At 40.0% G+C, this 127916-nt stretch overlaps 1 protein-coding gene across 1 annotated transcript; it reads right to left on the bottom strand.

The window, feature by feature from the left end:
* Positions 1 to 5149: 5149 nt before the first annotated feature.
* Positions 5150 to 120355, bottom strand: LOC127429351 (BTB/POZ domain-containing protein KCTD16-like). Its single transcript, XM_051678334.1, has 2 exons — positions 119512 to 120355; positions 5150 to 5604 (listed from the first exon to the last, which is right to left on the bottom strand). The coding sequence occupies exons 1-2, from the start codon at positions 120353 to 120355 to the stop codon at positions 5150 to 5152; spliced, it is 1299 nt and encodes a 432-aa protein (XP_051534294.1).
* Positions 120356 to 127916: the final 7561 nt, after the last annotated feature.

The raw sequence follows: 127916 nt of genomic DNA on the forward strand, positions 1-127916 counted from the left end.
TTTACAGAAGAAAGAAATACATATGAGTTTGGAACGACATAAGGGCAAGTAAATAAATAATGAAAGAATTTCCATTTTTCTGTGAACTATTTCTCCTTTTGTGTTCCACGGAGGAAAGAAATCCATAGTTGTTGAGTTATTATTGGGCAGGTTTAAGTGGTTTACAAGGACTTTTTTTTAGGTTACAGACTGGTAATTACAAGGATATTATACTATAAATGTGGTTTATGAGGACATTTCTAGTGTCTTCATAATTAAAATTGCTTTTTAAAAAAGGTTTTTGTGAGGGATAGGTTTAGGGGTAGGGTTGGGGTTAGGGGATAGAATCTATAGTTCGTACAGTATAAAAATCATTATGTCTATGGAGAGTCCTCATAATGATAGCTGCACCAACATATGTGTGTGTGTGTGTGTGTGATTTATATAGATTCCAAACACTTTCATCTTAATTCATTTGTCATTGTGGTCAAAGAGTAATCTCTTACAGATTACAAGAAGTGCAATTAATTTAAAAGGCATTTAAATATCATGTTATTTACAAGTGATTTGTAATGCTATTATTTTACATTATAGACAGTGTTTGGAAAAGCACAGGAAACCTGCATGATCAAATAATGACTTTACTGTCTCCTTAAAGGACCCATGATAAATAATATATTCTATTATACACACTATTCTCTGTCTGTGGTCTGCTAAAATCATTTTCCGGTAAGTAGACCTGATAATGGAGGCATGAGAGGCTGGAGGCTACATTTGGATTAGCTCTCGCAGAATTTTAATTCATATTCTAATTTAAAAGGCTACTTTGGGAAAAGCCAGTGCTTACAAGACTATGCCTATAATTTATCCCCTTAACAGTTCCTTTCCTTTGGTTTTATCTGAAACACCATCAATCTAGTCCTTCACACTTGTGTAGTGAAATGAGGGACAACAATTAATCTTCATGTTAATACATTCATATTATTGTCTGAGATTGGAGAAAACAACTATAATATTTGAATAAGGATGCACGTTTTTTTCTAGTTTGACTTAAATCCTGTATTAGTAATTTTCTAATCATGTAATCTCTTTCTTTCAGACACACCATTTCTTTGTGTGTGGAACAGACAGAAATTAAGTCATTATTCACTGAAAAATCTTCCCCTCTTCGCATAGCTCTCAAATCTCATTCAATTCAAATACTGTAAGACACATCAAGATGTGTCATGCCAGGTTCAACATCAATGACAAGACATGCAAGAACCAGTGACATCTGACATCCTGACGTAAAAATGCATCATGGGAAAATTTTCAACAAATAACAAGATTAATTTCTATTTTTTCCTCACACAAATCTAACGTATGGCTGCAGAAGATTTGGAATATAGTGCAAAATCATTTGGGTGTCTTTTATGTTACTTTTACGATTCTTTTTTATTTTTTTCGGAGCTTAACAGCCTCTGTCCCCTTTGTTTTCGTAGTATGGAAAAGAGCCCTCTGGGCATTTTTGCAATACATCTGTTGTGTTCCACAGAAGAAAGTCACATGGGTTTGAAATGAAATGATGACACTGTAAATGATGACACTGACAAAAAATGTCATTTTGTTTGGCGAACTATTCCTCTGAAGTATCATTTTTTTCTAGTTAACAGTAAGACATGGAATGCAATTCTAATCAAAAAATACCCAGAGACAGTCTGTGTGGATGTAATGTAGAAATATATCACTCTCTTTGACTGTCTAGACACATTTTTCATAATTAATTGTACATCTTTGAAAACAGCCCTCTCATTATACTGTAGATGGATCATACTGTATATTTATGTAAACTCTAGTTCAGAGGCAGAGCTAACATTGAAACATGGGGGAAAAAAAGGTGAAAATAAATTTTTAAGAGGCAGATCACGGTTTTCCTGCTTCCACCATTATCAGTCACAATTTGAACTTGGCATCAGTTATTTCAAAATAAATAAATTGCATTTCTTAAACAATATCAGAGTATGCTATTTCTCTTTTACCCTTAATAGTCTGAATAGTATACTTTCACAAAAGATACAGGTAACACTTTACAATAAGGTTCCATTCTTTAACATTAGTTAATGAATTAGGTATCATGAAATAACAATGAACAATACTTTTACAGCATTTCTTTATTTTTTGTTAATGTTAGTTAAAAAAAATTTTTAAATTATATTATATATATTTATTATAATTATTTATATTAGTTCATGTTATTTCATAGTGTATTAACTAATGCTAACATATACAACTTTTGATTTTAAAAATATAATACTATATGTAGAAATGAACATTAATCAAGATTAATAAATGCTGTAAAAGTATTGTTCATTGTTAATTCATGTTAACTAATGTTAACAAATGGAACCTTATTGTAAAGTATTACTAAGTTACATAATAAATATACTTTAATAGCAGCAAGTTATGATGCTTTCAAAATCAGATTTTTCACACACACACACACACACACACACACACACAAAGTTATTTTAGTCACTCAAATTGTGAATTGAGAGACATTCACACACACACACACACACACACACATCTATCTATCTATCTATCTATCTATCTATCTATCTATAAATATATATATATATATATATATATATATATATATATATATATACTGAGCTGTATGGTATTGGTGTGTTTAAAAATAGCCCAACAATGTATATTAAGGTTAATATCTATGATTAAGGACTGAATTATCATCAGCTATGTATAGGGGTAGTTAAGATGAAATTTCAGCAGTGCCCTGCAGTGTGACCCAAATACTACATCTAAAACTTTTTAAACTAAAATGTTCCACTTCAGGACTTTTTCAAATGAACTAATGAAAGCAAAAAGGTGATGTGAGAAACCTGAAATGGTTATCAGTTTCAGAACCTAAGATATACACTTTCCCTTATTCAGATTTGTGAATTGTAACCTAAAATCTTTATGCTGATAAAAAAAAAGTCACTTAGTTGACATATGTCAACTACCCATAAGAGGCCAAGCATCAAGCAAATGTTTAACCAGAAGCCATTTGTTTCTCAAACTGGCTCAGTATTGTTTTTGATGTAATGAATGCAGAAGCAAAATATCTTCTGCAAAGAGATTGCACAATCCTTAACAACAGTTTTGCATTATTCAGTGTTTGATTGATTCCACAATCTAAATCAAACATTGTTGTTTTGTTAAATGTTTTTTTCATACATACCATACTTAACCTTTGACTTCATCTCACACACAACCCTTTTCAAGCCATGACTATATCTGGATTGGGTCTGTATGGCCACTGATTGCGGCTTAGCTGAGGTACGGAAATGGAACATGGAAAAGTCGAAAAGGTAAACACGTTTGGCTCCATGGTCTCCTGTGCTTCTTCTCTGAATGCTGAAATGGAAACCCACTCTCACGTCCGCCAGGGCAGTAGCTATTCTTAGAAAGGGCATGGTTGGGACCACATGAATTATTTATGAGGTGGATACACATTCATCTTTCAACCTCTGGGTCGCCTTGACTCAATTGCTGTGGCACTAACATACTGAGGTCAAGAATTCATTTGTAACACGCAATCACACATAAAATTGTGCTCATCTATACTAATTCAACAAGGGAGACCAAAGCCAAAGAGACAAGTAGCTGTGCATCTCCCAAAAACACTTGTGTCTCTGTGGAATTCTACAAAAATGCAGGTGTCTACAAGTGAACAATTAGAAAGAGTTTAAGCAGTTGATGATGTGGTCACCAAGTTTATCGACAAAGATTGACAACAAAGGCACTGTCCCAAATGCAGCACCCTTAGCCCTCGCGGTCCTCCTCTGAGTCTACACTTTGTCCGCTGTGGAGTCTGTACCAGTGCACAATCGGCAAAAGTGTGCATGCCGAACGCAAATAAGGTGCTTTAGAGCAGCCTTCTGAATCATAAAACGACAAATGGGACAGCCTATGGCAGGGGTAACCAACACTGCTCCTGGACGGTAACCTTCCTGCAGAGTTTATGCTGCGTTCCAGGGGTGGTATTAGGATGCAATTGGTATTGGGGGGGGCTGGCATTTTTATCTTTAGGGTGGGCAACAGGTTCCCCTGGATAATTTCGCCATCTGGTGTACAATTAACAAACGAGAATATAATTTACCATATTTTACACAACCGTATCTGCAAACATTTGTCAAAAAATTCAATTAACGTGTAATTTAGAAACTTTGAATCATTGATGTTTTATTTGCTTAAAAAATAATGTTTATCATCTCCCTGGGTGCCGACATTTTTGCGTGACGTCATGCACCAGCATTTTGAGTTTTCAAGTTGGAAGTCCACGTTCTGTCACTTTTTGTTTCAAGCACTAAGTTGAATTGCATGATGTCATGCATCAGCATCTTGTCGAAACTGGATATGTGGGTTTCCACAAGAGTTTCCAAGTTGGAAGTCCGCATTCTATTGCACTTTTCCATAAAGTTGGAAAATCTGACTTTCTGAGTTGAATGGAACACAGCAATAATTCCAACTCTAATCAAACACACCTGCCTGTTAATTTCAAGTAATCCTGAAAACCTTGATTAGCTGTTTTCAGTGTGTTTGAGTGCTTTTCCACCATCGGGTCTAACATTTCTGAATAACGGTTCCAGTAGCAAATCCACTTGAGCATGGTTCATTACAGTGCGATTACAAACCTTCCACGGCTTAGATTTCTCAGCACTCAACCCTACTCAAGACAGAGACCAATTCTGGTGAAACACCTGTGGTGGCATGGTCAGTTAGTCCATTCTAATCCTGATTTTGCAGTAGCACAGCGAAAATAGAAATCGTAAGGGTTAGGGATAGAGTTAGGAATACAAGGCCAGATTAGTACAGAACGGCATGGTTTCACAATGAGAACCATTCGACCCAATGGTGAAAAAGCAGCTAATCAATAGGGCTGCAGTCCAAGAGCAGTGTTGGCTATCCCAGCTATGGTTTTGTAGGCTTCAGGTACATGCACAAGCGAAGGCCCCCAGACTTCGAGTCCTCATCAAGTGCACCATTTGGGACAGGGCCAGGGTAAAGTCAGAGGCAGTAATGTGGTGTGTAGTAGTAGTAGTAGTAATAGTAGCAGTGAAGAACACAAACAACATTGTAGCTTTAGCTTTGAAAAGGTTTCAGAAGTTCCCCGGATCTCTGTCCCTCAAAGACGGTATTTGCGCAGGAGGTCAGCCTGCCACATGTACTTGCGCTCAGGAAAGCGATCAGGAATCTTGATCTTGCGGAAGTCCTGGATGCACTTTTCCAGCTCCTCCTCCACAGTCAACTTTTCTTTCGCTGGCCGCTTCTTGCAGGTGCTGGTATCTCTTGAGCTTGCTGTGAGGGTTCGGAGAAGATCACTCTTGCGACGCTGCTCGGATTGTTGCTGCCGCAAAAGTTGCTGAATAGGGCCTTTCTTGGGAGGTCGATCCAATGTCTGCACATGTGACTGCCGGCTGACTGGCCCACGGATGACGGTACCTTGTGGGGAACTGGCCTCTGAATGGCTCTCCGAGCTGGAGGTGGAGAGCTCATTAAAAGAGGTCCCACTCTCACCTTCGCCTTTGTGACCCTTGCAGCAGCAGTCGCAAGGTGGAGATGACCAGCGGGAAGGGCCACCTGAAACAGAGAAGAGAGCAGGCTGTTTGTTATTGAAATCCAATGTACTACTTACTAGGGTGGGGCGATAAAACGATCTTGATATTTATCGATAAAAAATTCCTCAATATTGAAGTAATCTTCGATATTGAGCCTATGTTCTACATCTAGACCAGGGGTGATTATTACGTCGATCGCGACCGGCTGGTTGCAAGACAACCACTGGTCGATCTCGTTAACAAGTCAAAAGGCAAAAGGAGTAGAAAGAGAAACTACACAAATAAATAGGATCTTAAAAATCACGTTTTATTTCCTTATTTCGGCTCCACTGTGCACGGATTTCAGAAAAGTAGATGGCAGGTAAAGACTCGTTCATATTTATGAAGAAAGCTCTGCCTGATTGGATGTGCAAGGTTTATGGGTAGGATTAGATTTTTAATAATAATAATAATGCATTTTATTTATAGGCGCCTTTCACGACACTCAAGGTCACCTTACAAACAGAACACAAAAAAGTCATCCTTGAAAGCATCAACAATAACAACATTAAGCAAACAATACTATGATATACAATAAGACATTGGAAGATACAAAGTATGAACTCAATGCATGCACAGTCATAAAAAGGCCTCTTTAAATAGGTGAATATATAAATAGATAAATAGTTTTGCTATAGTTTCTCTGACCATTCAGGTATCGCTTTCATCGTGAATATGAATGACTTATCCCCTGCCATCCTACATTTCAGAAATTCACCTGAATGACAAACGGCTTCTTTCTGTGCGCGTGCCAATGAGTGTGTGTGCTGTGAGTGTGCTCATGGTAATGCGGATAGGTGCCTGTGTGACTGTCAAACACTTCAAAATACAGTACTTGTCTTGGTGAGGAACTAATAGAAACACAATCAGTTATGTCTAAAGTAAATGTAAACACCAGGACAAAAAATATTTTTATCAAAATATCAGATCTGTGCATTCTGACTTGCAGCCTGATAGACCTGCCACTGTCGATGATGTTAAAATTAATAAAACAAAAATAGCAAAAAAATGACAACCATTCATGCTGCTGATACTGCTATTAGAAACTTTAAGCACTGTTTTCTCAAAGGTGCTGTAAGTGATTTTTTTTTTAAATGACATGCAGAAAACACCCGTTACCTGTCAGATATCACTGAAGTAGCTGACATGAAATATATCACACCTATCTCTGTAACAGCCCTAGGCTCGGTAAACAGTGGGGGGAAAAAATGTCTGCAGGCTGCGGTCAGATCCTTTTTTCTGCTTGTTAATCATTGTGCGCATTCACAGGGCAGCCCATACAGTATGTGCTTGTTTAAGTGCCGGTACAGTGTCATTCTCTCGTGAAACGCTCAGGTCGGACAACAAAACGCTCAGTGGTACGATCCCCTTACTGATCTAATGGATGCAAGGCATAAAAACACAATCATAAGAAGGCACAAGAACAATTTGTTGATCAACCACAAATTATCAATAGTGTAAATGCAGCATTGGCCTGCAAGTAAGAGTTCAATCAATGCTCTGATACTCCATCATTATTGTTGAGCCCTAATTTAGCATGCAACATTATTGCCACATGACCTCAATACATTGCATATTTAATTCAGTGATTGGTGTCCAAAATAATAAAAAACAAAACAAAAAAAACAATACAGTTATTTCGCATTTTAATCAAATTTTAAGTAAATATGTCTTCAATTGTAGCTGTTTAATCAAATAATTTGTCAAGTTGGAGATAAACTGTCTTTAACAACAGTTGATTTTACTTCCAGCACATTCATCCAACTGTAAATGAAAGGTCAAGAGTGCATTGCGTTGCGTTGTGGAATACAGTATACTACACAGTGTACTCTGGTTGAATACTGCTCATTGAGGCAATTGTATTATGTCATCGGGGTATTCCATGCATACAGAATATTTGCATATTCTGCAGAGAATAAATAGTATGAGTAGTATGCTATTGCTAAGGTGGGTTTTAATTCCTGGAGGGATCTCATGATTAGCATTACCATTCATCTCAATGGGAGTTGCTATGATACAGTCTGTTGTACACTTTTCAAAAAGTTTGGACACTGGTATATCATCTACTGTTATATAATGAAATATTTGTGATTTATATATTGTTCACAAAATGTTTGTTTAGAATACCAACACGATCACATGGGAGATCCACAAGCTGCTTCAGAATGTTCATTTTTGCATCAATTTAAATGTGTTCACCTTTCCCTGAGTCACTACTGATAGATAGCATGTTGCGCAAGCAATCTTTGAGACACGAGTTCTAGTCTCATGGAAACCAGGAAGTATTTGCGTTTACATAAACATAATGGAGAGTGTGATTCAGATGTTGAATATTTTTTAATTAAACTGTTTGTTCAACCAAAAATGAAAATCCTCTCAGCCCATATGTGTATGACATTCCTTCTTCAGCAGGACTGAAGTGAGTGTAATGGCACCTGTTTACTTGCATTGTATGAACAAAAAGAGCTGAAATGCACTTATAAAAATCTTCACTTCTGTCCTGCTGAAGAGGGAAAGTTATGCACATCTGGGATGGCTCAAAGGTAAGTATATCGTAAGAGAGAATTTTCATTTTTGGGTGAACTAACCCTTAAAATTTTATCCCACTGATGGTAAGGTTTAGGGTTGGGGTTTGGGTTAGGCAGTAGAGTTAATAAAACATGCATTCTTGTTGACTGTATTACATAATTTACAACAAAAAATTACAACGGTCACGGCTCTGGTGAGTTTGTCAGTTTGTTTTGTTATTTTCTCTCCCTCATGTCTAGCAGGCGAAGCCGGCATGCATGATCAGTGTTTCCATGGGAACATTGATAGTTCCAAGGGGAACGCTGATCATGCCACTAATTAGCATGCTAGCAACACCTGGTTCTCCTCTAATTCACTCCCTACTTAAACCCTTTGTGTTCTCAGTATCCTGGCTAGATTGTTGTTTGATGTGAAGTAACTTACCTCACTCTCTCTGCCTAGTTGGTCCTGTCTCGTGTATCTGTTTGGTTGCCTGTTTCTGCCCACATGTTGGGAGTGTGGTTACCTTCCAGCTTGCTGTACGTTTGTTCTCTACGCTCACAAATCTTCAACGGAGGATTCCTTATCTCTGCCCGTGTGTCGGGAAAGTGATTGCCTTCCAATCTGCTGGGCATTGTTCCCTGCATTTCACTACGCTTCTACGGAGGATTCCTACAAATCTGCTCCTGACTTCCACAATGCACACACTCGTCTACGAACACACTCTTCATGGATCTGCCCATTGTGCGGCTATCCTTCAACTGCAGCCGGTGCTGGGATCTCCAGTCTTCGCCAGCACAGTTAAAGTTATCATTTATTGTTAATAAATCCTTTGAAAACTGTTCCTCTGCTCTTGGGTCTTTGTCTCGCTCTCTGACAACAACTCTCTTTTGGTGGAAACCTTTCAATTTCCTGTTGTCGAATTCACAGTTTTTTCAGTCTGCAGAAAACACTACTACTTTTGAATGGCTGCTAGTGGGGGAAGATGCTTTACCCTGCAGAATGTTTAGCTAACTGCTAATAAGCCAATCCTTCATCCTTTTGCCATTCCGAACATATCCAGGTAACTGGAACCGTAAGTAGTCATTTAGCTGGTGCTTTTAGAAAGCAATATATGGTACACTTATTCCAGGGACAATGCCTTGCTCAAGGGCTAAAGTGTGACAGTTCATCGCTCCCTCCTTGTGGGATCGAACCAGCAATGTTTCAATTACCAACCCTGAGATTTGAACACCAAGTCAAATCACCCCAGCCATATTTTGATCAATAAACAGTAGGCTACTATAAATAGTTAACCAACAGATAATCACCAATGTATTGGTGTTATGGAGTTGTATTTAATGTAGTACAAAATCAATCCTGTTTTTAGTTTTGACAAGTCACAATGAAGGAGAATGAGGACCAATTAATTATCAGTTCTTGAATACATTATAATACAGTGGCCCCAAAAATTATTTAGACTATTATTCCACACTTAATGTATGGATGTCACTGCATTATAGAACAAAATACCAAAGCAAGTGGCATTTATTTCAAAGAAAGAAAGCAAAAACACACTTTCCAAGCAAAATATGTTACAAAAAGTGAAGCCTCCAATGCCATTTAGACATTTTCTAAGTGTGACTTAAATGTCCAAATACTTTTTGGGGCCATGCACTGTACATCATATATTGCTGATGAAAATCCATGCAGTGGATTCAATTATCATCATACTGTACACTTGTATATCAACTACAAAGCACTGCTATCAGGAGTGAGAGACAGAGACAGTGTTATTCACCAAGCAGAGAGTTCCAAATGAAGCCAATTACACAGGCGGTGTTTTTTAAGGCCTGCCACTGATAAACTGTGTCTGTTATTCTCCAGCACACTGATCTGTGCTATTTCACAACACTGATCCTTGTCAGATTTTTTAATTATGCAACCTCAATCGATTTGCATTTAATTATGCAAATGAAAGTTGGGGTGTCAGAAATGATTCACTGTGAGAGCGGCTGCACTTGATCAAACCCATTAGCCGTCTATATGGATGTTTACGCACAAAGTCATGGCTACATAGTCATAATTAAGTGTAATATAAAAGGTAATTGTGCAATTGTGTCCATGTTTAGCAAACAGACATGCTGCCAAGATATTTGACATGTGATAAAGAATTCAGTCTAGATTTGGCATGAATAGATCCACAGTGTAATATGAGCATCTCCTAAAGTGCAACACAATAGGAAGGCATAAAATATCCCATTCTCTGGACTGAAAATGTCCTTGGCCAAAAATATAATGGTGGATAATATCACTGATCAGATTATAAACATGTATAACTACTGTACTTTCACATTTCCTAAAGGAAAGAATAGCAATAGGTAACACTAAAAAAGAAAAAAATAATAGTTTTATGTGAACTTTTATAAGACTGAAATTATATAATTGATCTACTGTTTCTATACATTAAGCAGTCTGGGCTAAATAAATAGCAGAAATGTAATACTTAGGGTTAGGGGTTTTAAAAAGAAAACCTTAAAAGAATTTTTGAAGAACATCAGTACAGTGCTGCTTTATAAGCACTGAAACAAGCGAAAGTTCACTGAGGTGTTTGTTGTCTGTCAAATAAATAACATTACTTCCCTTAAAATTAGAGTTAACTTTATATATAATCAATTTTTAATTACATTTTATTAACAGTTATTCACTGAACTTTCAACTGATCTTTTTATTGTAGCATCACAAAACATAAAATTATCACCTTTTTTCAGCTATTGATTACTTTGTTATTAACCTATTAATGATTAATCAGGGTAAATTACAACAGAGTCATGCACAGCTGTAAGCAGCAGTAAAATATGAGCTGTATATTTGCAGCAGTGAAATAGTTTGGCAATAAAACTATTGATCCCACACAAGCTATACAGACCTCTTCAGAAATTGCCAAACTGTGCAATTAAACAATTGTGCTTTGTTGCAAAAGTGTGTGTCAAAACCTCTTAGGCTTTTCCACTTCAAGCTAACTTAATGAAGTATAAATAATTTAAGATTAAAACTACAGCTGCCAATTTAACATGTTAATTTAGTACAATTAATTATTAAAAAAGTAAAACAATAAAAAATGTACACATTTAATCATGCCCCCCTGACCCTTAAATAAATTCTGTATTAAGCTGCCACACCATACTTACCAAGAGCAGGCAGCACAGAATGAATAAAGAGCTGTTCACAAAGGACACATTACATTTTCAAAAACAGCAAGGAGCAGAATGGAATAGAGCGCAAAGGTCTTGTGGTGCATTTTTCAAAGTTGAACTATTTTTAACTTGACACTGTCTTAAAAACACTTTGCTCATGACACAAGACACTGAAAAACAGCAAGATGCAATGCCCAAAGCAATGCCCAAAGTCATAATAAAAGTGCATGATGGTGAAATCATACGAGTTGGCTCATACAAAAACATACAGCTTTTATTTCCATTGAGAAAATAAATGAACCAATAAACAATGTTATTACGATTTCTTCTAAGTTTAACCCCTAATCTAAATCTAACCATAAAGTCTAACCTCTTACTCACACCCTAAACCTAAATGGGAAAATAACTTTTGTGTACCACAGAAAACATCAGGGTTTGGAACGAGGCGAGGGAAGTGTATTACAGGTTATTGACATACATCAGTCATTTCTATTGCATAATTAAATGTGGAATGAGTAACCAAATTTTTTCACAGAAGTTTCTTAAACTAAAGTATTAGCAGCTAGCTATAACATAATCGCTGTATTGTATCGATTTGGAATTCTGTTTGTTTATTGGTTGGTCTCCATTGGAATAAAAGTTGTATATTGCAATATCATACAAATTATTACAAGTTATCATGAGAATATGTGACAGATCTGTGTAAACAATAGACTAACAATTAAAAAATATGGCTGTAAGCAGCAATGATGGGCCCAAGCACCATGGGTCCATTTCCACCTGGTGGCTTTTGGTAAACAATGCAAGATGGACACATGCATTTGGCATTTTACATTATTCTAAACAATTTTGAAGCGATTTGGGTAAATATAAGAGGGCTATTTTAAAGTCTGTTGTAAGAGCCACACTTCCTGCTGCCAGGTGGTGGCACTATGACCGTGACCCATAATAGCCACATCCATATGATCAGCCCCATTACCAAACATACAGCTGATTTTTCATCAAAATCACACAATGCACACAGTAGATATAAGGCACTTCCTGTTTCCCATTTTCACCACAAATTTAGCATCAACAATATCTTGGCATGATGTTGCACAAATTTGGTGCCAGTCACATGAATCCCTTAGGAGGAATATTTAAAAGTTCAGAGCATGCAATTTAAAAAAAATTAAAAATGGCCGACTTACTGTTGGGCAGAGCTAATGACTGTAATTATGAAAGTTGTTCGGCTTGATGACAAAAATATATGTACCAAGTTTGGTGACTAGATGAAAATGGGGGTGCTACAGAGGCCATTTTACATGGCCATTTTAAAGGGGGCGCTACAGAGTCCCTCCTGCACACAACCCCTGCAACTTTTTCCCAGCCCTAATGGCCAATGACTCTGATGTGTGTGCAAAATTTCATAAAATTTTAAGCATTTTGAGTGCCTCAAAAACACCCAAATATAGGAAGAAAGGAATAATAACAATTAATGTGTTGCCATGGCAGCAGTATTTAAGATATCAAATAAACCTTTTAAATTTTATATCAGCAGTATCTTGACAATATTCTAAAGAATTTTGACATGTGCTATGTCTCTGCGGTAACATGCTCAACAAGCCATGTGATAAGATGCATGGGTTGACGGTCTCAGACACGGAATTGAGGCGAGTCACTACACCACCACAAGGACTTAGATCGCATTGGGAATTGGGCAGTTCAAATTGGGGAGAAAAATGGGAGAAAAAAATAATTTTGAAGCAATTCATGTAAACAGAAGAGGGCTATTTCAAAGTCTATTAAAAGTGCCATACTTCCTGCTACCAGTTATTGGCGCTATGAACGTGACCCATAATAGCCGTATCAATGTGATCAGCCCCATTACCAAACATACAGCTGAATTTTCATCAAAATCACACAATCCACACAGAAGATATAAGGCACTTCCTGTTTTCCATTTTTTGCCATAAATTTATTGCTTTGCCATGGCGATACCGTTCAAAATATCAAAAATCCGTTTACAATTTAGCATCTACAACATCTTGGCATGATGTTGCACAAATTTGGTGCCAGTCACATGAATCACCTAAGAGGAGGATTTAAAAGTTCAGAGCCTGTAATTTTCAGAAAATCAAAACTGGCCGACTTCCTGTTGGGCAGAGCTAATGACTGTGAGTATGAAAGTTGTTCTGCTTTATGAGAACTATATATGTACCTATTTTGGTGACTGTAGGTGAAAATGGGGGTGCTACAGAGCCCCCCTTACATGCCCATTTTCAAGGGGGCGCTACAGAGCACTTTAAGTGCTTTGGCCCTAATAATAATAATAATCCTTAGAAGAACAATAGGGCCTCTGCACTTTCAGTGCTTGGGCCTTAAATAATAATAATAATAATAATAATAATAATAATAATAATCATAATAATAATAATCCTTAGTAGAACAATAGGGCTTCCACACTTTCAGTGCTTGGGCCCTAATAATCCTTAGAAGAACAATAGGACCTCTGCACTTTCAGTGCTTGGACCCTAATAATAATAATAATAATAATAATCCTGAGAAGAACAATATGACCTCCACACTTTCATAGCTTGGGTCCTAACTAGCACATCAAGAATGCAATATCACAATAGAGGTGTATGTTAATCCATAGTTGTCAAACCACATCAGGCCAAACCAAAATGACAGGAGCTGCTTTTTTTCATTATATGGCAGAGATGTCTCTGGAATTCATTTGTGTTACTCAGTATGAAAAGGGACCTTTGATCGATGAGTCGAGGCCTCATAATTGGTGTTTTGAAAAATGGGCTCTGACTTGGCAAAAGAGCTAAATCAGCCGGTGGCCAATTTTCTTGTCTAAATGGAATTAACAGGATGCGCCAAAGTAGTGTTGACAAATGTAATGCATTCAAAACCCTCTTGGTGGATAATATGGTCAGCCATGGGTAAATATTGGATAAGTATGTTGATGTATTGATACTGTATATATTTGATTTCATATTTGACAGTGGAATACAGCAAGTTGGCCTAGATTGCAGTCGTAATTTTTCAATTTTAATGTTGCTATAAATAAATGATATCTGGAACTTAGCCCATTGCTAATGTCATACCAAAATGCAAAGCTACGTACTGTACATCTGTAAATAATTCAAACCATGAACGTGCAAAGGATGTCAAGATTTTCACTGAAAAAGGACTTAAATTCTGGTGTGTTTCTCACCAACTTTATTGTATGCCTTCAGATGTCTTGGACTATGAAGCACGGGACGCATGGACTACTTTTATGACAATTTGGGTCCTTTTTTTAAGCTTTAAAGTGAGTCTTTGTCAACTGCCATTGTATTGAATAGACAGACCGAAATATTAATTACATTTTTTTTATCTTTTCTAGTCTACATTAGAAAGAAAGTCATACAGGTTTGTAACGATTTGAAGTTGAGTAAATTATGACAGAATTTTGATTTTCAAATGTACTGTTCCTTAAAGAGAGTTTTTTGTTGTTGGGGGGTGGGGGGTCTATATTATACAGATTATAGATTATACAGAGACTGTATAATCTATGTAGGTATATGCTATTACAATAGCGATTTTTTTCATATTTCCATCCCAAAAAGTGCATAATCAAGAATGTAAAAAGAACCCTTAATGGCTGCTCTTAAGTGATAATTGCATTCTTTAGGAGAGCTCTGCTGCAAAAATAATGACTGTTTTTAAACAGGTTTCCAAAACACTCCCCTCATCTACCATTGGTCACCCAAACAAGAGTCCTGCTCTAAACTCACACCATTCATTTACATGGACACCAGAAAGCCGTTTATTGCCCAAAAGCTGCTTAAGACTCTACGAAGCGCACACGTTTACATTCAGTGTTACTGGCTTTCTCTTTACGTCCATATACATGCGGCTCAGTCAGTAAGCAGCTTTCTCCACTTAATTTCCCCACGATGCTCGTGTAAATATCAAACATGGCATTGGATGACTTTGCTATTTTTTTATTCTCTGTTGTTTCGCCTTTTTAAAAAAAAAAAATAAAAAAAAAAGATATTCCAAAGTTGTTGCTGTGTTTGTTTCCTTAACTTTTTACGTTTCGTTGTGAGTATCCCCGCAGTTTCCTGGTAAAATGAACAATAGAGGCACTACAACAACAACGACTTTTATTCACTTGCAGAAAAATCACAAGTAAAACAGCAGATTATCAGTTCATAAGCACTTTTTTGCTCTGTTTCTCACACAATGCTATCTTATGACATCAAAACAATTTTACTATAGTGTAACCAGTCCTGCTCGACCCGCTCTGAGTGGGGTTTGAACCGGCATCTCCAGCATGGGAGGCGCGCGTGCTAATGAGGAGGCTAAAGGCTAAAGGCTAAAACCTGTAGCATCAGTCACTAGTGCGCCTCTTGAGGCCAGTGGAGTGAGGTTTACACACTGCACAGCTATCCACCAACTGGCTACCATTACAATAACACATAACTTGTAAGGCAATACATTTTAACGTTTATCGTTGAGGCAGTCGTTATCTGTGGCACTTGAAAAGCATCAAGAAATCAGATAATTTGTGCTTCAATCTAGCAGAAAGCCCTCGCTACAACAGCTGACAGGGGCACCACCCCTGTAACATCGTCCCACTGTCTGTGTGCTGACCGTCTAGCCTCGATCAATCCACTATTCCAACACAAACCGCCTGATCTGTCCGCCCAACTGCACACTCATCCGTCTTCACCCGCACTTCGCCAGTATCAATACATCAGACAGCTGGTGGAGGTGTCTGAGGTATTGGCCTGCGATTGATTCTTGTCATATAGCAGGGCAACATGCTGAAAATGGCAGAGGAAGATGAACGTTGGCGCTGCCATGCGAGCTGATATCCTCTCTTTTTGTCATTTGTTTTGCTTGCTGGTGTCACATCACCGATACACAGGTTTTTAACAAGTTAGGACAGTGCACCTCATGCCAGAGCGCCTGGTACCCATCCTAATCTATGTATCTCAGGAAATAAGAGAAAATATTAGCAATACATGTGTTAATGTGGCAATGACTAACAATTAAGTATATGGATGTTTTGCCAAACATTATTACATACCTTGGGTCTTTAGCGACTGGCCATGTTTATTTATATGTATAATTTTCAAGACAACTAGATAATAAAAGTATAGTATATATTCTGTTATATTTTGATGTTTTATTTTGCGCTTAAGGGATTCAGTACTTCAATACTAAAACTGGCTGTCAAAAACATACTGACCTATACATAACACATAAGCTACACATATGTGTTTTCTAAGGCACTTATTGAGTCCTATTTTCTTTTAAACAGAAGGTAGTAAACTATACAGTATATACTGTGCAGTATGTGTATGCAGTATGCTAGTATTTAAAGATATATTCCAGGTTCAATACAAGTAAATCTCAATCGACAGCATTTGTGGCATAATGTAGATTATCAAAAAAATAAAAAATAAAATAAAATAAATAAATAAATATTTAGACTCATCCCTATTTTCTTTAAAAAAAAGCAAAAATCGAGGTTACAGTGAGGCACTTACAATGGAAGTGAATGGGGCCAATTTTTGGAGAGTTTAAAGACAGAAATGTGAAGTTCATAATTTTATAAAAGCACTTACATTCATTCTTCTGTTAAAACTCATGTTTTATTTGAGCTGTAAAGTTGTTTAAATTGACACAAATACTGTAGATTGAGCTCAACTTGTATTAAGCCCAGAATATTCCTTTAATTCCAAAGTGCTGTGCACCCTGCAATGTCATTTATGTAGTATGCAAGATGCATCAACACTAACTGATATCATTTTGTTATGTCTTGAATTCTTCACACATTAGATCTCAATTAACTGTTCCCTTGAGTTACAAAATTCTATATTTAATTAATATTTCAGATGTTCTCTTAGTCAGTCACAGCATGAAAAAGTCAGCCTTATGCTTTGCTATCTGAAAGACATTCATGAACAACATTTTGAAAGAATTATTGCATCAGACATCGCTTTTAAGTCCAACTCCACTACCCTTGATGTACCAGAATGTGAGTGTGGCAGTGTGCTCGTCCATGTGTCGTCTTATATTACCGCCGAGCATCAAGACAGTCTCCGTGCACAGTTTAAGCAAGACTGCTTCAACTACTGAGCAATATGCCAGCTGTCAGTCAGACTTGCTGTGCTCTCGCTGTATTGACAGAGTTATCTTAATTAAGACCAGCTATATCTGACCATGAATAAAAAAACATATTGGCCATTTACACTTTGCTTCATAGCTTTATACAGCTGAAGTTAGAAGTTTACATACACTAAGTTTTCTGTGCCTTTAAGCAGCTTGGAAAATTCCAGAAAATGATGTCAAGCCTTTAGACAATTAGCCAATTAGCTTCTGATAGGAGGTGTACTGAATTGGAGGTGTACCTGTGGATGTATTTTAAGGCCTACCTTCAAACTCAGTGCCTCTTTGCTTGACATTATGGGAAAATCAAAAGAAATCAGCCAAGACCTCAGAAAAAACTGTGGACCTCCAAAAGTCTGGTTCATCTTTGAGAGCAATTTCGAAATGCTTGAAGGTACCATGTTCATCTGTACAAACAATAGTACGCAAGTATAAACACTATGGGACCACGCAGCCATCATACCATTTAGGAAGGAGATGCATTCTGTCTCCTAGAGATGAACGTAATTTGGTGCGAAAAGTGCAAATCAATCCCAGAACAACAGCAAAGGACTTTGTGAAGATGCTGGAGGAAACAGGTAAACAAGTATCTATATCCACAGTAAAACGAGTCCTATATCAATATAACCTGAAAGGCTGCTCAGCAAGGAAGAAGCCACTGCTCCAAAACCGCCATAAAAAAGCCAGACTACAGTTTGCAAGTGCACATGGGGACAAAGATCTTACTTTTTGGAGAAATGTCCTCTGGTCTAATTAAACAAAAATTTAACTGTTTGGCCATAATGACCATCGTTATGTTTGGAGGAAAAAGGGTGAGGCTCCATCCCAACCTTGAAGCATGGGGGTGGAAGCATCATGTTTTGGGGGTGCTTTGCTGTAGGAGGGACTGGTGCACTTCACAAAATAGATGGCACCATGAGGAAGGAAAATTATGTGGATATATTGAAGCAACATCTCAACACATCAGCCAGGAAGTTAAAGCTCGTTCGCAAATGGGTCTTCCAAATGGACAGCGACCCTAAGCATACCTCCAAAGTTGTGGTAAAATGGCTTAAGGACAGCAAAGTCAAGATATTGGAGTGGTCATCACAAAGCCTGACATCAATCCAATAGAAAATTTGTGGGCAGAACTGAAAAAGCTTGTGTGACCAAAGAGGCCTACAAACCTGACTCAGTTACACCAGTTCTGTCTGGAGGAATGGGCCAAAATTCCAGCAACTTATTGTGAGAAATTTGTGGAAGGCTACCCAAAACATTTGACCTAAGTTAAATAATATAAAGGCAATGCTACCAAATAATAACAAAGTGTATGTAATCTTCTTACCCACTGGGAATGTGATGAAAGAAATAAAAGCTGAAATAAATCATTCTCTCTGCTATTATCCTGACATTTCACATTCTTAAAATAAAGTAGTGATCCTAACTGACCTAAGGCAGGCAATGTTTTCTATGATTAAATCTCAGGCCAAGGTGTCTGTAAACTTCTGACTTCAACTGTACTTTTGAATTATTGTTTGCATCTTTTGACAAAGCAATAGGTACAGGTATGCCTGGAATGGTCGTCCTTAATCTTTAAATGCATACTGTACCTCTCAGGACCTCATTCCACCCCCTCTACCTCCATGTTTTGCAGTTATGCCCCCAGCTTTTCATTATTCATCAACCTTTCTCTTATGAAAAAATGCCAAAATTGCAAAAAATTAGAACTGTAAAAATGTGCGCGTTAATGCATGCGATTCATTTTAAAAGTTTAACGCGTTCATTTTTCTTAATTGCGATTAACGCATTTAACATTAATAAAGCATAAACCAGCAAAAACACTGGTGGGACTAGGGTGGAACCGCCCAGAATCATTACACCGATGCACACACCACAACAGCGAGGGGAAAGGACCCCTTAACGCTAGTCATATGTACAAAACAAACCCAGATGGGACTTGTGGCAGAAAGCAAGTATTTGCAGCCTCTGAAAGGCACAATTTAATTACCACAGAAGGAGGTCAAGTCTTAACTATCACCAAAAAGCAGAATGAGACGATTTTGTCTGCAAACGCTTTTCATGTGGAGTTTAAAGCGGCGCTTGATGCTGACACCCTGATGCGAATCATGAACTCGGCTTCACGATTGCTGTAGCAAAGCGGATAGCCACAGTCTGCCGAGTGATTAATATTGTGGAGGATGAGAGTTTAAGAGATTTAATGCCCATTGCAATGAAAATGAAATTTATTATGGGACTAGTTCTTTCAATTAGTCAAACTCCCATGTAGACTTTGGGAAATGTTTAATGTTACTTGAATTGGTGATATTTTAGTGCATTTCTATCTTTATATTGTGGAAGGCTTTGTTTGGAAAATATTAATGAAGAATTATATCATTACAAATTGTTTTGCCTTTTTTCATAAAAAGGAAATAAATGCATTTTGACAAGAAAAGAAGTATATATAAAGTCAAATTTCAGAACTTTCAAAATCTGCAATTAATCGTGATTAACTATGTAAAATGATGTGATTAATCGCAATTAAAAATTCAGCACTATATATATATATATATATATATATTGTTTTCTATTTGCTTAAAAAAAATTATAAAGTCATTAGAGGCCTGATATATGTAAGAGTGTCGCAGTTTATATTTGCCCTTCCATAAATCATAATTTTTCTGATTATTTCACATCTATATACTATTTAATATCACAGGATATCAATTTCTTTGTTTATTACAAGACAAATTAGTACTTTATTTAAACAAATGCATATAAACTATATCATGTTGAGTTTCTGCTTGACGATGGTAAATTATTGTTATTCTATATATGCATACACATACATATTATATATCTGCTATTTTACTCAAGGTGGTGATGTGACTGACAACCAGTTGCATCTCATAAAATTTCAGCATGGAAGTAATGAATCCCAATCTATCATTTGCTGCATCATCTCTTTGAATTATTTTAAATAGAATAGAATATATTATTTTCTTGAAAATACTTATTAATTTTAATTTAACACCATCTGAGCATTTTGTAGATCCATTTAAGATAGATATACATGCTAAAAACCTGAGGTATGCAATAATGTCTGATAAAACATCTATCTTTTAAGGGTGTCAACATAAAAATTAAAATGGACCCAAATTATTTTCTTAAAACACAGTATGCAAATAAACATTGACAAAATTCACTTTTAATAGATGTAAGAATTTAAAATGTACAGTCTTTCTCTTCCAGAAAACAGAACAAATGTATTGATGACTCAAACTCTTGTTGAATATACTGTTTAATTTGGAAATAGGTCAGAAAATGGAGGTAAAATGGGTTGTGAATCTATTTCATGTTGACTTTAGAGAAAAAAATCAGCTTTCTCCATTTACCATGTTACAAGGACATACTGTCCTAAAGCTGAGAGAGAGTGAATTCAGAGCAGCAATTTCATGAGTTTGCATCATAAATCTGCTCACTTTCTATTTAATTAGCACGTTGAACATTTCCAAATTAGCTCTGTAACATTTCAGGTCTTAAGTTCCATAAGGATTTTTGAAAATCAAACCATCACTATCAGGGTTTGGACAAAAGTATAATCTTCAAGGATCATCTCTTAACTTGCTGAATGACAAAACAAAATCCTGCCATTTGCATAGAATTTCCTGCTGATCAAATGTCAACATTTGATGTTTTGAAGCAACAACACAAAACTGATACCTTTGAAACTGTCCTTGAGTGGACTTAACATAGTTCCCCTTCTGTCACTCACTCGACGTTGTGTCGATGAAGTGACACTAGGGGTCGCTCCTGGGAGCCCAAGACATCTCTGATCTTTGAGAAAAGGCCAATGAGAATTGGCGAGTGGAATTTGCATGCCACTCCCTCGGACATACGGGTATAAAAGGAGCTGGAATGCAACCACTCATTCAGATTTCTTCTTTGGAGCTGAGTGATTGTGTTCATTCAAGCTGAACTACTACTGGTCCATTCATCTCTCTTACTCTCACGAGCTGTTGGTCTTATGGCGCATTACAGCAGTTCTCCCCCTCTTGCACCGGCGTTGTGCAGAGTACATCCCTGGGCACTTCAACAGTGAGAAAAAAGTATGAGTATATTTTCTCTCTAAAAGAGAATATTTCCAACTAAAAGAGTGGCACTCACGAAAGCGTCTTTTTCAAGATGCCTTTTCGTTTGTGTATCCTTCCTGGTTGCGGTCGCGATCTCTCCGCTTCTGACGGCCATGATCGCTGTATCTCGTGTTTGGGTGCTTCCCACGTGGAGACATCATTCGTGGATGGTTCATGTCCTCATTGCGAGAACATGACCATGGCTACGTTGTGGTCGCGGCTTTCTTTCGTCAGATAGAAAGCCACCCCAGTGCCTCCCTGTCTCGGTCCTTCTACCTACGGGTATGAGGCTGAGTCGGTTAGCACTGGGGGTGATTTGGGGACTTCAATGGGAGCTTCTCCGCCGGGTAACCCCCCTCGGACCTCCCATTCCCCTGCACGCTCGTATGCCCCGGAGGCCTCTCAGGGCGAGTTCGCGGCCTCATTCGGACTCGTGAAGAGGATGTGATATCCATTGCAGCATCGGAGAGCAGGCTCGCCGTGTCTGACGTGGAAGACCCTCGGGTACGGTGGTCCAGTCGCAGGCGGATGCGGAGCTGGCAGCCATGCTTGCCCGGGCAGCCGCGAGTGTCGGGCTGGAGTGGAACCCTCCGCTCCCCCCCCGAACACTCGCAGCTCAACGACTGGTTCCTGGAGCTGGAGCGCCGCTCACGGCCACGCTCCTCCCCTGTTCCTTTCTTCCCGGAAGTGTATGAGGAGCTTACGCAGTCGTGGCAGGCACCTTTAACTGCCCGCACTCGATTCGCGAACTCCTCCACTCTCACTACCCTCGACAGTGGTGCGGCGAGAGGGTACTCGGCGATTCCTCGGGTGGATCAGGTGGTCATGGTGCACTTGTGCCCGCAGAGTGCCGCCACCTGGTGGAGTCGTCCAAGGCTCCCGTCCAGGGCCTGTAGGCTCATGTCGTCACTGAGGGCTAAAGCCTACAGAGCTGCTGGACGTGCCGCCTCCGCCCTGCATGCCATGGCTCTCCTGCAGGTGCATCAAGCCAATGCACTTAAAGAACTGCACGAGGGTAGTTCTCCGGGCGACGAAGGTCACAGCGTGGTCTCTCGGGCAGGCGATGTCCACCTTGGTGGTCCAGGAACGCCACCTTTGGCTCAACCTGGTTGAGTCGAGAGAGGCTGACAAGGTTCGATTCCTTGACACCCCCATCTCCCAGGCTGGCCTATTCGGCGACGACGTCGGAGACTTTGCCCGGCAGTTTTCAATGGTAAGGAAGCAGACGGAGGCCATAAAACATATCCTGCCCCGGCGCGGCTCGAGGCCCCGCACCCCGTCTGCTCGTCACCAAGGGCGTCCCACTGCGGAGGTAACACCGGCTCTGCCGCAGCCCGCCCCAGTGGGCCGGCCCCGGCGTGGAGCCGCCCACAGGATTAGTGGGCAGTGGTGTCTAAGTGGTTAAGGCTCTGGGTTACTGATCAGAAGGCTGGGGGTTCAAGCCCCAGCACCGCGAAGATGCCACTGTTGGGCCCTTGAACAAGGCCCTTGACCCTATCCACTCCAGGGGCGCCGTATCATAGCTGACCCTACACTCTGACCCCAGCTTAGCTGGGATATGTGAAAAAAAGAATTTCACTGTATATGTGCAAATGTATAATGTGTGATATAAATAAAATTATAATTAAATTATTATAATTATAATTATAATTAATTATTAATTAATTAGGAAACAGATGCCACCCGTCTCATGGCTGGCCACCAAGAACCCGAGGAAGGCTTCGAAGCGCCCCTTAGACAGGCAGCCCAGGAAGTCGGGAACTCACCCTTCAGGAGCTGGTAAAGAGACCACTCCTTCCCCCGACGGAGGGTCGGGTGGAGAATCCTTATTTTCCTTTTCTTTAGATTTTGCCGCACGCCCAACAGGCTGTGGTAACCACTTTGTCAAGAAAAGAGCAGTTACCTCACTTCCTGGGCCTCACAGTCAGTGTTCATGGCCGTCGTTATCACGACCGCTGGACACCGTTTCTCTCTGGCAGGTTCGGCGCCCCGGAGGCGGGACTTCCGCCCCCATGCGTCCAGCTGTGGCACAATGTCTGCTCCCAATGTGATGGTCTCCACGGGTCACAAGGATGCACTTCTTCCTCCCCCGTCCCAGGCCATTCCTGGGGTAGTCACAAGGAGCCAGGTAAGTGCTTTGATGTCCTTAGACTCGGCACAGCCACAAGTGGCACCTCAGGCTCCGCCCCGTCGCGAGGCCCCGCCCGCCGTTACGTCCGACGTTGTTGTTCCCTTGGTCCCCCTCGCACGGAGCTTGGGGGTGTGGCTCACACTCCCCAACCCATCACGTTGGCCGATCAGGACTGTCCGACTCGGCTATGCGATTCAGTTCGCCAGGCGTCCGCCCAGGTTCAACGGCGTCCATTTCACTGCGGCGAAAGGCGAGAACGCCGCTGCCTTGCATGCGGAAATCGCCTCCCTCCTACGGAAGGATGCGATCGAGCCTGTTCCTCCAGCCGAAATGAAGAAGGGGTTTTACAGCCCCTACTTCATCGTACCCAAAAAAGGTGGCGGGTTGCGGCCAATCTTGGACCTGTGAGTTCTGAACCGGGCTTTGCACAGACTCCCTTTCAAGATGCTGAAGCAGAAATGCATTTTAGCGAGCGTCCGGCATCAAGATTGGTTCGTGGTGGTAGACCTGAAGGACATGTACTTCCATGTCTCGGTTTTACCTGTAGTTTGCTTTCGAGGGCCGGGCATACCAGTACAAGGTCCTCCCCTTCGGTCTGTCCCTGTCACCTCGCACCTTCACGAAGGTCGCAGAGGCAGCCCTTGCTCTGCTAAGGGAAGTGTGCATCTTCATTCTCAACTATCTCGACGGCTGTCTGATCCTAGCTCACTCACGGGACTTGTTGTGTGTACACAGGGACCTGGTGCTCACGCACCTAAGCCGGCTGGTTCTTTGGGTCAACTGTGAAAAGAGCAAGCTCTCCCCGGTTCAGAGCATCTCTTTTCCCGGTATGGAGTTAGACTCGGTCTCACTGAAATCTTTTCAGAGGCTCCTGGGGCATATGGCATCCTCAGTGGCGGTCACGCCGCTCAGGCTGATGCATATGAGACCGCTTCAGCACTGGCTTCAGACTCGAGTCACGAGTTGGGCATGGTGCCATGGCACACACCGCATGCTCGTCACGCAGGTCTGTAGCCGTCTGTTCAGCCCTTGGTCTGACCTAGCGTTCCTACAGGCAGAAGTTCCCCTAGGGCAGGTCTCCAGGCATGTCATGGTGTGCAACGGGCATGCAGCCGCCGGCCCCACTGTGATGGCACATCAACTGCCTCGAGTTGCTGGCAGTATTGCTCGCCCTGCGGAGGCTTTTGCCGTTGATCCGGGGCAAGCACGTGTTGGTCCAGATGGACAACATGGCGACGGTTGCATACATCAACTGCCAAGGCAGTCTACACTCTCGTCGAATGTCGCAACTCGCCCACCATCTCCTCCTCTGGAGTCAGCACCGGCTCAAGTCGCTGCGAGCCACTCATATCCCAGGCAACCTCAACAGCACAGTGGACATGCTGTCGCAGCAGGTCACGCTCAGGGGAGAGTGGAGACTCCACCCTCAGGTGGTCCAGCTGATCTGGAGTCGATACGGTCAAGCGCAGGTGGACCTGTTCGCTTCCCGGGAATCCTCCCACTGCCCGCTCTGGTATTCTCTCACTGAGGCTCCCCTCGGCACAGACGTGTTGGCACATAGCTGGCCCCTGGGGCTGCGCAAGTATACGTTTCCCCCAGTGAACCTATTTGCACAGACGTTGTGCAAGGTCAGGGACGACGAGGAGCAGGTCATCCTAGTGGCACCTTATTGGCCCACCCGTACTTGGTTCTTGGACCTCACGATCCTCGCGACAGCCCACTCCCCCCCCCGGCAAATTCCCCTGAGGAAGGACCTTCTTTCCACCGACAGTGGAAGACATGATCACTCAGGCCTCAGGTACGTGTGCTCGACAAGGCGTCTGTATGACCTGAAGTGGCATCTGTTTGCTAAGTGGTGTTCTTCCTGACACGAAGACCCCCAGAGATGCACAGTCGGATAAGTGCTTTCCTTTCTGCAGGAGAGGCTGCAGGGGCGGCTGTACCCCTCCACCTTGAAGGTGTATGTAGCCGCTATATCGGCACATCACGATGCAGTTGACAGTAAGTATTTGGGGAAGCACTATTTGATTGTCAGGTTCCTGAGAGGCGTGAGGAGGTTAAACCTCTCTGTGGTCCTACAGGGTCTACGGGGAGCTCCATTTGAGCCCCTAGAGTCAGTAGAGTTAAAGGCGCTCTCTTTAAAGACTGCCCTCCTGACAGCGCTTACCTCCATCAAGAGGGTAGGGGACCTGCAGGTGTTCTCTGTCAGCGAACTGTGCCTGGAATTCGGCCGGGGTGACTCTCACGTGATCCTGAGACCCCAACCGGACTACGTGCCCAAGGTTCCCATGACCCCGTTCAGGGATCAGGTGGTGAACCTGCAAGCACTGCCCCAGGAGGAGGCAGATCCAACCTTGGCATTGCTGTGTCTGGTGCATGCTTTGCGCATCTACTTGGATCGCACGCAGAGCTTTAGAAGCTCCGAGCAGCTCTTTGTCTGCTTTGGGGAAAAGCGGAAAGGAAGTGCTGTCTCCAAGCAGAGGATCGCCCACTGGGTCACTGACGCCATCGCTATGGCATATCATGCTCAGGATGTGCACCCACTCTACCAGGGGTGTAGCGGCCTCCTGGGCTCTGACCAATGGCGCCTCTCTAGCAGACATTTGTAGAGCAGCGGGCTGGGCAACACCTAACATATTTGCGAGGTTCTACAACCTCCGGGTTGAGCCGGTTTCATCCCGTGTGTTGTCAGGTTCAAACAGGTAAGTCTCGGGACAGCTGGCCAGGTGTACCGCTTGCGCATAGCGCCTTTCCCCTCCCTTGAGGTGAAGACGTGCGCTCTTTCTCTCAGTCGTATTCACAAAAGTGTGGACCCTGGATGTCCTTCCTCCTTAGCCCTGTGGCTGGTGAGTTTTTGGAGAAACTCGCCGCTGGCCCAGTACGTGTGCTAATTTGGCCCTGTACTGGAGTAGGTGCTCCACATGCGCTGGTTGGTAACCCCATGTGATGTATTTTCTGCAAAGTGGTTTCCCCGTTGGTAAACCGCATCTTCCTTGGGCAGACGCCCCTCTGCCCCGGGTCACCATGTCTGTAGAAACTCCTCCCCCCTCGGGTAGGACCTACCACAGGACCTTTCCACATGACGTGCTTCCGACTAGACTCGGTAAGACCATGTGACATATTTCCACTTGAAAGCCCCCCCTCTGGGTGGGGTGTGGTCTCCGTGGTGTCCTCCTCTTTGGAGGGACACCCCCTGACATGGACCTTATATGGCCCCCAGTTGAATGATTTCATTCCTTTTGGGGAGAAAAAAAGAGAAAAGGCCACGGCTGGGCCGGTCGGTCCTCATTTTTTTGTGCAGTCGACTTGTCCCTGAGGTGCAGGGTACCGTTTGACGCCCACAAGAGCGTTGGAGGAGGTTGGTTACATGACAGCCAGGTGCGCTGGCTACAAGGCACACAGAGGTCTGCCCGTCTCGCCCCGCTATTCCACGTAACACAGTTAAGTAGTCGTGGCATTTTGTATAGGGACCCGTAGTGTCACTTCATCGACACAACGTCGAGTGAGTGACAGAAAGGGAACATCTCGGTTACTGTCGTAACCTCCGTTCCCTGATGGAGGGAACGAGACGTTGTGTCCCTCCTGCCACAACACCGAACTACCCGTTGAATGGGCAAATTCCACTCGCCAATTCTCATTGGCCTTTTCTCAGAGATGTCTGGGGCTCCCAGGAGCAACCCCTAGTGTCACTTCATCGACACAACGTCTCGTTCCCTCCATCAGGGAACGGAGGTTACGACAGTAACCGAGACGTTTCCTGACGATTCTTAAAGTTGAAGTGTATAATTACTGTGCCAATAGCGCCAACTAATGGAATCGTAAAAATAACTATATTAGCACATTTTCTATTGAATAAAAAATATGATTTATGAAGAAAAATGTGCGTAGTGCTTGCTCATGCAAAACTCTCCGTCATAGTGTGCTGGGTAGTTGTCTGTGAGTTACTAGGTTTTACCTACTGGTGTAAGTCAAAAGAGCCCACCACTAATTTTCTATTATATTCTGTTCCCTAAATATGGCTTGTGTCCCTCCTTCAAGGTAAGTCTATGGGAATTCACCCATTTTCTGTCCTCCAGAAAAAAAAATGGTAAGTCTGATCACTGTGAAAATTAATAGATTAAGGTATCAATTATTTCTGTAGCACTAACACCACTAATGACTGTTTTCACACAGGTTCCTGACTGGCCTGCCAGTGGTCAACATGTGGTTGAGCCTGAAGCTGCACGCACCAGCTGAGCAACCGTCATTCAAATGAATGGGAATGCTACTGGAAAGCTTCTACAAAGCTTCTCTTGGTGTGACATCGTACCAAAGCAGACTGCTCTGCCTACTAATCTTTGAAGCTGGTTTCTTCTGCCAAGATTTCTGTATGTCTCTAGCTGTGTTCACAACTAGCGCTTACAAAAAGCAAACATATTGGCAGAGCCTATTTATCTAGCTGACCGCTGGAAGAAAATGTTGATGCTGCATTTACTGCAGCACCTGGAGATCCATGGAGACGGACAATAAACAATGTGACAGCAATGGAAACTAGAGCAGCACTGAGCTCTCTTTCAACCTCTCCCTCCACTGTGTAATGGGATCATAGTTCACCCAAGAATTCTGTAATTATTTACAAACCATTATGTTGTTCCAAACCCATATGACTTTTGTTCTTCCATGGAACAATAAAAAGCTTTTTTTTTTTAAGAATATCCTGGCAACTTTGTCCATATAATAAAAGTGAAAGAGGACTAGAGCTGACAAGCTTCAATATGACACCGTACCTACCAACACTCCCGATTTTCTTCTGTTTTCCACCCCTCCTCCCACTGTACTCAGAATTAACCCACAATTTTCCCCAACCACACTTTGCTCATGAAAATGTATTAAACCTCAAGGTAGGGCTGGTTGCTGCCACTGTAACCGTATTTAAATATAAAATGATGTGTCCCGTATCGGATCAATACAGGACGCGATTTATCCCTTAAGTTGGTCAGATGGTGTCACGCAGTAGCGGATTTAGGCATGGGTGACATGTGCCGTTGCACAGGGCGGCATCTTGCGGTGTGGCGGCATGAGGCACCCACGCATACCCCCCGTCAACAACTCTGGGGGCGTTAAAGCGGGTTTCACCCAGCTAGAACCGCCACTGGCGTCATGGCAAAATTGTTCCAGATCATTAATTAAACATTGATATAAGTTGGAAATATTTTATACAGGGAGTAAGGGGTCGTCTGAAAAGTCCACACAATGTGCTGAAACATGGTAATACTGTGAAGGGTGTGGTAAAGAACTGTCTGAAAAGTCCACACATTGTGATATTTTTATTGAAAAAAAGAATGTTAAATGTTCAATAAGATGTACAAAATTATACAGATCCAACAATGTATGAATACAATCACTGAGTCATAAAGACACGAAGTACAGGTGAAGGAAAAAGAAAAAAATAATAAAAAAACAAAAATACATATAAACCAACACAGATGTATACATAAATAAGATAAATTATTGAAGAAATAAAAATAATTTTAATAATTTAAAATAATAATAAGTCATGGATTAGGAAAGTTCTCAGCATATAAGAAAGGATATACACTATTTATTAATTATAACTCAAAAAGCATTTATTGCTAAAACTGTCAAGGATGTGGTAAGGGACCATCTGAATACATTTCTTAGTATTATTCATCTTCAATGTAGTATTACTGACCGCTACTGCTGCTCCCTATACGCATATAACGCAGTCTGCGTAGTGCACCTGCTCCCAACGGGGGCACCATCTTACCCTAGGGGGGCACCAGAAACTCCACTGGCCGCCATTCCTCACACATACGCACCGCGTATTCACAATCAGATGTTGGCATGCATGGCACGCACCAAAAAGTATCATAAAAGTGTTCCATATGACTTGTGCTTTATATTCCAAGTATTCTGACACCATAAATGTGCTAAAGTGTGCACCAACAGACTGAAATTTAAGTCATTATACAGTGACAATCTTCCCAGCCAGTGTTAACCAGTGAAAATGGATAATCAAGTCAGTGAGTTGAACTAGAGAACGAATCAGTCTTATTGAATTAATCATTCTGCCTGGTTTTGTGAACTGGATCAACCAACTGAAAACTTCTGACTCAAAAGAACAACATGATCTCATAAAATCACATTACTATACTTACATTTTTGCAAAATTATTTTTACATGGCTCGTTATCACGGCTGTTTCTTGGTGAAATGATCACTAGAGGCGCTACAACAACAATGACTTTCATCCCCTTTTACACAAATCACGAGTAAAATGGCAGATTATCAGCTCATAAAGACTTTTCACCTTGTTCCTCACACAATGCTATCTTGTGACATCTAAACACTGTTACTATAGTGCATGACTTGCAAGGCGATACATTTTAACCTTTGCATAACAAATCCAAATACATTTACAAGCTTTTTCACATGTGATCAAATTGTGCAGTGGCTCAACTGATAGAGCACTGAAGTTGTGAAGAAAGGACCGGGGTATGAGTCCTGAAGAGCACGCATGTCAACACGTGAGCCGAAAGTGTCATGGGCTTTGTTCATACTGCAGGGAAAATCAGATTTTATTCTCAAATCCGATGTTTTAGACTGGCTGTTCAAACTGCAAGTTATATGTGGCCAGATCAGATTTTTTTCTATTCAGACTGCAGTCGATTCTGCTAGCATGTTCACATTAGTTGTCATAGTAATGATGCAAACTTGCGTATGTTCACCATGTGTGAGAGTTTAGCAATGGATGGCTTGTCATTTATAATGTTTTTAATGAGGACAGTCTCCAAATATGAACGCATTTGCCACAGACAATGGCGTAAAAAATGGGAAAGATTGCATATGCAATGTTTGTTACTGCTAGGGTTGACAACTACCCTGTTTTAGTCGAGACGTAATGTATTTTAGAAGGCAGTAAAACGTCCAATAGTGAAGGCTTTGTGTCCCGTATTGAAGTGGAAAAATGCTCAAAGGGTCGGACAGCTTGATGCTTGAAGCAAACCACTGTCCCATATTGAAGCACTCAGAAAGCTCAAGCTTCCCATATTCGTATGAGACATTGGGATACCACAACTTAGAACATCTCCTTGGGTGGGTAAAACCAATGTCTGAATTACTGTAAAAGAGGTTTGCACTTCTTTAGCTGCCCATTGACATATACTGTATATTACATATGGGTGCGTTCTATTAAGTGATCATCCCTATGCCCTGTTCCTCTCAAAGACTTTACCTTCCACTGTGATAGTTTTAGAGGGCTGAAAGGTGTAAAGCTCAAAATTAATGGTCATTTTGAACTCACTTTTTAAGTCATTTTTATTGAAAATTCTGTTTGAAACAATCCAACAACTGGCTATCATTACTGTTTTACCTTCCAAGTGCACTGTAAACAGATAATTTGTGTTGTTTGGAACACAGTATGTCTTCTCATCGTGAAACCTGATGTAACAACTGTGTAGAGCCGAGGAGGGCGGGGCCGGGCTGGAATGAGACACACCCGGTCCCCAATCAGCCTGATGGGGCGCGCGAGGGATAAAGGCGGCCGGGGACTACAGCTCGAGAGAGAGAGAGAATTACAGACAGATGCTTCAGACAGGGGGCTGGGGGCTGTGCTCATTCCAGCCCGGCCCCGCCCTCCTCGGCTCTACAAACTGTTACAAATGAAATCCATTCTGACCGTTCAGACTAAAATGATTAAAATCTGATTTTAATCAGATTTCAAACCACCTACAAACGTGGTTTAAATCAGGCTTGTAAAATGGGATTTTATGTGTTTTGTCCAGTTCAGACTACAAAAACTTAAAAGTATTTGAGTCAGATAGGCCATTTTTTCCCCTGCCTGTGTGAACATATCCATAGAAGCACCACAAAATGACGTGTTGCTTCAGCAATTGCATTTTTCACGTCACATTTGCTTTTATTACACTATCGGTTAGGTTTAGATTTAAGGTTTAGGGTAGGGAGGTAAGTTTTGTTGATTTAACACATATAGAGCATTAACCTTAAAAAACTCATGTGTTTAGAAGAACATTTAACTCGCTTTCAGCACCACACAGTGGTCATTTCACCTCGTAACTGCCGCGACACGTGTAATGAACTATGTAATATCATTTTGCAAAAATGTTGCCACAGAACAGAATGTTTCGTTTATGATTCGTTAACATCGTTACTTATCTCATTAACTTACCAAGGAGATCTAGGGCAGATGTCAAGATTTTCAGTGACAAACAACTTAACTTTCAGTGTTTAGTGTTCTCTAGCTGTTGTATGGCTTCAGAAGACTTAGAATTTAATGCAACATAAAGTTAAATGAACCATATTTATGGAGCTTGATGGCCCTAGTCCTCTTTCACTGTCATTATATTGAAAAGACCAGGATAGTGTTCAAAAGTTAGCCTTTTGTGTTTCATGGAAGAAAACAACACAAGTGTGGGTAAATAATGACAGAATTTTCATGTTTGTGTGAACTTTCCCTTTAATAACTGGAGCAAGTGAAAGTCTATGAGGGGTGTGATGGAGGCTGTGAAAGGACTGATAGGTACTGGATCAATATTGTGCATCAAGAATAAATCCTCTTGTCATGGTTCCAGCTTCACCTCACAACCAAGCTGAGATTCTTATCTTTAAGGGTATATGAAGGAGGGAACTGTGTTTACATGGAGCTCATTGCATCCGGAAGATCTAAAAAAACAAAACAACAATAAAAGACCTGTTAGTTCTCTCTAATCATATTTTACTTCATGGGAATGTGACTATGTTTTTGTTAAAAGGGTGCCATAGTCAATCAACTTCCACTAAATAGATGCTTCATGAATATCACGAGTAAAGAGGCCCCACAACTCATGATACCTACCTAAGTGCTAGAATGAATTATGGTTCCCTATCTGTCACTCACTCGACGTTGGTGTCGATGTAGTGACAATAGGGGTCACTCTTGGGAGCCCGAGACACCTCTGGTCTTTGATAAAAGGCCAATGAAAATTGGCGAGTGGTATTTGCATGCCACTCCCCCCAGACATACGGGTTTAAAAGGAGCTGGTATGCAACCATTCAGATTTTCTCTTTGGAGCCGAATAGTCATGCTCATTGAGCTGAATACTACTGTTCATTCACCTCTGCTGGATCTGACGGCTCATTTCAGCGGCTTCTCCCTCCTCTGCACTGGTGCACTGCAGAGAACACCCCTGGGCGCTTCGGCAGAAAAACTAGAGAGTATATTTTCTGAGAGCATTTTTCCCCTCTAAAAGAGTATATATTTCTCTAAAAGAGCGCACACACGGAATGTCTTTTTAAATACGCGTCTTTTTCCGATGCTTTTCCGATTGTGTGTTATTCCTGGTTGTGCTCGTTATCTCTCACCTTCTAACGGTCACGATCACTGTCTTTCAGTGTCTGGGCACTGCTCACGCGGAGGTCTCAAAATATGAGTGAGAAATTAATTTTATCTCCTAAATAAGAAATGTGCTTGACTTCAGCAACTTTGGCTGAGCAAAAAAACTGAAATATTTCATGGAAATTGTGTGCCTGCATTTGAACCATGTATATTAATTTAAGACATAAATGAGGAGAATTTAAAGCAATACTGGCTTTGGATAGATAACGGGCTCCATTTACAAAAATGCAGTTATGTTTTAGCCTGCTAAAGCACATGAGCTGCTACTGCTCAGCCATATTTCCTTATGCCTGCAAGGCTTTATGACTTTGTTTTTTGTTTTTTTTAGACTAAAAGCATTTCTTAGACACAATTCCAACCAAATGGCCTTATGGGAGACTCATTCAAACAGAATAGCACATTTCCGTACAGTTCCATGCCTCAAAAGAGTCAGAGTGTTTATCATTCAATGTATCTCAGAGGTATTCAATTAAATTTCCAATAGGGCTCAGTCTCTAAATCTCCTTCACAATGTTTCAGGTTTATGTTTATGGCTGTGAAATGATATAAGCAATGTGCATTTTAGGTACACTGGCGGCTAAAAGTTTGGAATAATATACAGATTTTGCTCTTATGGAAAGAAATTGGTACTTATATTCACCAAAGTGGCATTTCAACTGATCACAATGTATAGTCAGGGCATTAATAATGTGAAAAATTACTATTACAATTTAAACTTAAACTACTTCAAATAGTTCTCGTCAAAAAATCCTCCACGTGCAGCAATGACAGATTTGCAGATCCTTGGTATTCTAGCTGTCAGTTTGTCCAGATACTCAGGTGACATTTCACCCCACACGTCTTGTCGGGCACTTCTCATGCACCTTACAGTCTAGCTGATCCCACAAATGCTCAATGTGGTTAAGATCCATAACACTCTTTTCCAATTATCTGTTGTCCAATGTCTGTGTTTCTTTGCCCACTCTAACCTTTTCTTTTTTGTTTTTCTGTTTCAAAAGTGGCTTTTTCTTTGCAATTCTTCCCATAATGCCTGCACCTCTGAGTCTTCTCTTTACTGTTGTACATGAAACTGGTGTTGAGCGGGTAGAATTCAATGAAGCTGTCAGCTGAGGACATGTGAGGCATCTGTTTCTCAAACTAGAGACTCTGATGTACTTATCCTCTTGTTTAGTTGTACATCTGGCCTTCCACATCTCTTTCTGTCCTTTGTCTTTGAAGACTGTAGTGTACACCTTTGTATGAAATTTTTTTTTTTTTTTTTTTTTTGCCAATTTCAAGCATTGTATAGCTTTCATTCCTCAAAACAATGATTGACTGACAAGTTTCTAGAGAAAGCAGTTTCTGTTTTGACATTTTTGATCTATTATTGACCTTAAGACATGCCAGTCTATTGCATACTGTGGCAACTCAAAAACAAACTCAAAGACAATGTTAAGCTTCATTTAACAAACCAATAGCTTTCAACTGTGTTTGATATAATGGCAATAATCTATTACCAAATTAGCAAATTAGCATGATTACTCAAGGATAAGGTGTTGGAGTGATGGCTGCTGGAAATGGGGCCTGTCTAGATTTGATCAAAAATTACTTTTTTCAAATAGTGATGCTGCTGTTTTTTACATCAGTAATGTCCTGACTATACTTTGTGATCAGCTGAATGCCACTTTGATGAATTAAAGTACAAATTTCCTTCCGAAACAACAAAATCTGTACATTATTCCAAAGTTTTGGCCGCCAGTGTATATTCATTGCAGTGACTGATATAAGGCATTCAGGGAGTTCATTAAGATGCTGTGCTCATGAGGAGTGCTTTCTGACATTTTTGCAGAAGGTCGAGGGTTTTGAACCTTGCTCGGCCACAACATTAAAACCATCTGCCTAATATGGTGTAGGTCCCCCTCGTGCCGCCAAAACAGTGAAAACCCGCATCTCAGTATAGCATTCTGAGATGCTATTTTTCTCACCACAATTGTACAGAGCAGTTATCTGAGTTACCATCGGTGTATATCAGGGTATGCATATCACATTTGGTTGAATTTTATTTATATATATATGTATATTAAATTTCATAACAAAATAAAATTAATACAATTTATATGTAATTTTTTATTATTTAATTAAAGATTACTCTTTTCAATTTGATGGAATTTTGTTATGAAATTTAAATGTTGTTATGTAAATCTTAGTTATATTTTTTGAGTGTAGACAATTCGAAAGCACGTCTGTTAGCAAATCACGGATTTGCATGCTGACAGCAGAGTTGATCGCAGATTTTTAGGGGGGCTTCTTCGATAGGGTCTAGAATCTCTTGAGTCATTGTAAATATTCAGGATGGCAACCACAAAACCTTGTAAAACTAAGAAATAACAAATCTGAAGTAGTCAAAATAGTCACTAAGACTGCTGCTTGTACTAAATATATATAGAAATATACAGATGTAAAATATACTGCAACAGCTGCAATACAATGCAACTCAAAATTATGAAGTAGGTCTACAATACCTGAAGAACGTTATCTAATAGCATTCCCATTCACTTCAATGGTAGTTTCTTGGCTAATGTATGAGGCCCTGTAAAGTATGTCATTTAAAATCTGCTATCTTTGTGTAACAGGTATGAAAGTATATTTTACATACACATGTGTTTCTCATATGTAGAATTACATAAAATGTTCAATATGTACCTGATGTGCCTTGCGTGTGTGTGTGTGTGTGTGTGTGTGTGTGTGTGTGTGTGTGTGTGTGTGTGTGTGTATTTGCCCCTTTAATTTTCTGACTGCAATTCTGTGCATCACAATAATTTCCTCTCCTAGCTCCTCCTCTTACCTTTTGGGGTTGTTGCTGGATAGGAGCAGTAGGTTTATGCAAAGCTCCAACTAATCTAATTTCATCTTTGCTTTAAAAATAGTTTTTATACATATTTTTCCTTTAATTCATGTGAATGTCATATTATTTTTCCCATATATTTGATTATTTTCTTGTTTTGATTTGTTTATAGCTGTATTTCATTTCTGTCTTTTCAGTGAACTTGAAACACATGCTTACTAAACCCATATCATTTTTATTTGACAGAAAGTTACAAGGGCGAACTCTAACATGGCTAAAATACTAGTTTTATTTTTTGTTTTATAAGGTATGTTAACTGTTGCTTTGTTTGTCATTTTCATTTTAATAGGGATGTCCCGATACCATTTTTTCAGAACTAGTATGAGTACTGATACTTAATTTTTGGCACTGGCCGATACCTGTTTTTTGTAAAAATAAATAAATAAATTAACAGTTTATTTATTTAGTTAGTTATTATTTTATCATTATATTTTTATGAGCATGTGAGCATGGTATCGGACCCGATTCCGATACCAGTATTGATATCGGGACATCCCTACATTTTAAAATTATTTTATTACTTGAACATCTGCTCTCTGCCCTTTCAGCATTGTTGTTGTATGGAAGAGAAAGTTATGAGGGCAAACTCGCACACATCTAAAAGTGTGTCTACTTAATTTCCAATCACCTGAGCCATACATTTTAGTAATCACTGTGGAGCCACAGGAAAAATGCCAAAAAATTGGATTGGCTGATGGCACCACAAGAACAAGCACAGTCACAAACCTTTTACTGTCTGAGCTGTAATGTGAAAGCATCAGACAAGGAGAAAAATCAATTTCAAAAAGTTTTTCACATTTTTAAGAGTCCTCCAGAAATTAATCACTTCTAAAATCTACCATAATATAATGAAATGTTTGAGATTTAGACACTACTTTTTAATGTATGTCAAAGGAGAAACAGGCTTTACGAATCCAAATGGTGTAGTAATGGCATCTACCAGCAGAGGCTAGACCACGATAATCGCAGTGAATTCAGCGATAGTAGGTCGAAAGTTCTGCCAGAGATTTTCTATGCCGAGAAAACAACCTCTGCGCTTTTAACATAGGAGAGAGCATAATGGACAACTAGTGTGTTATGATAGTAAGTCACTGTTTGCGGATAACATACAAATGAATGGATGAGAGCCGTAAACTAACACCTTCTGTCGCAAAATTGTCCAAGTCTTCTCTTATAAAACAGCAATTTTATCGTAGTAAACTTCACACATAGTTCATTCCAAAAGAATTTAGTGTAAAAAAATGTTGAAGATTGGCGGACAGATGGTCAATTCATTAAGTGATGAACTGTTTCCTCACAAAATCAGTTTATTCAGCACACTGAAGCATCTCTGCCATAGACATCCATAAAAAAAATATTTAAAAAATGGCCTTTGGTCTCCTTGCTAGTGTACAGCACATACAATGTCTATGGGGGCATCTTGTTATGCATTGCTATGCTAACATTGTAGGCATGTAACATGTTCTGCTTCTGCTACAGAAATCGGTGTGTGCTTACCAAAATTCAAATTACTCCCCCCAGTGTCTGAAGCTGGAAGCCTTTTTGAGCATGTGTGAGCTCCGGTTTCAGGGTAAAATGTCCACATAGTGGCACCAAAAGCAAGTTGTATTTTTATTTGTAAATGATGTAATTCAGTAAACAGGAATGCATATTTTATTAACTCTAACCCCCTAACCCAAACCTTAACCCTAAACCTAACCATCAGTGTGGTAAAAATGTAATTTTAGAGCAAAAATACAACCTCACAATCATTGTTTATGTGAACGCAATTATTTGTTTCCAAGAACAGAACACGTTTCTGTAAGGTTGCTCACGAAACACTATAAGTTTCACAACAGGAAACAGTAAACACATTTGAATTGATTCAAAAATGTCTGATGGGGGATGGCGCTTGTCAGTAACTCGGAAGAATGGGGTTGATGTCAGGGTACTGGAACATTCGGAAGCAACAAGTTGAGTTCACGACTGATCATTTTAGCTTACCAGCCATACCTTGACCCCTTGTTATCTCAAAAGCACCTCCTGTAATGCTGTAAATCAATAGGTTACAAAATTAAGCTCAGTTCTTAGCATATAATAGATAATAAATGATCAGAATCATGAGGTTATGTGTCAGCTAAAAAAGAACTGCTATTACCACATATGTAAACATCATCAGCTGTTCAAATCAACAGCAGACCCAGCATGTGGTAGGTCATTACATACAACATGTTTTGGCTCTCCTTGACTCCTCCACTCTGAGATAAACAGGCTCTTGCAGACTTTCTCACAACATGACAGCTTTTCACACATCTGCTCTTTTGTCAGGCTTCAGGGCTATTGAATCTTGCCATGCTAGATTGCTTTCACCATGGCCTGGCAGCAGATAGTCTAAGCCTCAGACAGCATGCCAACAGACAGCCCACAGTCCATTTACTGACCGTCTGATGCATATTGTGGACAAATATGGCAAGAGATGGCTGAAATCACCAGTTCTAATCTGATTGGTTTGCGCTATGCCGGTGGGAGGTGGGAAGGAGCTCTGAGATTGCTTTAATCTGTGATTGGTCACTTTTCATGTCAGTTAGACAGATGCTGGCTGGATTTCCCGATAACGTTGCAACTTACAATGATCTTAACTAACGTTGCTCATTATTTTATGATGGAGTAATGCCTGTTTCCCAAACCAGCACATAGATCGCTCATTATAAAGTTGAACATATGTGCTTCGTTATGGGAGTTGTCCAGTCAAAATTACTGCTGATCACTTTGGCCAGTATGTCCAAAAGTTTGTCTTCTCAACTTGAAAATAATGTGGAATTACTAACAAACATGGAAGTTGTTTGTAACCTTGTGGAGGCGCCGACATTTATTAACTATTACAGAATTTTATTAAAGAAATAATGATGGATTTAGTAAGAGTTTCAAATGTATTGATGCTCAATCATAGAGATAAATGAAAGTGACACAATAAATGCATGTAACGTGAATGTACGTGATGTGAAACATAAGGGGCTCTCACATAGCCTAAAGTTTTGTTCCTTTGGCTTGAAACTGAACAAATGCACACAGAACAGGATTAAAATGACGGGCATCAGTATTGAACTATGCAAAGACCTGTCTAAATATTACTAAATCATCTGGTTAGAGTGCGAGGCACTGTGTAGGCTACTTGTAGCCTTACTGCCATTATGCATCATGCAATTTGTTACTGCCTTGTAAAAAAACTATAGGCAAGCCAATTTGAAACATCCATTGGAGGAAGGAGGAAGAGGAGAAGGAAGAGAGAGAGAGAGAGATGGAATCTCTCATTGCACACTCTCACTTTAATCTCTGTTGTTAACCAAATTTTAATTATTTATTAGGCATACTTATTTAAATTTAAACTGCATGTTCACATTACTCCTTAAATAATCTGTTTAATAAGAACATATTGTCTTTCTATTGTCATTACAATTATGCTTATCAAAGAAGGCTAATATAACATTATACTATTTTACGTGTCTTGTAATTTAGATAATCTCACATGCACAGACTGCAGAGACTGCCTATTGATTTCATAGCGATTTTTTTCAACAATATTTTATCCTCTGAAATAGATTACAATGGCTTTCCAATGATCAAAATATGTCAATACAATTTATTAAATGTCCCATTGTCTTTGATAAACTGGGAAAGATGGCTGAAATGCACGTAATGGACTTCAAATGGAGCAGTTCAAAGCTCTCGTTAATTTACAAACGTTTTTACGAACTACTTAGATAACAATGCTTTTAGGAAACGCGCCTTAGAGATTAAGTACTATTTAAGTGCTACTAACGTCCTACTTAGTGCTTCGGGAAACCCAGCCCTTTTCTGTTAAGTGGGTAGTTCTTGGCCAGAAAAAGACACAAACTTATTTGGACCAGATTTGAGGCTCCTAGTCAAAAACCTTCATGTAGTCACAACTTGCTCCATTCTGCTTGGATGAATCTGTTTCATTGTTTTCAACTAATTTCTAAATCCCTAATGCTAAGTATTACATTTCTGTGACGAAGCCAATCCGGCATAAGTGTTGATAAATGATACCTCAATTTGAGTGGATTGTTGAGCAGATGTGTACTGTTACTTTCCGGTGCAATCAAACTTATGATTTTTACATGGCGGATGATAAAACAGGCAAACAAATACCATAGACTTACATGAACAGTGGGACCAGAATATCACAGAGGTGGCCTCTTTTGACTTTGGCAAGTAAGCAACCACGCAAATCACCCTAGCAACCATCCAGAACACCCAAGTAACTGCATAACAACATGCTAAAAATGACTTACAACACATTAGCAACCACATAGCAATGCCCTAGCGACTATCCAGAACCTCCTAGTATCCGCATAGCAACACACACACACACACACACACACACAAACACTCTTAAGTATTTGCATAGCAATACCCCCCGGTGCCCACCCAGAACACCCTAGTAACCACACAGGAACAGGCTAAAAACCCTGGTGTATACCTTAGTATTTGCAAAGCAACGCCTTGACACCCACACAGAACACCCTGGTAGCCACATCCCAGGTAGCACATGTACATCTCTGATATGTCTGTTTAAAATATTTTCATCTGGAAAGTATCACAATTTAATCAACATCTGCTAAACATCTTAAAAAGATCAGATTTACACACATTCTGAATCCTAAACATCTCAAAAACATCTGCTGAATGTCTTATTGACATCCAAGAGGACAGGTCTTATAGATATATTGCAGATGAGCAAAACAACATTAAAAATACATCAACCAGATGTAAACACATACATCAAATAGACATCTGGGTGATGTACATGTGCTATGATATGATGTTTACTCTCGGATGTCAATAAAACCCCTGCAATAACTTTATTTGCAAGTAATTTTCCTATAACAAAAAAGCAACATAACATACCTTCTAAAAATATTTCATGATCATTTTTATGTCCCTGTGATTATTAGGTATCTTTCTTAAACGCCTGAAATGTCTGCTAGAATTATGCTAAATGTTTACAAGGAAATGGTATACTCAAGAGGTAACCATATGTAATGTTACAGTGTTCTTTTTTGACACAATAAAAGCACATAGAGACCAGAGGTTATAAATCTACAAAAGGACAAAAAAAGCACCATTAAAATACCATAATATCAGTCCATACAAGTTTTATTAAGTTTTCTATAGTTTTGTGTGAGAAACACAAACCAAAATTTGAGTGGTTATACGCTGATAGTCTTGGCAAATCATTTAAAGGTATTCAATCAAGATGCATGAAGCCATGATCAATAGCCGCTTTTCCACTATCGGGCCAAATGAGGGTTTGCTAGTGTGTGCCAAGGCCAGTTGCATTCCCACAGTCACTTCCAAGGCTTCAACAAGCCTCCTTTGGTCTTCCTCAGGGCCAACAACCAAGCGCCCTGGCCTGTGATTACTCTTGGGCTAAAGAAGGCCAACTGGGAATTGTCAATGTGAAAGGCGGAGTTTCGATGAGTCAGATCAGAGGTTTCAGCACTAAGATACTCATTCCCCAATTTTTCATATCAAGCTACCATCTTACTTCAACAGATCAACAGAGAATCGTCAGTGCAGGTTCCGCCTAGCGGCTGGAGTTTATTTTGTAGAGTAACACATCTTCAGGACAGTTTGTACTTATTCCTCCTATTAGCTGGAGTTAATTTTGTGGAGTATTTCTTGCAAGACACTGGAGAGATTAAGTCATCTGTTGCACTCAAATTGTAGCCGAGTGGACCGGCTCACTGAACATCTGCTTGACTGTTTGGGGAATCTGCGCGCTCTTCTTGTGCTAGTTCCGCCTAGCGGCTGGAGTTTATTTTGTGGTGTATTTCTTGCAGAGTCAATGGAGTAAGTCATCTTATTGTACTCACGCTGCAGCTGAGTGGACCGGCTCACTGAACATTTGCTTGACTGTTTGAGGATTCTGCGTGCTCCTTTTGTGCTGTTTCCGCCTAGCGGCTGGAGTTTATTTTGTAGAGTAACACACCTTCAGGACAGTTTTATGGATGAATCTACAGGGTCTTTGTGTTTATTCCGCCTGTTGGCTAGAGTTTGTTTTATAGATTATCTTTTGTCGTGTAATTCTGTCTCACAAAATTTGTATAGAAACACCGGACTTGAGTAATCCGAAGGCAAAGTTGTTGCAGGGGTTCTCGTAGGCGTGCATGGACTGTTTGAGTTTGGAGGGATGGACGCCAGTTGGCGCTGTCATGCGTGGGGTTAATGCACACGTTTTTCATTTTTCTGTTTGTTTTGTTCTGGGGGATGTTCGGGTTTTGGCTGTTGCACTAATGTTGGAATGTGGTCTTTATAATCTTGTTTTTGACACACAATCTGTTTTTTCTTATGTCAAAATGTCAGATGTTAATATGAGTGGATTGCCTCTCTCCATGTGGAATGTGAATGGGTTGGGGCACCCCATAAAAAGAAGGAAGGTTATTTCTCTTCTTAAGCATAAGAAATATAACATAGTGTTTCTTCAAGAAACGCATCCTTCTCCGCAGGAAGCTGAAAAATTTGGATATGGGGTGGGCATGCTTTCTTTAGTGCTGGCTCGATTAAGAGCAGGGGAGTCATAATGCTGATAATTAAACTTCTACAACTCAAATATCTCAAAAAGATTAAAGATACATTAGGAAGAGTCATTATTGTTTTAGCTGAAATTCAGGGGCAAAGTCTTATTTTGGCAAATATTTATGCACCTAACGGGGCTTTTTTATAGATCTTGAAGGGATGTTGCAAGCCGCTGGCACCACTCATGAACCCCTCAAATATTTACCTCGGCCACAGATATTAATAATGCTTTTAAAGAATTCTATCTTGATCTTTATAGCTCCACATCTTCGTCTACTGAAGAGAATATTAGAAACTTTGTGGAACCATTTGAACTTCCTAAACTGTCGGCTCAGCAAAAACATTCTCTTGATTCTGAGATAATCTTGGAGGAGCTTGGCAAGGTAATTAAGGCCTTGTCTACAGTCAAGTCTCCGGGACCATATGGCTTTGCCGCTGAATTTTTTAGATCTTATGCTACAGAACTGGCTCCGCTTTTGCTAGAAGTTTATACAGAATCATTGAATGGAAAGCTTCCGCAAACCATGACACAAGCCCGGATCAGTCTGATTCAGTCAAGATCCAAGCGAGTGTAAGAGTTGCCATCCAATTTCCTGATCCAGCTAGACGTTAAAATATTGTCAAAAATTTTGGCTAACCGACTAAGTAAAGTTATGACATCTCTTATACATATAGATCAGGTGGGGTTTATTTGGAGCCGTAACTCTTCTGATAACATTAGGCATATCATTAATGTCATGTGGGCAGTGGCGAACGATCAGACTCTGGTTGCTGCCAGCTCGTTTGATATGGTAAAATGGGATTATCTTTTTAAGATTTTGGAAATGTACGGATTCGGGAATACTTTTATTGGGTGGATTAAGGTACTTTATAGACACCCGGAAGCGGCGGTTTAAATGAATGGATTAATTTCAGATTATTGTACTCTGGATAGGGGTACCCGGCAGGGTTGCCCTCTTTCCCCCTTATCGTTCTGTCTTGCTCAAGAACCATTAGCAGCCGCGATAAGAAAAGAGGATGACTTTCCAGGGGTGGTGGCGGGAGGTGTGGTGCATAAGGTTTTGCACACAGATGATATTTTATTATTCATCTCCGACCCTACTAGATCTATGCCTTGCCTCCATAAAATTATTAATTCCTTTTCTAAATTCTCAGGATACAGAGTTAATTGGTCTAAATCAGAAGCTTTGGCTTTGACAGCATACTGCCCGGTAACGGCTTTTCAGCCGTTAAGTATTTGGGTATTTTATTCCCAGCAAATTTGTGTGATTTAGTTAGTTAATTTTGACCCTTTAATAAAAAGGTTTTCGAGCGATGAGGGCAGGTGGGCTTCATTACATTTATCTATGACTGGGAAGGTTAATGTTATAATTAAAATGAATTGTATTGCAAAATTCAACTACCTGCTACAATCTCTCCCTATAGATGTCCCCCTCTCTTATTTCAAGCAATTTGATAGCATAGCGAAGTCCTTCATTTGGAATGGTAAACGTCCCAGATTACACTTCAGTAAATTACATAGGCCGATTGACACAGGTGGGCTAGGCCTACCTGTAGAGGGGTTTGAGTAGGAAGGACACGGGAGCCGGTTTCACAGTCCACGTGAGTCAACTTTTAATACAATTGCTTTTCAGCTTCACAACAAAGTATTAGCTTTTCAGCTTCACAACAAAGTATCAGTTTTTCAGCTTCACAACAAAGTATTGGCTTTTCAGCTTCACAACAAAGCGGAATGGGTCCACTTTACAGGACACACACAGCGTCTCTGGTCTCTCTCTCTGTCTGTCTGTCACTCCGGCGGCCTTTTAAAGCCCATCTCCATCGTCACTGAAATGATACACAGGTGTTTAATGTTAACAAACCCCAGGTGATGGCCCTTAGTGCTTCCTCTCTTCCCAGTGACAGACAAACAACCACATACCGCTCCACATACCCCCACCGGCCAACTCAGGCCTGGGCCCCATCCGGCCTGCTAACCCCCCCCCCCCCCCCCCCCATTCCTGGAGAGGAAATCAGCCACAACCATCTGCGGCCCTGGCCTGTGGACCACCTTAAATTTGAAGGGCTGAAGTGCCAAGTACCAACGAGTGATCCGCCGTTGGTATCCTTCATGCGGTGGAGCCACTGAAGCGGGGTGTGATCTGAGCAGAGGATAAAGGCCCACCCCAGCATTGTAATAGCGGAGTGTTAGGACTGCCCACTTGATGGCAATGCACTCTTCCTCAATCGTGCTGTACTTAGTCTCCCTCAAAGAGATCTTTAGACTAATGTACAGCATGGGCCGCTCCACCCCTCCACCTCCTGTGAGAGCACGGCCCCCAACCCCCTCTCTGATGCATCTGTCTGCAAAATGAAGGGAGAAAGAAGTTAGGAGCATGTAGAAGCGGTCCGCCACAGAGTGCAGATTTCACTCTCTTAAAAGCCTATTGCCATGCCTCCGTCCACTGAACTGGATCTGGTGCCACCTTTTTAGTGAGATCATTCAAGGGACTGGTGACATCAGAGAAACTAGGCACAAACCTTCGGTAGTAGCCAGCCAGCCCCATAAACTGTCTCACCTCCATTTTGGTCTTGGGATTTGGGCAGGCCACTTTTGCTGCGGTCTTATCAATTTGAGGCCGTACCTGCCCATGACCCAAGTGGAAGTCCAGATACCGTACTTCCACCTGTCCAATTGTGCACTTTTTCGGGTTTGCTGTGAGCCCCACCCGCCTCAGCGACCTCAGGATGGCTCTCAGATGCTGAATATGCCTCTGCCAGTCGTTACTGTATATGATGATGTAATCGAAATAGGCAGCAGCGTATGCAGCGTGTGGCTGGAGAGTCTTATCCATGAGGCACTGGAACGTGGCGGGAACCCCAAACAAACTGAACGGAAGAGTGTCGAATTGGTGTAATCAAAAACAGTGTGGAAAATGCCATTTTCTCTCCGGATAATGGAGTTAAGGGGATCTGCCAATATCCCTTTGTTAAATCCAGTGTCGAATAAAATTGAGCCGCACCCAACCAATCGAGCAATTAATCAATTTGGGGCATTGGGTATGCGTCAAATTTAGACACCGCATTGACTTTCCGGTAATCTACACAGAACCAGACTGACCCATCACTCTTAGGTACAAGAACAACCGGGCTGGCCCAATCGCTGTGCAATTCTTCTACTAACCCCATCCCGAGCATTGCCTCTAATTTTTCCCGAATTACATTTTTCTTATTTCCGGGCAAGCAGTACGGCCGACTACGCACTACCACTCCCGGTGGGGTCTCGATATGGTGTTGTATGAGGTTAGTATGACCGGGAAGAGGAGAGAACACGTCTGCAAATTCCTTTTTCAATTTGGCCACCCCCACTAGCTGGGATGGTGAGAGGTGGTCTCCACAAAGGACCAGAGTGAATGGATCGGATTTGAACTTCACCTCTGGCCCGAGCTCCGCCCTCTCTGGAACTACCGTCGCCATGGACACGGGGACCGCCTCTCTCCATAATTTAAGGAGGTTGAGGTGGTAAATTTGACGTGCTCCGCCTCTATCCATTCGTTTAACCTCATAATCGAGATCCCCGACTCGCTATGAAACCTCAAAGGGCCCTTGCCACTTGGTGAGTAATTTTGAGCTCGATGTGGGGAGTAATACAAGTACTTTGTCTCCCGTAGCTGGGCACCCCTATTATAGAGCCGGCTTTGTGTCTCTTGAGCTTGGAGCAAATTTTGCTGTGACAAACAACCCAGAGTGTGTAGCTTTGCCCGAAGATCAAGGACATATTGAATTTAATTTTTGCTTTGGGAAGGTCCCTCCTCCCACGCCTCCCATATGACATCAAGCACCCTGCAGGCCGACATCCATAAAGGCACTCGAAGGGGGAAAACCCCGTGGAGGCTTGTGGGACCCCCCTGACTGTAAATAATAGGGGTTCCAGCCATTTGTCCCAATTTCTAGCATTCTTGTGTACAAACTTGCGAATCATATTTTTCAGGGTTCAATTAAATCAATCCACCAGCCCGTCAGTTTGCGGGTGATAAACGCTGATGCGAATTGATTTAATCTCCAGCAATTCATAAAGTTTGCGCAGTGTAATTGACATAAAAGTTGTGCCTTGGTCGGTGAGGATTTTTTTTGGAATCCCCACCCGGGAGATAATTTTGAAGAGTGCCTCCGCAACACTGCGTGCTGAGATGTTGCATAAAGGCACCGCTTCCGGATATCATGTTGCATATTCCACCAGGACTAATACAAACCTATATCCATGTGCTGACCACTCTAATGGCCCAACGAGGTCCATACAAATTCTTTTGAAGGGGGCCACGATCAATGCTAATGGTCACAATGGCGCTCTTGGGTGGCCGGAGGATTCACCAACTGACATTTGCGGTATGCCGCACACCATCTGCATACATCCCCGCAAATGCCCGGCCAATAAAAGCAGGCCATTAAACGGTGCAGTGTTCTCTCTTGTCCGGATTATGGTGAGCCGCCTGGAAAAGTGTTTCCCCACGGCTCCTCAGGACTAATAACTGGGTTGTATTTTCATGGGTTTGAGTGTCCTGTGTCACTCGATTCAACCGGTCCCTAATAACTGAAAAATATGGATATGTGAGGGCGACATCAGGCTGGAGCTTCTGGCCATCAATTACTCTCACTTGGTCAAACGCGTGCCTAAGGGTTTCATCACGCGACTGCTCTAGAGGGAAATCCCCCTCTGGGAACTCCCTCAGGATGGGAGTGCCAGAGATTCCCCATCCTGCGTCATCCTGACGCTGAGCAGATGTGGATGGCCCCGGCTCTGCTTCCCCAGCCATCACGTCACACACCAAGATTTAGGTTTGCAGGACCCATCCACATGCAACGCTTTTAATAATCTTTTAAACCCCGGCCAATTGGTCCTCAGAATCAGTGGATGGGTGAGGCGGGAATTAACCGAGGCCTCCACTCTATGCTTTACCCCCCAAAATTGAATGAAGGTAGTCACTACCGGTTATTTGTGAATATCCCCATGCACACACCACACCATCACCTTGTGTTTTGTACCCAAAGTCCCATCATGAACTAAGCTGTGGTGGATCGAGGTTTGATTCCAGCCCGAATCCACCAGGGCTTGGTATGTACACCCCTTAATTTTTACCGGTATACGGTACGTTCCTGCTCGATCGGGGGCAGTCTGTGGCATCTCCAACGTCTCCACCTCCATTGCTGGACACCGGTTTTGGACATGTCTCTGTTCCCCGCAAATCTGACAGACTGGCCCAGGCTTCCCGGCTGCACTCATGGTGGTGGAGACATCAACCTGGGAAGGACGATGAAGAGGGGTAGGGGAGGGGGCCAGCAAGTAGTGCAGCTTCCGGGAAGTGGGTATAGGGTGAGAGGGAGGAGAGGGAGGGACAAGAGGAGAAGGAGGAGGAGAAGCAAGAGGGAGAGAGAGATATCTGGACTGCTCACTGGCTTCCGGGTAGGCTGCCATGTGGGCTTCAGCGTCATCCACCAACGTGGGGCAATGGCACTGGACCCATTCCGCGGTTCTTTGTGGCAGGCAAATGGTCAGCTGCTCCAGCACCATCAGTTCAATGACATCCTCCACACCACACCCTTCCTTGGCTAGCACTCATTTTTGGCAGGCATCATGGAGCTACTGGGCAAACGCAAATGGGCGGCCGCCGTCACTCAGGGTGAGGGAGCGGAACCGCTGGCAGTGTTGTTCTGGGGTGCAGCCAACCCATTGCAGGACAGTGGTCTTCAGCTTCACGTAGTCCATGCAGTCCTCAGCTGATAGTTGCTGCGCCAACTGGGCTCACGGCCAGCTGGAGGCAGTGGCTGACTGCTCGAAGAGGCTCACAAATGCCTCCGTATAGTCCTGGGGGCCCATCTTTGTGTGCAGGAGGTGCGGCTTCATTGCTGCCTCCGGGGTTGCAGTGGAGGATCCGCCTGGAGCTAGCCAGCTCCATAAGGCCTGCCGATCCTTGGCCTGGGCTTGGAGGAGCTCCTGGAAACCCCACTCCTGGGTGAGGAGGGCTTGATGATAGGTCTCCTGGATGCTAGTCAGGGCACGGATTACTTCACCCAGCGGTGAGGTGTCCATGGTGGCCAGTCTTCTTCGCAATCCCGGGTTTCGGCACCAGTGAAGAGGGGTTAGAGTAGGAAGGACACAGGAGACGGTTTCACAGTCCATGTGAGTCAACTTTTAATACAATTGCTTTTCAGCTTTACAACAAAGTATTGGCTTTTCAGCTTCACAACAAAGTATCAGCTTTTCAGCTTCACAACAAAGTACTACAGGACACACACAGCATCTCTGGTCTCTCTCTCTGTCTGTCTGTCACTCTGGTGGCCTTTTAAAGCCTGTCTCCTTCGTAACTGAAATGAGACACAGGTGTTTAATGTTAATAATCACCAGGTGATGGCCCTTACTGCTTCCTCTCTCCCCAGTGACAGACATGACCACATCCCGCTCTACACTACCCAAGGTTTTGTTTTATTATTATGCATTCGGTCTCAGACATTTGGCTCATTGGTCGCTTCCACCTGACAGAGCCCCTCCCTGGTTTTGTATTGAACAAGTCCTTGCCCCTATCTCGCCATTGCAGAGCCTTTCTATCAAACTAGCTGGAGAAGTTACACCCCGTTATCTTGCATTTGCAAGATAACGGGGTATGGATAAAAGTATGGACAAAAGTGTCCAGAATGTTTAATTCCGACATTTATTAAATGTTGCTTCGAGCATATGGCTGAACCCAAAATTATGTATTGACAAGTCCCCTTTATGCTGGACAGAATGGATTGTGAGGGAGATTAATATGCTCGGTGACCTATATGAGAGTGGAGTGTTGAGATCCTTTGAAAATATGGTTCAACATTTTGGGATTCCCAGGTCTCAATTCTTTAGATATTTACAACTGCGCCACCTGCTCTGTACTATTTTTGGGAGTAGCATACACCCCCCTAAAGCGGCAGACTCTCTGGGAGTGGTGATTACTGCCTTTGGAAAAGGTCATGAGGCATCAGTGTATTACTCCCTGCTAATTCAGAGTCTGGGGGACGGAGCTTCAACTTCTCTCAAGAGATTATGGGAGAAAGATTTACATTTGGTATTGGAGGAAGTGTGAGCTAGGATTCAAAAAAATGTCAAGTCTGCATCTAGAGATGCAAGGGTGCAAATCTAGATTTTACATCGATTCTATTGGACCCCCTCTAGATTGTTAGGCTTGGTCTTAAAGACACACCCACCAGCTGGCGATGCCAATCAGAAGATGGGGACAAAACCCATGTTTTTTGGTGGTGTGTTAAGATCCAAGAATTTTGGTTGAGGGTTCAGAGTCTCACAGAGTCTATGTGACATATTGGGCACTCAAATTTCATTTGCCCCAGACTCTGTATTTTAGGCGATGGGGCGGTCATTAATATAGGGGATAAATACATAAGAAATTGGGTTCTAGCCAGTGTTATGATCAGCAGACTGTTTATCCTTAGGGGACGGAGGTCGGCTGGAGTGCTCTCATTTTGGGAGTGGTGCATGGAGATGGGCAGAGTGGCAGCATTTGAAGAAATGTCAGATAGAAGGCTAGGCAACCTGGGGGTATTTAGTAGGAAGTGGGGCAGTTATTTGACCTTTTTGGAAGGCTCTCGGGGAGGGGCAGTGGAGAGGGATTTATAGTTTTAAATGTGTGTGATTATTATTTTATTTTATATATATATATATATATATGTTTGTTTGGGGTCAGGGGTGGGGTTGGTGATTGGGAGGGGGAAAGGGAATAATGGGGGTTAAAAGTTGATTCTGTACTGTCAATAAAAAGTGTTAATCGAAAAATGATGATGCAATTCTGAGGAAATCTGCTGAGTTTTCTGTGGAGTTCTGCACACACAGATTCCATCTGGGCCGAACATGACCTTTAGCTATGGTGAAGGGAAAGATTTTCAGTGAAGACTAACTTAAATTGCGGCCTGTTCCTACTGTATGGCCTAACCATCCATATGACTTTTGCACTGTATTAAAAGTCATATGGACTAATTTTATGGTGCTTATTGCTTATTTTGTCCTTTTTGCAGCTTAATAGCTCCTTGTGACTGTATTTGTCTCTGTATGGAAAAGAGTAGGATGAACATTCTTCAATATTCCATGGCAGAAAGAAAGTCATACAGGTTTGGAACGATATGAGGACAAGTATATGATGACAGAATTTTCATTTTGGGTGAATGTTTCTTTTCTGGAATAGGTGTGCAGCAGAACAGTAGTAAAAATGTGTAAAGTATTAGCTAAACAAACTAGTTAAGTCAAGGCTCTTTGCATCCCAGAATTTAATTGTGCAAAGTAAGCAAGCTTTGACTTGGTAAAACTACATGAATGTGCAAGATTTATGGGCAGATAACTGTCTATGCTTGCTTTATGAACTTCAATTTGCAAACACAAATGGTCCAGGAAGACTCTTCAACTTCTCTCTCAGATCTTCAGCACAGCTGACAGATATTTCCACATACATTACATAGTTTCAGTAAATGGATAGTCCACAGAAGAAAAAAAAATTTGTTAATTGATGTTTTAGGGTGCTTTCACACTAGAGCTTTTGGTGTGCACCCAAGTTCTTTTGATGGCAGAGTTTGGTTCATTTGGCTCAGAATTTACAGTTTTCCAAACTCGGGTGCACACCATCGAACCACATCAAGTCCGCTGGTTTTGGACCAAGCTACCAATCCAACAGGGGCGTGTCCAGGATTTTATACACGTGGTGGCAAGAGCAGAATAAGGGGTGGCAACGCACCACTTAAGTATATACAGAATATATATATATATATATATATATTGCTTTATTGCAGTTGCATTGTTAGGATTAACAGCATTAATGAGTTAGGGCAGCAGGAGCTCAGGAGACAGCTGTTAAAATTCAGCTCCTCCTGTGTGTTGAGCCCTTGAGCGGGAACCTGCTCCTGATAGGACTCTGATGGGACTCTGCTGTAGAGGTAAATTTGAGGCAGTGAGCATAAACTGCTCTCAGTTCAGTTCAAAAGCGCTAAATAAATAGTTAAAATTAAAATTTTCCAAATGTAGAATATCTGATTTGTGAATTGGTCTAAAAGCAATAACATAATGATATTACAGTATGATCCTCATACTACCACCATACTAAAGCATAAGATTAATTGAGCCTATAAGAAATCACATTCAAGGATTATAGCTTTCAGTTGTGATTTAGGGTGCTTTCACACTTGGTTCGATTGCTCGGACCGAACCCGAGTTCGTTTCCTCCCCCTCTTCCTGCCCCCGCTGGTCTCTGTTTACATCATATTTTTGAGTCTGAACCACGGTCCGATTACATCATCAACGTAAGTACAAGCGGCAGCTGTTTACCACTGTACCTAGGTAACAACTCGAGAAGACGTCACTGTGTTAAGTATTAAAGTTTATCTCTTTGGATTTACCAGGTAAACTTGCAATGCACAGAACAACACTTGTGTTTGTCTCCTACGGATGCACTGAATGTGCAATGATGTGATGAATGTTAGCGTTTGTCTGCCGCGAGCCCGCGGATGCGAGTCAAACTGAATTTATCAATGGGAAAGCTTCAAATATTCAATCACTACTTTATAGGTATAAAGTCTACGTTATTAAGTGGCGACTTCATACAGCTTAAACCAGTCAGAGAGTGACTACAGCCTGCAGCATTTCAGTCAATAGACTACCAACACAGGACTGCAAACTACAGCCTATATGAGGACATTTCACTGACTACTACCTGCATCAGTCGATTTAGGTAATATTTTGAGTAAATGAATATTATTCAATGAGCATATGACTAATAATACACATACTATGCAAATAGATAATATTTACAATAATTGTTATGCCAGAGGCCATATAAGTTTAGAACGACATGAGAATAAGTAAATGATGACAGAAGTTTTGTGTTTAGGTGAAGTATCTCTTTAAATTTATTCACCGATCTAACCTAAATAAATAATATTGACATCACTGTTGTTAACAATGGGCATTCCATGAGGTCCTACTGGACATGAAAAATGTTATCCTTGATGCTGCCTTCTGCCTCTCTGTTTTGCTCTTCCTCTTCTTCTGTGTCACTTTCTCCTTCCAATATCTCCATCCTGTTTCTGTCCCTCCACTGCATTCCTCTCTTTGTTGAATTCAACCTTTAGTAAAGTTGCCTCTGCTCCTGCTCTCCTGCTTCCTCTTCATTCTGATTTTTTTTTTTTTTTTTTTTTTTTTTTTAACAAAATAGCTGTCTGTGTCTCCCTTCCTCTTTATTTGGGCCTTATTCTGTCACACAGCATAGGTAATAGCAACATAAAAAAGCGCATAAATGACAATTAAAAAATAAGATTCTTATTAATTAATCTATCCTAACTGCACAGCATTTTAATTGCCAAAAGTAGCAGCAAGTTAGCATAAATATTGAAGTGTATTGAAATGTCATTTACAGTGTAAATGATCATTTCCTGTAAAATAACCACACAGGTAATTAATTTACATTAACGTTAGTAAGCTAGACACGTGATTGACTATTACAGGATTCTGTGCAGCAAGATGAGGAATAATATCGAGCCGTTACTGTGATGGCTAGTCGGCCATTTTTGCATGTTGAACAAAGTAGCACCAAAACAAGTTGAGTGGGGGAGGGGGGAAGATTAGCATGCAATGAACACTGCTGCCCCAATGAATATTATTTAGCTCACACTGACATTTTAATGATATGCCATCTTAATATTTGCTTAGATATTTTAACATTACCATTTAAAATTAATTAGTAATTAATCCGGAGATCAAGTCTGTTGTTCAGCTAATCTTGGAGATGTCGATACATAATTGTCAACAATTTAACATCAAGATACGATTAGAAAAAAAAAAAAAAAAAAATATATATATATATATATATATATATATATATATATATATATATATATATATATATATATGTATGTACAGTATATAAATAATTAAAATGGTCAATAGTCCATTGATTTTGGTATTTCTCAACATAGATGCAAATCTCCTGAAATCACAGTGATATAAATGACAGTTTATTCAATAAATGTACACCTGCCAGCCATAATACGCAACTCAAATGAAAATTTGCTTTGGTATGTTAGATGTGTGGAGATTTACCTTCTGTCTCTATTTAAATTGTCATCTCCTCTCTTGACAAGCACGTTCTGGGCTGTCCCTCCATACACACTCTGATCAGACTGCTAATCTACCGATCTGCATTTACACTTACTGCAGGGGGCAGAAATGCACCTTGAACTGACTAAAATAAAATATACTACAACTCACATGGTTAGTTTATGTTACAACTAACATAAAAATAGCATGTACTACAACTATTGCAAATTATAGTCTAAATCAGAAATGTGCTTTTTAATGCATGTGAAAGTTCACATAAAATTTGAACTCTCCATTTTTGTAAGGGATGTTCTTTGATCATAATCTTGACCAGCCGTCTTAGGGATTTCGGTCTTTCCCATTTCAAGTACATAGGAGCTGCTCTTGCATGCTGCTTGTTTACACAGAAAAATAACTCCTCAAGAGTGTTCCAAAGATGGCCACCAGTTAACAGACTTGCTAGAAAGACTTTAGTATCAGTATCAGCTAGGTTTGTCAAGATACCATAATCATATCTTATGATAATATACCAGCTAAAGTATCATGATCCTAATACATACTGTAGCACCGTCTGGTACCCAGCATGCAGTTTGGACTGAATAACTCAGCCAATCTGCATTTTCAAAATGGGTTTAGGCAAGTGTTTATAGTTGATTGTACTATCAGAATTTGAATTATTAGAATATAATATTATATTATATAATGAATATTATATAATAAATTTTCTTGCATGTGCCTTGCCATTATGTAACTCTGTAGTCCCCATATACTAGGACTGAAGGTTTGCCATGGCTATATATGTGTGGAGTTATGTCATTCTCTGCCAGTGTCTCGTTCAAGCAACAACAATAAAGGAGACTTTAATGAACTCTAAAGACAGTGAGACATAGCAGTACATCAGTATACAACTAGTGATATTTAAATGGTTGAGGTTTGGGTGGCAAAGCTTCTATTTAGGGTGGCAGCTGCCACCCCGTGTCACCCTTGTGGCCACTACCCTGCAAACCAACAACCTTAAGGGCCGTTTACACGACAATGTTTCAACTAAAAGCTGAAAACTTTTTATGCATTTTGGCTGTTCGTTTACATGACAACGGCATTTTGGGGCCTGAAAACGCAAACTTTTGAAAACGGGTTTCAAAGTGCAAGTTTTTGAAAACAATACCGTTATCATCTCCGTGTAAACATACAAAAACTCGAATTTGTGAAAACGATGACGTCATGCGCACGCGTATTACGTGTTATATAAAGAATGATGGATTGATAGGCATCAATTTGAGATGTATAATTATCCATATGAACACTGGTGTCTGTACAAATAACAATAATCAACAATTTATTCATTTGGAGTGTTTTGTATAGAGTGTGAACATTGTACAGTAGGCAGAACCTGCAGTTTGAAAATCTTGAAATTAATGTATGGATTCAGATGGGAAAAATTTATTTGTATTTTAAATGTTATTTATTTATTTACTTAATTTTATTTGATGTACCTTTACCCAGCAATTCATTTACCCACCGCTTATGTATATAGCCTATAGACAGAGATGTGATGGCATGTACAGTATTCAAAGATATGCTTAGAATATGAAAACATGAGGCAGTGAAAACGCATGTTAGATCCAGTGTACACAAGACCTCTCTCTCCGTCAGAAGATATCCATATATCAGAGTTCTGTCTGATATCCAAAACCAGTCAACATCAACAGCTTGTTATGTTAACTTACTCTCCTACCAGCCCAAGAGTCAGCAGGGGGAATACAGACTTCGGCAGGAGACGAAGTGATGGTAAAAATGAGCAGAGTTTATTGAATAATCTTGAGAGGTCAGTCTATTGGCATGCGCGTGAATACTTCAAAACAACGCGCGAGACATTCAAAACTACAATAGCGGACTACAGGACTGTGTTTGTGCTGCTCAAGATTTTGAGTTTACTGACGCTTCTCCAGCAAAGTAATTTTAGTAATAAAGCAACCTCATCGTCCGTCCAGACAAAATTGCTCGATGCTTTCGCCATCTTCATTGTTTGTATTCACCGCTCTGTGGAAGAATGCTTATGTGCGCAGGTGCGTAGTGTTTCTTTACAAAGTGACATCGCCAACTACTGGCCTGGCATGCAAAATACAGCCTTTTTGGTCCTTTTCGCGGATCCGTGTGAACGGGGATCGTTTTGACAACGTTGTCATCTGTACACGAAACTTTTCAAAAACGCAAAGGAAAACCTTTTCCGTTTTTAGTGCATCATTGTTGTGTAAACGTACCCTTAGTCTAAAAGAATTAATCAGAAACCCTCTGTCCTAGCAGAAGTTACACCTCACTAGCAGATTGTCATCCTGACACTTTGTCTTCATGACTCCCTTGTGGATTTGGACTGCTAAAAGGTGCCTGCAGCTGAAGATCTTTAATCTTGTAATTGGCAAATGGCCAATGGCATTATCTGACTGATTGGACAGAGAATCAATAATGAACCACTGCTAAACTGTGTGCTGTGCTCTCCATTTTACGTAAAGTAACTATTGCTGCATCTATCCTCTGCTCAGAGAAAAATATTACAAATCAAGTTGTTAAGGTCATTTAAAATAATTGGTAAATCTTTTACTTTTGCTCAACCTCACCTTATTTTTCCAGCCTCCATCAAATGAAAGAACTGAATTGAAGGCAGAAGTGAATTCTCAATTAACAATATGCCAAAGCCATTTCCTTTTTATTTTCTAAAGTAGTGCTTCAGTTGCACATTTTAATGGACATCCAGAGATCGGGACAGGAATCTAAGGAACATAATTATTTTGGATCTGATTCCAAACAATTCTGGTTCCTTAACAATTTTACGTACGTTTTTTTTCCAGTAGGCTTTCTTGAGGAATAATTGGTCCTATGTGTATACTTAAAAATATATATTACACAAAAACAATAAGCCTATATTTAGTTCCTTATCTGTCACTCACTCGATGTTGTGTTGATGTAGTGACACTAGGGGTCACTCTTGGGAGCCCCAAACACCTCCGCCTTTTTGAAAAAAGGCCAATAAGAATTGGCGAGTGGAATTTGCATGCCACTCCCCCAGACATACAGGTATAAAAGGAGCTGGTATGCAACCACTTATTCAGATTTTCTCTTCGGAGCCGAGCGGTTCTATTCATTGAGCTGAATTCATCTGCCGAGTTCATTCACCTCTCTCTGCTGGATCTTACGGCGTATTTCAGCGGCTTCTCCCCCTCTGCATCTGTGGTTTGCAGAGAATGCCCCTGGGCGCTTCGACAGAACATTTAAAAGAGTATATTTTAAAAGAGTATATTTTCTTTCTGAAAGAGCGGCACACACGGAACGTCTTTTTAAAATGCGTCTTTTTAAAGATGCCTTTCCGTTTGTGTGTTATTCCTGGTTGCAGTCGTTATCTCTCCACTTCCGACAGCCACGATCGCTGTCTAACGTGTCTGGGCACTGCCCATGCGGAGACATCATTCGTGGATGAGTCATGCCCTTATTGCGAGAACATGACCATGGCAACGTTGCGGTTGTGGCTTGCCTTCATAAGAGCGCAGCATCGGAGAGCGGGCTCGTCCAGTCTGATACAGAGGCTTCGGCTCGGCTTCCTCTTTGGTCTCACGCTGACACGGAAATGATGGACGTGCTCCGCCCACGGCCATGCCCCGCCCCCATTCCTTTCTTTCTGGAAGTGCATGAGGAGCTGACAAGATATTGGGAGGCACCTTTTACTGCCCGGGCCCGGTCTTTCAGCTCCCCCGCACTCGCTACCCTCAATGGCGGAGCGGGCAGGGGATATTCGGTGATCCCCCAGGTGGACAAGGCGCTCGCAGTGTACTTGTGTCCGCAGAGCGCCACCACCTGGTGTGGGCACCCGAGAATCCCGTCCAGGGCCTGTAGGTTTACGTCGTCCCTGATGGCTTGAGCCTACGGTGCCGCTGGACAAGCCACCTCCACCCTGCATGCCATGGCTCTCCTGCAAGTACACCAAGCCAAGGTGCTAAAAGAACTGCACAAGGGTAGTTCTGACCTGGGATTGATGCAGGAACTGCGCTCGGCGACCGACCTCGCTCTCCGGGCGACGAAGGTCACGGCGTGGTCTCTCGGGCAGGTGATGTCCACCCTGGTGGTCCAGGAGCGCCACCTTTGGCTCAACTTGGTCGAGATGGGAGAAGCGGACAAGGCACAGTTCCTTGACACCCCCATTTCCCAGGTTGGCCTGTTTGGCAATGCCATCGAGGACTTTGCCCAGCAGTTCTCGGCGGTGAAGCAGACGGAGGTTTTATAACATATCCTGCCCCGGCGCGGATTAAGACACCGCACCCTGTCTGCTCGTCGCCAAGGGCATCTTCCTGCAGCAACAACACTGGCTGGCCCGGCTCCGCAGGAAGCAGACGCCACCCGTCTCACGGCCAGCCGCTAAGAACCCGATGAATGCTTCGAAGCGCCACCGAGACGGGCGACCCAGGGGTGAGGAGGCCCACTTCTCTGGGGCTGGTCGACAGACCACTCCATCCCCCGGTGGAGGGTCCGGAGGAGAATCTTTTGTCGCTTTATGCCCAGGAGGCTGCGGCACCCAAAAGCCTGACAAAAGAATGGTTCCCTCACTCCTGGGTCACATATCCGGTGTGCACGGCCGTCGTCATGACCACCGTCCCATTTTGGCAGGTATGGCGCTCCAGCGGCGGACCCCCCGCCCCTGTGCGCCCAGCTGTGGCACAAACACGCCCACACGGGATTGGTTCCAGTGGACTATGGGGACGAGATTCCTCCTCCCCCCTCCTCGACCAATCTTATGGTGGGCAGCAGGAGCCAAGTAAGTGCTTCAATGTCTCTGGATTCAGCATGGCCAGGGGGCTCAAGTCCCCTCGACGTGGCACCACAAGCTCCGCCCTGCCGCGCGGCCCCACCTGCCGGTACATCTGACGTGATCATTCCCTTGGTCCCCCTCGCCCGGAGTTTGGGTGCATGGCTTGCGCTTTCTAACCCGTCGTGATGGCTGACCCAGACCGTCCGACTCGGCTACCCGATTCAGTTCAACAGGCGCCCGTCCAGGTTCAGCGGCATCCGCTTCACCTCGGTGTAGGGCGAGAACGCCGCAACCTTGCGTGTGGAGATCGCTACCCTTCTGCGCAAGGGCGCGATAGAGCCTGTCCCTCCAGTCGAGATGAAGAATGGGTTCTACAGCCCTTACTTCATCGTACCAAAGAAAGGCGGTGGGTTGCAACCAATCCTGGACCTGCGAGTACTGAACCGGGCTTTGCACAGACTCCCGTTCAAGATGCTGATGCAAAAACACATTCTAGCGAGCATCCGGCATCAAGATTGGTTCGCGGCGGTAGACCTGAAGGATGCGTACTTTCACGCCTCGGTCTTACCTCAACACAGACCCTTCCTGTGGTTTGCCTTCGAAGGCCAGGCGTACCAGTACAAGGTCTTCCCCTTCGGCCTGTCCTTGTCCCCTCGCGTCTTCACGAAGGTCGCAGAGGCTGCCTTTGCCCCGCTAAGGGAAAGGAGGATGGCATCTGCATCCTCACCTATCTTGACAACTGTCTAATCCTAGCTCACTCTCGAGAGTTGCTGTGTGCACACAGGGACCTCGTGCTCCATCACCTCAGCCAACTGGGGCATTGGGTCAACTGGGAAAAGAGCAAGCTCTCCCCGGTTCAGAGCATCTCTTTTCTCCGTCTGGAGTTGGACTCGGTCTCGATGACAGCGCACCTCACGAACAAGTGCGCACAGTCAGTGCTAAACTGTCTGAAGTCATTCAGACAGAGAACAGTGGTTCCACTGAAACTTTTTCAGAGGCTCCTTGGGCATATGGCATCCTCAGCGGCGGCCACACCACTCGGGTTGATGCATATGAGACCGCTTCAGCACTGGCTTCATACTCGAGTCCCGAGATGGGCATGACGCTGCGGGATACATCACGTGGCCATCAAGCCAATCTGTTGCCGCCTCTTCAGCCCATGGACCGACCTTGCATTTCTATGGGCAGGGGTTCCCCTAGAGCAGGTCTCCAGGCATGTCGTGGTTACAACAGATGCCTCCAAGACGGGCTGGGACGCTGTATGCAATGGGCACACAGCCGCCGGCTCCTGGACTGGCCCGTGGCTGTGTTGGCACATCAACTGCCTAGAGTTGTTGGCAGTACTGCTCACCCTGTGGAGGTTTCGGCTGTTGATCCAGGGCAATCACGTGTTGTTCCAGACAGACAACACAGCATCGGTAGCGTACATCAACCGCCAAGGTGGTCTACGCTCCCATTGCATGTTGCAATTCGACCACGTCTCCTCCTCTGGAGTCAGCAGCGCCTGAAGTCGCTATAAGCCACTCACATCCCAGGAGACCTCAACACCACAGCGGACATGCTGTCACGTCAGGTTACCCTCAGGGGAGAGTGGAGACTACACCCTCAGGTGGTCCAGCTGATTTGGAATCGATTCAGTCGAGCACAGGTAGACCTGTTTGCTTCCTGGGTATCCTCCCACTGCCCGCTCTGGTATGCCCTGACCGAGGCACCTCTTTGTATAGATGCACTGGCACACAGCTGGTCCCCTGGACTACACAAATACGTGCTTCCCCAGTGAGCCTACTTGCACAGACCCTGCTATTTTGGCACATCACGATGCAGTAGATGGTAAGTATTTGGGGAAGCGAAACTTGATTATCAGGTTCTTGAGAGGCGCTAGGAGGTTGAATCCCTCTAGACCGCGCCTCGTCCCCCCGCAGGACCTCTCTGTAGTCCTTCGGGGTCTACGGGGAGCTCCCTTTGAGCCCTTGGAGTCAGCTGAGTTTAAGGCACTCTCTTTGAAGACTGCCCTCCTGACTGTGCTCACTTCCATCAAGAGGGTAGGGGACCTGCAGGCGTTCTCTGTCAGCGAATTGTGCCTGGAGTTCAGTCCGGGTTACTCTCACGTGATCCTGAGACCCCGACCGGGCTATGTGCCCAAGGTTCCCACGACCCCTTTTAGGGATCAGCTGGTGAACCTGCAAGCGCTGCCCCAGGAGGAGGCAGACCCAGCCTTGGCATTGCTGTGTCCGGTGCGAGGTTTATGCATCTATTTGGATTGCACGCAGAGCTTTAGAAGCTCCGAGCAGCTCTTTGTCTGCTTTGGTGGACAGCGGAAAGGAAACGCTGTCTCCAAACAGAGGATTGCCCACTGTGTCATTGATGCCATCACGATGGCATATCAGGCTCAGGACGTGCCACCCCTTGCGGGGTTACAAGCCCACTCTACCAGGAGTGTGGCGGCCTCCTGGGCCCTGGCCAGTGGCGCCTCTTTGGCAGACATCTGCAGAGCAGTGGGCTGGACAGCACCCAACACCTTTGCGAGGTTCTACAATCTCCGGGTTGAGCAGTCTCATCCCGAGTAGTGGCAGCCACGAGCAGGTAAGTTCCAGGACAACTGGCCAGGTGTACCACTTGCGCATAGCGCCTTTCCCCTCCCTTGAGGGGAAGATGTGTGCTCTTGACTCCCAGTAGTGTTCACAGACTGTGATCCCTGGATGACTTTCCTCCTTAGCCCTGTGGCAGTTGAGTTTGCGGAGAAACTCGCTGTTGGCTTAATAAATGCACTAATGAGGCCCTGTACTGAGGTAGGTGCTCCGCATGCGATGGTTCCCCGAAGGCAACCCCATGTGATATTTTCCGCAAAATCGTTTCCCTGTCAGTAAACTGCGTCTTCCTTGGGCAGGGGCCCCTCTGCCCCTGGTCGCCATGCTTCGTAGAAACTCCTCCCCCATTAGGTAGGACCTACCATGGAACCTCTCCACATGATATACTTCCGACAAGACTCGGTAAGACCATGTGACGTATTCCACTCAAAATACTCCCCCCCCCTTTTTGGGGGGGTGTGGTCTCCGCGGTGTCTTCCCCTTGGGAGGGACACCCCCCGATGCAGACACTTATGGCTCCCAGTCAGTTAACAAATTCCACTCTTTTTGGGGAGAAAAGAGAGGGAAAAGAGGCCTCGGCTGGACTAGCCTGTCCCTATAGTTGGGCAGTCTACTTGTTCCTGATGGACCGTTCGACGCTCATAAGAGCATTGGGGGAGGTTACGTGATGGCCTGGTGCACTGGCTACGAGGCACACAGCAGTCTGCCCGTCACACACCGCCAGTTCACGCAACACAGTTCAGCTAGTTGTGGCATTTTGTATAGGGACCCCTAGTATCACTACATCGACACAACGTCGAGTGAGTGACAGATAGGGAACGTCCTGGTTACTTTCGTAACCTCTGTTCCCTGATGGAGGGAACGAGACGTTGTGTCCCTCTTGCCACAACGCTGAACTACCTGCTGAAATGGCCAGGACCTGGTCTCGGCTCCTCGGCACAAAACCTGAATGAGTGCTTGAATACCAGCTCCTTTTATACCCATATGTCTGGGGGAGTGGCATGCAAATTCCACTCGCCAATTCTCATTGGCCTTTTTTCAAAAGGCAGAGGTGTTTGGGGCTCCCAAGAGTGACCCCTAGTGTCACTACATCGACACAACATCTCATTCCCTCCATCAGGGAACGAAGGTTATGAAAGTAACCAGGACATTTTTGTGTGCAACCCAACATGATCACACAGGAAATCGACGTGTTGCTTACCAGGAAGTAATTGAGTTCATATAAACAATGGTAAGCACAATTTGGAGGTTGCAATTTCCCTCTAAAATGTTACTCCACTGGTGTTTAGGTTTAGGGTTGTCGTTTGGGTTAGGGGGTAGAGTTAATAAAACATGCATTCCTGTTGACTCTATTACATCATTTTCAAATAAAATACAACTCGCTTTTGGCGCCACCCTGTGGACATTACACCTCAATAACACTTCCAGCTTTGGCCACTGGGGGCAGTGGTTCGAATTTCAGTAAGCACAGACCGAATTCAGCAGCAGAACTTTCAACCTCCTGTCACCGAATTTACAGTGTGATCGGTCTGGGCAACCAGCGAGAACAACTTTGTATTATTATGTGTTGCTCCCCCAAATAATCAAAACAATCAAGTACAACCCCCCCCCCCCCCCCAATATTTAAGTTATATATGTTATATATAGTATATTTTCAAACCAAATCTACAACATTGTGCGTTGCCCAGCCTCTCTCTCATCACATTTGATTCAGACTGCAACCTCACAAATAAAATGTTTGAGAACCATTAACTGAACCAACTGTCGTGAAAAATGTATTTGGTTCCAGTATTTTTAAATAAAATGGATTGGTTCCCTTTCCCAACACTATCCACACGGACTTAATTGAATGGAGAATCAAACTGACTGAGAGAGCAGACAGAATCCACAGAGGTGAAGAATCTTGAAATAGAAACAGGGATGTCAGAGCATTTAAATAATTTAATGACTGCAGACATTGCTGTATTGGTTATCTTCTCTACAGTGGAATCATCTCGCCTTTGGCAAGATGGGAAGAAGAATGAGATAATTCTGGCGTCTTATTTTGGGAGAGTTTCAAAGTGGTTGACAGAGTACTTGTGTCACCGAACTTGCTTTAGGACAAACCACAATGAGAGGCTTGATATTGAGGCAAATATCTGTTTGAACTATGCAGAATGTTACAAAAGTAACTGATCTGAGGATATTGGATGTAGTGTTGCAGATGAAGAAAAGTCGTGGTCAGGTCATACAGAACAGAAGAACAAAAAATACTAGGACTACTAAATCTGTGTCTTTACATAAATGATGGTTCTTAACTGGTTGGCCTATCAGTTTTGTTCTGATACACTGTAAAAATAATTTTCTTCCTCAATATTTTTGTCTTGTTTTACAGTATACATATCTAAACATCCTTTAAACAAGATACATTTACTTGAGAAGCGAAAATTACAAGATATGTCTTGTTTTAACAGAAACCTCACAAAATTTAGAGAGAGTTATACTTAAAACAAGTAAAACTATTTGCCAAAGGGATAAAAAATAAATAAATAAATAAATAAACTTACTTGAAAGGGAAAGCAATAATCTTCTTACCCCAGTGGTAAATAGCTTTTTAATCATAAACATCAGTATTTTTGTCATATTTTCCCAGTAAAATTATCTGAACATCCTTAACCTCGTGCAACCCCGTGAACACGTGTGGACGTTGTATTTTGTCTTTGCTATACGTTAACGTGTAATTTAAATATATTTAAACTGACTGATCTAAGTTCAGAAGAATCTGTGCTGTCAGTAAAGGGTTAAACTTTCGGTGTACAGAGTCATGTGACCAAACAACATGGCGCCGACCACAGTGGAGTTTGTCTTTGGGAGAAACACCAACAAAACTACATCTGGTTAGAAACCTAATTAAGTTTTTTCACTGAAACCTGTTTGAGTCAAAAGATTAGAATCTCTAGTTTCTTCCGATATGCCATTTTTTTTTAAATTTGAGCGATTTATTGCGAAACGCCACGCTGCTAAATACAATGTACACTAATGTGTACAATGTGTTTTTTCCTTAGAAATCCTATATTTACTGTGCATTATCACATTGAGAATCAAGGGTTCGTCCAAAAGCTGGAAAATGTTGCTTTCAGAGGCTTTATATGGAGTTAGGATGAAAAAAAGGTGCATTTCAAACTGTTCTGAGACCATTGCAGACAGACAGCACACTGGAGGTTAAGTCATTCACTAAATAGGGAGCATGGGAGCAAGGGAGCATCCCATAGCTCTCTATGCAGCTAAGTGCATTCATTCCTAAAATCCAACCAAAAGTTTCAGGCAGCAGATGATGTTTGGAACACTCAATATGTTTGGCAGATATGAGACAAAAATTGTCAGTACATAGATTGATAATTTATAATGTATAGTTTTATTTTAACATGGTTGGCAGTGATTGGATGATGTTGGCCATTATTTTGAATCAGAATTAATTATGCTAATTTCTGATGTAATGTCTGTAATGTCTAAAAATATGAATAACCAACACTTCTGTAAACATAATAAACAACTGATGAAAAACACCTGACTTTCTATAGCTTGATATTATTTAAAATGTCACAACTTAGTCCCACTGTCCACATATGTAGCCATCAATTTTTAGGAAAACTATTTTCTCTAGAATTATTATTATTGTTTTTTTATTTTTTTATTTTTTGCATGTTTGTTAGTTGCTACTAGTTACAGATCAAAAATACTTAGAAGAAAATTATTTTTGCAGTGTAGGATCAGCAGGGAAATGGCAAATAATAAAATGAAGCAAACCATGTACTGTACATGTGCAGAGTTAGGACAGCACAATAAAAAGATTTATCAACTTTTAAAAAGGGAGGAAATAATTTAGTATAGCTCGCAAGTCATATTAACCAATTTTACAATACTTTTATAGGGATTTTGCATTCTTTTTCAAGCTTGAAAGCTCCACTTTGCACCATTTGTGTTACCCAAAAGAAAGTCATACGGGTTTGAAACAACATTAGTAGATGAGTAAATGATGACAGAATTTTCGGAGCTACAGTAGTTAGGAACAAATGAAGCAGATTTAGAATTATAGCTTAGACAAGCAGAGGTCTGCTTTACCTTGACCAGTGTCCCAGACGGAAAAATGAGGACACAGTGCTGTTGGTATTGATGGACAGGCAGATACCATCCAGTAATCGTACATGACACACTATCAGTGCCTTGAATCAGACCTGCCTAAAAATCTGAAGGGCATACAGAAATAGCAGAGAATACAATGAACAACATACTGTATAAGCTTAACTGAGCTTTCTCACACCTAGAATGATTCATGCTTATGCTAATGATCCATAATAAGGACATTAACGTGATAGCAACCAATGTGTTTATAAAAAACACTGTGACCAGGGAGTAGTTGAAGACGGCTGTGAAAATAATATTGATATGCTCTTTGGAAAATCTGTTGAACGTCATTGGTTCTTGTGTGTATCATAACACATCGCGATGTGGCAAGTTTAAATATATACATATTGAAATCGCACAAATGTGATTTGACAGTTATGGCAAAGATAGGACCCTATGATTTTCACGACGCAGAAAACATGGACGGAATCGCGTAATCTAGTTATAAAAACGGAATTAACTATAAAATATGATAAAATAATAACATTAAATCGTGATATTTCCTAGTGTGATGATTAAACCACAAAAGACTGTGATTTAATGGAATAAATATACAGTCTGCATGTGCTGCGCGATTCAAAATGAATGTGTGAAGCTGGCCACTCATACACTGATAACACCACATTGGCTAACCCCATGGCTAAATAGGCTCTGATCATTAGCATCACGCACAGGGTTACAGTTAGGAATTATTGGGCCCGGTACAAAATGCATTCATCAGTCCCCCTCCAGTCCATTGTCCGACTGGGGGAGGGGGGCGGGGGTAGGGATGTGGGGGTATGCAGAAAGTTATCCCATCAACTTTGCCCAGATGGCTTTCACGGTTTCGCTCTGTCTCCGTGTTTCTATCCGTGTCTCCCGCTGAACACGTTTAGATGCGCTCTAAATATGGAACAGTCTTTCTGTGCACCCTCTGCACCTCCATAAAATTAAACAGAATTTGGAAAAAATAAAACGGATTTCATAGGGCCCTACAGAGGGGTATATTTTCAGTGAATAAAGACTTAAATTTATGTCTATTCCTCAAACAAAACTATCATTGGAGTTGAGAAGATGTTACTATGTTACACAATTTGAACTAATGTTATCGTACTTCTATGGTGCTTTTTTTTTTCTGTTGTTCTTATTTTTGAAACTTGACAGACCCTGCTCACCATTCACTTTGACTGTATGGAAAAGAGCAGTGAGGATATCCTTTTGCTTTCTCCTTTCAGAAGAAACACAATCATACCACTTTGGAATGACATGAGGAGTAAATGAAGACCTAATTTTATGGTTGGAATTTTTAGGTGAACTATCCCATTAACACTGTATCCAGGGGTGGACTGGGAAGAGAAATCGGCCCTGGATTTTACATAGAAAAAATTCAGGTTGTCGCTAGCACAAAAGTTGTTGAATGGGTGGTGTCGCTGTCCTTTTCTGCATATCGCGGTGCCCTTTTGCGGCCACTTGCGGCCCGATCAGCATAATGCGGCAGCCCGCTTTAGCTTATCGCCGCCCGTTCGGCCCCGTTTCGCAGCCGGCCCACCGGGAAAAGTCTCGGTTCTCCCTATGGCCAGTCCACCCCTGACTGTCTCTTACTATAAATCGATATTATAGAGAAAAACTGCCAGTTCCACAGAGAGTAGATGCAACAACAATTTCAGACACTATTATTGTTGATATGCATTGTTTTTAGGTTGAGTGCAAATACTTTAGAAGTCTGAGCAATCTCCAACTGTATCAAAAATTTTAAAGAATTAAGCTTTATGAACATTCGTAATTTCTGAAGCTGTTTCAAGTAATACCAGAAGTAGCCTGCACAATTTCAGTTTGAACATACATGTACAGTACATACAAAACTCCTTGACCTAAAAGAAGCACTTTAGCTATTCAAAATAACACTCTATTAACTACTAATTGAAGATACTATTTTTCGCTCTCAACAGTTCATCCAAACCACCATTTCCCAAGCTGCTACTAGCAAATCTGCACCATTCTTTTAAGAATAATTTTGGTTCTACTGAGCTTGAAATTGCCACTTTATTAGAAGGTGGGCTTCAATCTGCCCCCTTCTCTACAAGATGAGAGGTGAGTGCATTTTCAGATTTTATGTTGACCACCACCAATGCTACCTCATGGAGTCACTCCAAAGGCTACATTTGTACCTTGGTCTGGAGATTCCTGGATAAGGTAATCAGGCATAGACCCCACTGCCTCAGAGTTTCTCTCCTCTACATACTTAACATATTCATGGATTTCACATGAGGATTACTTATTTACATGGAGCACCATAAATCATGTATTTGAATGCCAGAATGGGGAATGAAGCATAGCAGTTGCTGCCGCAACACTACAAACTGCTGAAACTGATTTGAAATTGAGGGTTTCACGTATTGCACGTACTGTATAAGTACGACACAATGTTATGACCCTGACATCAGAGATGGGCGGATTGATCTTTGTTAACGCTAAAAAAGTTTTATGGTTTCTAGTCCATGTTTGTTGTCTTTGAGGTAATCTATATGCTAGTGTACTTCAAAACATTCTTGAAATTCAATTTACTATCTTTCTCTTCTGGAAAAAAAATGGACCAAAAATATTGATGAGTCATCCTCCACTACACAGATGTTTGTCCAATCAAATGCTCTGTAGAATGAGAATGTCCCTCCCCCTGCCATCAACAAGCAGTGTTGGGGAGGCTACAGTCAAGATAATCTTTTGACAAAAGTAATTAGGTACACTACAAGCTAGAAGCTACTATGAAAAAGTAACCACATGAAATAATTTAGGATATTTAAAGAAGAAAATATTTTAAATGTTTAATCAGATATATGTATGTATAACAATCACCTTATAATTATGTATTAAATTGTGGTAACATTAAAAATGAGGGTAACAAAATTAAACTGAACATTAAAAATGTATCCTAAATATAAACTAGAAAACACCCTATTTTATATAACTTTAGCCCAAAGTATACTTCGGTCAGATGCGTGACGCACAATTCGTCATCAGCGGAGTGTTCGAGCACTGAACGCGTTCAGCCTGATTTTTCTAAACGCGCACCTTTAAACGCGCAGAATGCGCATGCACCTGGAATTATTTGGACTAATTACTGGGTCCACAAGGTGGCAACACTCACAAAATGAGCCATTGCTGTCACAAAGAAATGCTAGAAGAAGATGTATTTTCTGGTAAACAACAGAAGACGAATGTGGAAACAACAACAGTGGATGTGTACATCAAGAGCGTGTGTGTGTGAGGAGGTCAGGAGATACCTGCATTTGTATAGCTTGAGTCTGAATGAATATAAAGACAACTTTATGAGTCTAAACTCTTGAAGATAAATAGTCCAGTATCTCATATCAGTCGTAGCGCACATGCGCCAACTGCCTGTATATGCGCACAGTCAAATGAAGTATTCTTTGAAAGGCTCGTGTTTGACTATACACAGATGCTAAGCGTTTGTGTCAAAACCGAAGTATACTTTGAGCTTTAGTCGAAATATAGTTATAAAACAACAGCAATTAACTAAATACAGTATTTCACTTAAAAAATTAGACAGTAACTTATGGCAAAGTCCCTTTAAGGCTGTGCAGGGCACTAGTGAAGTAGTGAATCATTTATGTGAACTAGTTAATTAACATGAACTGTCCGAACGAACCAATTCACTAAAATGAATTAGAGTTCCCAAAGCTAAATATAATGGAATTGTTAATTTTTAATCAGTTCATTTACATTAATTGTCTGAAAGAACCAATTTGCTTAAATGATGGAGGATGGTTCTGTTGAGTGTATTCGATTACTCAGTCGGCTTTATTGCAGCGTTCACAATACAATGCGAAACACTTAGCATTTTGTGAGCCCTTCAAAATGATTTCTAATGAAACGGCTTTGATACAGCTACAGTGTAATTATCCTATTTATTCTCAAAAATAACAAAACAAATGAATTTAATGGAGATGTAAGAATTGGTATTGGCGATATTAGCATTGATAGACAATAAATTACTGCCAACTAAAGCCTTCATCAGCTAAATAACTAAGGACACTGCATCTACATGCACTTCCAATTCAGGATGGACTTAATGATTAATCATACGGTTCAATCAGTATCCTTTAGTTTTAAACATTGCCCACCAAAAATCTACTCAGTTTAGTCAATGAATTCATGACTTGATAACTAATATTTACATTATATTCATGCTGTATAGCCAGAGGGGAACTGGCTCCCCCAGCTGAGCCTGGTTTCTCCCAATGTTTTATCTCCATTAACTAACATCTTATGGAGTTTTGTGTTCCTTGCCACAGTCGCCTTTGGTCTGCTCTCTGGGGACCTAAAGACAGATCATTTTAAGGCCTGATTTTCAAATGAAGTTTTTCAATGAAACTGCTCTATGAGGACTTTAACACATTTAAGCCATTACAGACATCACAGCATAATTTTCTGTAAAGCTGCTTTGAAACTAGGTGCATTGTGAAAAGCACTATTCAAATAAAGATTACTTGACTTGCCTTGATAGTTTGTCCTTGGTATCAGATCGAAATGAAAATTAGTGTTATTGCCCATCCCTACCAGACATGTGCTTATAATTGGAGCTGGTTAGTACATTGAAAGCCAATTTGTTGCCACCTTTTCAATTAAGCCCTCAGACAACGAGGAAAGAGGTAGAACAATTAAACGGATAAAAAGCATTCACGCTTGAGTTGTCAGGGCGTATCTACAGTAACAGCAGTTGTTGATGACTCATGGTCTCCTCTCTATTCCCAGAGATCCTGATGTTGTCAACTTAAGAGAGCAGAGCACTCACAACAACTTACACCGTTAACTTAAGGGCATAACGAAGTATCTGAGGCAATGTCGCTTAATGGACACAAACCACATCTACTAATATGACCGTAGAGTCCAATGACCTTCTGGTGTAAGCTGGATGTTCAACAGATTTGCTTTGTACAGACTGGGGATGCCCAAAGTGCCATTACTTTGGTGCCAATAACCAAGTTGTTACTAAACTACACTATGATAAAAAAAGAAGAAAGTATGTGATATAAATATTATTTGATTGCAAGAAAAGGCAAAGAGAACCAAGGCCAAATGAAGACACTGTCATATCTATAATGGCTTCTATTAACTTCATTACTCTTATATTCAGATGTATTCATTATTCATGTGACACTTTTTGAGCAGTCCAGGAAAAGCTTTGAATTTAAATGACACATTTGATGAAGAAAATGGGAATGGGGTTCATCATCAGGCGCAAGCTCTTTGTCTTTGTTCTCACTGTCATAATTTTTTCCTCCTGCCAGCGTTTCTCTATCTACTTCGAGTTGGCTAATAGAACGGCGGACATCTTAACAGCACACATTAACTCCAATGAGAACAGGCTGTTTCTGTTTTTGTTGACAAGATCCCTGCTTCCACCTCGGCAATTATAGCCAAGTGCCTTTCCACACACTTTGGAGGTGGGGGGTCGTTGCTGTTAGTCAGAGCTTTTACTTTATTCCTCTATTCCGCCATTTAGGCGTAAGGCCGAAAGACCCTGATCCCGAGGCCTTAACAGGTGGAACTGAAATTGTTGATTTACGCATGGTGGATTTGCCTGCGAGGGGATGGGAAATATCATTACTGCAGAGGAATGGAAGGGTGTTGAAAACATCTGGGCCTCTGAGATTGGAAACCTGTATATGTTGTGAATCTCCTCCAGGTTAAGGAAACAGGTCTGTGATAACTACCACTTACGGAAAACCTAATAACAAATAGCCAAAAGGAAAATTAAATGTGATTAGTAACATGTTGTTTGGAATGACAAAACATCAGCTGTCTTTGTATTGTAAGGAGTATTATGGACCATACTGTAATTCCTTAAAGGAATAAGTTATCCTTATTCGTCATTTACTCACTCTCAGGTAGAATTTACTAACCCTTAGGTAGAATGTTACTTTCAGTCACCATTTACTTTCATTGAATTTGTTTCCCAATACAAAGAAAGTGAATGTTGACCGAAGCTGTAAGACCCTAGCATTCTGCCTAAAATCATCTTTGGTGATTCAAAGGAGGAAACGACATAAGGGCAAATAAATGATAATAGAATTTTCATTTGTGGGTAATCTTTCCCTTTAACATTCAACAGTTTTGCATTTTTTTCAAGATGTGAGTGGTTGCCAGGGTGTTGCGATGTGGTTGCTAGGGTATTTTAAGTGGTTGTATGTGCAATTCTATGCAGTTGCTAAGGTGTTCCAAGTGGTTGTTGGCACATTGCTATGCAGTTGCTAAGATGTTCTTAGTGGTATTTAGTGTTGCTCTGTGGTTGCTATGGTGTTCTAAGTTGTTGGTAATCCATTGCTATGTGGTTGCTAAAGTGTTCTGTTTGGTAGTTAGTGTGTTGCTATGTGGCTGATAAAGTGTTCTGAGTGGTTGTTAGTGCATTGTTATGCAGTTGCCAGGGTGTTGTGAGTGGTTGTTAGTGCATTGCTATGCAGGCTATTCAAAGTGGTTGTTAGTGAGTTTCTATGCAGTTAAAGTTTTCTGAGTGGTTGTTAGTGTGTTGTTATGCAGTTGCTAGTGTGTGTAAGTGGTTGTTAGAGGTTTTCTATGCAGGCTGTTCAAAGTGGTTGTTAGTGAGATTCTATCCAGTTGCTTAGTTGTTCTTAGTGGTTGTTAGAGCATTGCAATGCAGGGTGTTCTAAGTGGTTGTTAGTGTGTTGCTATGCAGTTACTAGGTTGTTCTAAGTGGTAGTTAGATGTTTTCTATGCAGGGTGTTCTAAGTGGTTGTTAGTGCGTTGCTATGTGGTTAAATTGTTGAGTGGTAGTTAGTGCATTGCTATGCAGTTGCTTGGGTGTTCTGAGTTGTTGTCAATGCGTTGCTATGTGGTTGCTAAAGTGTTCTGTTTGGTTGTTAGTGTGTTGGTATGCGGTTAATAAAGCGTGCGTTGCTATGCAGTAAAAGTGTTCTGAGTGGTTGTTGGTGCGTTGTTATGCAGTTGCCAGGGTGTTGTAACGACCTGGAGGCGTTCCTTGAGCTCTTCGAGCAGACGGCTGGAGCATGGAACTGGCCCAGCACTCAGTGAGCGGCACACCTCCTGCCGCTGTTGTCCTTGGAAGCCCAACTCACAGCCCAACAACTTCCTGTGTCCAATCTCCTGGTGTACGAAGATCTGAAGAAAGCCATCCTGCAATGGGTCGGCCAAAGCCCAGAGCAACACCGCCAACATTTCCGCTCGCTCATGCTCGGTGAGCTTGGCCACCTGTTCGCATTCGCTCGACAACTCCGTGACACCTGCTGAAGGTGGCTCCTGGCTGAAGATCGTGATGCCGAGGAGGTACTCGATCTGGTGGTACTGAAACAATTCATCGCCTGGCTACTGAAAGGGACAGCGGAATGGGTCCAGTGCTACCGACCAGCATTGCTGGATGGGGCGGTCTAGCTGGCTGAGGACCATATGGCGGTGTATTCAGGGGCCAGCGAGCCCTCTTCTTCTCTCTCTCCTCCTTCACCCTCTCCTTTCCGACGTTTGTAGAGAGCGAGGCCAGGAGAGGAAGTGCGGTAAGGATTGACACCTGTGGGAAATTATCTCTAATAACTGTTTTGTGTTGCAGTGAGAGCTGGAGAGGGATAAAAGGGCAGTCCAGACCGCCAGAGGGGAGAGAGAGATGCACGCAGAGTTTATGTGTGTGCATTGATGTTGTTCTGAAAAGCAAACTGCACGCAGAGTTTATGTGTGTGCATTTATGTTGTACTGAAAAGCAAACCGTTTGGTGTTACGATGAAAAGTGTATTGAATAAAGAGATACAGTATGTTGGATTGTTTACCCGGCTTCCACTTCCTCCTTCACGAGAGAACTAGTGATCTGTCACAGTGGCCAATGTGGTTAAAGTGTTCTAAGTGGTTGTTAGTGCATTGCTATGCAGTTGCTGGGTGTTCTAAGTGGTTATTATTGAATTGCTATGCAGTTGCTAAGTTATACGAAGTGGTAGTTAGTGCGTTGCTCTGCTGTGGCTTAAGTGTTCTGTTTGGTTGTTAGTGTGTTGCTCTGCGGATTCAAAAATTTTCAGAGTGGTTGTTGATGGATTATGCAGTTACTTAGGTGTTGTAAGTGGTTGTTAAAAGTTTTTTTTTTTTTTTTTTTAGTTTTTTTCAGGTTGTTCTAAGAGGTTGTTAGTGCAATGCTACAGTATGCAGGCTGTCCAAAGTGGTTGTTAGTGCATTTCTGTGCAGTTGCTAGGGTGTTCTTAGTGGTTGTTAGTGCTTTGCTATGAAGTTGCTTGGGTTTTCTGAGTAGTTGTTAGTGCTTTGCTATGTGGTTGCTAAAGAGATATGATTGGTTATTAGTGTGTTGCTATGCGGTTAAATTGTTTTGAGTGGTTGTTAGTGTTGCTATGCGGTTGCTAAAGTGTTCTGAGTGGTTGTTAGTGTGTTGTTATGAAGTTGCTACAGTGTTATACTGTAAGTGGTTGTTAGTTTGTTGCAATGCAGTTGCTAGGGTGTTCTAAGGAGGCACCATCTGTTCGCTGACCAATGGAAGACATTTGGAAATTGCACACTACAGCTTAAAAATTAATCGCAAATTGTTCTGATGGTTTAGAAAAGTATATCAACAGTGTTCCTGTAATGGCATTTTAGAGCAGTAAGGTGTAGCCATTTGCCTAATTCTAGCATATTTACTGTTTTGTTTAGATTTATCCCTGTCAAAAGGAATTTAAAGAGTTCTAAATCATTAATAGCCAGAATCCACCCACAGCAGACGTATTTGAGTGCAATGCAGAATGCCATTATCAAATCCCCTTTACAGCTCTCAGAAACACAGAATGCCCGCTTACAATATCCAAAAATACCAGTGATAATCAACTGCTCATCTGCACAAAGCTATTTTGCATGTCAAAGGAAAATGGCAAGAGGGCAAACTTTGAGCCTACCTTAATTTACTTTCATTTTAAAGAGTAAAATCAGGGTCCTGTCTTTTTGTCAAAAGCTTGTTCTCTTGCTCAAACTTGGGGTTAGGTATGTGAATAAGCCCTTATTATTATTATAATTATTATTATTACTATTATTATTATTATTAGCTTGTCTCACATTTTCTTCAGAAAATATAAAAATCAAGTTATTTTTAAAACTTGTGTTTTTAGTCCTTTAATCATGAACATTTGAAAAAAGTTCAGCGAATTGGCATCAGCTATATTTTGGCAGTGTTGTAAACTATCTCAGCCATTTCCCTGCAAGAAATGGGTTGTGAGTTTCAAGTTTTTGACTTATAAATTTGATTAGAATGCAAACTAAATCTTCAGCCCATTGTTGTTGTTTTTGTCTTGCATTATAGCCAAAAAACAAAACAAACATTAGCAAGCAGTACAAGGTCCGATCAATGCAGGGTGCTTTTAGAGAGTAATAAGGAAGCCTAGTCTAACTCATTAAAATGAATGAGTTAGACTCACTGAACTCACTGAAAGTACTGATGTTTTGCATTAGAGGTAGTGTAGAGGGACAGGTGTGGAGGTTGTCTGAATTAAGGTATGTTTAACTTTGACTGAAACTGATACCACAATCCTGTCATAGGCCTCTTGCTAAACCCCTAGAGCCCTCCCAATTGCAAGACAGTCCTGTGTCTTCAAAGGTTGCTGTTCCAGGAGGGTCCTCATGGAAGCTTTCTGATGGGCGGCTGATGTAGGTGGGACATCTCTGAGTGGTGCAGGAGCAGTGAATTGAGGTGGAGAACATTGCCGACTTTTCTGCTAGGCAGAATGAATAAATGAGCTAAGTGACAGAAAAGTCTCACTTAGATGCTGGTGAAGAAGTGTGCAGGGCAACTCTGCAAGGGCAATTACAGTGAAACACTAAATCCAAAATTGAATGCTAATGGGTCTCCATTCCATTCTTAGATAAGGCTACTAATATGAATGAAAATTTGGATCACATAACATTTGTGATTTATTATATGTCAATTGTAATAAAATCCTAATTATTTCAGTGGTTAATATACAGTGGGGTTCAAAAATCTGTCCACATCTGTGATCTGGGATTACTTTCTGCTGTTGTTGCCCATCCGCCTCAAGGTTCGATATGTTGTGCATACTGAGATGCTATTCTGCTCACTACAATTGTACAGAGTGGTTATCTGAGTTACCGTAGCCCAGGGGTCAGCAACCTACGGCACACGTGCCAATGTTGGCACGTAGAGGGGTAATCACTGGCACACCAGCGATAATCGTGCCTGCTTTGCCTCGGTCAGGCTGCGCAGATGACAGTCTACGTTCCGTGTTTCATTTATTTCTTTTTGCTTTCAGAACAACAAGTGACGTCATTAGGAAGACACCACAATAATCCTTGAGATTTTCAACCCAGCATACACCCTCCTTAAACAACAATTGCACTCAAAATTAAACATAAACACACATTGTGGGGTTCAAAAATATAAAATACAACCAAATCCAACATATAAAATTAAACCTGGAAATAAAGTTTTAGGATTTTGCAGGCGTGATTCATAGAAAAGCACTGAATAATTGATCAGCTTGTGATGCGTGAATGTCTTGCACATGCAGCGCGAGTGCACAATGTAGATTGGAATGCATTACAATTACTAGGCATTGACTGCCATTGACCAGGAAAATTAAAAATGCCTCTCCATGTCAAAAAGGTTGCCGACCCCTGCCGTAGCCTTTCTGTCAGCTTGAACCAGTCTGGCCATTCTCTGTTGGCCTCTCTCATCAACGAGGCTTTTCCATCCACAGAACTGCCGCTCACTGAAAGTTTTTTGTTTTTTGCACCTTTCAGAGTAAACTCTAGAGACTGCTGTGCATGAAAATCCCAGGAGATCAGCAGTTACAGAAATACTCAAACCAGCCCGCCTTGCACCAACAATCATGCCACAGTCCAAATCATTGAGATCACATTTTTTCCACATTCTTATGTTGATGTGAACATTAAATGAAGATCCTGACCTGTATCTGCGTGATTTTATGCATTGCACAGCTGCCACATGATTGGCTGATTAGATAATTGCATGAATAAGTAGGTGTACAGGTGTTCTTAATAAAGTAGTTGGTGAGTGTATATATACATACTGTATATACTGTATATATAAGAAACATTCTAAAAGATTTCTAGGTCAATAAGGAAACTTTTGACATTGACCATGTTTATCTCCTTTGTACAAAAGCTCGGATTTCCTTCCATTGAAGCAAACAAGATGCTCTTTTGATCTCTCTCAAATCATTACCGGGATAACATGAATCACATTTGTTCAAATCAAACTCATCTGGTTCTTGAGTTCATCTCATCAGTTAATAGCTCACTGGATGGGAAGATTATCAGCAAATAATTACTTAAATGATTTCAATTTTGGTCTGATCCCCACACAAACCTATTGTATGGCTTTAGAAGACTTGATATATAACAAACAAGTCTTATTGACCACTTTTATTTGCTTTTGTTTTCCTTTTTGAAGCTTGAAAACTCCTGTCCCCATTCATTGTAATTATATGGAAAAGAGCGACCAATTTCTCCTTTTGTGTTCTATTGAAGAAAGAAAGTCTTACAAATTTGGAACAACATGAGGGTGAGTAAATGATTTCACTTTGGATTAACTATTCCTTTAATATACAAACATAACCAGTTCTGCTTGGAAAAGGCATGTTGAGTTCTCTGTCAAAATGTTCTTATACTCAGATATATACAGTAGCATGCTTTACTGGCCACCTCACTTACACAAAGATTTGTCTGGAGACCAGGCATGTGTATCTGCACTTGACATGACTGCTGAGCCCATTGTTTAGAAGAACGAGGAATCCATGCGCCAGAAGGCTCTTCCACACCAGTGTCTTAAAGTTTTAGCAGATTGACTGCTCGGTGTGAAAGCAGGGCTGTTGCAAGACATAGTACAATAATACAAGGCCTTTGGGTAAAGCTAGTGCACACTCCCTGAGTCAGCACTAAGCTTCTTTAGCACAAACTACAATTGTTGTTACTGCTGTGTGGAAATCAGAATGTGGAGCTTTAATGTTTCGGGAATAATCCAGTACAGGGTAAATTTGTGTAAGGGTAGTGTCAGCACAAATTGAGGTTTTTTTTTTTATTTTTAAGATTGTTTAATTTCCACATATTCCTCATGCTGATTTAATAAAAAATGAGATTATATATCAAAATACAGTATATAATCATGTTGCTCCCTTTTTTTTTTTTTTTTTTTTTTTTGGTAGGTTGGTTGGTTTTATTTTGGCATTTTTAGGGTTAATAAAATATGCACTTCTGTTGACTAACTTGACTAACTTTTGACTTCGTTTAAAAAAACGAAGCAGGCAGTTAAGAGCCATTGTCTAGGATGTGGATCCCAATTCCTGATCACATAGTCTGTCTGTAGTCAGAAACATAATGCAGGCCTGGCAGGCTTTTATCGTGCCTAATGCACAAGCTCCGGGAAGAACAAAATCCAGGCACCTCTCTGCCTCCATTCAACCACCTTAACACATACATAATGGAGGGAGCCTCTGATGGAGAGGCTATTCAAGGTCCCCTAATCATATTGGCATTGAATGTAGATGAATCAGGGAACTAAATGCACACTCTGAGCCAATCAGAGCAGGGCTTTAATTTATTTATTTCAACTTTGCTGTCTAGCATGTTAGAGGCATCGATTCAACAGCAGCCAACTTAAATGTTTTATTATTCATGAATTTGGAGAAAATGGGCTGCCAGAACCAATCGCACAAATCGGCAAGGCACAAGACAGTGATCAGTGCTAATGGAGGGATCATGAAAGTAATCTCAACACTAGGGGTGTGCAGTGAAGCCATTATCTGTATTTGTATCTGTATCTGTTCATATGACAAAATTATCTTTATCTGTCTCTGTATTAGGATAGAACCGGTTGTGGGCGGGGCTTAAACCAGAAATGCGTCAAAACTAAATGAAATGTTACTCTTATATTTATAGTTTCTATTAATGAAATATGTATATGCCTTTTCATAATAATAGCCTAGTAATAATAATAATAATAATAATAATAATAATTGTTATTATTATTATTATTATACAACTATTATTTAAAAAATATTGTATTCTATTTTTTCTTACCAGATGAAGCTGAATTTATAGGCTACATTAACTGTGGAATATGTTGTTAACTTTGGTTTCTCCTGGTATTTCTGATATTAATATCTGCATGAAACTGAATTTTCATTTGTCTGTGCATGTATAACAATATTATTCTGATGGCAGGAGGTGTCAAGCAAAATGTGAAATGTCAAGCACACATTTTTCAGTGAATAATAAATACAAATTCAAACATTAAAATAAATTTAAATAAAATCAATATAGCCTAGAAACAGGTGAAAGTCCCATAAATCTATCAGGAATTTTTACGATATGACACCATTATTTAGTTAAATAATAATAATAATAATAATAATAATAATAATAATGTTACATTTATATAGTACCTTACCAGAGGTAGCACAGTTTAAAAAAGAAGAAGAAAAAAAAAAAAGACAGAGCATGTTTCAGTTTCTTCTTTTTACATAAGGAGGAATATTCCTAATAGATGAATAATTTCAAACCTTTATGGAGCACTTTAACTTTTTTTTAGAATACATTTTTAACCAGATAATTTCCATAATCGCTGATGTGGATATAAATGTGGTCCACTTTAAAAGATGGATAGACGAGCTCCGACATGAAATCATCACTTCAGGTCAGGAATTCAACATTGCGCTCATGTTTAGGGTAAAATGAATACATGAGAATCACGTGTGAATCGTGTGATACATTAACATAGACATTTCAAGAAGTGGAAAGTGTATATGATGTTGTATCTTAATGTTACACTTGACAAGCTCCAGAAGCGAACAGTTAACAGAGACCGCTAACTGAGTCAAGATCGCGCACATCTGATTTGAAATCACAACTTGCACATTTTCATTCATAAGGTTTACACTTTAGAAATATTGGCTGTACAGATTCATAAATTCTTTGTAATTTTGTATATGTTTATTTAAAATATCGCTTTATCCTTGTGCTTTTTGGAGAATCAGTCACACAAATATTTTTTATATTATTTGGATGAATACATTATTCGTTTTGAAGTCAATGTTCGTGCCTTTCTGAATAAGGTATTCGGCTTCAGGCACATCCCTACTCGACACACATCTTTTTGCCATCAAAATATTTTCAGCTGTGTTCCATGAATGCATTGCTAAGATAGCACAGCCCAGGGTGGTCAATACCACTAATTGTTGTTGTGCGTTCTGTGCAGTTCCTTAAAGGGATAGTGCACCCAAAAATTAAAATTCTCTAATCATTTACTCACCCTCATGCCATCCCAGATATTTATGACTTTCTTTATTCTGCTGAACATTGAAGCTTCAAAAAGCACAAAAATTCAGCATAAAAGTAATCTATATGCCTGCAGTGGTTTAATCCATATCATACCACTGCAGTCTCTAGGCACGATCATGATTTCAAGCTCGATTACACTTCCTAGTGCTTGACGTATGTGGAGAGCACTAGATGGCGATAGGAAGCATAATCGAGCTTAAAAACACGATCGCCAAGGAGACTGCAGATGTCAAGATTTATAGTGAAAAATGTGTTACCTTTGTTCTGTTCTTACTCAAAACCGGTAAGAAGACATGGAAGACTGAGATATTCTTCTAATAATCTTAATTTGTGTTCTGCAGAAGAAAGAACATCATACACATCTGGGATGGCATGAGGGTGAGTAAATGATTGGAGAACTTAAATTTTTGGGTGAACTACAGGTATTCCTTTAATGGTGGTGTCATCCTGCTATGGCCCGAACAATAATTTTGTAGTTTTCCTAGTTAGCAACAATTAGCTATTATCACCCGTTTTGTATTGTCAGTACAATGCTCTACAATCCGTTGGTTGACTTTCGGATGCATATTGCACAGAAAAATGGCAAGACCTGGATGAAATTTGCAGTTCCAATCTGACTGGCTGATGCTATGCAACTTCAGGGAAGGAGATGCACCAGTCCACCTAGAAACGAAGTTGTGTTTATATGGTACCAGATTGATTCAATGAGGAAAAACTAATCACTTGATTTGCCAAAGTTACCAGGTTAGTGGTCAAATTTCTGAAACATTTTAGAGTTTTGTTGTAGGAACTTACTAGCAAGTAAAATAAATATCTACGAGCAGAACGGTATGTTCTGCTTTGCATTATGTTAAATAATCTACACTTATTACTTTAACAGATGGAAATTCTGACCACAAAGTCTGCATGCATTTCCGCTAATTTCTTTGTTGTGTTCTGCATACCCAGATGCTGCAACATGATCAAACAGGAAATCAGTGTTACTTCCGAACGTTCCTGTACCCTGAAATCAACCCAATTCAGCCGAATTACTGACATCAGACATTTTTGCATCAATTCAAACATAAAAGCACTTCACTCTTGGCTATTCATAGCGAGTTGCGCAAACAAACTCCGAAAAATGGGTTGATTACGCAAGTTATTGCGTTCACATAAACAATGGTTAGCTTGATTCGTAAGTTGTGTTTTTACTGTAAAATTAAATATTTACTCCACTGATGGTTAGGTTTAGGGTTGGGGTTTATTTTAGGAGGTAGAGTTAATAAAATATGCATTCCTGTTGACTGTGTTACATCATTTACAAATAAAAATACAACTCGCTTTAGGCGCCCCTCTGTGGTCATTTCATCCGGAAACTGGAGCTCACACATGCCGATATGTTCAACAACACTTCCACAGGTGGGCGATGATTGGAATTTTGTTGTGATTAGTGATGCACCGAAATGAAAATGATTTGCCGAAACGGAAACAGAAAATTCTGGCTGAAAACTGAAACCAATAACCAAAACTGATTATTTTAAATTAGAAGTTTTTTTGGAATTAAGTTCTAAATGTTATTATTAGGGATGCACCGATACCACTTTTTCTATAAATACACATTATTTCATAACAAAATAGTAGACAGAAAACAAATACATAAAATGTGTAGCCTATTAAGAAAACCTCTGTTGCTAACTCCTCTACTGGATTATACAGCAGCACAATTAATAGTAATTCCAGTGAAAATCTTCAGAGAACAAGAAACCAGTTCTATTTGCACATTATTTTCACATTGTATCTGAGACTTAAAGAGACTTTGAATATAATGCATGAGATGTGGACTACTTTAATGGTGCTTTTATGGTTATTTTATGTCATGTCTGAGCTTGTAACGACAGTCGCACAATATCGGAGCACTGGAAAACGCTCTTTATTTATTTAATGTGTTAATAACCAAGAGAGTGATGGCTTCATCACTTCTGTGGATGTGGACTTTATGTACAACTAGAAAACGCAAGTACTTACTAAATTTGCAATCACATTTGAATTTTTACCACAGTATGCTACCATAAACTCCAGTGAGTTGTTTTGTGCTGTTGTGCTCATTCATGTGAATTTCTCTGTATTAGAGGTGCACGTATTAACTGGTCTCAACTGTAAGCATGACATCGCTGCTTAGATTAAATGTAATTAAACCAGGATATTTTTACATAAACAATACTTTTTCTTCATGTCAGTGCTTCTGTTACAGAATTTTTTGGTAATGTTTTCTTCAGTAATGCCAAGATTTGGCATTTTTTCTCTTTCAGACGAAAATGGCATTAAATTGTCGTTGGCCAAAATTTCATTGCATCCCTTGTTGTGGTTCAAACTAAAGACAACTAGACTTACAACTCGCTTTTGGCGCCACTCTGTGGACACTTCACCTGGAAAATAGAGCTCATGCATGCCCTTATGTTCAACAACACTTCCAGCTTCGGCCACTGGGAGCAGTGGTTTGAATTTCAGTAAGCACGGATGGATTTTAGCAGCAAAACATTCAACCAACTGTAGCCGAATTCCATTAACCCTTAAGCTGTGTGGAAATGTTTTACTTTTTTTGCCAACTTGTTTTCTTTCAATTACCATAGGTTTTATATTTCTTTTTTTAACTTATCAATCGTAGGCCTCATTGACCTGAGCTTATGCACCTCTGTTTGTGACTGAAAGAAAATTATTTGTGGATAATTTTGCCAATATTAAATAAAATATGAAAACATTCTGTACTATTTATCACACAAGTGTGCTTTAATGTTTAACCAGGAAGTTTGTTTTGAAATGCTTTTATATTTTACAAAATGGCACAAAGTCACACTTGTGGTGTTCCCGGTAAAAAATGACCGGCCATTGAAAATGAATGGGGGAGATCAAAATTAAGGCCTCAGACCTGTGCACGCACACAAACACACACACATGCACACTAACACACACACACATGCTCACGTACACGCACAAACTCTTTTGAGTATTACATTCTTTCTTTTCCTCAGAGATTAACTTTATCCTACCCTGAACTGCATCCAACATCCAATCATCCATCCAACTTTACCACAAACACACACATGCTCATGTACATGCACACACACACACACACACACACACACACACACACACTACAATTGTCTTTGCCCCACAGTGACCCCTCTCCAACAGAATCTTTCTTTGATGATCTTTCTTTTATCAAGCATTGTGTGTTTCAAATCCAGAGCACATATTTGCAAGGCACATGCAAAAAGCTATTGTCAGTCATGTGCATGAGGACACAAAACCACCAGGTGTTTGTTAATTTGGTTTGTTGTTGATTAGAAAATATAACAGAAATATGAACAGTGTTAGTATTTTTGTTCCATGAAATCTTGTTTATATGACAGTGTTAATGTTTAAATAGGCGTAGGCCAGTATTATTTTCAGAAAATAAAAGCATGGTTTTTGTGATCTTCCCCATTCATTTTCAATGGCCGGTCATCTTTGACCGGCCATTGTGTGTGAGTGTGTGTTCGCATGTGTGTGTGTGTATATGCGCGTGTTCAGATCTGAGGCATTTAAGTTTGCAAGCACACATGCACATATGTGAACACAAACATGTAATAAAGCATGTAATACTCAAAGAGTTTGTGCGTGTGCATGAGCATGTGTGTGTTTGTGTGTGCGTGCGCATGTGTGTGTGTGTGTGTGTGTTAGCACGCCTGTTTGTGTGTGTGTGTGGTAATGTTGGATGGATGAATGGATGTTGGATGCATTCAGGGTAGAATAAAGTTCATCTCTGTGAAAAAGAAAGCATGTAATACTCAAAAGAGTGTGCATGTACGCGTGCACGTGTGTGTGTGTGTGTGTGCACACGCGTGCACAGTTCCAAGGCCTTTATGTTTGCAAGCACACGTGCACATATGTAAACATGCTCCTGAACACTCAATTTTTCTCTTATTTTTGATCTCCCCCATTCATTTTCAATGGCCTGTTATTTTTGACCGGGAACACCACAAGTGTGACTTTGAGCCATTTTGTACAAAATAAAAGCATTTAAAATCAAACTTCCTGGTTAAACATTAAGGCACACTAGAGTGATAAATAGTACAGAATGTTTTCATATTTGATTTAATATTGCCAAAATGCTCAGGTCAATGAAGGTGCATAAGCTCAGGTCAATGAAGCCTATGATCAATAAGTTCCAAAAAGAAATACAAAGCCTGTGCTAATTGAAAGAAAACAAGATGGCTAAAATATCTAATCCAATATAGCATAATGAGAAATTAATAAGCAATTTTTATAGTCCAGTCATTTTTGACAGGAATACCAAAAGTGTAACAAGTTGAAAGACTGGACTAGACAGATCACTACTCTACTGGAGCAGTAAGTCACGACAAAGCTAATTTGGACAGCGGTGTCACTTTGAGCTCCCGAATCCTGTTCATGGCTGATTAACTGTGGAAACAGAGCACAGCGTAACTGCCACGTGTTCCTCTGTACCTCTGAAGCTGTAGAACCTCGCTGAGCTTTGATGTAGTGAAGAACCATGGAAAACTTTAACTGTCTCTCAAAATTTCAAACAAGTTTAAGCAAAGGAAGCTGTTTGATGCTGGAACATACACCTCCCTGATGGCGTGTGGGTGATGTTGCAGGCAAAAACTTATAGCAATTTCACTGTTTTTCATCAGGCACACAAGTGAGAAGGTTTTTGGGTGATGTGCAATCTGAATTAATTGCAGGGTGAAATGTTTACGTTTTCAGACACTCCGTTGAGCTGTTTTGAATGATACGATAGGGGCATGTCATTTTGTGAAAGATATAGGCCATACTTGAGTGACATTACATGGTGGTACTTATAAGTCATCTACTTATGTTTCTCAAACACTTTAACCTCGTTTACACCTGGTATTACGATGCGTCTCAGGTGATCCGATCACATGTGGTCAGACGAGACACATCACTTTTTACACCTGGTCGCTAAATACGTCTACTGTGACCACTTGTGTTCGGATTTGGAGGAGAGGGTCTCTGTTTCATGACGACATACATCAATCACAATGTCAGTGTATTACTACATGATTATAAACCTCAAAGAAGTCAGAAAAGACAAAGAATGAGCAAAAAATTAATAAATGGTGCGTTGTGATCCAATCACAAAATGTTTTAGGGTCTGTTTACACTTGGCCACTTTATGTGTTTTCACTGATTGGTGATAGCTATCCGATCATGAAAAAAACAGGTGTAAATGCCCTCTAAAACGCATTCGAGACACTTCAGGAGGTGGTTTGAGACACATTACAAATTAAACTTGGTCAAGTGTACATGCAATCCAAACAGTGCTGCGTCAGCATAGGAAAAATGCGAACCATACAGTAACATCTGTCACTGAATATTTGCATAGGGCTTAGTCACGCAGTAAATAATAACAAAGAAAGAAATGAATGCATGTTGTAGGAGAGACAGAAATGTGTTCCTCATTTATTTGATGAAGATCACTGATGAAACTGAAACTAAACATTGACATGAGCACAGCTGATGCGCATGATGTGTCTTACCTACGAGAAGCCCCGAGGTGAAAAAACACAGCGTGCCCATACACGGACACATGCGCGCTGGGCAAAGTCACTTGGAATCAAATAATGAAGCACATCTTTTAAATTCACTGCCTGGAATTAGCATAATAATTTGCATATAGCGTAGGAATTGAAGATTGGATTTATATCTGTTTGGCAGAGACACATTGATGTGGCAAGGTGTAAATGGATTGAGCTTTTTCAATCGGATAGCAAAAGTGGCCAAGACCTGTATTTTGTGCTGATCACATGTGATCGGATCACCTGAAACGCATCTTAAAAGGAATGTTCTGGGTTCAATACAAGTTAAGCTCAATCAATAGTATCTGTGGCATAATGTTAATTACCACAAAAAAGAATCTTGATTCATCCCTCCTTTTCTTTAAAAAAAACAAAAATCGAGGTTAGAGTGAGACACTCACAATGGAAGTGAATGGGGGCAATTTTTGGAGGGTTTAAAGGCAGAAATGAGAAGCTTATAATTTTACTAAAGCACATAAAAAAATTATGTTAAAACTCATGTATTATGAGCTGTAAAGTTGTTTAAATTGTCATTTTAGGGTTTGTTGACATTAGATCACCATGCAACATAAAATTGGCTATAACTTTACACAGGAAAGGTAAGAAAGTTATTTTATCACACTTAAATCATGTTCACACACATATTGTTTGTCTTGTGGCTATACTTTTGAAACAGTATTTTAATGTTCAAAAATTGTAAGTGCCTCACTGTAACCCAGATTTTTTTAAAGAATTTTTTTTTTTTTTACTTTTTGTAGTAATCACGATTAAATTAAATGTCACCGCGCTCTCCCAGAAAGTTCAGGTGTCAAAGCCCAAAATTTTAATCACAAAAATAAAGGAAGGTCTGCACTCTGAAAACGTCTTCATAAGAGTTATTTATTCTTTTACATCAGAAGAATTAAAACAAACATTTCAGCCAAAAGCCTTTCCCAGTGTGTCAACTCAGTACTCATTTGATCTTCTTATAGATGGCCTGTAGGTGTTATCAGGAGTCCATAATTGACTAATCAACCAATCGACAATACCCAAATCAACCCAATAATACAATCATGACATACCAACAATAGGAGCAACATGACACATCAGGCATTCATTAATCAATATTGTCACCTAGAAAAAAAAAATTAAACATCCAAAATGCCTCTCTCGGGGGCCTAGCAAGTATTGACGTTGACTACCACCCCTGGAGTCATGAGTTCGAATCCAGGGCATGCTGAGTGTCTCCAACCAGGTCGCATTAGCAACCAAATTGGCCCGGTTGCTTGGGAGGGTAGAGTCACATGGGGTAACCTCCTCGTGGTCGCTATAATGTGTGGTTCTCACTCTTGGTGAGGCACGTGGTGAGTTGTGCATGGATGCCGCGGAGAATAGCGTGAAGCCTTCACACACACACACTACGTCTCCGTGATAACGCGCTCAACAAGCTTTTCATTCTCGTGATAGAATGCGCGGATTGACGGTCTCAGATGCGGAGGCAACTGAGATTCGTCCAGTGCCACCTGGATTGAGTCACTCCGCCACCACGAGGACTTAGAGCACATTGGGAATTGGGCATTCCAAATTGGGGAGAAAAGGAGAAAAAAAAAATGCCTCTCTCTGTAGTAATTTTGTGTAAAAAATCTCAACAATGCTCAAAAGGTTGCTCTAGATAATCTAGTGAAAGATACATCTATTACTATTCAGAAAGCTGATAAAGGGGGAGGAATAGTAATACAAAATACTGCCATATATGTGTCTAAAGTAAAAGAAATGTTAAGTGACCAAACATGCTACAGAAGGTTACTTTTTTATCGTATTTCAGAATACAAAACCCAGCTGGAAAAAATGTTAAACAGAGGTTATGAAGAAAAATGGATAACAGAACAAGCACTAAAATTTCTAGTAAACAGTCATCCTGTTACCCCAGTACTCTATGCATTGCCTAAAATACACAAGTGTAGTATAGATCCTCCATACCAACCTATAGTTTCAGTTAATGGTTCAATCACTGAAAAGTTGTCTGAATTCATAGACTTTCAATTGCAGCCTTTGGTCAAAAAGTTGCCTTCTTAAGAGACACAAAAGACTTTTTGAATAAGATACAATTACATTCTTCTCTAGATGACCAAGATTGATTAGTAACAGTAGATGTGTCTTCTCTCTATAGTTCCATTCCACATAAGGAAGGTCTAGAATCTCTTTTTTTCTAAAAAACTTCACAAACATCTATAATACCTGTTGACTTTATTCTAGACCTTACAAAATGTATTTTGACCAGGAATAACTTTTTATTTGACAAAGAATATTATCTCCAAGTTCAAGGCACTGCTAACCTTTCATCCATTAATTTCCTAGATGTGTTAATATCTAAGGACAACAATGTTGCCTCCACAACAGTCTTTCGTAAACCAACAGTTAAAAATACATTAATCTCTGCAGATAGTTATCACCCATTACCTCTGAAAACAGGTTTACCTTTAAGCCAACTTTACAGACTGAAATGAATGTGTGATTCAGAGGAGGAATTTGACAAACAATCAGAAATTCTTCACAACCATTTTTGTTCTAGAGGTTATCCACAAGCATGGTTTCAGTCTGAATTTTATAAGGCAAAAAGTAAATAGAGCTCAATTGTTAAACAATACACAGAAAAAAAAGAAAAAAAAAAACCTTTTCCGTATATTATGTTCTTACTTACACTGAGAAAATTTGTAAGCTCAAATCCATTGTTAATAAATATTGGTTCATTCTAGCTTCGTATCCCCTCAAAGACATTTTTAAATATCTTCCCATGTTCACCTATAAAAGATCTCACAATTTGGCCAATGTGTTGGTGAGACCAGATGTAGTGCGTGATGGAAAAAAAAAAAAAAAAAGAAAAAAAAAACATATATAAAAGGTTGTTTCCCATGTCGAAATTGTACATCATGTTCTTCAATTTTGAAATGCAAAGAATATACATGTGATTTACTTCAGTGCCCATTTCCTCAAAAGTAAGTTGGGAAATCATCAAGATCACTAAAACTTTGTGAGCACAAAATCGGTCATCCGTAGATAAGATATCACTTCACCCACTGCCAGACATTTCATTGAATATAACCACAACATTGACCAAATTAAATGTATTGGGATTGAGAAAGTTATGAAGTCTCGCCGAGGTGGAGATAATGACAAAAAAGTACTACAGAGAGAGGCATTTTCGATGTTTCATTTACAGACCATGTCTCCTGTTGGTTTAAATGAAGACTTTGATTTTTCACCTTTTTTGTAATTTTCTGTTGTTAAAAATATTTTATTATAAGTTATGGACATTTTGTTTTTCTAGGTGACAATATTGATTAATGAATGGCATTTCATGCCTGATGTGTCATATTGCTCCTATTGTTGGTATGTCATGATTGTATTATTGGGTTGATTTGGATATTGTCGATTGGTTGATTAGTCAGTGATGGACTCCTGATAACACCTACAGGCCATCTATAAGAAGATCAAATGAGTACTGAGTTGACACACTGGGAAAGGCTTTTGGCTGAAATGTTTGTTTTAATTCTTCTGATGTAAAAGAATAAATAACTCTTATGAAGACGTTTTCAGAGTGCAGACCTTCCTTTATTTTTAGTAGTCATGATTATGCCACAAATACTGTCGATTGAGCTAAAATTGTATTGAACCCAGAATATTCCTTTAATACCAGGTGGAAACGTGGTCTTTGATTCAGTTTGGGTCTTGAAAGAAATTAGTCAATTCTGCCATATTCAAACTCCTTTTACAATGATTATTAATCCACACAAGTGAGGGCAAGTTGTTTGAAGCAAATACCTTCAGATAGGATAATGAACTATATTAATTGCCATAATGTTTATTTTGATTGTATGTATTTTTATATAAACTATTTTACAATGGCTTTAAATATTGCTTATGCTCTCAGATTTCAATCATTGTACAACATGATCTCATGAGTATTTGTAGCTATTGCTACGTAAAGTATGGTTCTAGCCAGTGGTGTAGTAGTGTCTGAAGAGGTGGGCATACTGTGAATTCTCTGAAATGTAAATTATTTGATATCACGAGAAAACAAAAGGCACCATCAACGGGGGTGTGTGGGGTGGGGGGGGGTGGATGCTGTTGTACATGTTTTGATTATCCCACCAACGGAATCTTCGCAAACTTACAGATACCTACGAATAATAATGTTATCAGGCTGGACTGAAAATAAAGGAATTTGGTTAACCAGTTCCCTGTATCTCTTTTTATTCTGGTTAAATTGAAAAAGTTTAAAGAGAACACAGCAGGAGGCAATTCTCGTGATAGTCTCCTTGTGACTATTTCTTGAGCTGAGGGCCAACTGTGACGCCCTGTGCTCCTCAGCCAAGTTTAATCCTGTAGAGTTGGGAAATGGTATGAATGAAGTGATTTAGAGGATTGCTTCAGTAAGGGAGTTGCAATTCGATTTGATCAGTTTTAAATAGTTACGATTAGCCTTAATGGCTTTAGGGCCACATTTAAGGACCACAAATGGAGGCATTTAATGTAGGGAAAATTACTGTTAAATGCAAAATGAATATGGTGATCTGTAATATCAACATAATTGACTGCTGAGGTCTGGTGATCCATAATGATGCAAATGAAGATTAAGCAATGATTTCTGCCATCCAATTTGCAATTTGCATAACCCCCGCCCGTTCCCCCCCCCCCCCCCCTCAAATGCAAGTTAGAAATCAACATACAAATTGTTTTACTATAAAAATATATGGCTTGAGGTCTCTTTTATAAACTAGATGGTAACCCATGTTATTCCTGATCATTGTGATAGATGCAGATAAATGAATTTTATGAAAACGTCTTTTGTTGCATTAAGATTTTTTGAATTGTTAGATTATTTTCATGATAAATTGTAGGTGTAATTCTTATTATTATTTGCAGTCATGATTCTTGTTAGATTATGATTAATGTAAAAAAGTCATTTTTACTGTAATACTGCAATACAATGATTATTACATTTAAATTGGCATAAACTATAGATACAATATAATACTATGATAAATAAATACTTTTAATTCAAATACTTTTAATATAAATAAAAAAATCGATATTAATTTTCCTGCGTTACAAAAATGGGAATACAAATTTTTTGGCATTAAAGTGATGAAACTTTGGGATGGAAATATGCATACAGTAATTGTTAGGGCTGGATATTAATAGAGATTATTTGATTCCATTCTGATTTAAAAGCTCTTGATTCGATTTGGGTATATTTAATTTACAATGACAGTTTTGCTTACATATGAAAGCAAAGTGGCTATAATCACAGACATTTTTTGTGGCGTAGCATGGAATTTGGTAACATATTTGATTGATTTACTTGTTGTTTCAATCACACCAGTGGAATCTGCACAACGCACACAGGTGTTAATTACAAAAAGAAAAACCATAGTAACACAATGAAGTCTTAAAAATTCAATGTGCCCTTTTGGCTCTTTTAAATAGCTTCTATCTAACAGGGAGTGTCACATTAACAACGTTTTAACACACTGCATGAGATAATCACTTACAGCTTCTCTAAGTTGTAACTATAGCCTTTTAATGTGAGTCGTCTTAAGACTAAGCAGCTGTCACCGATGAGAGATATTAGAATTCATCATGCATGTTGCTGGGATTTTTAGGGACTGATGATTTCTTCCCTGATTTATGTGTGGCAAGCTCTAGTGTATATGTGATGGCTTTAGGTTTGTCAGAAGTGGAATAAAGCTAAAGTGACAGGCCGTACAAAACAAGGAAATTAAATGCCAATCATCATAGTGCCAGATAAGCAATGCTCTGTCTGAAGGCTGGAGTGGTACGAGAGGCATTCTCCTAAAATCTACCAGGCTTTAATGTCTGACTTATAAACTGATTTCTTTAGGCCAAAGAAAAACAGTGTCAAGAGCCATAGCTTATGTCAATATAGTCTTGCAGAGACTATGCTTTTTTCATTTTTTATTAGTGGCTTAAATCTGGTCAACTTTGCAGCTTATTCTGGCCAAGAACTGCCCACTTAGAATGTGATCAGCTGTGTTCGTATGTCCACAAGCAGTGTTAATCTTGTCAATGAAATAACTAATGAAATTGTTTGTTGACAAAGGGTTTTTTGATTTCGTCAACGATAATGAATATGAGACAAAAAAGATGCATTATGGTGACAATTAAACAATTTTGATTCAAAAAAATAATAAGGCAAGATATTAACAGATCACAGACAGAAGAAGAAACAAAGAGAAACTTCTGTTTTTAGAAGAAGAAACATCTAGAAATAATCGATTCATATTATAGGGTATGTTAAGGATTTCATCACTTAAGCTGCATGAACAGAAAGAGCTGAACAACAAAATGAACTGCTTTGCAAATGGGTTGATTACCTCACTATGGAAATATATTAATGACAAATGTCTTTGAAACAAAAAAGCACACTGCATTGCATTAACAGTGCTTGCATTTTTGAGGATGCAATTACATATGGTTGTATATATAAGTTATATTTAAGTATTTCAATTGAAAACATTTTGCACAAAATTTCATTATTAAAAATTCAATAAATATTCACATTCCAAAGTTCAATTTCAAAATATATATATATATAAATATATATTATTTGACAGGTAACATTCAGTCCATTATTTTTCGCTTTGCAAATTCACCTCGAAAATTTCAGTCGTAAAAATACGGTTGGAAATTCTATCTAATACATCCTAGCATCACAGGAAAAGCAGTAGAGTGCCAATGCACAATCTTCACTTGCTGCTGCTAGGCTTCCCCAGTAGGTGGTGCAATCAGGCAGTAGCGGTTTTAATCACCACGCAAACCACGCAATTGCGTGGGGGCCCCAGACATCAGTGGGGCCCCCGCCCCGGTAGGAAAGCGCAGCAAAAACCGCTTGAGGGGTAGCGTGTTGTTCTGGGTACACATGCAAACATGTTGGTGTCAGCTCTCAGAGCGGTTCACGTTAGAAGCCGCTGGGTTCAGGTCAGTTTTCCGAGCTTGTTTCGCCCACCCGTTCTCACTCAGATACGTGCAAACAGATGAGTTCGGGGCCGTTCACACCAAACGTGTTTTTGCGTGCGTCTGCTTTGCTTTTTTCATTGTTTTCCTACGTAAATGTGCTGGACAAACATCCTTGACTTCTGCACAGCATCTCGCTGTTTCTTCAGTGTCTTATGCAGGACCAGCATATTTTTAGACACTGTGACAAGTTAATAAGTATTCAGGTTTAAAAAAATGCGTGTCGAGACACCTGCGTTCTGTTCTGCTCTGTTCTGTTCTGCGCTGCATCTAGATTGTTTTTAGTGCAGGTGTCACAAAGATTTAAAGTTCTGAAAGCAAAAAGGTGACTGTTTTAATGTTTAACATTATTCCAGATTAATCGGCAATGTTTTTTTCCCTTCTGCTCTAGTGTGCTGAGGAGCAGGCGTGCCTTGTATGTTTACTGTTACAATACAGTTACAAATGTTGCCTATGATGCTTACAGAAAACACAGCTTTTGCAACATGGTGAACAACACACTGTGGCATCAGAATATAAGCTCCAGGTGAAAGTAAAGTAATAAGACAGGAATATATTACTATTGTATACAATAAATCCTCAAAGTAATAATAATAATAATAATAATAATAATAATAATAATACTGTATCATATTATAATGACAAACTGGACAACAATAAATAATTGTTGGGTTATAATATTAATAATTACTGTAACAACGGAATTCCAAAATGTTACTGGGTGAAGAAGGTTTTGCACACCCTGTTCACTAAAAAAAAAAAAAAAAAAAAAAAGAAAAAGGATTTTGTAAAAATGTATGTAGGTAAATACTGCTTTTTTTTTATCACGCTATTGTAGAAAAACTGGAAAACATGCAGTAATTATCTTTAAGTAGATTTTTATTTCATTAAACATTTTGAATATACTTGGCTACAACGGCTGATGGGATGAATTTTAAATTATGATTTAAAATCAATTTTATATAATTTATTAAGCAAAGATTTTGGAAATGGGGCCCCGGGTTGGTCAGTTGCTTCGTAAACCTGCCCCTGCAATCGGGTGTTGATGAAGGAGAAAAAAAATTGAGAAAACATTGTCATAAAGCATCATAGGCAGAGGCAAAAACCCACACCATGACATTTTATTCATTGAAGTGCAAGCCATAATAGAAACAGTTATTTGGATTAGTCTCCCACCACAGAAAATAGCTCATTATCTTTGGAGAAAATTTCACTAAACCAGCAGTGTAACCACCAATGCCATATAAACTTGCATCTGACTCAAACATCTCCCAACGCAACCACCAATGTTTTCTGGTGGGCCATGCTTTTTGCATACAACAAATTATGCCACATGACCCTGCAAAACCTGCTGGAATGAGTTCGTTTTCCTACTCTTTTTCCATTCTTGCAGTACTCTCTTATAAAGTGCTACCTTAAAAAAAAACCTGATTACAAAATACTGTAAGTATCTGATAGACTACCACATATCATGCATTCTTCATCATTTTACAAGCTGCCATTGCAGATTTCAAAAGAGGCAATGTCCCCTCATTCTGTGATGCATTTGAGGGTATTTTAATCCTGATTTGAATTTGCTTGTGAAAGCAAAGGTCCCCACAAACTAAAACAAAGTAGTGTCATAAACAACAAGATGTCCAGATGTCTGATAGAACCGTTAAAGGTTTATACAATCTCCTCAGCACTACGAACAAACATGTCCTGCACAAGCTAAAAAATCTTGTGGCAACATCTGAAGGGAAGGATTTTATCTGTCCCTTGCGGTCCTCTGTGTTTACTGAATATCCTTCATATTGGTTTTTGTGTTTCAGAGATCCCGCTGGGCTGAGGCAATTTGCCAGGCAGCCTCCTAAACTGTCAGGGCACCAGCTTTCAGTCGATCAATTTAACTGTACAGACTGCAAGCAAGGCAGTCAATCAAGAAGAAATGTGGTCTGATAATACCAGATGATTGGTTACTTAGGAATCACGTGACTTTCTGAGACTTCACGTGAGACTGAAGTCAGAGTATAATGTTGTTGCTCAAGCTCTTGGGTTTCAGGTGAATTTGTCTTTAAAGAAAAATGTCAGTACTAAGGAGGCAATTTGCTGCAGTGCAAACCCTCATACATTTTTAGTGGTGCTTTCTAAAAGGTCATTCACACTGAATATGTTTTTGGGTTCGTCTGCTGTGTTTTTCCATGGTTCTTTGTGTAAATATGCACTAGACAGACATCTTTGACCGTTGGGCCATGTCTAGCTATTTTTAAGCATTTCGTGCAGGAGTGCACATTTTTTAGACCCCGTGTCAGGTAAAAAAGATCATCAACTTTTAAAAGCATGTCTCAAAACACCTGCATTCTTTTTTATGCATTGTGCACTATATCTAGCTTTTTTAAGCGATTAGACTTATGATTTCCATCTGGCAGACGATGAAATAGCTGAAAAATCCAATTGATGGAGGAACCCAAGTCATATCTCGGGACCACAATATCATAGAGACTAGGGGATGGGCTCTTTTAAAAACCACCTAAAACACCCTGGCAACCATGTAGCATTGCCTTAGCAACCACTCAGAACACCCTAGCAACCACATAGCTACCCACAACTCTCTAGCATTATCATGATTAATTTTTCTCAGGAAAAATTTCATTTAAATCTTTCAGGTTCTCCATTTTAAATGAGGTATAGTAATAGATGTATAATTGTACTAATTATGGATGTCACAATTATATGGTTTCATTATTAACCACTATTAAAAATGTCACTGTTAATTTAATCTTAAAAATGTAGAATCTACAGTTAAAAAACTTGAACTTTTATTTACAATGTGTAAACGATTTTCGGTGTAAGCCTAAATGTGAAAATCTTTTGTGCTTGTGCCTGGGTGGTTAGTGCAACTGTTACGGACAGTGTCCCTGTGGTGCTTGGCCAGGTATCATGGACTGAACATGAACTTTCATATCTCATGAAACTGGGGCTACACACAAACTCTAAAATATAAAGGGGAATTGGGAGCCTGGGTAGCTCAGTGGTAAAGATGCTGGCTACCACACCTGAAGTTCGCTAGTTCGAATCCCAGGGCGTGCTGAGTGACTCCAGCCGGGTCTCCTAAGCAACCAAACTGGCCCATTTGCTAGGGAGGGTAGAGTCACACGGGGTAACCTCCTCGTGATTGCTATAATGTGGGGCACATGGTGAGTTGTGCGTGGATGCTGCGGTGGGTGGCGTGAAGCCTCCACACACGCTATATCTCCGCGGTAACGCACTCAACAAGCCACGTGATAAGATGCGTGGGTTGACAGTCTCAGATGCGAAGGCAAATGAGATTCGTCCTCCACCACCCGGATTGAGGTGAGTCACTACGCCACCACAAGGACTTAGAGCACATTGGGAATTGGGCATTCCAAATTGGGAGAAAGGGAAGAATAAATAAATAAATAAACAAATAAATATATATAAAGGGGAATTTGATGTACAAAACTCATATTAAATTTAATATCAAAACTCACAACTTAAATTGCTGTTTCATTCAAATGCTGTTTGTTGCATTTGAATGACTTTGGGTTACTAAAAACGACAGATGTGAAACATCCAGACAGATGTCATATAAAGGTACACAAACTACATATGGGACAGGATGATCCACAAGTTGTCCAACAACAAACTAATGAGTTTAACATTTTGAGCTGGGATGAACTAAGAGATGCAACTTTTTAGAATGTTTAAGCGTGCTGCATTTGTGTGCAGTTACTATCATGGTAAACTTTGAAGAGTTGCGTCTTAAATTATCCTCATTATTTAAAGCATTGCTTGTGTACAAATTCACTGCATTCAACAATACATTTTTATTGTAGTCATTATCAGACTTTAAATCGCCTGTTATAAGCAATGTTCCCGTTATTATGCATATTCCACAGGTTTATTTGTGAGGTATTGTGGACAGATTAAAGGACAGTATTTTTATGAAGTCTGTTGCTGATTCTTTATAACGAGGAGGAGGGAGTGGCCTGGCCATAAAAATGGACGCCTGGCGCTCTTGGGGTGGCTGGCAGATTCACCAGCTGACATTCAAGGCATGCCATACACCATCTGCGAACATCTCTGTGAATGCCCGGCCAATAGAAATGGGCCATTAGACATTTCAGTGTTTTCTCCTGCCCTAAGTGACCCACCATCGGATGAGTCATCTGGAATAACATTTTCAGACGGCTCTTCTGTACTAACAATTGGGTTGTATCCTCTTTTGTCTGAGCATCCTGCTTCGCTCAATACAACCGATCCTTAATGATTGCAAAGTACGGATATGCGGGTGCAATGTCTGGCTGGAGGCTTTGACCATCAATCACTTTCACTTGATCAAAGACGTGCCTAAGGGTCTCATCTCACGTCAGTTCCAGAGGGAAATCCCCGGCGGGGAATCTTCTAAGGGCTGGGGAAGCAGGCATTTCCCCTTCCTTACGTCAAACTGATGCTGAGCTGACGTAGACAGCCCTGGCTCCGCCTCCCCAGCCAGTGAATTGCAAACCACACACCGAGACATTTTGTTACAGGACCCATCCACACAAATTCCCCTCAATAAAACAGTAAATGCCGGCCAATTTGTACCCAAGATTAGTGGATGGGTGAGGCGGGAACTAACCACAGCCTCGACTCTATACTTTTGTTCTCAAAATTGAATGATGACTGTAACGGGTTATCATGAATATCCCCGTACACACACCTTACCGTCACCCTCTGGCTTGTATCCAATGCGGATTGAATCAAGCTTTGGTAAATGGAGGTTTGATTACAACCTGAATTCACCAAGGCTTTATATGTACCCCCCTTTATACTCACAAGTATTCAGTACATTCCTGCTTGATCAGGGTGGCGTGTAGTGTGTGGGGGACCCGAACCAATGTCTCCACCTCCATCGTGGGGCATCGGCCCTGGAAATGCCCAGGGTCCCCACAGCTCCAGCAGACCAGCCCAGACTTCACGCCCACACCCGTGGCAGCAGATTCACCAGCCTGTGGGGGAGAGCAGAGAGGATTAGAAGAAGCCAGCTGGATGACCGGCCACAGGACCGAGAAACCGGGTTTGGACAGGAATTCCCTGTTGCAGGGGAACAGGAACAGGTTGAAGAGAAGGAGAGGGGGAGGGAGGAGAGAGAGAGAGAGAGAGAGAGAGAGAGAGAGAAGAAGTCTCACCGGCCCCTGAATACGCAGCCATATGGTCCTCAGCCAGCTAGACCGCCTCAGCCAGCTAGACTGCCTCATCCAGTGATGCCCACTCCACTGTCCCTTCTGGTAGTCGGGCGATGAACTGCTCCAGTACCACCAGATCATGTAACTCCTCTGCTCCAGCATCCACCCTCAGCAGGCGTCACGAAGCTGTCGGGAGAAGGCGAAGGGCGGCCGTGCTCACTCAGCATCAGTGACCAGAAGTGCAGGTGATGCTGCTCTGGGCTACGGCCAATCTGCTGCAAGATGGCTCTTTTCAGATCCTCGTACACCAGGAGGTTGTTGACAGGATGTTGATGAGCCGCAAGTTGGGCTTCCCCGGCTAACAGCAGCAGTAGGCGGACCACCCACTGGGTACTCGGCCACTTCCACGCCTCGGCCATTCACTCGAAGAAAGCCTCCAGGTCATCCTGAGGTCCCATTTTGGTCAGCATGACCTGCAGCACGGCCATTGGTGGGTCCGGGGACAAGGCTGAAGACCCCCCTGGTGTACGAAGCTCCATAGCACCTGCCGATCCTCCGCTTGGGTTTGGAACAGCGCCTGGAACCACTGCTCCTCTTCCATGCATAGCTCGAGCAGAGTCTAATGTGGGCTTGGTGAATGCCGGCGAGGGTCTTGATTACTTCGGCAAGGACTCCATGACTGTGTTTCTTCCTCCTAATTCACGGGTTTCGGCACCACTGTGACAAGGTTCATTGTTGGGTGGAAAGGAGGAAGCGGGAACTGGGTGAACCATTCACGTAGATTTTAATAACACAAAAGTTTCACATAGACACAACATAAAAGTGCTTTTCAGCACACAGCCAGACATGCAACTCCATGTGTCTCTCTCACTACTGGCTTCTTCAGCCCAACGTGGAATGCATACATTCCGTCGGCTGTGTGCAACTCTCTCTCTCTCTCTAACTGGCATCTCCAGCTCCTCTTTATCCCCCTCCCGACTGATTGAGGTAACTCAGCACCAGGTGTCCATCCTTATGTCCCGGCCACTCCCTCCTCCTCATCACACAGACAAACAACGGATTGTTTACGTAAACTGTTGCAGAAGAAAAAACATTGTATGCCATGAACTACATGTTGTGCACCCACAATAATCTTACAGTTATGCACTTTTGAAGAGACTTCAAGCACTCTGGTTACATTAAAGTGCATCATTCTGTGGCCGGCATGTGCATAAGTGATGTTGTGCCCTATTTTAGAGCATCTCTTATTAAATACCTCCTATTTATTTGTTGTGTATTTATCAGTTTATCTATTGTAGGGCTGCGCTTAGCCTCCATACATATCCGTAAGAAACGTGTCCACTAACACGTTCAGTTGTGATATGATGTGGCTATTGTGTCTCAGTGCTGTTGCATAGTAATACAATTTGCAAATAGATGTAAAACTGGTTTATAGGCTTGGGATCATTGCCTTTTCCATGAATTGATAATCAGAAGATTTTCCAGATGATTCTCGATATATATATATGTATATATAATATATAATTATTTTTATTTTTTTTCTTCAGATATAAACTGGGCTGCTTGTTGCACGATATTCTTTGTCTTTTCAAACTTCTTTTTTTCAACACAACTTAAAACGTGAGCAGCAGGGTAAATTAAAGGGGGTCGCACATCAGTGGTTGCACAACACGCAACTGGTGGATGACATTGCGTATTCTAAAATTCGAAACAATTATTTTCTACAAAAGTACGCACACACAGCCAACACTCAGCATCAAAATTCTGCAGTGCCACAGAGCGCAACTTGCATATTTTCCATTAAATTCGACCCAAATAATTATCAAAGGACTAAGATTATTTACTCTAGCCATCACTGGATGATATATTGTGTATATGCATCTTTCATATAGCCTACACAATGTATTTTCAGTTACAAGTATGTCTTTTTGTACTTTGACAGCTTGAATAAAAGAATATTCAGTGCAACATACAAGGAAATGCACTCATCAACGTAACTTTAATTCTTTAAGAAGTACAACAATTTTCGTAACTTTGGACTGCCATCTGCTGTTCCGCTTCAGCTCAGCCTGTGTGTGTGTGTGTGTGTGTGTGTGTGTGTGTGTGTGTGTGTGTGTGTGTGTGATCATGACCGTGACCGGCTTCAGTAAATATTATATCACCCTTTTGTGGTCTCCCAGCGGTATTACGCCAGACTGTTAAACAGAGGTCAACTGAGTGAATAAGAAAGCAGGCAAATTAGACTTCTTATTTAAATGTTGGCTAACTTTAATATCTCAATGCCTCAGAAATATATAGATAAAATAATGTACAATCAATAATTGATATTTTATGACATCCCTACTGGTTAACTGCAAAGGCAACCTAACCGCCAGAAACTCACACCATCGCATCCCTAGTAGTACTAATAGCGCAAATTTACAAATAGAAAAATCTCTCATTTCTTCAAACCGAGGACCACCAATTTGAACAAAATTAATCACTTTTGAGCCAGTACAAGTTGTAAAGTTAGGACAGCTTATTTCATGTTAGTACAGGTCTCGTTTTCTCCATGGGGTTTGATTAGTTTTAGATGACCAGAGGGAAGTTATACTCAACACATGCTGGAATATCCAATAAAAATTTCAGGAAGCACTCAAGTGGATTTAGTTTGTGTTGTAATTAAGTCTAGCATTCTCAAAACTATGTTGTGCCATCACATCACCCACAGGGACAAGTGCAACGAGTTTGTACATTGGTCTATATTGTAACTGTAGGGGCAGTGGTGGCTCAGTGGTTAAGGCTCTGGGTTACTGATCAAAAGATCAGGGGTTCAGGCCCCAGCACCGCCAAGATGCCAGTGTTGGGCCCTTGAGCAAGGCCCTTGACCCTATCTGCTCCAGGGGTGCCATATCATGGCTGACCCTGCACTCTGACCCCAGCTTAGCTGGGATATGTGAAAAAAAAAAAAAGAATTTCACTGTATATGTGCAAATGTATAATGTGTGATAAATAAAATTAAAATAAAATAAATAAATAAAAAAACTGCAAAGCAATTTTACAAACTCATTAAGTGAGTTAATTTGTCCTGACTAAAAAGTCAATTTTATTGAAAAAGCAAAAAGTTAAATGTGCAGTATTTGTTGACCTGCATCTAGTACATCAGGGACAGAAACTGAAGAGTTAATATTTTGGTTCATTAACTAAAACATGAGCCATTAAATGAAATGGAAATAACAGAAAAAACATAGATTTTTAAATTTTCAAAAGAAAATGTGAATGGTGCATGTCTGTGCAAAACTTTGGATGTTTGCCATGGTGTTGCTTACTGACCCAAGTTAAACGAGTCCACCCCAAAGTCTCTATGATACTCTGTTACCTAGATATGTCTCGGGTCCCTCCTTCAATAGCCCTGCAGCTCTCACCTGGTTACCCATTGAAGCTAAGCATAGTTGAGCCTGGCTAGTACCTGGATGGGAGACCTCCTGGGGAAAACCATGGTTGCTGCTGGAAAAGGTATTAGGGAGGGCAGCAGGGGGTCCTTCCCCTGCAGTCTGTGTGGGTCCTAATACCCCAGTATAGTGACGGGGACACTATACTGTAAAAAAGAACCGTCTTTCGGATGAGATGTTAAACCGAGGTCCTGATTCTCTGTGGTCACTAAAAATCCAAGGGCACTTCTTGTAAAGAGTAGGGGTGTAACCCCGGTGTCCTGGCCAACTTTGCTCATTGGCTTCTTTCCATCATGGCTAATTAATAATCCCCTATATGAATTGGCAACATCACTGTACTCTCCTCTCCATGATAGCTGGTGTGTGCTGGGCATTCTGGAGCACTATGGCTGCCGTTGCATCATCCAGTTGGGAGATTCCCCTGATACTGTGTAAAGTACTTTGAGTACCTAGAAAAGCGCTTTATAAATGTAAGGAATTATTATTATTTATTATTATTCAAGTTTATGGGATGTTTCACCTGGTGCTTTGTTTAATTCTGAGTTTTTAATGTTTGATCAAATCCATAACCCAAAGTACGAGCATTAGTAAATAAGATAAAATGAGACATTAAAAATGTTATGAAGCATCATGGGCAGATGAAATGTCTACACATTAACTTTTTATAGACATTCACTGAAGTTCAAGCCATAAAAGAGACAGAAATAAGGATTAGCCTCCCACCACAAACAAAAGCTCATTACTTGGGTGGTAATTGTGCTAAACCAGCAGTGCATCCAGCAATGCCAATGGATAGGCTAAAAAGAAGGAATGTAGTAGTAGGTCAAACTGCATCATTCTCCAGCTGTTATTGACTGTCCACCCTTCTTTTTTCCATCACATCATGAACACCTACTGCAAATGTGTGTGGAAGGTTCAGAAATTGACTCACAAAGAGGAGAGTCTTTAAGCTTGTATTTAGTAGCAAATAGCTTTTGCTACCCACCAGCTCTCTTAATCCACATTGCCAGTGTGAAGATTCAGAGACATACTGTAAGGCAGGGGGCAACTGAGAAGCTTCCCCCGGGAGTCTCAAGTATCCTCCAGCTCTCACCAAATCAGCTGCAAGGGAAGATTGAGGCCAGTCACCATGGTAGAGCATCTGCAACCTTTCTGACCTACCAATCAGGGTGGGCTGTATCCTGGAGGCTCAGAAAAAAGCTCCACAGTAAGCTCTTGAGGAGTGTTAAAAGCGAGGATAATGGTGTATGGGACAAAGAGGAGCAATCGAATTCGGCTGCTGAGCTCTGGCCTTAATTGAAGCTTACCTTTCTTATGACCTTTACCTTTCTGAGGTCAAAGTGTACATTTACATAATTGATAGACACTTTTATCCAAAGCGACTTATAGTCCATGTAACAGTTCATGGAAAGGAGGATACTGGTGCCGGCTTGACAAAACACGTAGACATTTATTGTTGCACTTTTCAGCCGCACACAATAACACACTGCTCCACACTACATTATGCTTTTCAGCTTCACTACACATAAACTCTGTTGGCTTTTCAGCTCAATACTACACACAGTCAGCTTTGTGCATCTCTTTCTCATCTGCCACTGTCTCCTCTCCTTAAATACTCAAGCTGCACCTCACTGGAACGTGAGACCGGTGTGGCACACAGGTGGACCTTATTAACCACATATCTTTCTGACCTTGCTCTGCCCAGACGCTGCTCGGCCCCGCCGTGCTCGCCACAGTCCATATAAGGCATACATTTTATTAGTATGTGTGTTGAACAATTGAGACTTAAAAGAGGTCTCGTTTGTGATTTGAAATCAGAAACAACATAGGCTCTAACCTTGAACTGGTCTAAATGAGTTAACAAAAGTGAAATACTTTAATAAAGTTCAAATACTTTGAATAGATGGGACTGTAAAAGATGTAAGCCACAGAAGATGACCTTAAACACATAAGGTGCCTGCTTCTTTGGCACTACAACATTTACCCAGCACACCTGATCCTTCAGTGACCTTCATTTATTGATCTAAGAGGCGCTGTGCACTTCTGACTCTGAATACAAAACTTTTTTTCGATCTTCTATCTGAGAAAATCTGACTGGTCAAAAAGTGCTTCTCCACACTCCACATAAAACAAAGTCTCAAACCTTTCTACACTTGAAAAATACTAGACAAAATAATAAACTCTGACAAAAGTCTGATTAAAGACAGTAAATAATATAATATTTCTGCAGTATAAAAACAGTACATTTGTGAATCACTCCTCTATTTTACTTGTCTTATTTTAGGTTTATTGAGTTTAAACTATTTATTTATTTATGAATTTTAAAATGTATGAATAAATTATTTATGGTGAAAACAATTAGTTGGCATTCCCAGAAGCCTAGTAAATATCGTAAGTATTTTTTTTTTAAAACCAATCAGAAATGTTTGTTATCTTATACCATCAATTTCCTATGGAAGCCGGATCCCGCCATGGAATAAAAAATATAAGAGGTAATTCTGACACAATTGTGACTTCTCACATTTGCAAGAAATAAAGTCAAAATTGTGAGATATAAAGTCACATTTGTGTGATATAAATTGCAAGAAATAAGGTCGCAATTGCTATTCTATGTTTTTATCATGCAATTTTGACTTAATAATGCAATTGTGAGAAATACAATGAGATATAAAATCAGAATTTCCTTTTATTTTATTTTTAGGCACCATAATTTCTAGCAAATGTGTGTTTATGAATTTATAGCTGTCATGGAGTAACATTATAACAGTAAAATTCCCAGCTAGTATTGCAAACTAAAAAACTTTTTATTTTTTATATTTTTATTAATAAAACAAATATAATCTCTGGCAAAAACACACAAATATATCACTAAAATATATCACTAAAAATAAAGTGTTGTGGTTGGCCAGTGAATATGTTGGCAGGGCAAATACAAATCTAAACTAGTGGCTCAACTAAGCCAGCAAAAAAAAACTGCTTAATGTTGAGCCCTGAAAAAGTGTTTGCAAATGTTATTTCATGTCGACTTTAGGGAACATTCCTTTAGCTAACTATGTTTCTCGTGATTTCCAATATTAGTTATGTACATCTGAGTGTATTGGGTGTTATTTACTAATACTGTTATGGCTTTTGACTGCTCGAGTACAACAGACCACCCCCCTCTTACCGGGAGCTGAAAATAATAAACCAATGAGGCGGTGCACTGAGTGCCAAGAGAGAAACCACTCCAGCCCTGCAAAGCTGAGGTGAACTTACAAATCAATAGAAATGCTCTCTCGCCTTTGAGGAGCCAATTCATTTTCTCAAGCATTTCTGTCATGCTCCTAACCCTTTGCTAAGATGCCGGTATTATATTCAGATAAATGTGTCAAAGTCACCTTTTAATGGTGTCTCGGTCACTATTTTTATTCACACCAAGCAACTGAATAAGGCATAAAAGCCTTGTGTGAGAAGCATACGCAGCTCGTACAGTGCCAGGAGCACTTACTCTGAATTCACAAGCTTAAAACAACAGTTGGCTCTGTGAAGTGGTTCAATAAGCAGACGCATGCCTGGATGGATATGGGGGTGGAAATCAAGAGACGCCAGAGAGCTGAGAAAACTAGGGCTCAGAAAAACAAGAGCAGCATAAAACAGGCCCACGCAGTTATCCGTCAGTTTTTAGGACAGGCGATGCTCGACTAGTAAATGGGCTGTGGAAGCACCTGGTATTAAAGCTAAAAAGATGACATGAGCATCTAAAAATAGCACAGTCAGAATTGGGAATAGATAGCACAGGTGTTTTAGAGACAGTTCCATCATGGAGAAGACTTCAGTAACATTAGCTGCTGAGGTTTGTTATTTGAAGCAAGTTAGTGCAGCAAACATCAGAGATGTGGACCAGTGGTTAGCACGTGTTAACATACTGAACTGTGGTGCTTTTGCTGGCGATGCAGGTCTGAGTCTGATTTGTGCCATTTCATAAGCCTGTTCGACCCTCTTCTTCCCATAATTACCTGTCTACGTTCTATAGAGTGCAATAGTCTGGTTCCGGAAGTAAAAATCTTACTCATTTTCTCCATAGGCAAACTGATTTATAACGATAATTTAAAACTTTTCAAGACAGACCTACCGTGAGCTCCGAGGTTGTTAACCGATGGTACAGGCTTCAGTAGAAGCCATCAGTTTGCATTATTTAATCTTCATTTTTTATAATTCATGTTTAATAGTGGAATTTCTGGTGAAGAACTTCACTACCCATGATCCAAAACAGAAATCTACCATTTAGAGAATTGCTGCAAAGCATGCCAAAAGAGCTCACAGCAACCTCCTAAGTTGTTAAAGTTGTTTGAAGCATTGTTTTTATGGTTGTTTTAAGGTTTACAGCATTACGTCATCATGACAACGAAGTTGTAAAATTGGATATAACTTTACACAGAAATGGTTAGTAAGCAATTTTATCACACTGTTTACATGTTGTAGCGATACTTTTGAAATAGTGAGTATTTTAACGTTTACTGATTGGCCGCATTCACTTCCATTGTTCCTCACTGTAACCAAGAAATGGAGGGTCAAATTAATTAATTCAAATTAATTTGAGGTTATCAACATTACGCCACAAGTGCTGTTGATTTACCTAAACTTGTATTGAACACAAAATATTCCACAGTCTTACACCTTAGTCTATTTGTCAGATTTTCAAATCCTTTTTTGCTTCAAACCAAAGTTTGTACTGATGCGATTTATCCTACCTCTGAGCTGGTTGTTTTGTTTGGTAATAGAGATTAAAATCCTGCCTAGAATCAGTTATGTGTTCCACGGAAGACAAAAAGTCATACATGTTTGAAACAACATGAGGGTCAAGATAGTTAAGCTAATTTTTTCCACCATTCTCCATCTTACTGAGTTTGGATCGGTTGTCCTAAGTGCCGGCATTCCAGACACATCAAAAGAAGGGCCAATTTATTTAGCAGCAGCTGGGCACGGACATATCAGACCGGAACATCACCTAACTGGATGAAATGGGATTCAGGGGTGATGGATTTTGATAATTGTTTGTGCTTGTTAGCTATCTCACACAGGCCCTAGTGTACTGTCTTGCATATTATGCCACAGAACTCCACTTAATGTGTGACGGAGACAGACTTCACAATTATCTCTCTACCTCCAAGGTATGTTAGTCAATGCTGAAGTTTATCAAATTAAGAACTGTTTCCTGAGGCATAATGAGAGACATGGCAGGCCGAGCTTTGATTGGAAGGGATTTGAAGACTCAAAGGTCTTCATCATGACAAATTTGGCAGTCTTAAAATCATTTCTGTCATAAACTTTTTCAGCTTGACCTTCATGTTACCTAGAATGGTGCAATATTCCAAAAAATTGGAATGCAGGTAATAAAATATGCCTTTGACACTGCAAAGCATTAATGAGATAATTCCCAAATATACAGTATGCCGAATTGTATTCAGTGTTTCCCACAGGATTTTGTGAGACTTTGGTGAGTGAACCTCGCATTGTCCCCTGTAAGAAAATTTTGTACATTTTAAATTTAAATGCATCACTCTGGTGCACTTTGAGAGCAAAATTAAGAAGCTAGATCTGTGAAGAGCTTTGTGGTCTGGTAAACAATTATGTGCTCTAGTAGTAATTTAATCATAAACACACTGGTTGTATAGATATGAATGGAGATGACATGGCAAAAAAGTCACACCCACAAAGCATGGTAAACAAGATGGAGTTTAACACAGTTCACAAATGGTCAAAACATAAAATCGACTAGAGCAGGGGTCAGCAACCTATGGCACATGTGCCAGCATCAGCACGCAGACGGGTAATCACTGGCACGCCAGTAATGGCAAGAGAGGAATAGACTATTTTATTTATATAAATTAGTATCTGCATTCCTCATGATCATACAGTGTGTTTTCATGAGCTGAATGGTAGGCTAAACAAAAAGTTAAAATGTGACAAGATTGCAGTATACCCAACAGACTTGTGCAGTGCGTGCAAGCCATTTGCGCATCACGAGCCGGCAGCTTCACTTTCAGTTAATCGCATGAGTAAACGTGCCCGCTTTGCTTCGGTCATGCTGCACGGATGACAGCCTACATTCCATGTTTAATTTGTAATGTAATAAGGAAAACACCACTATTAATCCTTGAGGTTTCCAACCCAGCATACAGGTACACCATCCTTAAACCATGGTCACACTCAAAATTACATTAAACGATCCAAAGAGAAAACATAAACCCACATCGTCGGCACAGCCATTGACCAGGTAAAAAAAATGGCACTCCATGTCAAAAAGGTTTCCACCCCCTGGATTAGAGCATATATTTGAGCCATCAAAGAAATGAAGCAAAAGCAGTTACCTGTGTTGAACTTGCTCCTCAGATGCTGACTGAAGGTGAGAGATGCTTTGCCGAAGCAACGGCGCAAAACACAAAGCTATAGATTTTTTTATGTTATTATGAGAAGTGTAAAAATATTTTCGGTTCATAATGAAACTGTGGCGGGACAAATTAGGTAATTAATGGGAAACACTGGTATTCTCTGTTTCTTGACATTATTTACATCATTTGCATTTGCATACAATATCTGAATGGATCTGAGATACATTTAGTGTTATAATAAAATTACACACAGGCAAAACATTGGGTATTGTGTCTTGAATGATAATGTGGTCTGTATTTTAAAGTATTCCCTCTTGGAATTGAGCCCATCCTGGATGCAGCATCATCTGCAACACCCTTGAATAAATCAAAAACAATAAGTCCAAACTTGAAATCCTGATCAAGGAAAGTTTCTAGCTATATAAAATGTTTTCCTCCACACAAATGCAATGTTCTTCACTCTGTAATTCAGTCAATATTGGTCTAATTGCTGAGCATGGCTTAACTTGTTGCCCTGAACACATCAAGATGCATAGGAGTGGAAAACTGACAGGGGATGTAATCTCTGTTTCCATCAGACTCATCTTTGATTTCAAGGCCTATTGCACAGAAGACACCATGCATCAGCATTTATTCTGTGAAAGCAAGAAAACTTCAATTAAATATTATTTTACAGTCTGGCCATTAGTTCCTAATCTGTAATAAGCTTTACAGTTGTTAATGCAATGTTCTGATCACAGACACTAGACACTTTCACATATGAAACCCATTAAATTGCAGTAAAATGTAGCACATCTGCTATTCACACGCTTCTGTCTTGTATCCGTTTTGCTACCATTCACACATGTCATTTGCATTCTGTAATTTCCACTTTTTTGTGATGGTTGTGCATTTTCAAAAAAATTTGCCTATGCGTTTTTAGTTTGCTGATCACCTGACATTTGGTCCTGTGTATACCTCATTACCGAAGGAGGCTAGTTATTTTATCATAAGTAATGGAATGACTTACTGTTCCTGTAAGCTGTTGACAAATATCTTCATCCACACGAATAAAGAGAAGCGCTTCCGTTTCACTATCTGTCCAATTTGACGACATAATTCTTTTTTTTTTGACCCCCACAATCACAGGCGTTAAATGGTCAGAACTTTGCGATTGGCCCAAAGCAGACTTCTTCCGTCGGTGCATCCTGACTGTATACATGGTCAAATCGTTAATATTATGGCTTTGTTCACACATTGCATAAAATCAGAGCTTTTCTAGTAATGTTACAATTTCTAGCTGATTTATTGGTATTTCTAGATGGGTCCTGTTCAAACTAGGGCTGTCGATTTAATGTGTTAATTATGTGGGACATGTTTTTCTAAGTATTAAACTACATTTAATTTGACACAGTGACCTAATAATTTTATGTTTATGACGTGATGCAACCAAAGTGAGATGCTCCAAAAGCATCCGTCTGATGCAGGTGTACATTGACGCACTCTTAGGAAAGCCCTGATTGACGAATTCGATTGCAAAATGGATTCCTGTGAACTGAAGGCCAATGATTGGCTTATGTTCAATAATATGCAAATATACAATACAATGGATTCTAAAGACACTTTTTGTATTGTCTTAACAATGCTTAACTGCTCTGCCACAATAATGTAAAGCATTTTAATTATCTGAATATATATATATATATATATATATATATATATATATATATATATATATATATATATATATATATATACATGTACTCTTGACATTTTCTCAACCAGCTTCTTGAGGTATCACCCTGGGATGCTTTTTAAACAGTATTGAAGGAGTTCCCATCTATGTTGGGCACTTATTGGCTGCTTTTCTTTATTATTTAAAAACTTTTTTTTTTTTTAATTAAAGTTTAGTTTTATAATGAAATAAATTAATATGGTGGCACAATTATATTTTTGCCTACAAAACTAATTTCAAACATTTAAGCATACGCCTTCAGATCAAAAGATTTTTAAGATCATGAGAAACATTTCAGTCAAGTGTTTCAAAACTTTTGACCAGTAGTGTATATGTAAGGAATGAGGCTGGTATCCCTTCAGCTGACCACCAGAGGGAGCCCTCTCCCGAATACTGACACTGTACCGTTTCTTCTATGGTTACTTCCTGTTTGAACCATATAAATAGCCATGCTCTTCCATTGTGATTTTGCAAAGTATTGCCAGTTTCACTGCCTTACCAAGTGTTATTTTCATTGCCTGTTTATTTGCCTACTTGTTATGACCATTGTGCCTGTTTCACTGGATTACCGTTAATGGATTACTGTTTTGCTCTGTTTGCCTGGTTGGACTGATTACCAGTGTAACGACTACTTTGCCTGCTTCAACGATTACGTCTCTGTCTAGTGTCTTGGATTTGTTTGCTGATTATAATAAACTTCTTGCATATGGATTCTACCTTCGCCTCCATGTCGAGGTGTCCATATATATGTATGTGTGTGTGTGTGTGTGTGTGTGTGTGTGTGTGTGTGTGTGTGTGTGTGTGTGATGAGGAGGAGGGCGTGGCCGGGCCGTGATGGAGCGTGGCCGGGCCGTGATGGAGCATGGCCGGCACTGAATCAGCTGATCAGTGGGAGAGTGAGATAAAGGGGCGGCCGGAGACACCAGTTCGAGAGAGAGAGACGCACGTAGCTGCTCTGCACGTTTGTTTATGTTGGTTTTAAGTTCATCATTAAACTTTATGTTTACTGTTCAGCCGGTTCCCGCCTTCTCCTTGCCCGTCCTTTACCTGTTACAAAATATATATATATATATATATATATATATATTAGTGTTGTCACGGTACCAACATTTCAGTAGTCATTACCGATACCAGTGAAATTTCACTGTTCTTGATACCAGTTTTCGTACCACAGCAAAAATATGATAATATGATAATGTACTATTGAACACACCTGTTTAGCCTATTTAAAATTTACATTTCAATGTAAATAATGAAGTAAAAGAACTGCATGTTTCCTTCAAGTGTTTCTCAATCAAGGATGCAATGTTTAAGTGTTTTTTAAGTAGCACCCTACTGAAATCTGTTTTTACTGTTTCCCAAATCATGTTTTCCTTTTTATTATTATTATTTTCCAGAACACCATGATTTAAAGTTTAATTTCATCATCAAAATAGTGTCTAATCAATTCTTAAATATTCTTAAAACTTTTAACAAGTGAAAATAGAACTTTTCAACATGTCATTGCATTTTTTTTTTTTTTTTTTGCAAAACTTTTATTCAACAGCAGTCATATTTGTGATATATTGCTTAATAATTATTATTATTATTTTTACAGTGAATATTTTTATATTTTTTTACTATACAGTCGTAAAATATTTCTGTCACAGTTTCTTCAATTTCAGGCATGTAGATTTTATTATGAATCGTGCTTTTATTATGATGTGTGTTTTTTGCCGGAAGCTTCACTTTGCCGGATAAACAGTTTGCTGCATGGTCCAGTGTGATCACTGAAGACTTTTAAGTCACATCTGAAATCTCATCTTTTTACACTGGCTACACTGGCCTTTGAGTCTGACAAATGAAATGTAGGACACAGTTTTGGAGTGTTTGTATTTTGTGTTTTAGATTACGGGTGTTTGTGTATATGATTATTTTTCAATGTTATGTTTTAAATGTTATTACTGTGAAGCACTTTGGTCAACTCTATAATTATTATTGGTTAAATGCTATATAAATAAAGTTGAGTTGAGATTAACACACAAATGCTGTGATTTAATTATATAAATATTTAGTTAACATGTCCTGTGTGGTTTACTGTGGATTAGTGCTCTGCTTTGTCGTCTGATACAACGCAAATGATTCTGTGGAGTTTCTAGAAGATGAGCGGTCGGATTTATACATTCATTTAAAGTACACATCTGTTCCACACTAAGACTGCAGCCAATTTGTAATTATTTAAATAAAATTATTTTTAATTATCACATCATCATATATTAAATTGTTGTTAATTGATTAATTATATACTGTATGCAAATAATTCGATTAATTAATCGGCACACCATGTAATTAATTCGATTAAAATTTTAATACATTGACAGCCCTTGTTCAAACATGACGTAGGAATAAAAAAATTGGATTTATTTTACGAAATAGTCTGTATGTGTTAAAGCACCTACTGTCTCTTATGCTGCGTTACATTCGACTAGGAAAGCCAGATTTTTCAACTTCCTTCTTGAAAAACTGCAATATAATGCCATTTGATGTCAGTCTTTCAACTAGTGCTGAAACATTGATCTCTGAATTTACAGAGATGTGGGTTTATTTTAAAACTGATTAGCAAACTTTTGCAGGGACATACAGTATGTGTTAAACATGGTAAATGACCTTTTCTGTTTATAACTTTACACCTGCACAACAATTCTAACATTGTCATTTTGGTTTCTTTGTGCATCAGAACAACAGAACGCTACATGGTCGGAAATCAGAGATATCAAGAAGGAAAATCCCACATCCACCTTAAATGGAAGTGTTAAATAAGAGCAGAGCATGCTTTACATTTAGAGCCAAACATTTGGTTGGACGATTGACTGCTCACTGAATCAATGTTCACTGCAGCAGGCCATGTGATTTACATTGAGAATTGTATATAATTTATAAATATGCTGTTAATACATAAATATATATATATATATATATATATATATATATATATATATATATATATATATATTAGGACATTTCTGGTTATTATTATGTAGTACTTTTTTACAATAAACAATTTTGGTAAGTGTGTTGGGTCTAGGGCTGCACAATTATAGCAAAAATCATAATTGTCGATTATTGCCCTTGATATTGTAATTGCGATTATTAATGTCGATTAAAATATTAAATTACCGTGACGTCACAAAGCAAAGTAGCAGATTTCAATGGTGGATATGAGCTGTGCTCCAGTTTCTTTTAAGCATCTTTTAAGCATTAAATATTGTAATAATGTTTGTTAATGTTAGGCCAAATAAAACTTATTTTAAATGGATATACAGGTGCATCTCAATAAATTAGAATGTCGTGGAAAAGTTCATTTATTTCAGTAATTCAACTCAAATTGTGAAACTTGTGTATTAAATAAATTCAATGCACACAGACTGAAGTAGTTTAAGTCTTTGGTTCTTTTAATTGTGATGATTTTGGCTCACATTTAACAAAAACCCACCAATTCACTATCTCAACAAATTAGAATATGGTGACATGCCAATCAGCTAATCAACTCAAAACACCTGCAAAGGTTTCCTGAGCCTTCAAAATGGTCTCTTAGTTTGGTTCACTAGGCTACACAATCATGGGGAAGACTGCTGATCTGACAGTTGTCCAGAAGACAATCATTGACACCCTTCACAAGGAGGGTAAGCCACAAACATTCATTGCCAAAGAAGCTGGCTGTTCACAGAGTGCTGTATCCTAGCATGTTAACAGAAAGTTGAGTGGAAGGAAAAAGTGTGGAAGAAAAAGATGCACAACCAACCGAGAGAACCGCAGCCTTATGAGGATTGTCAAGCAAAATCGATTCAAGAATTTGGGTGAACTTCACAAAGAATGGACTGAGGCTGGGGTCAAGGCATCAAGAGCCACCACACACAGACGTGTCAAGGAATTTGGCTACAGTTGTCGTATTCCTCTTGTTAAGCCACTCCTGAACCACAGATAACGTCAGAGGCGTCTTACCTGGGCTAAGAAGAAGAAGAACTGGACTGTTGCCCAGTGTTCCAAAGTCCTCTTTTCAGATGAGAGCAAGTTTTGTATTTCATTTGGAAACCAAGGTCCTAGAGTCTGGAGGAAGGGTGGAGAAGCTCATAGCCCAAGTTGCTTGAAGTCCAGTGTTAAGTTTCCACAGTCTGTGATGATTTGGGGTGCAATGTCATCTGCTGGTGTTGGTCCGTTGTGTTTTTTGAAAACCAAAGTCACTGCACCCATTTACGAAGAAACTTTGGAACACTTCATGCTTCCTTTTGCTGACCAGCTTTTTAAAGATGCTGATTTCATTTTCCAGCAGGATTTGGCACCTGCCCACACTGCCAAAAGCACCAAAAGTTGGTTAAATGACCATGGTGTTGGTGTGCTTGACTGGCCAGCAAACTCACCAGACCTGAACCCCATAGAGAATCTATGGGGTATTGTCAAGAGGAAAATGAGAAACAAGAGACCAAAAAATGCAGATGAGCTGAAGGCCACTGTCAAAGAAACCTGGGCTTCCATACCACCTCAGCAGTGCCACAAACTGATCACCTCCATGCCACGCCGAATTGAGGCAGTAATTAAAGCAAAAGGAGCCCCTACCAAGTATTGAGTACATATACAGTAAATGAACATACTTTACAGAAGGCCAACAATTCACTAAAAATGTTTTTTTTTATTGGTCTTATTCTAATTTGTTGAGATAGTGAATTGGTGGGTTTTTGTTAAATGTGAGCCAAAATCGTCACAATTAAAAGAACCAAAGACTTAAACTACTTCAGTCTGTGTGCACTGAATTTATTTAATACACGAGTTTCACAATTTGAGTTGAATTACTGAAATAAATGAACTTTTCCACAACATTCTAATTTATTGAGATGCACCTGTATGTGGTATAAATTAAATTAAATTATTGCTAAATTACTTCTTACATTTTTAGTCCACATTCAGTAAATAATATGACATATTCAATTTTCAAACTTATTAACAGCCGATTTAAATTGACCAAGTTACTTACTGCATTCAGTAAGCCCTTTGGTGGCAAGACGGGACCATTCATCCCGTTGGATCTTCAGTGGTGATCTTGTTTACGTACGATCATCGTTCGATCATTTTTGGCCTCAGTGGTGCACTTTGGAAATTAAAAACAGTCATTTGAGATCGGAGTTTGTGCAATTCAGGAAAATGTTTAATCTACTAATACCAGCTGCATGGCAAATGGGTCTTATTACAGCAGACGCGATAACAATGATGGTGATTCCTGAAATATGCTATTCATGCCATATTCTTTATGTTGGCTACACCTCCAAAACAAACTTAGAACAGTTAAGCTGAATTACTTTATTGTTATTTTGTACAAATCAAATTCACATTGGCCTACTTATTAACATGACAAAACAAAACTGTTATTACATTTTTAATAAACTGTACACAGAAATTGAGCAACGCGACAAACTCTCCCATTACAATAACTGCTGTCACTCACTGCAGGTTTACACTGTTTGAGACCTGCATTTCGACATGAGCTCAATGACGCTCTGCACAAAGTTCTGCACTCTCGCGAATGCTCTCATTAAAAACAAAGCTGTCTAATCAGCACAATAAATCAAATATTTACACCGCGTCTATGCCTTGATTAGAACGGGAGCATTTTAGTTTTGTCGTGTTGCTCATTTGCAGTATATTTAACAGCATCTACGTTCAAAGCAAGCTGTGCAATATGCAATGAATCTAAAATAATTCCAAAGTGCTTTTCGCTCTTGTTCTACAGCTTCTTTTCGAGTGTCAGGTGATGTTTCTTCAGTATTAATTTTTGTGTGCCACTGCGAACAGAGGTGGAACATAAAGTAATCATCTGGGCATTCAGACGGTTTAAAACTTGCGCATTAGGATCAGTTGTCATTACTGATAGGACAGAGGATTACTTTAAGCGGCTCTGATTGGCTATTGCCGTTTCAATGCTCAACGGACATGTTAGTTATTGGTTAGAATACTCAACCGCTGCAAAAACACATTGTAAATAGAAACCATAGATGCAACAGGAGCAGACTTAAATTGAATGCTGTAATCGTCAGTTTTCACGATTACATAACTGAGGCAGAAGTAATCGATTTTCAATTAATTGTGTCTCCACTTGATTTCCTAAAGCAAAGCCAACTGTAGCAGAAGCACTTCTCTAAGTGTTTAGTTATCCTGAAACCATCGTCTCTCTCTCGTTTCTCTGAATTTGCTTGATCCTTATTGCTCTCTGCCATCTGATGGTTTTCTTAATCCTCCCTCTCTCTCTCTCTCTCTCTCTCTCTCTCTCTCTCTCTCTCTCTCTCTCTCCTCCCTCCCTCCCTCCCTCTCTCTCTCTCTCTCTCTCTCTCTCTCTCTCTCTCTCTCTGGTAGTGAATAATGCAGAAGCTAGAATCAGAGTTAGATCCCCTGATGGAGTGAGCAGGGGAGCAGCTGCACCTAACAAGTGAAGCATCAAAGCTGTCATGGCTCATCCCCTAGCAAGACAAATCAGTTTAAGCAAGACAACACCACTCCACCCACCCATGCTTTTTTTAACCAATCCCCTTCTGCTGCTCCATTCGCTAGCTACCTGATCATCTATGCTATAGTGTAGTGTGACATACAGACTGGTATAATAGGGGTAATAAATGTGTCCTTACTATACAGTATATCTGCATCTGTGTTGTTTGCTAAGGCTAAAAGCCAGAAGGTGTTTATGTTCGTGTATCCGACATTACCCACTTCCAATATCCATGAAACAACCCTGATAATTTTAATTTTTTATGAATTATAGTCTTTAACACGTCGATAATATAAGATACATTTACTGGAATGATCTGTGTCTGTTTACATTTTACACTTGGTCTCTTCATGCAATTTTACTGATGAAATAGCTATCCAATCATAAAAAAAAATAAAATAGGAAATGTCCTCAACGCATTTGAGGAAAATAGCAATCAAATCAGGCGGTGGATTAAGGTGCATATAAGATGCAACTCTGTCAAGTGCAAAATGTGTCTAGTTATTCACAAAGCTTAAGTAAACTTTGCTTCTGCCAGAGATGAGTGTCTCTTTTCTCATTTCCCAACTCCTCGATTTTGAAAATGTAACACTGCCAAGAAAATGTGGGACATAACAGCTGTGGCCTTCTGTATCGCGATCGTCAAAGAAATTTCAGTTGTGTTTTTAGTTTTTATGAGCAACATCAAGTGCAGCAAAATTTCACTTCCTGGCTTTATTATCATCATGGAAGTGAACACTGTTATATTTGCATATACAGTAACAGGATAAACAGGAGATCAGATTTTAGACACATTTATGTGGCCAAGTGTGAATGGAATGTGCATACCTAATCAAATACCAATCTGATCAATCAAGATGCATGAAGTGACTAAGGGTGTTTTCACACCTGGCTCGTTTGGAGCATTTGTTTCGGAACCTGGTGCGTTTTCTCCCTTAGTTTGGCTGTTTAGGCATATCTGAACAAGGCAATCACACTTGGGTCCGCACCAAAACAATCAATCCGTGACCACCTAGATGAGGTGTTCTCAGACCGATTGCAAACAAACCCTGGAGCAGTTGGCTTGTGGTGGAGAATGCACACAAACAACAATTTCCCTATAAAAACCATGAACATACCTGTTGGATCTTTGGAGAATTAAAATAATAATAATAATAATAATAATAATATAATAATAATTATAATAATTCCATTGCTTCTCTCTCCTGTGTGTGTGTGTAACGTGTGCCAGCTCTGTGACCATGAGAACAGGCACTTTTCAATGCAGAAATAATGCAAAAGCAACTAATGACGGAAAAAAAATAAGCATGACGCAAATTTTACATCGCATATCATTCGTGTGTAAGATTTAGTGTATTTGTAGCGCAATCTCTGAATGGAACACACAATGAGTACAATGCGGTGACATTTTGCATAAGCTTGACATAAACAAGACTTGAAAATGTGTTGCGATTGACACAAGTTTTACATGTATACCATTCTAACTGGTATATCAATGGATGCGCTAAATCCTGGAACAACACACAGACATTCTGACCAATAAGGGGACAGTTTGCTTACATATGACTTTTACTGACACCGTTTTGGTCCATTTTGCCTTGTGACAGTGAATTGAACCAAGAGGAAAATGCAACATTGTAACATTTAGCTCCTGTTTCGGAACAAATCAAATGAGCTACAGGTCTGAAAATGCCCTAAGTGTGAATAGGCTCTAAATGTTTCCTGATATTTTTCTGAAGCTTATGTCAGTCTTGGAGGATGAAATTACTTGTTTTTTAAGGCAAGAGCTGATGACGTGATTCATGGCACTGTAGGCAGACAGCAGGAAGTCTGCCACAGCCAATGATTGATTGTCAATCATTCTAACCATGCAACAAATTGGTAAATAAATTTGCCTGCAAGGGTTTGCATTCTGGGTAGACTTAGCGTCAGAGCGGTGAAGCCTATAAACAGCAACTGGTGCACTCTGCCAGAGGCAAAGCAATCTCAGCCGGCTTGGTGGGGAGTGTAGGAGGCTGGGTTCCAACTTTAGCAACTTTGCAAACACTCCCTGAAACTTTTCGTAACTCTTTGGTGCATGCAGTTTTCAAAAGCTTGGGCTTGAGGGTGAATTGATGGAATGGAAGGATGTTAATACTCTTTTGACTATCAACAAAATTAAAATTCAGAAATATTGCACTATCCTGAGGATAGTCCTTCTGTTTCTTTTATAATATTTCAACATATAGGGGAGACCGGGGCTAGTTTTCACACTGGTAAGTTGTCATAAGGGCTATATCTCAGTAACTATAAGGTTTTGAATCAATAGTCCAATTGCACAAATGCTTGTTTTCTCTATCCAAAGTTGTGTTGGTTTCAAACATAAAGTTCAAAACTGTCATAAATTACGAAATTGTTTGTGAATTCTACCCTCCAAACGAAATTCCAAAATGATTATATTTTTGTTTTTTAGCCAATGACTGAACAAGAGAACACAATATCATCACCTGGCATACATATAGACAAGGGTCGAATGTATAAAGGGTCGACGGTAGAACTGAACCAAAAGATTGGGCTTTGTTCTCAGGACAAGGGTATTTTTCATAAATGTCAGGCAAGGGCAAGTTGTTTAATTTATAAATTACAATTTCTGTTCTCAGAACAGAGTATTTGTTTTATGGTATTCATGGTATATTAAATAAAGGCTACTAGCCTACATTACAAAGAGATGGGTATTTTTTTATTATTATTTGGATTATACCAGCAAATATATCTTCATTATCAAAAGTTCTCATTATTTTTAGTTCTCGTTAATTGAATTTCATTACTTTTCATGAATTTACCCTTACTGCTTGTAATACATTTTTCCCCTATACTTTTGTGTGTTGAATTGTGTTGTAAAATATGCATAAAATGTTTGTTTTTGAATTTGTTTTTTTTTTTTATATTGTGTTTCCTAAAAAACATTTTCAAGGAGGAGAATTCTTGGGTCTCCAAGGTTTAATAGCAGGTTTCCATTGTGACAACTTACCCCATATAGTGAGGACATGTTGTTAACACAGTCTCTCCTATACCTTTGTGCAGATCAATTGCATTGGTGAAGCTGGCCTTGTGTAGCTTGGATCCATTACTTAAAAAGTTAACGTGTACAGTATATACTGAAGTATACGTATAAAATCAGGAACGAAAATGAAGAGGCTTTTCTCTTTCATTTCAGAATGTTTCACATACAAAAGCCCTAAAACAGGGAGTGGACACCCTGCCATAGCTAGAACACTATGCATCCAACTCGGTAGCACACACTTGGATTCTCATGGGAGATGCATGACGCATTCATGCATTTGTTATAGCCCCAGTAAAACTGTAGGATTTTGGATTGAGATGCACGAAACAAAAAGCTATTGATTCGGACTACTTATTTTTATTAGTGATAATGTCCACCAAGATAACTTATATGCACTGACAAAATTGCCATTACATTACCGTGTGAGATAGTAGGCTAAGGCAAAAACATATTAACAAAGTCCATTTAAAACGGACATAAAAAACTACTGTCTTGTGAAAATATGTAAACATCTACAATGCGGCGCTATAACCTCTTTAATGGGCTCAGTATAGAGTCCATTATGTGTTTCCTCCATTTTGCCTTGTGGTGGGGCCACTGCTGGTTCGACAGCACTTTAGCCACTATGCTACAGGCCTGAAATGGGTGGTGTTTCGTTACATCATAAAATGCTATGAGTGCCATTACAGAAAGCCATCATTATCTGCCACTCCATTGAGATGCTTCCTGAGATAGACAGAAAGAGGGGGGATGGGGGCATCTCTCTTTGAGAAAGCATTACTTACCAGGTAAGAGAGTCTTTCATAAAGGCTTTCAATGACTGGGAACATTACCACACGTATAAAGTCAGGAAAGTGATATTAAAAAAGACTTTACTGCAAAACACAAACGTATGTTGTGCATTTAAACTGCTGTGTTGAGTGAGGAATATTTCTCAAATGTTGATAAAAATGTACACACGAAATTATAAAAAGAAAGCTCTTTGTCCCTATGAGAACTAGAGTTGACAGAAAACTGGAAACCGAGTGCGCCGTCTAGTGGTGATTCAACTCAGATGTGAAAGCGCGCCAAAAAGCAAATCTGACAAGAAATGTTCAACAGTAGAGGCAAAGCATGGAAATCGCTCACGAAATGCAAATATTGACTAAATATTAGAGTTGAAACTTACGGTAAAAGACGTACTCAGTGTAACTTGACCATATCTTGTCGTCAGTGTGCTGGTTGACGAACGAGGCCGTCACTGACGAGTTACACGCCACCATCTGGAAGCCACATTCCGAGAGCATATCAAAAGAGCGCTCCAGGTGTTTGAACTTGAGGTAAAAGCGGGACGTGTACCTGTCAGGGGTCCTATCTGGGTCCCTGCTCTCATTCAAGGTCTCGCCAAAAACTTCTTTGGCCAAAGCAATCCTCCCACATATCATAATCCTCGGCACCCTCCGAAATTTGGCGTCGGTTTGACTCTCCCTGCCCATCGTGCAAGACCCGCGATAACCGACGGTTATGAACCCGCTCTTTCTGTCGGCGGGAACAAGCGACGCCGGGGGGCACATTCGCTGATCGCTTCCTTGAGACCCGTCCTCGTAATCACTGTGGATGTATTCGTCGGGACTGGGCTTCAAGTCGTCAGGGGTTAAGAGTTTAACCAAGTCGGGTAATTGAAAGTACTCCGCTTCTTTCCTCAGTCTCCCCTTCTCCGGGAAATGGTCGGGGAGGACGACTTGTTTGTCTCTGAGGTAGTCTAAAACATATCTGAATAGAAACCCATCCCGGTCGATGAAGTAACGACCTTTGGGGTCTCTGGCGAGATCATTTGACGCATTATTTTTAGGAGAGAATATTTTCCCCAGAAGGGAGCCGGGGTGGCTGATTAACGTGATGTGGCGAGTATAATACACCTGTCCCCCGACATTGAGTTCAATAACGTCCGGAAAACTGTTGTGGACAGAGCCTTGATCTTTGCCCGTCGGCTGAGCTCTAGAGTTTCCACTTAACGCCATTGTTTCAGTCATAGGTGCCTGGAGATCCTCCTAGCCACACTGAAACACGATGGAAAAGTTCGCTCTAGAGATTCGGTATTGGTGTAGTAAAAACAAATAAAAATCCCACCCCCCACCCCCCCAAAAAAATTATATATATATATATATATATATATATGTATATATATATATATATATATATATATATATATATATATATATAAAAGAGCAAATGCGAAATATCCGAGGATGGAGATCGAACTACACGCGCACACCGGAGAGTCGCACCTCGCGAGCGAGTATCAGTTGCTCAGCATCCGGCGCTCCCCAAAAAGAGCGGCAACGGACGGAGAAGACGGGCATGGTCGCTTGTTTTTTTCGCCTGAAAAGCTAAAAGTTTGTTTAAAGCTGAAATTTAATGTTTCAGTCAAGACGTTGGTTTTCCACACACAGTTTATGGAAAAAATACCCATTTATTCAATAAATCAGGTCCAAAGTTCCCGAACAAGTTCAGCAGCGCATTAAATCCAACTTTTGATGAGCAAAACAGACAGATTGGATCGTTTCAAACGGAAATCCTTTTCCGTTTTGAGTCCGAGGAGCAAGTTAAAACCAACTCAATTATAGAGATTATAGGGTTGGTCGATAATTCCAGCGGTTGACGGGAAAATCCAGTGTTTCTGTCAGTGTTCTCCGCTGAAGGAGGCACGATATCAATCCGGTTTTATGCGCGCGCGGGCTTTGAGGGTAGAAAAGATCCAGAAATTACTCTCTGTCCCCTCGCGAGCAGGGCTGTGCCGCGGGAAAATAACCGTCTCAGCTGTTGTTGCCTCAGCGGTGCGGGCGGGAAAAAAAGGAAAAGAAATAATGGACTATAAAGAATTACATCATCTTAAAGGAGTATGCACGCGTGAATATATATGGCGTTGCTTTTATTCGCGTCAAATATCTTTGGCAACCAGCTGTGAAATAGCTAATGCGGTCAACATACAAATTTTTACATATGTGCCTACAGGAAATTGACTACTTGGAATGTCACTTTGTGCGTTGTTTTTGTTAATACACTACAAAAAATATGTAAGACTAGTTACTGACAAGAAATATCGTTGACGTTGCATGAAGCACTGTGTTCATAGTGGAGAAACCCACAGTCAATTTCAGCACCTTGGACAGCGAAAATCCATTACGCTTTATTCTTAAGATGTTATTTGAATTGACAGTTCTTTAAGAAGTCCTCTTTTAAATCTTTCTGGGTGCCATGAGATGGTTACAGTACTAGTTTTTATATATATGCTAAACATAGCTATTAGGATGGCAGATGGGTCATACCTACAATTCGGTAACATTTCGGCTTTGAAACGTGAAGAATCAAAAATGAAGCATACTTGTTATCTTTATGTTTCATCATAAAAGGGATATGTTAAAGATTTAAGTAATACTGGTCAGGCTAAATGACTTTAAAAAAAAATCATATGTACATCCGGTTAAATGGGCAGGGTCAGAGTGAAAAATAACAGGGTGGACATTCAGTGTGTAAAATTTGCCATTACATGGTCTGTGAATGATATCTAGCAAACATATTTGTAAATTTATATTGATGATTTAAAAAAAATAAATAAATATGTTAACATAAGTGTATTGACATTCTAAAATTAGATTAATTTTCCCTATATCGCCCCGTAAGAGTGGACATGTCATGCTTTACCAAATATGACTAACATCACAAAATAAAAGAGTTACACACTTTAAATAACTCAATCATTTTTTGCTGTGTGGCTGATTTCACCTCCAGTTTATGTGATCTAATTTCATAACATTTATCTTCAATTAAAGGTCACAGTATCGTTAAATGTAATACTAAACACTAATTTGTTTAATAATGATTTCAATTATTTAAAATGAGTCTTTTAGGCCCACAGCAGTGTGTAACATTATAAATAGTCTTTATTCTATTTACCAAGCCTAGGTGAAATTAAACATCATAAATACCACAACTTGTAGTGGGGAATTTATTCTATAGACTATATATTATATTCTGGGTTCAATACAAGTTGAGCTCAATCGACAGCATTTGTGGCATAATATTGATTACCAAAATTTTTCTTAATTTTGACTCATCCCTCCTTTTCTTTAAAACCAAATAAGCAAAAATCAAGGTTACAGTGAGGCACTTATAATGGAAGTGAATGGGGCCAATATTTGGAGTGTTTAAAGGCAGAAATGAGAAGCTTATAATTTTATAAACATACTTGCATTAATTCTGCTAAAACTCATGTATTATTTGAGTTGTAAATTTGTTTAAATCATAATTTTTACAGTCATTTTAGGGTTTGTTGACATTACATCGTCATGGCAACGAGGTTGTAAAATTAGCTATAACTTTACACAGAAAAGGTTAGTAAGCGATTTTATCACACTAAAATAATGTTAACATGCATATTGATTACAGTTGACGTCAGAAGTTTACATACACCTTAGCCAAATACATTTAAACTCAGTTTCTCACAATTCCTGACATTTAATTGTAAAAATCATTCCCTGTCTTAGGTCAGTTAGGATCACTACTTTATTTTAAGAATGTAAAATATCAGAATAATTGTAGAGAGAATGATTTATTTCAGCTTTTATTTCTTTCATCACATTCCCAGTGGGTCAGAAGTTTACATATACTTTGTTAGTATTTGGTAGCATTGCTTTTAAATTCTTTAACTTGTGTCAAACATTTTGGGTAGCCTTCCACAAGCTTCTCACAATAAGTTGCTGGAATTTTGGCCCATTCCTCCAGACAGAACTGGTGTAACTGAGTCAGGTTTGTAGGCCTCCTTGCTCGCACACGCTTTTTCAGTTCTACCCACAAAATTTAGATCGGTTTGAGGTCAGGGCTTTGTGATGGCCACTCCAGTACCTTGACTTTGTTGTCCTTAAGCCATTTTGCCACAACTTTGGAGGTATGCTTGGGGTCATTGTCCATTTGGAAGATCTATTTGCGACCGAGCTTTAACTTCCTGGCTGATGTCTTTAGATGTTGCTTTAATATATCCACATAATTTTAAGTGTACCACATGATGCTGCCACCCCCATGCTTCACGGTTGGGATGGTGTTCTTCAGCTTGCAAGCCTCACCCTTTTTCCTCCAAACATAACGATGGCCATTATGGCCAAATAGTTCAATTTTTGATTCATCAGACCAGAGGACACATCTCCAGAAAGTATGATCTTTGTCCCCATGTGCACTTGCAAACTGTAGTCAGGTTTTTTTATGGCGGTTTTGGAACAGTGGCTTCTTCCTTGCTGAGCAGCCTTTCAGGTTATGTCGATATAGGACTTGTTTTACTGTGGATATAGATACTACTACCTGTTTCCTCCAGCATCTTCACAAGGTCCTTTGCTGTTGTTCTGAGATTGATTTGCACTTATCGCACCAAACTACATTCATCTCTAAGAGACTGAATGTGTCTCTTTCCTGAACGGTATGATGGCTGCGTGGTCCCATGGTGTTTATACTTGCATACTATTGTTTGTACAGATGGACGTGGTACCTTCAGGCATTTGGAAATTGCTCCCAAGGATGAACCAGACTTGTGGAGGTCCACAATTTTTTTTTCCAAGGTCTTGGCTGATTTCTTTTGATTTTCACATAATGTCAAGCAAAGACACACTGAGTTTGAAGGTAGGCCTTAAAATACATCCACAAGTACACCACCAATTGACTCCAATTAGCCAATTAGCCTATCCGAAGCTAACTGGCTAATTGCCTAAAGGCTTGACTTGATTTTATGGAGTTTTCCAAGCTGCTTAAAGGCACAGTTAATTTGGTGTGTGTAAACTTCTGACCCAGTGAAATTGTGATATAGTCAATTAAAAGTGAAACAATTAGTCTGTAAACAATTGTTGGAAAAATTACTCGTGTCATGCACAAAGTAGATGTCCTAAACGACTTGCCAAAACTATAGTTTGCTATATGAAATCTGTGGAGTGGTTAAGAAAATTAGTTTTAATGACTTCAACCTAAGTGTATGTAAAGTTCTGACTTCAGCTGTATGTCTTGTGGCTATACTTTTGAAATTGTGAGTATTTTAACATTTACGGATTGGCCCCCATTCACTTCCATTCTAAGTGCCTCACTGGCAGATTTTTGCTTTTTATAAAGAAAAAGAGGGGCAAATCAAAATAATTTTTTTGGTAATCAGTATTATGCCACAAATGCTGTCGATTGAGCTCAACTTGTATTGAACTTGAAATATTCCTTTAAAGACACTGAATAGTAGGAATGACCCATATATGCTCCTTGACTTGTGTAACTACAGCTGTAATGCTAGTATAAAAGTATGGGACTTATTTGTAGAGGTTTTTCAGTTTAATGAAATCATATAGAAATAGACCTTAGGGTAAATTCCATATTTAATTTTATGTGGATGAAAAAGAGGCTGTAAGGGATAGACGTTCACGTGCAATCCGTTCAGTGTAAGTTTCACAACTCATGTTGCATCGGCAACTATTGACACTAAAGTATACAGCAGGACAACCCATTGAACGTACATCTATTACTGCCTTGTTTTCATTTACGTAAAATTAAATATGTCACCTACACTGAGTAAGTTCCACAGAGGATGATTTCAGGTACTTATGTTTTCTTAGATAGATAGATAGATAGATAGATAGATAGATAGATAGATAGATAGAATGAGACAAGGAAGGAGCAGCAGTGCGTTCATTTGTAAGTAGGCCAGAGCTGTATTCATAAATGCATGCATGCCTTCACCACTTTTAAGCTGCTCCTTTTTTCAAAGATATTGGAGTGTAGCAGTAGACTGCCTTACTTTAAATAGCTCAAACTCAACTCATGGCTGGAAAAGTTCCTGTTGTTATTTCATGACTGTACACTATGTCTCTGATAGCATTGACACAATCTTAATTTTTGAAAAGCTTTTCTTTCATTTGAAGAGTCTTCATGGGCTCTCAGCAGGTAGCTGGATTTATCAGAGAGGCTGGTCCCACTCACTTCTCTCCCAAATGTGTTCTCAGAAGAATTCTCTTTGAGGGGGCCTGGGTAGCTCAGAGAGTAAAGACACTGACCACCACCCCTGGAGTCGCAAGTTCAAATCCAGGGCATGCTGAGTGACCCCAGCCATGTCTCCTAAGCAACCAAATTGGCCAAAAAACAAAAAAAAATTATCTTTGAAAACACAAAACTTTATGCTTGAGGATAAACAGAGGCAGATAGAAGTTTTGGCTTAAACATTTTTTTACCCAAAATCTTTAAAGATTTTACCCATCAAAACAATTGACCTCATATCAGCAATTTTCCCATACAATGGTAAGTGAGATTTTTAACATTCATTGCTTTCACAATAGTACAGAGCTAAATTAATGTATTAAATATAGATGTATAAATGAATGAACCACTAAGCTTTGCCATCCTATTTTAGGGTAGTTGTCCAGCTCTTTCATGGTAGAGTTTAGATACCTGGAGTCTTCTGTGGAGAGGCAGTTATCCTGGAAGACTTTAATGTTCTCCATCCAATATCGTATTCCTTCAATAATGTTGCTCCAGATGTCTGATAAAGGTCACTCTGTCTGATAATAAACTGGGTTTTGATATGTTATAGATTTTATTACATGCATGACTAAACAAAAAAGAGCTAAATGAAAGAGATGGTGTTCTCAGAATGTAGCTGAAAATGCTTCCCCTCTATATTTTTTCAGCTGCCCTTTTAACTTAACTATAAAATGAGTGATTTGTTTTATTTATACTGCAAAGCAAACACTTACTATAGTTGTCCTTTGCTGCACCAAATAAACTGGATAATCATGGAAACTTTGGCCAGATTTTGAACTGTTTTTGTTTTTAAGTAAAACTTGTAAAATAGTAGCAGTATGTTTTTGCAATCCTTGGGAGAAAAAAGGAAACTACATCATTACAGGATGCTAAATACACTAATTTAGCACTTTATTAGTAAAACTACGGGCCTAATAAAGTGCCCAATGTGGTCTTCTGCTGTTGTAGCCCATCCGCCTCAAGGTTCGACATGTTGTGCATTCCGAGATGCTATTCTGCTCACTACAATTGTACAGAGTGGTTATCTGAGTTACCATAGCCTTTCTGTCAGCTCCAACCAATCTGGCCATTCTCTGTTGACTTGTCTCATCAACAAGGCATTTCCATCCACAGAACTGTAGCTCACTGGATGTTTTTTGTTTTTGGCATAATTCTGAGTAAATTCTAGAGACTGTTGTGTGTGAAAATCCCAGGAGATCAGCAGTTACAGAAATACTCAAACCAGCCCATCTGGCACCAACAATCATGCCACGGTCCAAATCATTGAGATCACATTTTTTCCCCATTCTGATGGTTGATGTGAACATTAACTGAAGCTCCTGACCCATATATGCTGGCTTTTATGCATTGCACTGGAGCCCCACGATTGGTTGATTAAATAATCGCATGAATAACTAAGTGTACAGGTGTACCTAATAATGTGCTCAGTGAGTGTAATTTATTCATATTTAGTGGTACTTAATAAGGCAAGCATCACCACTGTTCAACCCCATAAGCCAAAATACTTTAACTATCAAGAACCGATTACATTTAAGAAAAGTCTAAAACATACAAGAATAAGGAGGGACTGTAAAAGTCCTCTGGTTTTCTGTATGTCTTCAGGTTGTTTGACCGCTTAATCACTGCTTATTCATTGACGGACAAACAACTTATTTTAAGAAACATGAATCGTACAATGTTCCATTGCCATGTCGAACAAGTACAGAGAGAATATGATTCATGAAAGATAATTTTATTTCCCAGAAGTATCCCAAGATGCCTCATCTCTGCCTCGCATATTCAAAGATTGTGCTGTCTTGACATAATAATTGTCTACTATTCATGTTTTTATCACTGAGGGTTATTACATTTCATACACTTCAATATAAACTATGCCATTGTGTTAATGTGCAAATCAAAATTGTATACATAATTTCATCGCAACATATTTAAAATGCCATTATATATATATATATATGTGTGTGTGTGTGTGTGTGTGTGTGTTTGTGTCTGTGTAAGACTTTTATACTGTATGTGTGAAATTAAATGTGTGTTTTTCACCCTAGATCTTGCCTGCTGGTAGTTAAACTTGATTTCTCTTTTTCAGTCCTGTGATTTAACAGTAAAATTACAAATTTTCAAATAGTTTTGGATAATATGCAAAGGATTAATCCTGCAGTGTTTTTCCTTTCCGAGCATCTGGATAAATCTCACGAAACTTGCTAAGAACATGTCCAGCTCATAATTTAACCCAAATTCAAATTCAAAAGAAAAAAATATTAAATTATATTTTTCTTAGAGAAAGGTCCATTTTAGAACAATTCTTTTGCATTGTGACATTATTTTAATGACAATTAAGCATCCCAAACCAAAATGTTCTAATGAGAATCACTACTGAGAATAACAAGACTTAGAAAAATAACTAAAATGGTATGGATCACAGTATCATAGAATGTGAGAATTTGGAGGAAATATGCTTAATTTTCATGAAAATAATGTCACAATGCAAAAATCTTAAAAGTCCTAACATGATTTTATTTTATTTTATTTTATTTT

This window comes from Myxocyprinus asiaticus, chromosome 38 (genome assembly GCF_019703515.2).
Source record: "Myxocyprinus asiaticus isolate MX2 ecotype Aquarium Trade chromosome 38, UBuf_Myxa_2, whole genome shotgun sequence".
In the NCBI taxonomy this organism is placed as follows: domain Eukaryota; kingdom Metazoa; phylum Chordata; class Actinopteri; order Cypriniformes; family Catostomidae; genus Myxocyprinus; species Myxocyprinus asiaticus.

Bases quoted from the DNA above. Each gene is read 5' to 3' on its own strand.
- LOC127429351 (XM_051678334.1), bottom strand. From the start codon at position 120,355: ATGACTGAAACAATGGCGTTAAGTGGAAACTCTAGAGCTCAGCCGACG. The intron at 5,605-119,511 runs GTAAGTTTCAAC...TCTCTGTTTCAG, and splicing joins CACTGAGTACGTCTTTTACC to GTGGCCCTTCCCGCTGGTCA.